This window comes from Barbus barbus (assembly GCF_936440315.1).
Source record: "Barbus barbus genome assembly, chromosome: 15".
NCBI classification, from domain to species: domain Eukaryota; kingdom Metazoa; phylum Chordata; class Actinopteri; order Cypriniformes; family Cyprinidae; genus Barbus; species Barbus barbus.
The window spans coordinates 14,284,387-14,428,565 of NC_136743.1; the positions used below are offsets into that span (position 1 = coordinate 14,284,387).

A 144,179-nucleotide genomic window follows, 5' to 3' on the forward strand; every position below is an offset into this window, starting at 1 on the left:
GGAAAAATGTCTGTCGCACAGTTGGTAAAATATCCAATATAAAAGTCTTACCTTATTATAAACTGCAAACCGCTCATTTAAATTGAAAATCCCAAGGTTTTAAAACAACAATGATGTCTGTGCGCAATGCGTTGATTTCTTTGGCCCGCTCCTATTCAACTGATGACTGACTGCCACCTCACGAGAGCAGCTGCCTCCGCCGCGCGAGCGTCCCGTATTACATCAGATCTCATGTGACGGTCTCCATCTGAAACACTCCTTTAAGCAGCTCTAGTGTCTCACTGCGACTCCTCGCCTATATCGGCAGCAATGAAGTTGTCTTCTAAATGTGATAAATGTCTTGAAAACATAAGCCACTTCTGTCGGTTAAATAGTTGTAATGCTTCATGAGATGGCGCGCGCAAAACTTCATGTCTGGAGACATTTCACGCGCACACTGTCGCGAGAGAACTCAACAGGCAAGACCGCAGGTTCAATAAAGATAGCAGCAGGTGAAGTTCTCCAGAGTGAGTGGACATTATCTTTTATTCAAAGAGAGATGGGGAAAACTTGATTAGTTTTGTCAGAGAAGGATGTGCGTAATTCTGTGGGCGAGAGACGTATTTTAGGGTAAAGGATTAAGGAATGATGGCGTGTGATGGTCTTCTGACATGAAGAGGCAACGTCCATCTGTCTTGTTTTGTAGTAGCCCACCGTATAAATTCATGTGCATGTTCCATTTGGTGTTCAAACGGTTTCTGGGTAGAATATGGAACAGCTATTAATAACATTTGTTTATATTAGGCTACTAGAATTATTTAAACTTATTTAGCTTATTGACATAACATGTTTGTAGCTAATAATTTGATAAGAGACAACTTTCTTCAAAGTTTTGTCAAGTCTATGGGGTTTCAAAACATTTACATTTTTAAAAAAAATAACAGGCCTCACTCTAATACAGTAACCCATATTTTCTAAGTATTTCATTTATTAGCAGTAACTGGTGTTCAGCTATTAGGCCTGTTATTAAACAGTAACTTCTTTCTGGATAGCCTAATTCAATTCCTCACCATCCCAATTAATGCGGCAGGTGTCGTAGTTCAATATTCAGACTAGCGTCAGCATCCAAATTGACATACTGAATAATAGGGCCTACTTTTGAATATTATGACTTACTCTTTCACGTTCACTCTTTCACTGTTGTTCGCCTACTACCGTAATAGTAGCGATGCATAATCAGATGCAGTCAAGTTGATGTTTGAGTGGGTGTATAGTTGATTTTGTAATTAATCTATTTTCACTAGTTTCAGGCACATGTGCGAACCTGTTATGAACATCATCTGCGCCAAACAGCATGATCAGCCAATCACAGTGACTTGGAGGCACCACCTCCTCTCATGTGACTTTTCACCTGCCTTCACTCCCCCTCACATTCACAGAGAAGAGGCAAGAGAGATGCTGCCTACCTTGTTACCACTGGACAGTGTCACTTTACAACAGTAGGTGGTTTAGACTATTTGATTTCATGTTTCGTAATATTAGTTTTAAAAAGGGAAAAAAAAAAAAATCCCTAATATGGTGGTCTGCTTATTATGTTAAGTAGAGTAATAGCCTATTTTTTGGATTTTCCAAAATAGGTCACCTTATTAATTCTATAAAATGCTTTTTATAAGGTCGAGAAGACTAATGCAAGCTTAATATGCAACATCACCTTATTATTCTGTTGCTATTAAATATTTGCCCATTCTAGATGGCAATTTTAGAAACATAAATGGAATGAAAAAGTAGGTTCAGCAAAACCCAAATGCGTTCCTTTATGAAAGCACATGTGCTAGTTTTTTTCCCTCCCAACAACTTTGAAAACAAAATACACGACTAAGGGTCGACCACAACAAGAGCTCTAATGGCCCCTTTTAATGTTACTATTTACTCTTCCATATTGATTTTACTCATCTGAACACAGTCTTTTCATGCAAGTAATGGACACAATAAACATCTAGTTCATCAGCATGAAATTCTGTGAACCAGATACTTGTTCGTTTCGTTCTTTCTAAGCAAAAGTAGGAGTACTTCACATGTTGCTAAGAGACATAGGTAGGTGTTGTTTGTGTGGTATGCTTTTCCCCCCAGTGCTTGTGCTACGTAACCTCAGAAAAAAGGGCTTATGGGGTAACGTTAGATAATTACAGCTCCATCAGACATCATAAAATCATACTCAAGGACACAGCTGTGTGGAGGGAAAAATGGATTTTAATCAGTTATTTTATTTAGTCTTTGTATTTCTCTCATGAAAGTTTTTTTTTCTTTCAGTCTACACAGACATATACAGTACATACAACGCAGCTGAGTATAAGTTGATTGGATGTATTCCACATATTCTGTCACATTCTGCATACTATTTTCACTCTGCCCTCATTAATTACTTAGATATTATTGTAAACCTATAAAACAGCATATATAAGACAACAAATTAAATGGATAGTTTATCTAAAATCATTAATTGATGACTATTTTGGCAATAAAACGAAAAAGAAAAAAAATAAACCCTAAAAAAAATACAAAACTGAAGATAAAATAGTTTTACCATATGTAAACACAGTAAAAAAAAAATCACAAAACAGTAAAAAAACAAACAAACAGATGATCAGCATTGTGGCATACTAACCATCAATGAATGATTAAAGACTTTTTAAAGAATCTTCAAAAACAAACAACAACAGTTGTGACCATAAGCTGTCAAGGCAAAAAAGCTACATGAAAGCAGTCAATAACTCCACATTCCACATCTTCTGAAGTCATAATGACATGTGTGAGGAATTGCAAACACAAGTCAGCCTGCTCTTAGGTGTTCACAATCCATCCCGGATGGAGTTACATATAACAGCCCATGGAAAAACCCGCTGGTGAGGTATCTATGTACAGTGCCCTCCAAAAGTATTGGAACAGTGAAGACAAAATTGCTCTGTTGGCTGTGGAGTCAAGATATTTACAAATATGATTAAAAGATGAATATGAGACAAAACTACAGAATGTCACATTTTATTACTGGGTGATTCAACACATAAATGTTTTACCAGCTAAGAAGTTCAGCACTTTTAGAGTTTCATCCCTCTATCTGATGTGAGCATAAGTATTGGAACAGTTGCCTCACAGGTCTTTCTAAGTGATCAGTTGTGTCCTGTTGCATTAATTCTTCAGATATTAAAAGCAGGGAATGTGTCATATCAGTTATATCCATTACTTCTGTATTCTGAATCTTGTATTCTATGATGACACACACAAACCACGATGAAGATGAGGGAGCTGACTTTGAGAGAAAAGCAAGCAATTTGGATGCTAAAAGAAAAGAGGAAGTCAGTTAGAGCGCTAGCAAAAACAAAGGGCATGGAGAAATCAAGAGTTTGGAAACCACCAGCGACACCAGCAACCAACAACGACCTGATCGGCTGAGAAAACAACAGTAGTTGATGACAGACAAATCATAAAAGCTGTGAAAATTAACCCTAAAAGACGTGACTGTAAAAACACCAACAACTTCCAGAAAGCTGGGGTGATGCTCTGACAATCTACTGTCCGCTGGAGACTTTGACACAGAATTACAGATGCTACACAGCAAGATGCAAACCTCTGACCAGCACCAAAAATAGAAAGGCAAGATTAGAGTTTGCAAAAAGGCACAAAGGTGAGCCAGAAGAGTTTTGGAGCTGTGTTTATGGACCGATGAGGCAAAGATGAACCTTTATCTAAGGGATGGGAAAGCAAAAATGTGGAGAAAAAAGGAAACTGCAATGATCCCAAGCATACAGCCTCATCTGTAAAGCATGGTGGAGGTGGTGTCGTGGCATGGACATGCATGGCTGCCTCTGGAACAGGTCCTCTCAACTTTACTGATGACTTAATGTATGATGACTCTAGCAGAATGAATTTGGAAAGGTACAAAACCATCTTGCCTACCAATATTCAAGAAAATGCCACCAGATTCATTGGGAAGTGCTTCATGTTGCATCGGAACAATGACCCAAAACACCCTGCCAGTTCAGTCAATGAATTTATAAGGGCAAAGAAATGGAAAGTCTTCGATTTGCCCAAGTCAATCTCCATATTTAAATCCGATTGAACATGAATTTCACCAGCTGAAGAGGAGAGTAAAGGCAGAAACTCTCCAAAACAAGCAACAATTGGAATTGGCTGCATTAAAGGCTGGGAAAAGTATTTCAAAGGATGAGACCAAGAGTCTGGTGATGTCTATGGGTCACAGACTCACTGCTGTGATTGTGCGCAAGGGATCTGCAACTAAATAATAGCTTTTAATCTTTTATATCTGCCTTATGTTCAACTGTCCCAATACTTATGCTCACATCAATGGGATGAACTCTAAAAGTGCTGTTCTTTTTATTTGGTAAAACATGTATGTGTTGAAACGGCTAATAATAAAATGTGACATTCTGTAGTTTTGTCTCATATTCATCTTTTAATCATATTTGCAAATGTCTTGACTCCACAGCCAACAGAGCAATTTTGTCTTTACTGTCCCAATACTTATGGAGGGCACTGTATATATCTATGAAAAGATCACCATGACATTTTTACAAGACTGAAGAACCAATGGCATACAGTGTGATCAACCTACCTCGTGCGAAGGTTTGTACATAATGACATAATTACTATCCTTTAACAGACACACAAACGCCATTTAGGCAAATTTTCCAACAATAAAAAAGCACAAATCTTTGGTCAGAAATGAAAAGGGTAGAAAATAAGTCCCATTATTTGTGTGTGTCTTTTTAAAATGCTAATGTACAAACAAAATAACACTTGGAATATGATGAATCCAATCATTGATGGAACAGAAAACTATTATATGTTAGAAAGAAACAAAAGGGAAAAATGTAACTGTGTGCAATACTTTCTCAAGGTAAATCAAGTCAAGGACAAGAAAAAACTTTTTCAGAGTCACATGAATCTCTTTTATGATATGGTCTTTTAAACCCAAGCTCAGCAGTTGAATACACTGTTGAAGAGGAAACTGTACAATCGGGTCAAGTCCAAATAAATATATTAATAAATGCCAATATATGCCCAAATTGTAAGTCGATTTGGATAAAAGCATCTGCCAAATGAATAAATGTAAATGTAAATATGCTGTGCTTTACACTTATGAATTATAATTTCTTAAATGTGTGGCATCTGTAGCTTAAGTGGAGTGAGAAATAACCTGCTGAAACTGACCAGAAAGTAAAAGCATGCAGAGGACAGTTTATAGATATGCGGTTTTTTTCCCTTTTGCATTTGAAGAAGAGAGAGAGTGAGAGAGGTAGAAAGAGAGAAATAGTTGGAATGTTCTTTCTATTTTTCAGTGCCCTTGAAGAATGAAAGGAGTGTACTGTGTGAAGGCATTGGTTTGTTTAGAAACAGTTTCCATGGAAACCAAAGTTTCTTTTTTTTATGTATATTCACCAAGGTGCAACAGTGTGCATGATTTCATGCCAAACTTCAGAACTCCCAGCCATGAAATAGATTTGTGCCCTCACAAATACAAATTAAGTGTTACAATGACGACTCAAGAATGCTGCCTGCAAGGAAATCAGAGACAGTCCTTAAGCATTCTGAATACCACTCTACCAGAGAAAAATAATAAGAAATAACATCAATAGCCAATAAGCTACTATAACAGACAGGTTATTAACACTTCCTCTCACAGCTAAAGGGATGCTTCTAAGAAAACCAATAGATTTAATGGAAGTCCTTATAGATCTGTCAGGTAGTTAGAAACCAAGCCAAGTGGTTATTACCAGACATGCAGTTTCTGCATTTATATACATTCACAAAGCCCAAAATTTACAACAAAATAGTCAATCTGTCCTTTATCAGATGTTAATAAATCAATATCATAATGACAAGTGTGTCAAACAGGAAGTGATCTGTGAGAGAGAATGACATTTTTCCAAGATTGATTGTTTCCACATAGTATATTCAGTAATGTTGAATATACTACAGATTGCACACAGGATGAAAACATCTCTCAAATTATTTCTGCTTCATTTCTGCTCTATGTGCACCTTTTAATTTATTGTTGTGAATCCCAAACACAGTGACCATGTTTTTTTGGTATAATGGGCAAGTGTTTATCATGCACACAAAGATAAAAAGGAACACACAATTCAGATTTTGTTCCATTCCAGCCCGCCTGAACATTGCAAAGAGTCTCTCCAAATAAAGGCTAGACATAGATGGCTCAGCTGATGGTGCCTATACTTGATCAAAGTCCGTGTCATGCTAGCACAGGCTTGTAGATTGAGCACTGTTAAACAGCCATTAGTGCTGATGGTGCAATATTGGAGGACAAATTTATGGTCGAGCTCTATTCTCTGTGGTTCTGAATTTTATGATATCAACCAGTAATAAATAGCAACCTGCCTAAAAGCGAATAAAAGTAAGTTCTAAGACTGTTGACTTTAGATATTAATTTAACTACATAATTTTATTGATGATTATCTGTAATTACTGTAAGCCAAAATAATAATAAAAAAGATGAAACAAAACAAATAAAATTAAATCCGAAAAAAGAACTAAATAAAAAAAAAAATACACAAACATAAAACACATGGAAACAAAACATGGAAAAAACAAAAACATGGAAAAAATGACAAAGCATACACAGAAACAAAACACAAAAGTAAAAAACCAACAAAAACAAAACAAATAAACTACAAAAAATACATTGAAAAAAAACAACAACAAATAACAGGATAAAACAAAAATAAAATTAAAATACAGAAAAACGACGAAATAAAATAAATAAAAAGAAAAAAGCAAATTAAACAAAAAACACATAAGTAAAATACACACACACAAACAAAATAAAAATAAACTACAAAAAACAAAACAAACAGCACAGGATAAAACCAAATAAAAAATAAAACAAAGAAAATAAAAATAATACAATAAAAACAATTGAAACCCAAACCAAACACAATAGGATAAAACAGACAAAGGAACAGTCAACATCACATATAAAATCAACCATGTGACCAACATCAAAGCATACCAAATACATACCAGTCCATTTATAGTATACTAAAAATCAATGAATGTCTAGAAAAAATCATCCGGTAGTCCTTGTGACATCTAAAGGGATATCAATATCTTTAAGCCATTTACTGATCCCATGATTATATTCTCAATTCAAAATATTTCTGAGACATCCAAAGATGACTAATTGCACAATGTCTGCATTTAATAACAAATATCAGAGAAATGTGTCCTGCGTGTCTGATTTCCATTACAGCATGATTCAGTGAATGAGCTTATTGACTGATGCTGCAGGGTTAAAGGCAGTTTCCCTACCGACATGCCATGAAATGGCCCTGATCTCAGCAATCAGGTGCTGAATAGGAACTCCTGTTGTTAGTGAAAGGTTCATTGGAGAAGGAGAGGTTACGGCTGCAAAATGTCAAATGGACTCAATCGCAGACTGATTGTAAAAACGTGGTCTAAATGCGATGCAATATCCAAAGACAGTGCAGCCCATCTGTGCGAATTTAGATAATCTACAAAATTATTCACAGAAAGTACTTCATTATGCTTAACAATACACGTGATAATAGCACTTTATGAATTCAAATAGTTCCATTACAGTGATTGGATGAGATGTGGCTTCTTGTCACACACAAAGGTAGATCTGCAAACTTTGAAAACAACAAAAAGCACACTAAATCTTTCTGTCGGAGTCCATCTGCTATCAGGATGAGAGGGGAAATCACTCTTAAATGCTGCAGTTGCTTCTGTTTTAATTGTAACCATGGGAACAGGCAATATGTGACCCATGTCAACAAGAGCAGACAAATCCGGTCAATATGACGAGTCAATAACATTCCACCTTTATTACAAAGCCACATCAGTGAGTGGCTCGGTAAGCAAATGCTGCCAGCATTCGGCTGTAACATGCAGCTGTAAGAAAGCACTGGGGATTGTTGTTGAAACAGGGCTGCCAGACGATTAACATTTTTAATCTAATTAATTACATGGTGCAGCAATTAATTAATCTAATTAATCGCATATTATATGTGGCTGTGAAAATACCCACAAAAGATTATTTAAAGCTATTATTGTGTTAAATGAGAAAGTATCCAATAGACATTACAAATAGTAGCTTTAGAAAGAAATATTTTATTTGATTCAACATAAAATTTATTACACATAAATGTTAAGGTTACAATGGCCTAACATAAACTATGGAACATAAAAGAAGATAATTTGAGAAACATATCAGTATTTTTTGTTCATGCAATGAAAGTCACTGGTAACCAAAACAGCTTTGTTACCAGCTGTCTTCAAAATACCTTCTTTTATGTAGTGCAAAAGAAAGAAAGTCATTCAGGTTTGAAATAAACATGAGGGTGAGTAAACGATAAGAGGTTTTTTTTTTTGTTTGTTTGTTTGTTTGGTGAACTATCCCTGTAATTTTTTGGAAGAAATAGTACAGCACCTTAAATCTTCAACCTGCTATCTTGACACACTTCCCACATCCTTTTTCAAAAATGTGCTTAACTGTTTAGAAGCTGATCTCTTAGAAGTGGTGAACGCCTCACTTCTTTCTGGGACTTTTCCAAACTCCCTTAAAACTGCAGTTGTTAAGCCCCTTCTGAAAAAGCGCAATCTTGATAACACCATGCTGAGCAACTATAGACCCATATCAAATCTTCCTTTCATAGGTAAGATTATTGAAAAGGTAGTTTCTAATCAGCTGAACAACTACTTAAAGTCAAATGGATACCTGGACAATTTTCAATCTGGTTTCCGAGCACATCACAGCACAGAGACAGCACTCATTAAGATAATAAATGATATTCGCGTCAATTCTGATTCTGGCAAAATATCAGTGCTGGTACTACTAGATCTTAGTGCTGCGTTTGACACTGTCGATCATAACATACTTTTAGAGAGACTGGAAAACTGGGTCGGGATTTCTGGGATGGCACTCAAATGGTTCAGGTCATACTTAGAAGGGAGAGGTTATTATGTGAGTATAGGAGAGCATAAGTCTAAGTGGACGGCCATGACATGTGGAGTCCCACAAGGCTCAATTCTTGCACCGCTCTTGTTTAACCTGTATATGCTCCCACTAAGTCAGATAATGAGGAAGAACCAAATTGCCTATCACAGCTATGCTGATGATACTCAGATTTACCTAGCCTTATCTCCAAATGACTACAGCCCCATTGACTCCCTCTGCCAATGCATTGATGAAATTAACAGTTGGATGTGCCAGAACTTTCTTCAGTTAAACAAGGAGAAAACTGAAATCATTGCATTTGGAAACAAAGATGAAGTTCTCAAGGTGAATGCACCTTGACTCTAGGGGTCAAACAACTAAAAATCAAGTCAGAAATCTTGGGGTGATTCTGGAGACAGACCTTAGTTTCAGTAGTCATGTCAAAGCAGTAACTAAATCAGCATACTATCATCTCAAAAACATTGCAAGAATTAGATGTTTTGTTTCCAGTCAAGACTTGGAGAAACTTGTTCATGCCTTTATCACCAGCAGGGTGGATTACTGTAATGGTCTCCTCACCAGCCTTCCCAAGAAGACCATTAGACAACTGCAGCTCATCCAGAATGCTGCTGCCAGGATTCTGACTAGAACCAGAAAATCTGAGCATATCACACCAGTCCTCAGGTCCTTACACTGGCTTCCAGTTACATTTAGGATTGATTTTAAAGTACTTTTACTCGTTTATAAGTCACTCAATGGCCTAGGACCTAAATATATTGCTGATATGCTCACTGAATATAAACCAAACAGACCAAGATCATTAGGATCGAGTCAGTTAGAAATACCAAGGGTTCACACAAAACAAGGGGAGTCTGCGTTTAGCTATTATGCGGCCCACAGTTGGAACCAGCTTCCAGAAGAGATCAGATGTGCTAAAACATTAGCCACATTTAAATCAAGACTCAAAACTCATCTGTTTAACTGTGCATTTGTTGAATGAGCACTGTGCTATATGTCCGAACTGACTGCAATGAATTTTAAGTATAATAATTTTCTTTAAATTTATTTTAAATCATTTTCTATATCATTTTAAAATTCCTTGTTTTTATTATTTTTATTTCCATGTTTTTATTGATTTTAATGTCTATTTCACTTTATTTTATGTAAAGCACTTTGAATTACCACTGTGTATGAAATGTGCTGTATAAATAAACTTGCCTTGCCTTGCCTTGTAATGTTTGTATTTATTTATAAATGAAATGGTACTCTAAAGAAGAAAATAAAACTGCCAGCAGGTGGCGGTAAATGTCTTTGAATCATTCATTCATTCATTCGATTTGATGGCTGATTCATTCAGGAATTAAGTAAACCGCTCTCTCTATGAATAGGCCTTGGAATCATTGGTTTACACGATTCGTGGATTCATTCAGAAACTAAACACCACTATGTTGCTCACAGATGCACAAAAGTTCTGCTGTGGCTTTATGGGTAATATTTTCGTTGGTAAAATTGAGTAAAAAACACAATATTTAAAATATCTTATTCACTGAAATGGTGCATAAAATCACATTTTCACTTGTAGTATTCGGACATAAACAGCACTCGTGTGATATCGTTTTAGCTGCTTGTGTGATATCACTTATCACCCTCTATAGGACTAAATGTGAATTTACAGCTTAAAAAAATTATTTACTTTATATTTTACATATATTTAGGAGTAAAATCATTTTCCAAAATTAGTTTTTTTTTTTTATCTGACCTTTGACCTTTTTTTTAGGGATCCGTCATTTATAACTGACGTTGTCCCATTAGGATAAATTATTTTTGGCAAATTGTCTGAAACTTCACAACTGCTTTTTCAAAGATCTAAAAAGAAGTGAAAAGGTCTTACTGTTTCTAAAAACATTAAAAATCTTTATGAACATAATTTTTTCTTCTTGATTTGGAACTCGTGCGTGAAAATGTCTAAAACTTGACACAAATTTGGATGCAATTTCACTGCCTGAAAACCATGTCTTAGTGTTTCAAAAGCATTAAAACAACTTTAACATTGTGCTTCATCTTGCAATTTCAAATTAATTATCGTAGCACAAGTGAAAGTCAACAAGACTCTTTTTCAGTGTACCCCACACATAAGTAGATGTGCAGTCATCATTGGAGCATTGCTGCCTGTCAGTATAATAATGCCAATAGACATTGGCATCTTTTCTGACCTCTGGTTGTTGTATGGATCATATCTTTCAAACTGGCATGCAATAATGTACCCAAATGCCAGACTTCCACAACAACCTATTCTTCATCACTGCCGTCACCCTTATTGCTGGTCTTCAACAACTTTTTTTATTATTACAACCTGATTTTCTGATGCACTCATATCGCTATCATCAATACATTCTGAAATAAGTACAGATTTGTCTCTCTATCTTCCAAAAATGAACCTTAAACACATGCATAAAGGCTATTATACTGCCTGCCAATGCTGGTCAATAGTGCCAGCTACACGAAATATGCATCACATAACAGGACTTTGTCAGTTATGCATGATGCTCAGATTTGTTGGTCTCTGATGAGTTATTTTTACAAAAGTGCATTAAAAATTAGAAAAAAAAAAAAAAAAAACTTTAGAAAACACATCTGGATGTACAATTATATTTTTTATAACTTGAATCTATATGTATTTTGTAGTCTAAAATTAGCTCAATATGGAGCCTTGAGAGCGGGTGACCTAACATGTGCTAATGTCTCCTTTACTACTTAGTTACCAAAAATGTAAAGCACATGGCTAATCAATTTTAATTTTACTGGTTGAAGGGGATGTCATTTGACATCACTAAAATAAAATGTTGTTGGTTGAACATTAATATTGCATTTTAAATGCAATTTTCTTAGCGTCATTTACAAATGACGATATCCCATAGAGGGATATCATGCGATATAAATGAGACAAAAAACTCATACGGGGCATTTTTTGCCCCATTATCTTGAATTTTAGAGCAAAACTGCATTTATGGAGTTGTTGGCCTGCATATTTGTCAACAGTCAACTGTATGAAATGTGAGATGACTTACAGGTATGGGGGCGGGGCCAGTGCGTTAAAATATTTTAATCACATTATTTTTTCGTAACTAATTAGTTAACGCGTTAAACTGACAGCCGGCAAGCGGCACGTGAACCGATCATCTCTTCCTTAGCAGATATAACATGAAATAAACATGAACCTCAGAAGGTATCTTGCATCAAACGCAGAAAGATGTCAATACACACCATTATTTTAAGTTTAAGTCCACCAAAGTTAATCTACTCTCCTGTCTGATACATGTCAGACAAAACTGGCAGAATCTGCGTTGTGATTGATAGGTCAAATCGCCTGTCAATCAAACTCCCTGCGAAGGGTCAATTAGAAGTTTTGTCCTAGCGCAGTGCATTTAATGTCACTAAAAGAGGCCGTTTATAAAAACAGCCCTCAAGAATGCTACATGCAGTATGAAAAAGACTTCACAAAAGCCATCAGCGAAGAGTTCTCAAAGCAACATGCCTCCGCGAGCCCTTACACAAATTCATCATTGATTATGGCAAAAGGATGTCTGCGTCGCACATTACTTAAAACAGCCACTCAGTGTGGGAAGTGTCACACAAGCACTGGCATGCCATACAGCGCTGCTGAGATGTGGGTTCGTAGATGTGAGTTAAATCATTCTTGACACAAAAGCAGCATCTGAATAGGACAGAGGTGTGAAAGAAAATAAGTTTCCCAACAAGGTTGAATTAGACATCTGATAACGCCACTAACAACCTTGTTTCATGAGGCCTAAGATGACCCTATTAGAATTCAAATGACCCTTTACACATCCCGAATGCGTTGATAACCACATACGCTGTGGATCTGTCAGATAGTGTGGTAGTAATAGGCTTTGAAGGTTATCTCTATCTGGACATCCATAAAGCACATCGAGTACTGGGCTATTTGCTAAACGATAGTGCTACAGCTACAGCTTGTTTTCCATTTAGACAGAGAGAGAGAAGAGAGGGCAACTGAACACAAATTACCCAAGTGGCTGCATCTGCTCTCGTCTGATGCTCTGCCCAGTCGTGTATGGAAAAGGTTCTGGGAGGTTATTTAAAAAATGGGATGCACAAGGAATGCAGCAAATTGGCAAATGGGTTTGTGTTTACGAATGACACAGGTGTGACACCTTATCATAAAAGGTGTAAAAAGGCCCACTGTGACATGAAATGAAATACATGAATCTGATTGGAAATATTTGAGAAGCTGAGGAATGAGGAGTTAAAATTTCTGTGATGTTCCCGACCGTTCATGAAAACACGTTTTTGCCTTTAAAATGCAAGAAGCAGGGCAGTGGAAGAGAGAAAAAACAAACAAACACTTACCCCCAGTTTCACAGACAAGGCTTAAGCTAGTCCCAGTTTGAGCTGTCTCAACTGAAAATATATTCCTCTGACATATCTTAAAATATGTCAGTGTCATTGTTCTGTGTCAAAATGCACACCTTAATGTTTTCTTCTAAAGCATTTTTGTAAAAGTTGCTTAAATGTCTTAATTTAACTAAGGCCTAGTCCTGGCTTAAGCTAAGCCCCGTTTGTGAAACCGGGCCTAAGAGATTTAACTTGAACGACACATTTTTAGAACTGTGTGTAATGTGGGATATTTTAAAATATTAAAAAATAAATCTGTACATCGAGTGTAATGGTTATCTATAAAGAAAACATGTAGGGTGGAGCCTTGGTTCTGTGCAATGGTTGTTGACTGGATCTTGATTGTGGGCATTGCACTCCAAAAATGGAGGCAGATCAATATAAGCAGTCATAAGAAGTCTGGCATACGTCAAATGGGAAATATGAAAAATGAAAAGCCCTCTAACATGAAATTATGAAATCATATTTCACGATCTGAGGTTCATAGTATTGTTACAAGACACTTAAGTTTCTTGTTTATAAAGACACATTCATCATTTCAAAAGAGCAAAGCTCTCCTAAAGGTTAATAATATATTCCCTTAGAGCAAAGTTTATGATCTAAAAAAAAGAGCTTGCAATAGCTGTTTAGTAACAGTTTTTGTGCACTTTCACAAGCAAAACATTGTGAAACAGAAAATAAAATTATGACCTGAAGGTGGTTGTATTGCTTATTACACTGAAAGAAATGATATGGTCCAGGGACTTCCGATATTGAAGGATTATCATATGAATCTGATATTGGAGTAAGAATACATCATCACAGAAAATCAATCTGTGTTTCTATAAGCTTCTGGGATGAAGTGCAAATAACTTCAGATGATTTTTTCCATCTATTCTGAGAAAAACAAATTTGAGATAATCAGACTTATGATTCTGTCTGCCAGTCAATTTATCTATCAGAAATAACCACACACATTGTTTTAATCCACGTATCTACAGACAGATAGATAAACTCAACCACAAAGACTGAGATTTCAATTTTGAATGAAAATTACATTTTTATAAAATATAAGAAAATCTATAGAAAACAAACTAAAAAAAAAACCCATAAAACAAAAAAATATTGACATTTGAATGGAAAACTAAATAAACCCTCTTCAACAGAAACAGTTGTGGTAGTCTTTATTGGAATGCATACTCACTGTTTTACATCGAAGACATAAATAACATTTAATATTACTCTGTGAACTGTTTTGATCACTTAATGTGATTTTATTATAAGGACGCACAACTTTACACAACAACATGGAGCACAACAAAGAAGTAGTAAATCATAAATTTAGGGTTCAGTACATCAACTCTGCTTTTGTTTAACATGTCCATTTTATATAGCACAGATTTACATTCACACCAAGAACACAGGATCAGACACACCGTTTCACACACAAGCACAGGAGCAGTTCAGCTTCGGGCAGCCACCGCTGGAGTCGACTGCTCGGTGGACTGCAACTGCTTCCCCAGGTACTCCCTGAAAAAATAAATAAATAAAGAGCACAGAATGATTATGCCTGTTTATCTTTTGAACACCTCTGATATGCACCTCTTTGTTTTTCCAGATATTCCTCGAGCCTTTATGGAAGTAAAATAGCAGGTTTTTGAGCCGCCACTTTAAGCTCGGCGAAAGAAAAAAGAAAAAGAAAATGTCATGCGTGCGGAAAGAGGTGACTACAAAAGACATGCAAGCTTGATCACAGCATTTTCCTACAGCTCCACCACAGCTGTTTGACTATATTCAATTCACCCTGCCTTCCTGAATAATCTTCACAAGATTTGATTCCTTCCTCTTTGATTACTGAAAATGCCATTTAACCAGAGAGAGTTAATTCTGAATGGCACCTGTGGTTTCTCAACTGTTGGGAAACGCTATCTGTCATTTAAATCCTTTCAAAGTGTCCACCATCTTGATGTCGAGCCAAAGCCGTCAGCGTTTCCTGTCTTTATGTCAAATATCGTAACAGTTTCTCCTTAACCATGACCTTTTTTAAGCATTGTGCTTTACTTCAGGCCTCAGGTGCTTCAGAGAGGATTGCACAGCTTATCAAGGAGAATGTAATTCAGAAACGAGACACAACAGATGCCTCATATCTCGCATCATTCATGTCAGAATAAACAGTATCCAAGAAAGCAATTACCACATCTGCTGAAAATCTAACATGTATGATGCAGAAGGTGTCGAGAAGTTCATCTAGCAGGCTCTGAAGTCATCCGAGTTCAGAGACAACTATGTGAGTTCAGGTCTTCTTTTTCTTTATGGGCAAATTGACTACATTAGCACACACCTGTCATTCATTAATTGTCATTTCTGGCGGCTTGTCAAACAGCTACTGGGTTTGACTTCAGCACATCAGCCGATATTTGCATGGAAACAAAGCAGATAAGCAGTGTGCTATTGTACATCAGCGGCGAGATGGAAGGAGAGAATCAGAGGGCTGATTCATTGGGGATCCAGCAAAAGAGATAAAACAGCATAAAATATGAGGAATAATAACAGCTTGACTGCCAATTTGTATATTAATTGAGCTAATATGTTCACAGCTAGCTCGCAAAACAAGGGTTTGTTATGGAGATATGGAGTATTAAGTAACTGCAGAGCAGGGTTTCCCAAGTGGAACTGCAGGGGGTTTGGGAGTTGATAAAAAGCTAAAAACTAATTAAGCCATAAAATGTAAAAATTTTAATAAATAGGGTTGCATAATTAATTCAAATAAAACTGACATCTCAAAATCGGATGCACTGCATGATTGAAGCACGGCACTTGTGTTCATTTACACATAAGCAGCTCATGTATTCAGCTTTTTGCTTCACAGTAAATGCTGCTTCATATGAACTCCATCTCTGCAGGTCGCTTATAATACATTTGGGAACTCACCATGGATCACTTTATTTTCACATTTCCCATATTTCCAAACATTCTTGTGGATATAAGTTTTCAGCATTATACCAGATGGGTAACAATAATTCTCACTATTATCTAGTTGCATGCTTATTATTAACATATTGGTTGTTTATTAGTACTTATAAAGCAAATATTCTTCATGAACATATTCAACATCCCTTATATCCTACCCAATACCTAAACTTAGCAACTACCTTACTAACTATTAATAAGCAGCAAATTAGAAGTTTGAGGCAGAATGTTTACCTGAATGTAATGTGACCATTAACTGGCATAAAAGCACCGTAAGCATGAATGCGTTGTTAAATTATCAAAATTTGAACTTAGAATCTTAGGGTTACTTCAAGCACATTTTGGCTGATAAAAAGTTTAGAAATCCCAGTTATAGAGAAAAGTGCCTGAAATCTGATGTACTTAATGATGAATTTAGGCACCATAAGTTCATAAAATGATAGAGCTATGGACAGAAGCTGAGCTAATAGTTTACACAGCACCATAAGGTCTGTCTGTGGAACATGGCTAATTGAATATTAATGCCAGATTAGTTGCACTGCTTTGTGCTAATTGAAGTAAAGCTTCAAGCTAATATAAAGATCAGCAGTAGATGACATTCATATATTAAAATGCCCTATAAAAACTTTCATAAAGGTCTTCACTTTAAAGGGTAAAATGGCCCCTCACCTTATGAATAAAAAATAAATAATGTAGAAATTTTAGTGCAGTCTAAAATGGGTATGCAGAAAAACACATTACCTCACAAATGAATCATTATAATGAAATCTACTTTCATTTCCTACCAAAGAGTCATGTCTGAGGCATTCATTTAGTAAGTTCTCCCAGGTTTAAAATAGACTTTGTATCTTACATTTTCAGTGTGGTCCCAGAATTTTAGACTGAATGGCATCGAAGAAGAAAAAAATAAAAATTCACAAAAATACAGTCCTCCAGAACAAACAGGACACAGACAACAATCAGACTGAAGCAAAGTCTCCACTGAGCTCAATCAGCTGCACTTTGCATTCAATTTTCTGCCAAACCTGCAATCGACCCAAACCACAAGATGAATGTGAGGGTCACGTGTCAGCATGATGACTTCAGGAGACTCTTAACTTTTTCTTCACTGACACCTTTAACTGATTCCTTCATTTTTTCAATGTCAAGGTCTTATAATGAACAGCAAGAAAAGTTCGCTAACCTGCCCAAGGCAAGTTTTCATCCTCATTCATCCCGAATATACAGTGAGAGCCGGTAGACTCATCCATACGCTTGACTATGTCTGTGACCTTATTCATTCAACCTGCGGTAAATATGACTATGACCCATGCCGACCTTGTGTTTGAAGAGCTGTGGCTGATTTTGAAAGCTGAAAAGATAGAGACGACTCTGTTGTGGCTACCAGGCATCAACAACACTATGCATTTTTACTAAATAAAATTCAAAGCTGAAGAGCTGATTAACAATCTACCTGCGTCCTTAGGTGTCTGAGACTTTAATGACTAAGAGGATTCAAATGAATGCTCTATTACTCTGTGGACTTGAGCTTCTAGAATTATCCATTTCAAGAGTTCCTGAGTTCAAGAAACGGTAATACTGAATTCTCAAGGCATGGCACCACTGTCTCATAAAAGTTAAGGAATATTATAAAGTCTTTAGAAATGGTACTAAAATAAATATCTAAGCATACTTTATTTCGTTTGGAATTAAAGGGCCAGTGCACATTATTAAGCATTTCTGTAAATGTGCCAGTTTAGTTATTACAGCTAATATGCTAATGTAATCTTTTAAATTTTCAGATTTTAATAGAATTTTTTAGATCATGATTTTAAAATTACACAATGTGTGACAGGTTTTACTTTTTTTTTTTTTTTCTCATGCACCTTTAAAGCATGTTGGTATACTGACTGTACAAATTTTGGACAAGATGCCTGAGCCCAGCTGGATAAACAATATTTATAGTATATTGAATTAAAATAATAAAGTGTTGATGCCTTTGTATTCAAGATGCTTTAAAATATAACATAAATCAGAAATCAAATAGGTATAATTAACTATTCTAAATTCATATATACTACCATTTTTTTTTTAAAGAAATAAAAAAAAAAAGTTTCAGCAAGTATGGATTACCTTGGTAAAAAGTGACAGTAAAGACATGTATAATGTAACAAAAGATTTACATTTCAAATAAATGTTTTCTGTTCATCATAGAATCTTGGAAAATGTATCATGGTCTCCACAAAAATGTGACCCTGGACCACAAAAGTAGTCATAAAGGTACATTTTCTGAAATTGAGATTTATACATCATCTGAATAAATAAACTTTCCATTGATGTATGGTTTGTTAGGACAAACTTTGGATGAGATACAACTATTTGAAAATCTGGAATCTGAGGGTGCAAAAAAATCTAAATATTGAGAAAATCGCTAAGTCCTTAGCAATGCATATTACTAATCAGAAATTAACTTTTGATATATTTGCAGTAGGAAATGTACAAAATATCTTCATGGAACATGATCTTTACAAAATATCCTCATTTTTGACATAAAAGAAAAATCGATAATTTTGACGCATACAATGTATTGTTGGGTATTGCTAACCGTGCTACGACTGGTTTTGTGGTCCAGGGTCACCCACAACTATTATATGAAATAATAATAAATATTCTTTTGTGCACCAAATCAGCACATTAGACTGATTTCTGAAGGATCATGTGACATTGAAGACTGGAGTATTGGCTGCTGGAGAAAGTAGCAGAGAAAGAAAGTAAATCAGAGAAAGTAAATAACATAATACAATATATTAAATATATTCAAATAGAAAATGGGCATGTTGTAATAAAATGCCTTGAATTTGAATGTCTATGCCATTTTCCTTTACATTTCTCCACATCTATCTATCTATCTAGATAGATAGTGTGTGTCTGTTATAAAATAATATAATGTCTTAAACCTGGATGTCTATGCAATTTCTCTTCAAATTTTTCCACATTCACTGTATAAATAATTTCTAAACGATAAAGATATGACGCACATGACATAGTAAAGGTGTAATCATCTTTGGTCTTGTTTTGCAGTGAACTCTTGCTTAATCATTTTTCTGTTATTCCGATCAGGACTTCATTTCCGAATAAAATTAAGTTTCATAATAGCGAAGCACATCTGAGAGATTTCACGCTAAGCTGCATCAGACAGACCGCAGATGAAGTCCTTAAGTGCGTAAAGGTTTGTGCAAAACAAACATGAAAAAAAAAAAAGATTAAACACTGTCATCCAACATCTCAAGACTACGGAGCCACTGGCTGAATTTCTACACACACAGCGGCACACCTCCAGGGGTTAACCCAGATGGTACAGATACAATAAGCTAACAGCATGCAAAGTCAGCCATCTAGAAATGTGCCAACTAAAACATCTTCTCCTCCGGCTGTTGCCATGACACCAAAACAGGCTCTATGGAGTGAGAATGGGAAAAAGCGACAGCCATAGTGTGGTGGCAGCACCATATCTATCAAGGGGAAAATAAACTGTACGCACACATGCTTTTTTTGTTGTTGTTATTTTCTGTATCCAACTCAGAGTAAAAAAGCACTACACCAAAAAAAACCCCAACAACAACAAAGAAAAATAACCTTTTAGTATCTTTACACAAAAAAACCACGAAGACAACTTCAAGTTATGCAAAAAAAAATAAATAAATGCCATGGAAACCAGATGCTCCTCTATGAAACATCATCTCAAAACCATGCTAGATAATAGAAGACATACCTCACCAATATAAAAATGTCTCAAGAAGAGTACAGCAAAAGGAAATGGCACTTGTGGATGCAACTGGATTGCAAAGATGGCATTTGAGAAGAAGCAGTGAAAGGCCATTCTTGTATGGCTCTTCTGAAGAGCACCTTGGAAACCACGTTCACCAAATCTTAACTCAATCATCCGGCAATTACATCCCCTGTAATTTCCTCCTCCAATTAAGAATACAAATAAGAGTTGGCCTTCACCTCCCTTCAGAATTTCATATAATACATGTGCTCTCTGCCTCTGCAGCCCAATTGCCATTTTTAATAGTTCCCTTTTAACTCTGGGTCCATATCTGAGAGACTAGAACCAAGATGCAACCATTACATTATTACAAAAAATAAAAATTACATGTGAGACATTTAGCTAATGACTAATAATTGCCACGATCCACTGAGTCTGAATTAGCAAACGCAACTGTTCCCAAGCAAGGAAATGAAAGAGCTATTGAAATGATTATATATATATATATAAAATCATTTCAATAGCTCTTTAATAACCCTCTGTCTGGGTTCACAGTATAAATACTAACACATAAATTCTTCCCTGAGCATCGGCCTCCATAAATTTATTTCTCCAGCAGTGTGGCCGATGATAAAGATGAATTATTCGGAGATACTTTATGGAGCGTGTTACCACATTCTCCCTATGCAGGAGAGATCTATACCACTCAGGCAGCATTTAAAGTGACTTGTATTCTGCTCAATTTGGTGCTAAACTTTCAATTTGAAGGCTGATTTAAAGCCACTGTAATGAAACGCTGAAAGCGAACAATTACTTTTCATGACACCACAGAATGTACACCAGTAGACGTCTATTGTGCTCTAAACACGCATGCTGTGTGCCGGGGCCTTTGAGGTTTATAATCCCCGTTTAAAGAGTAATCTGAAGCTCCTAAGGATGAATGCAGACACAATAATGAACTACTAGTGTTAGGGTGTGTTTGTTCTACCTGAACCTGAGCCAGTGCCTCGTCGGCCTTGATTCAACAGTTCGCCGCTCTGACAAACACATCGAACATGCATGGAGAAGTTAATCATGTTTTTTTTAACTTATTCTGTGCGCTGGGTTTTAATCAGAGATCAACTAATGCTGAAAAGACACAATGGTCCACTGAATAATTCATTATATTATGCAATGCTGAAGTGAGAAAATTACAACTGCGTAGCAGAGAGATTAGGAGAAAGCTCTATTCCAGGTCACTATTGAGGGCAATGTTGCGTCAGGCACAAACACTGGAGCTGTTTTGCTTGAGGAATAAATACAACAATCAGAACTGCTGTGAAGATGTTAGGTTAAAGAGATTCAGATTTTTTTGTGAATATCCTGTAAATAAATATATAATAGCAACATGTAATAAATAAGAGCTGAACATACATTTTGGATTCATTAATGCATATGAAGTTGAACGTACCAGTTATGCACCATGAGCTTCTGAACAGCCAGCAGGGCATTATAGCGGACAAGCTGGTCTTCATGATGCATGTGGTTCATCACTAGTTGTTTACCACCCAGCTGTTCGATTACCCTAAAGGACAGAGAAGCAGAGAGATGCAGTTCCAGATTATTATGTTCTGCAAGATGCGTAATAACACAGGGCCTCTATGGCTTTAAATTTAACTCTGGGAATAACAGAACAAACAGCTGCATTATTTCTGGAAATTCCAATCATTAAAATGAAAAGGCATTTCAGTGCTCAAAAAGATCAAAAAGCCTTCATCATCAGCTCAAATAGTCCTTATCTGTCAATAAAAAAGTCAGTTTCCAAAGAAAATGTGACAAAAATGTGAATAACATTTTATAAAAAATGTGAAGGAAAACATTAGTCCTTCTTGCAAAACTTGCAACGATGCTAGGATGATAATGTGCCCTTTTAAGAATGTTGTATGTAAAGTAAATAAATAAGAATTAATTCATAAATGAACTATTTTATAACATTTTATATTTTATAAAAATGTAATAATTTTTCATCATTTTTTCCTTCTTTAAAATCATATCAGTTACACCACAAAATGTTCAGTTTTACACAGTCAATTTTAATTTGATTCGTTGATGCAGCTGGAAATAATATTATATAATATAACATATAATATAATATGTCAACAAATGAATCCTTTCAAAATAAAACAAAATTATTAGAGCTGCTATTCAAGCATTTACAAACACTGAGCTGAATTTTTATCAGGTTCCATAATCACACTCTCGTTCATGCTTTGTGAAAGATTCCACAAGAGCTCAAGCTTATCTAACAGCGCTTTTGTAAGAACTGCTAAATGGCACTTACAATTTTCCATTTAAAGTCATTTTGAACTTGATCTGAAATGTTCACGGTAGAAAAATGTTGCCTTCTGTAAGAAATATTATAGACAAAGCCATTATGCTCCCACTTGAGGGCTGTCTGTACTATAGATACAGACAGACAGAAGGATACAATTACAAAAGGCTATAACGACAAAAGGATAGAATGACAGATCTTGTCGCAAAATGAGTGCAATTCTTTTGGGACAAATGCTCACCTGCAGAAGCTAATTTGTTCTGGAGTGAATTGTTCCAGGGCTGATGAAACCAACGAGACCAGCGCGGTTTCTTTGAACGATGGGGGTGTTTTGAAGAGGAAAGCGAGAGTGTGCGTTGTGAGAGGATGACCTCAGGGGGAGGATGGTCTGGATTGGAGAAGGTTAGCCACTCACAGCGGAGTTGGACACAAGTGGCGGATCACTCTACTTTTAGAGGAAAACTATATATAGCGTTCTTAAGTCTAAAATTGATTGGCCGATCATGAATGCTACGTGCCGACAATATAAATGGCAAGCTTGGCCAATATCTTGCAATAGGTCAGCCTGGACGAGTTAATATGCTGCTCTCTTTGAAGTGATGTAAGTGTAAATTGACACCGATATCATCGCATGCAAGCAGTTGCCACAGATGGTAATAACTTTAACCTGGGCGATTTTCATAAAATTGTAGAGCCGCAGAGTAGGAGAGATGGTCATTTATGTATGAAGGATGAAGGAAACTCGCTCACCTCTTGCCGCGAGGGTAATGTCTCACGTATTCCCCCACGTCGTGAGCTGCAACAGCAATAACCTGAGGGTCATCAGACACTTCCAACAACCTGGTCAGTATCCTGGCAGGAAGCACAAACACACAATCATTTCAGGGCCCCAAAAGCAATCAGTAACACCTCCAGGGCAACACTAAACCCACGTTGAGCAAATATATCCCAGGGTACTGTACAGCTGGAGATGTGGCGTCTACCACAGTCCAGGAAAACATGAAAGGTTCTGTTAGTTCAGTATTGGAAAACTGTAAAACAAGGTTTCAATAAACAGTATTTATGCCTTGTTTTTCAGTAAAAAGATTTAAACATCAACCAGATACATTTAATAGAAAAGAATAATGGCTTGTTTTCAGAAAATATACAGTGGGCCCAAAAAACTTTAGATTTTTTAAATTGTTTTTGAAAGAACTCTTATGTATATGCTTGCCAAGGCTGCATTTATTTGATCAGTAAACACAATATTATGAAATATTACAATTTAAAATAACTGTTTGTTATTTTAGCAGTAGCCAACAAGACATTGTGTAGGTCAAAATTATAGATTTTTCTTTTATGCCAAAAATCATTAGGATATTAAGTAAAGATCATGGAAATATTCCATGTTTCCTACCGTAAAGATATCAAAACTTAATTTTTGATTAGTAATATGCATTTCTAAGGACTTAATTTGGACAACTTTAAACTATACATCAATGGAAAGCTTATTTATTCAGCTTTCAGATGATGTGTACATTTCAATTTAAAAAAATGACCCTTTTGACTGGTTTTGTGGTCCGGGGTCACATTTGCTGATTTTAATACATCCTTGTTGAATAGAAATATATATTCTGTGAGATTAACGATTTGTAATTCATCATATATTATTGAAAACACATCTTCAAGTATTTTTATTTTATGGATGTTGAGATATTTTCAATAAAAATACTGCTTATGAAAATTATTTTGTAGTGAACAAGACGCTTTTTGCTCTGGGGAACATAATTTCAATCTTTTTCTCCTCAAAAACAATGTCAAGTATGAGACTGGTCTCTATTGCATGAAAGCGTGAAATTATAACAATCGTGCAGAATGGAGAGAGAGGGTTCAAGCGCTACAAATAACCTGCACACTGAGAGCAAGAGATGGAGGGAAAGAAAAGGGAGACGAACTGAAATAAAACAAATTGCTGAGGGCTGAAATGGAGCCTTGTGCTGATTGTGGAAAGGGTGGTGATGAGAGGAATGAGATGAGTAGATTAGGATTTAAACGGAGCTGTCAAAAGGGTCGAGTTGATGCATGATTAAACTACTGAGAGACAATGAAAATGAGAGTTTCAATCGCTGATACTCGGCTTTTGTTTCAACTTGTAGGACCTTCACCAGAGAGGAAGAAGAGGAACATGGACAATGTGATGCAGACAGTAAAAACAATTTGTGTAAAAACAGTACAGTAGGTTCAAAACAGTAATTTAACCATTTGCTCAATACTACAAAAATCATTTCAGTCCCTCTCTGAACACCTGACCCCTGCTAACATCTTTTTATTCTAAAAGCAGGGAGAACTAAAAGCAATAATTATGACTGTTCACACATGTGAATGATATCACGTATGTTTTAAAGCAGCCACATTCACATTAATATATTCTTAATCATTTTTTTGTCTTCTTTTGTATTTATGGCCTTTGTTACTATTTTATGCAGAGGAGAGTGGAGAGCGCCCTAGAAATAATATGGGGGAACAGTGAGGGAAATTTGAGAAATCAAAAGCACTCAAATGTTTTTTTGCAGCCACTGTATCTTGAATTAAGTTTTCTTGGGGTAAACTGGCAAACAGATTTTTCTGTCAACCATAAATTGACAACACAAGTCTTAATATGTTATACAAGTTTGTGCTTCAAGTAAACATGCTTCTTTATTTTAACAGGACAAGACCTGTGTATTTCTCGGTAAAAAAAAAAAAAAAAAAAAAAAAAACTCGATCAGTTAAGCAAATATTATAAAATGGATCACTACAACTGTAAATTATGATTGGCCACTTGTTAACAATTTTCACACAACCAGTAATTAAACCAGTAAATGATATGTAACTCTATCAGCTGAAGTGGAAGTTACAATTAAGCATTTGTGGAGAAACAAAAAAAATACTTTATTTCAGATTCAATCTCAAATTCTGTTGATTTTATTTCAAAATTCAGACAATAAATGTGATTTTCTATGACATTCTATGATTTGGTGTGACAATGCTGTAGATTCCAAAAGGCAGGTGATCTTTCCCTCTTTATTACTAGTTATAGCGCATTTGAGAATAATGATGCATTTTAAATGCCAGTGTCACTATCCACTAGGGCTGGGTAATATGTCAAAAATATCTTACTGATAATCGCCTTAAACGTGAACGTTTTCCAGGTTTTAAGTGCTATAATCAGGTCCCCAGTGCATCTACCAACCAAGGAAACGTGAAAAAGATTAACGCAGTAACTTTATTTTAGTAAGCCTTTTTCTGCAAGCTTCTGAAAAAACGAGCGCATCTGATTTCGCTCCCTTAGTGACGTGGCAAAGGGATCTCATTGTAATATTACCGCCCCTTAATCTGTAAGTTTCCACCCGCTGCACCGTCATTTTGATTAGAGGTGTACCAGTTCAAATGCCATGGTGAAAGTTTGCGAAAAACATGCTAACTGTTCTGCCTTTGGCTGCACAGACGAGCACAGAACACTATTTAGTCCCTGCCTCAGAGGAGACAAGAGAGCAGTGGATTTATTGATTTATTTACTGTATGCTGCTGCCACACAGATCTAATAATCATGCGATTTATTTCCCAGCTGTTTACCTTCACAGACATAACTGTCAGTTTTTGTAACTCGTGTGTGTTTTAACGTAAACTTGTGTGTGAATGAGAACTTAGTTTACTCACATGCTGTGACAGCCGCTTTCTGGCTGTGTGCTTCGGATGTATGCGCTCAGAAAACCGTATATCAGAAGTTTAAACTCGTATGGTTTAAAACGCATGATTTCAGCACAATAAACATGATAATCAGAACCAAAACAGATGTTTTTAGCAGGTACGGCTGAAATGGCGCAGCTCTATTCTGGAAAGGGGCGGGAGCAGCAGCTCATTTGGATTTAAAGAAACAGGCATGAACATTTGAGTGTTTCTGCTTCCACTCAAAATAGGCAATTTCAAGATAATATAATAAATGATATGTGGGGTATTTTGAGCTGAAACTTCACAGACACATTCTGGGGACACCAGAGACTTATATCTAGGGCTGGGTATCGAGTTCGATACTTTTTAGGTACCGACCGAATTGCCTCGATACCACCGAGTATCGAAAAACATCTTGTCGTTCGGTACCAAATTTCGATACCTAAGGGGTTAATCTCATCACCGTCATATAATCCTGCAGCACTAGGTGTGTTTGACTAGAAGCGGCGCGGTGCTGATTGATCAGTGTTTGACATCCGCGAGAGCATTTCTAAAGCGCACGGAGCAGTCTGCTCTCTATATCGCGCAGTTTGTTTACTAAACACAGACTGAAGCTCGCGTGACGCTCGCGGTGATTTCAGCGTCTGCCGCCTCATTACATGAGGACATAAACACAAGAACAACATCTCCAGACCTGCTGTGAGAGTCAATTAATGAGCATTTTACCGTTTGATTCGAGTAAAACTTGCGTCATATCATATACACACAGAACTGTAAAGGTATTCCCGGAAACCCGTCAAAAGTTCGGTTTCACTTGGAAGACACTGCGGCAGAAATAAATTAATATTGTTCAGCGGACAGTACATACTACTACTACTGGGCTACTATTAAAATTAAAACTTTATTATTATTTTTTTTTTTAGAAATTATCACACAACAGTTATTCCATTTTTTTATTTTAATAGTAAACCCCCTTTGTTTGCCAAAATAAATAAACTTTGATTTTCAATAATTTAAAGAAATTAAATTAATGTTTTATGTCTTCATTTGAAAACCAGATACAGAACACAGAAATTCTGAGGAAAAATAAAACCTTTCATTAGGCTATTTTAAGAATAAATTTAAATAAACTTAAGTTGTTTTTATGCATTCAAATAATTAGACATACTACACCAGAATTTAATAACAATAAAACATGTGGTGAAAGAAAATAAAACACCCACTTATGAAAGTGGATGAAGATTTAACATTTCTTGAAGTCTTTAACAACCTAGAAGTGATGATGTGTTTTAAAATGAACACACACTAATGTAAACGTAGCCTAACAGATGTGTAAACTGAAAACAATTTGAACTTTATTAAAATTATTTATTTATTTATTGTGTTGGATATATTTTGTTCCTTTGTGCAGTGGCTCAGGAGATGAGGCTTTGAGTCTGTATAAATATCAACATTAAAAATTTTTTTTTTGAGATAATGTAATCTTATTAAAACTGATTTCATAAAACTGGTATCGAAAAAAGTATCGTTCAGGAACCGGTATCGAACTCAAAGTATCGGTATCGGTACCGGTATCGAAAATTTTTGAACGATACCCAACCCTGCTTATATCATATATTGTAAAAAGGGGCATAATATGTCTCCTTTACAAAATATTGTGATATCGTCTACCCAAGCCCCACCTCCACCACGCCCCGCCCCCGCCGAGACAACATTGCCGACATGCACCATAAACACACACCATATTCACTTTGGTCTAAATTATTGCCAAATTAAAGTATGGTTTTACTTTTCTTAGTTTGTGCTTAAACTAACAGAAAATATTGTTGTTAATAATTTCCACTCTGTTCTTATCAAATTTGTTCTTGAAATGAATTTCGTTTTGTGAGGAGAAATGTTGAGGAAAAATAATAGAACCCAATTTTAAGTTCATCATGCAGTGACGTTGGACATTCTAGCAGCGATTGTAAGAATGATGAATGCATTTTGATGTCATATAGCCTATTAATGTCTTGAATAAAATATACCTATTTTTCCGATGTTTATCTTTCTTTTTGGCCTAGACACATTTCATGATGGTAAGTTTAATTTACATTTACATTTATTCATTTAGCTGACGCTTTTATCCAAAGCGACTTACAATTGCTATATATATGTCAGAGGTCGCACGCCTCTGGAGCAACTAGGGGTTAAGTGTCTTGCTCAGGGACACATTGGTGTCTCACAGTGGATTCGAACCCGGGTCTCTCACACCAAAGGCATGTGTCTTATCCACTGCGCCATACTCACCCCGATCGCCATCGCCATCAAATTTCTTTGATTATAACAATTATAGCGTTGTTTTTAAACTTGTCGTCAAGCTATAACATATTTGATATTCATCATGTATGACCAAAATCATGCAGGGATTAAAAACGAATTCTAAGCAAAAACGTTAAGGTGTTTTTTTCCCCCTTTCTGGTAGCCTAGTTCGGAGGTCTCATTTGGCCCGTTTTTAACGAAATAAAAATAATTGCTTTATTTATTTAGAAGCAGGAGTAATTTAAATTTCATTTTTATTTTATTAATCAAAATACAACGCAAACTGAGGTTACAAAAGTCAAGATCAGTGAGGGATTTTCTTTTCTTTTGTTCTTTGATTAACATTCATGACAGACGGCACTGAAGACATAACCGATTGTTTTTATGGGATATTTTGATATAGTAATTCTGTGTGTATTTGTCGATTCAAATGTGTAAGAATGGAAGAAAGAGAGCTCAGTCCAGTGTTTGCGCGCAGCAAAGAAAACAGCTAGCGAGTGCAGAAGTGAGTTCTATTTCATCTTCTTGCAGTTGAATCTTTTGAAATTACAATAAATGCACATACAGGAATTGAGAAGCAGAATCTAAATTAAATTTTACATCAAGTAATTTGATTCCTGATCTGATTTCCAAAATTGGAATAGCTTTTCGATTCCCATTGCATGCAAAAAGACCTGTATGGTGACTATGGGGCTATGTAAAATATTTTTTGCAACTTACTAGGTTTATCATTTGTCTTTTTTCCCGATGTCGATAATCAACTGTTACCTGACTGTTGACGTCAACATCGCGATACTTATGAGACATACTTATGAGCCCAGCCCTACTATCCACTGGCATCCACACTTCAGCAAGTTATACAACAACCTACTGGTCAGCCTTAATCCTAACACCAGATGCTTCTTACTTCAGCAGCTCGTAGTTCTTCTCGTTCAGGCGAACTGCATTTTCCCTCCAAAACTTCTCTGATTTGTGCACTGGACTCCATTCCAGACGGCCAGACTTCAGCTCAGAGCTGTACTCATCAAAAGAACTACAAGAGGAAGAAGGAAAGCAGTATAAATGTGAGGAAAAAGAAACCTGTTGAAAACATGTTGAGAGTATGTGGGCTTTACCTGAGATCCTGAACGCTCTCTCCCAGTCTTTCCAGGAGGAACTTGATGTCATCAGTGATGTCCTCATCATCATATTTCTGCTGGTCCAGGTTCTCCAGCTGTTTGAGCACTTTGCACTGGATCATGGCAAGAGCGTACTCCTGACGGGTCTCTCTCTCAGCAGACTTCTCCAGCAGGTTCTTCAGAAATAAACAAACATGAAACCAGTTAATTTTGTTATTGTAGAAAATATTCAAGTGGATAATAAGCACTAGGAGTTCTGAAAATAATCTAAGCACAATTTATTCGGATTTCTAGAATAAAATCCATCAAATATCATGTTATCAAATATCAAGTATCATGTTACTGTTCTATAGATCTGCTGAATCCATTATGTGTTACGCTTTTACAATATGGCTTGGTAATGTGTATGTTAAATCTAGGTCACAACTTCAAAATGAGGTAATGTGTTAATAATCGGTATGGTGCCCCTAACTTCTCTTCAGGAGATTTTTGAGAGGTCTGTAAAGAAGCAGAGCCTTAAAAGTATTGGTGATCCAAGCCACATTCTCCATAAGAAATATGAGCTGATCTGTGTGTGTGTGTGTTTTGTAACTTTGTAAGTTAATCTGCTCTCTTGACTCCTCAAGAGAAATTTCTCCTTATGGAGACAATAAAGAAAGAAATGAATGAAAATATACTGTGATGAATGCAATAATTCAGAAATAGATATCTCTCACAATATTTAAATTATAACAATCATGTTCTTTTATCAGATTTCATTTGAAGGTGGATACCATGTTACCATGGTGTTTAGTAATAAAGATGATATTCAAAACAAAAGATGACCTTGAAGTTGTTTAAAATTTTAGATCAACAGTGGTTGAATAACTAACTTGAACCTTTAAGACGTGTCCTTGTCTTTTGCAGTCAAAAGATTTGGTAAATTCAAGACTATTTTCCAGCAAGAGGGACACTGCAGAGCTTTGGAATAAATTACTATTTGAATTGTTGAGACTGTTGTAAAGAGAAAGTCAGTGCTTTAAATTTTAAATATGCATTTAACATTTTTTTCAGAGTTTCTACTTTTAAAAAAGGTCAAAAAAGCTTTGTTCAACCACATAGTGCGTGCAAAGATGTTTTACTTGCACCCATTTGACACAGCCCCTTTCGACAACCAAAAAAATGAACCCCTGCACTAAGCAATGTGACTTGAAGAGGAAAATAACATGCCATATTGGAACACGAGTGCTTTTATTTCTCCGAATTCATTACAGTCTTAATGGACATGGCTCATTTGGCAGGAAATGCTAACATAAGCTTTGACTTCCTTTTTAAAAGCCTTTGCTCTTAGCTGTACTAAAATTAGGTGTTGCTCTTTGAAAACTCTCATACAAGCCTTGAAAATATGCCCTTTCTGGCATTACTGGAAAATTCCTCTTAAGTTGTTCTTCCAGATGCTACCGGTAGTCATCAAGTTAAATTGCTTAGATCAAATTGGGTGAAATATCAAATCAACTCATGCGTCTACTCTAAAAAAAAGTTAATGGACATGAGATTGCTCAGATGTATAAAAAAAGAAAGGAAATTATTAAATGAATCATATTTTCCTTTCATGTCTGCTGGTTTAATAAAGTTTAGCTGTAGGTTTTATGATAGACTCAAGGTGGCACATACATTTCATTCCACAAGCAGCCTAAGAAGACGAGCTCTCAAACAGGTTAAGTATTGATAACTGATGAAACAGAACCAGATTTCATTTCAAATAGGCCTGAAACGCTGTTACTGAGACAATTCAATTTGAAGCTAGTGAAGTAGAAACCAAGTAATAATTAGGCATCTCATTGCTTCCTAGCAGCTTTTAATCACCAGAATTGTGACATTATTATACAATAAAGCCCCTGACGAAATTGAACAATTAGAGTCAGAGAACACTCAGCTGTCCAACAGGAAGGTTATCAAGCTGTTGAATGTATGAAGGACAGCAAAGATATAAAAGAGGAGTAAGTAAGCTTGCAAAGGAAGACTTCATATTAAGAGGCAGTGACAGACTCCTAATAGAGCGATAGCTGCAGTGTTGAATTACAATAGTAATGCATTTTGAAGAGGCGATGAACAGTGCAGGCATTTTAATTTGCCGCAGCCTAATGTTTTGTTTCATTGCGGACTGCTGTAAGGCAGTTTGACAGGTCTTGATATTGGCAGTCCTGCTGCAAACATAAATTTTTTTATGCAGTCCGGACACATTTCTCCATTTTAAACAAAAGCTTCATAGCTATTCTCATTCTCATTGCCATATACGGCGAGTCACATCCCTTATCAGATCTTTTTCCAGATGCACCCAATACAATGTGACTATTCTCTGACACAAGAGAGGAAGTTCTCTTCATACATTTGTAACACAATTTCTGGCCTTTTAATTCTTGTTTTGCAACACATAATAAATCATGGTGAACAGGTCAGAACTCTGATTAGCCCAATGTACAGCTGCAGTTAACAAGATGATGGATTGTTAGCACAGTGCTATCCTACACCTTCCTCTGTGACATTCTGCATCTATGCATACTTACACACTGCTTTCCCATTCCATGGAAATAAGGCATTGATGAATGAGCAGTAAGTGTGGTTCATTGGCATGAGAGTAAATTAACTTTTTTTTAAAAAAGACACTCGGATTGAGAATTGGAAAATGATAGAGCGACAGAGTGTTAGATGCTGTAGAATGATAGAACGATAGACAGCTAAATAGAATGCTAGATAGCTTGATAGAATGTCAGACGTAAATAGAATGCTAGATAGCTTGATAGACTGTCAGACGTATAGACAGATAGATAGATAGACAGACAGACAGACAGACTCAGAATTGAAAAACGAAAGAAAACAGTTTTACATACAGCAGAATGATAGAATGATGGATAGCAGGGGAAGTCGTGGCCTGATGGTTAGAGAGTCAGACTCGTAATCCAAAGGTTGCGGGTTCGAGTCTCGGGCCGGCAGGGATTGTAGGTGGGGGGAGTGAATGTCCAGCGCTCTCTCAACCCTCAATACCACGACTGAGGTGCCCTTGAGCAAGAACCGAACCCCCAACTGCTCCCCGGGCGCCGCAGCTTAAATGGCTGCCCACTGTTCCGGGTGTGTGTTCACGGTGTGTGTGTGTTCACTGCTGTGTGTGTGCACGTTGGATGGGTTAAATGCAGAGCAGGAATTCTGAGTATGGGTCACCATACTTGGCAGTATGTCACTTCACTAGTTCACTAGATCGAATAACAGACAGAATGAGAGAGTGATGGATGGATGGATGATAGCTGATGTCTGCCTGAGCAACAGACAGACAGTTATATACTATATATAGGCACTTTAAATAAACTAGAAAATGGCTATATTTTTAATGTTTATTTATAATGTATTCATCCGTCATATTTGTAGTCTAATTCATTTAATTTCATCTGTTCTTTGGAGAATTTACACAGACCAAGTGACATCATTCCTGTGTAATCACAACTCTATAATAATAAGAATAAAGAATATTTGCTTTACAAGTATAAAAATAGACCTATGATCAGCTACAATAATAAGCTGATTAACACGTATAAAGAATCGCAACTAGGCTAAACTACAGACCAATATCCTCAATCCTGAGTGTTTAAAGTATTGCTTTAGGCAATACTATAAATAAAAGTGAGGAAGAGCGTACAAATGTGGAACATAAATAATGGCAAATGTGCAGAGGCAGATTCATTGATAGCTGCAAAATGGAAGCCATGTAATCATGGATAGGCACAGAGAAAGAATACCTAGTCAGGACAACTTAATAAGCTCTTCAGCAGGTGAGATGAATGAAGCGCTGCACTCTAATTCAATACTGTCAGCGATATGGACAATGAATTCATTACACAACTCTAATACCAACAACAGAGCCCAGCTTTCAGGGCTAATTTGAACATTAAATGTAGCCTGCACTATGAACGCCATGTGCAGGAAAATGAAATGCAGAATAAGAGTAACAAGCAGCCTGTTTTTGTGCCTCGGCTATGTATTAAACAAATATGTGCCGGCAGTGGAAAAGTAATAAGCTCGACGGAAGATAAAATGCCTTAGGACTACATTTGGTCTAGCACTATATTCTAATTCAAATGATCAACACTAGCAGGAAGGGCAATGTGGGGGTGACCTTTTTTTTTTTTCCATTTCTAGTCTCTAAAAACTAAGCACTGAATGGGCGATGACGCTAGAGTGTGGAAGAGATTAAAATGAGCGCTGTTGTCAATCTGCAACCTTAATAAGGTAATAATGGGGTTCTTAGTATATTCATCATGAAAGCTCTGGTTAAATTAAATCCTTTCAGAATAAAAGAGTGAGTGATCCGCTAATGGACTTTGAAGAGGACACCTTCTGCTGAGCGATGCCCTGATCTAAAAAAAAGTGAGAAAACAGACACACCCATCCATCTGTAATGAATTCAGCACATGCACTGTTTCATTCATTATTTGTACACCAAAAAAACCAACAATCAGTTAAATAGTCTGGCATCAGACTTAATGATCATTCATTAAGTGCTTTTAGAGATATGTTTATATGGTGCCTTTACTTATCTTCATTTAACAGATGCTTTGCAATCCATTTCCTTAAAGCACTCTAATTGCAGCAATGGTGCCTTGTACATGATTGGGGTTAAGTGTCTTTCTCGCAAGTGTCTAATATGTTATGGCTCTGAAAAATGTTTCACGCTTTAAGTGCGAGAGGTCACAACAGTTCAAATTATGCTCTAATGACCTTTTTTTTTTTTAAATAAACCAATTAAAAGTGCACTGTTCGTCACTAGATGTTCAGTGGGGTTGACAAGTCTGAGAACACACTAAAAAAAATCTCTTTTCAACCTGTAATTAAATAAAGAATTTGAAAACATTTAGAATTCAATTATTTTTTGAAAGTTTAATTTTAAATAAGGACATTCTAGATTACTAATTAAATAAGCAAATGTGGGGAAAGTAAAATGAAATACTAAGAAATCAAAACAACAAAATGATAAGAAAACAAAACAAAATATTAGAGGAATAGTTCACCCAAAAATATACTCACCCTCAGGCCATCCAAAATGCAGATGTCTTTGTTTCTTCATCAGAATAGATTAGGAGAAATTTCGGGTGCCGTCAAAAACATCACAATAATCCACAAATAATCCACTCTAGTCTCTAATCCATCAATTAATGTCTTGTGAAATGAAAAGTTGTGTGTTTGTTAAAAAACAATCTGAAAGAAATCTTGATCTCTGCATATTTTTCTCTTGATTTAGGAGAGACAACTTTTTCAGAAGCAATATTATGGATAGGGGACTCATATTTTAGCTGGAAGAAATGGTTTAAAATGTCTTGATGTATTTATTTATTACAAATAGGCATCTTGTGGGTCACTAACATTACTTGTGGACTTTTGTGATGTTTTATTAGCTCTTTAAATTCTCATTCTGACGGCACCCATTCACTTGCGGAGGATCCACTGGGTGAACTATTCCTTTAAAAATGTATCAAAAAATAATAAAAGCGTATTCATTTAAAAAAAAAAAAAGCATAATGGATGCATTTTAGCTATTGTTCTCAGATTGTTGGAACTAGTAACAGTGACATAATTGATTGCAAATTATTCTGTGATTTCACTGTAATAGAAAGCAGGCGGCTGAGTGATGGAGTAGGAGTGTGTATCTGAGAGGATTCAGGGGTGGCGTCAGTGTGAAATAACCTATTGGTTTACTGCAGCTGAGTCAATCAGATTTTTAGGGGAGCTGAAATAAAAGCCCTATTAAACAGGGTCCTACAAATGCTTGATGCTTTTTTTTTTTTTTTTAAGGCATGAGGCTGATTTTAAAAAGAAAATTTGGGGAAAGGACACTGGGTTGCAAACGAGTGCGGTTTGAAGCAGACGCGCTTCATGACACATACCCTGAAAGCAGCCAGGATTATGCGAGTGACCTTCTCTTTGACAGACTCTTGGAGGATGTCGGAGAGCGCCGGTACCACGTTATAGCGCCGCAGCTGTTCGCAGAGTTGCGGGCTGAATGCCAGGAGCCACACGCAGAAGATCATCTGATACTGCAGCTGGAAGCCACACTTATTGCTCAACACTGCTGTGATGCTGAAAGATGGACAGACAGAACAGTCGAAGTTAGAAAACAGTAGGGCATCTCGTCCCTAATGGTGTGCTGAGAGGATGCTCTTCATAAAGCCCTGATGGTTTGATGGGTGAGATGAGGGGAAAATGAGAACCCACATTTTTGTGATGTATAATGAGACCATTACATGAAAGAAATTTTACTTGAGAGGCAAGAAAAATAAAATTATCTTCAGAGAAGCCTCATTATCCTGTCTTCTACGCTGTCTGTACACTAGCAAACAAAATAACTTTTATGATCACAGGGCTAAAACCTGCTAGGACAATAAGAGATGCTTTCTTGTTCTACACCATTTGTTCTTCAATACGTAAGGGGATGGGGAGCATAAAAGGGGCGTGAGTAGAGCACACTGTTAATTGTGTGCTGCAACTTTAAAAAAATAATGTGTAGGGTTTCTATTCCATTTGACCAATCAATTATCATGCCCTTTCCAGACTACTAGTTACAGATTTAAAAATAATTTCAAAGCGATTTCACTCAAACACAGCAAGTGTTTCCTAGCCAATGAAATAAGTTAAGTAACAATTAATTAAATAATACAATTTTAAATAAATCTAAATGATAAAACATAATAAACAAATAATTCAAACTTAACTATAAATAACTATAGTGTATACAACTATAAATAAATGATACATTATAAATAATATATACATATATACGTCAATAAGATTTTTTAAAGATATTGATCATTTTATTAGCAAGGATGCGTTCATCAAAAAAGACATTTAGAATTTTTAAAAGATTTCAAATAAATGGTGTTCTTTTTAATGTCTTTAACATTGATAATAAAAGTATTCTTGAGCAACAAATCAATTTCAATGATTTCTGAGGGATCATATGATGTCAAATTCAGCTTTGCCAGCACAGGAACAAATTACATTTTAAAACAACAGAATACAATAGAAAACAATTATTTTCAAATTGCAAAAGTATTTCACAATATTACAGTTTTTACTGTATTTTGATCAAATAAATGCAGCCTTGGTGAACATAAGAGACTGCTTTCAAAAACATTAAAAAAAACATTTAGTTTTACTCCAAACTAAAGTGTATTCTATCTAAATCTAAACCATTACATTTAATATTAAGTATTATTTAATACAATATTGTTACAAATATTATAAATTTTAGGTCTGGAAATAACAATTATAAAATCCTCAAATACTTCTTGATAACCATAACACAATGAGAGCTTAGGTATTGTTTACTATGTGCAATATTACCCAAAACATGACCTACATATTAGTATGAAAGTGAGTATTACCAGTTCACTCCGTCGGCCTCCACCCAGGCGAATCTGTATTCATTCACTCTCAGCATGAGCTGCAGGCAACCAGCGACGCACTGAACGTACTGGGAGCTCTGTGTGGGTCAGAAGGAAAAATACACATACACGACACACACACGCACAAATTAGCATGCACACAAACACAAAAGGACAACACGATCAGAACACGAAGAACAGAACAGTTCAGATAAGCAGGGAAATGGATGCATGAAATAACAAGCCCATCCTTTTCAGTAACTAGCAAAGGAACACAATGAAACTAGGCTGCTCAAGCAGCATTTACACTCTTGGTAATTCTGCATTCACTTATGCACGCACGTGCAGTACAGCTCTGACTTTTAAAAAACGCCTTTTGGGTAACATGCTGGATCAAAGAGACAATCCCACAATGCAGCAGAGAGAAAGCAGCAGCCTTGAAACCTGGACAGAGTGAGTGAATCATAGAGAGATGTTAGAGGAGATGTGGCTGAGAGGAGAGAACAGACTCAGTCATTAACTGGGGAAGATGATGCTGTAGATCAGCACCATATGCATAAAAGCAGAGTGGCCCAGAGAATAGAAGAGACAGGGAGACAGGTCATGAAGAATAGCAAAGTGCAGACGTCTCAAAAGCCATGAGAGGAAATTGAATTAAAATTTGTGGCTGCTTGCATTGCGCCAGCAGAGTCAGACTCGTGACATGATGAAAGGAAAAAATATATATTTTCAAATGAACTCTAAAAAGCGCACAAAGAAATGAAAGAGGAAGATTGCTACAGTGCAAGACAAAAGCCTTCTGGTGGTCTTTTCAATCTATCAAGTCTAGTATCTTAAAAAAAAAAACTATGACCACAGCCACTGAAAAGAGAGGAAAGAATCTTTATAAAAATGCTTATAGATGGACACAGACAAAAAAAAGTGTTGTATTAGAGAAGTACATCTGTAGGAAAAAGTGAAAAGATTCAGTGGATATAAATGAAAAAAAAGAAAGAAAAGCAGTGGACAAGAAACAGCGTGTGCCGCATCCCGAAAAAGAGAGGGGTGAAGATCTCGGCCTCTGAAAGGTGATGGAGGCTCGTTCACACAGTTGCACACCCGCCTCCTTCATCTGTGACATACTCACTTCACTGGGGGAGATGGTCCCTGTTCCAGGTTCAGCACCTGTACCATGTGGTTTCTAACAAAAAACAAAAAACAAAAAAAAGATAGAAAGAAAAAAATCTGTAATTTTGAGCCTCTTGTTGCTGCGAACTAGAGCGGTATTCTTGGACAATGATGGGAGGCATATGACTCCTGTGTGAGTGAGACAGCTTGTTCATGACAGGCAATCGTCTAAAATTCTGTGGGAGAGTGGCCCTGAATTTATTTCAGTCTCAGCTGCACTGCAAAATGAAATGCTTAAGCTTGGTACAAGAGCTAAATCACAATTTGGATGAAAAGACACAAAAGTCAACACTTTTGCAACGGCATTTAAAATGAAAACTCCAATATAATAAAACTGGTATTTATAGTCATTTCCAGCATAGAATAATAGACAGTATTTTTTCCAGATTAATTGAAAACATTTATTCACAGCCAGCGCAGCTTAGCTACAATGAAACAGATTTATGGAGTGCACTGTGAGTGGTCTAATAAACATGAACTGCTTTGAGAGGTCTTATATTTATGATTTTCAACATTCATTAATTCAGAGGTCCCTAGGGCTAAAATATGAAATTGCATGCAAAATGCAACATCCTATTACAGTAAGGTGATTTGTAGGGGAAGTGAAAATGAAAGCTGGATTTTATCATGTGATCTCTAAGTATATGCATTCACTGAAAGCTAGAAACCAGTGTATGAATAAACACATACACATGTAATGTTCTCATTCAGCAGAGAACCAAAGCACTGCTGATCTCTCATAGTCATAATAAAACAGCTATGAAATAGTAACTTTATAAATAATAAACTAAATAGTTTTTGTAATACATCAAGAGTTCTTTCATTCATTTTGAAGGTATTTTATTAGATGTCATTCATTCATTATTAATTTATTTCATAAGCTCATAAAAGCAGAATATCATTCTAGTATGTTTCATCTAATCGGAAATAAATGTAAACTATCTTATTCATTATATCTACTGAAGAATAACAGACTATTTATACAGTATATTTAACAATATCTATACAAGTTGCAACAGTCATGTTTTTATTCACTCCTTTCATGTCGGCATTAAATAAACCAATCCAATGCAATACTCTGTCTCAAGGTTATGGAGAATTTAAAGTGTATCACTGTGTCTTTCCATTAAGTTCAAGAATGCACTCTCAAGCCATTTTCTAATGAAAGCAATTGGAAACATATTGAATGTGTTAGTACGCAAAAAGGGATGTTTTCAGTAATTAAATTGATTTCTTACAACTATGAACCCCCAGAAATTAATTGCATACACACTTTGCTTTGTTAAACCAAAATGACATCTGTACTTAGGTGGATCTACACTACTGTTCAAAAGTTTGGGGTCAGTAAGACTTTTAAAAACTTTAACAGAAGCTGTGATCATGCGGTGTCGTAATAATCGCAATTCTGAGTTGACAATACGTGACTTCTTCTTGTAGCTGTTCCAAGTCCTCGAACTCGGAATTATGCATTTTTATGGCAACACTTTCAAAGCCAATGTGTTCACATGCACGTGTTGTCATATCAGAATTATACTAATAGGCAGCTTTTTTTTATTTTTTTATTTTCAAACAAATGCTGTTCAGTTAAAATTTCTTTTCATCAAAGTGGAAATTATAACATCTCTACAAAAATACTAAGTAGCACAACTGTTTTCAACATTGATAATGAATCATGTGACACTTGGGGTAGTCGTGGCCTAATGGTTAGAGAGTTGGAATCGTAACCCAAAGGTCGCGGGTTTGAGTCTCAGGTCTGGCAGGAATTGTAGGTGGGGGGAGTGAATGTACAGCGCTCTCTTCCACCCTCAATACCAAGACTGAGGTGCCCTTGAGCAAGGCACCAAACCCCCAACTGCTCCCCGGGTGCCGCAGCATAAATGGCCCACTGCTTCAGGTGTGTGTGTTCACTGCTGTGTGTGTGCACTTAGGATGGGTTAAATGCAGAGCCCGAATTCTGAGTATGGGTCACCATACTTGGCCACTCTCTGAATTATGTCATTCTCTCTGAAGACTGGAGTAATGGCTGCTTAAAATTCAGATTTGCCAACACAGGAATAAGTTGTATTTAAAAACATTTTCAAATAGTGAACAACTATTAATAATCATTGATAACATAAAAGCACATTGGTAAGCATAAGATGCTTTTTTTAATTAATTAAAAGAAATCTTATGATCCAAAACTTTTGAACGGAATGAGGACACAATTTGTTTGCATTGAAATGCAATCAACTGGAGCTATGATGGTGGAGTATAATCTAAAAAAAAAAAAAGTACTAAAAGTGTCTAAACTTAATCTAATAATAAAAAAAGTGGCAGGGACATGTCCCACCGTAAATGATGCCTATGAGTGAAAACAAGATTTTGTAATGTTGACAGCCTTCAAATATAATCAAAACACTTGTTCTGTTATTGGCACTGCATGTAAATGGAAGTTCATTACAACTATCCTCAAACATGTCCTTACAAAACACATTTCTGCACTCTGATGTAAATGGATTTCGGTTCAGGCTTGTGAAATGACACAACATCTGAATAAAGGTTATTTAACCCTTTGATGCACTACATGGGTCTGAAGTGACCCGACTGAGTTTATTTTTTCTATATCTTTGCAAGAAATTAATTGAATCATTCAGAATTCAAGGAATTCCTCAATTAAACTGTTTTTGATCATCACATTCTTATTTCTTTCTTACTTTTTGAATAAAAATCGTTTTTGTGTCACTACCCTTCTAATGCACAACATGGGTCTAAAATGACCCGTATTAATTTCCTATGTTATTTCAGTCATGGCTGGGTGTTTCTTTGCTGAAAAGAAAGTCAGCTGTCAGCTGAAAATATTCAACAGGAACAAATAAATTCCTTGAGAACTAGAACTTCCCGCTCATGTCCACTGCAGTCATAGCCTTCACATTCTTTCTGATTTGAGTGATCCTTTTCTATCTAGCTAGCTAAATATGTTTAACATGTGAATTATTGCTAAATATGCAGATACATTACGGGTCGTTGGCATGAATTGTATTCGTGATGGAGCGGTGATGGAGCGAAAACCACAACGCTCCGACTTTTTAAAAATCCGCTCCTCGCTCCATTCAAAATCACACCGCTTCACTCCGCTCACATACCTTGATTGTGAGTAACTGTTGCTGTCATGACAGATCTATTTCAGAACCAGCCGCTATCAAAATAATCTGGCTACGGGCACGGGACACTTTTGGCCCACGGGCCGCCTGTTGCCGACCACTAACCTAGACTATGTGTCACAGGGTCAATCTGGAGTTGTGGGTGTAAATCCAGCTCTCCTAGATGAAAAAGACTCTGCGATGGCACTGAAGACTTGTCTGATGAGTTCTCTGAAGAGGAAACTCAGACCCAGTCCAATAGATTGAGTAAAAATGGTTTGCACCATTTTTGGAGCAGAATTTTAGACAAGTTAGATTTCCCTGTAGGATGCAATATTGTAAATACAGGAACTTAGTAACTGACAAAACATCCTGCCTTTCACTGCCACTGATTAGGACAAAACTCAGATATACATGGAAAACAGCTTTTATTTTTTGCTACTTTATAATGTTCCGCCTGGTAAACTGACAGGCTTGGCTTGGCATAAATATATCATGCATATCTACACCAAAAAGGTATTGTGGTGCATGTATCAAAAGAAACAGAGACAAAAACACAATTCAAGATGTTGTTTCACCAGTTCTCCCAAGCAGGTAACACAAACAAAATAGAAAGTCTCTAGAAAGCCATGCTGAACCGGCACATCAGAGTGTTTTTTTTTTTTAAGCGAATAAGTTGGTACCACCACAGGTAAGGTCGACCCCTGGTTCCCATGTGCTGGTGGTAAATGACTCAACCCAGTGCACTTAGCACCACTGCGCCCTGAGTGAATCTCTTAATCTGTATCTGTGGCTGGCCTGCTGCAGCAGAGCTCACAGCTCACAGCTCATTCTGAGTCAGGAGGATCCAGGATCAAATCGTGCTCTAGGCACTTCTCAGTTTATTCTTCTTGTTGTGCCCTTTATATAAAGCACTCTGCTGCAGTAGTGGCCTGACACGGCTGCCTCTGTAGATCTTGACCCCCTACTGTGTACATGTAGGATACGAGAAGTGACACAGTACATACAAATTCACTCGTTCCTGTGCAGGTGCTGCAAAGTGTTTGACACTTTGTTTTGTTAGCAATTTTCCATGACATTTCAATGGCCTTTCCAATTATGTTTCATATATAATATAAAACAATCATTCAAATCAGTCTAGTTATGAATCATTCCGAGAAATTTGTGAACCAATTAAAATGATTACATTACTATAGCTCAAGGAAATTTACTTTAAGCAGATCTAATAATTGGGTGATTAGATATTGTATTGTACAACAAAGTGTATAAATTATAGAAATATTAATTACTTCATCAAGCCTTTGATATTTGAAGATTTCACATTCGACCCATTTTAAAAAATAAAATACAAAAAGTGTTCAATCAAATATTTCTTAATTTATTTGATGTTAGTTTATTTGCTTTACATTTGCCAAAAAAAACTTTCCGTTTCAGATAAAATTAGAATCTTAAATTTTCAATGTGGACTCAGACTTTTGGACTTCACCACTTTAACAAACATTACTTTAACTGTTATCGATAGTAACTAAAGTAAAAAACTAATACAAATAACCAACTTCAATATGAAGTCTCCCTATTTAAACCCCCAAAAACCTAAAGGCAAGAAAAAAAATTAAAATGGAACACAGCGCACGGCCAGTGCTTTGGCACATCACAAATAATTTTATGTCTGAGCTTGCCTTTCACACTCCAGTGAAAGGAGGACGATTGAAAACAAGAAGAAACTGATGGCATCTTTTGAAGTTTCATTGTATAGGAAAATTTACATCATAAGGCAACAGTGATCCAGATACAGTAGGTTATGTTCTGTGACTGACGCAAGAAGCAGATGTGTTTTAGATAAGGTGAAGAGCTTTTCAAGAAATAAAAGCCTGGTGAGAAACAGAGTTTCTGTGCAGCATGAGCTATTTTTCATAGTAATCTTCAAATCTCATGTAAAACATTAACATCATTTGCTCACTCCCATGTTGTTCCAAACCTACAGTGGTGGTCAAAATTATTAGAACACTAGTATTTTCACCAGCTAAAATATGATTTTAAGTCAGTTATTTCTATATTTTTATGTAATGTGTCAGTAGGAAATATCATTTCCAAATATTTATTTTGCCATTAATTGTAATGATCCAGTGAGATTTTTGTTTGCACAAAGAGTCTGACAACAGCCAGTGCTCCACACAGAGATCTGATCTCATCATCAACCAGTCTGTCTGGATTGGCGTGAAGAAACAGAACAAACTGAGACAGACTAAATCCAGAAGAACTGTGGCAACGTCTCCAAGATGCTTCAAGAGACCTACCTGCAAAGCTACAGTACAGTTAAACGCTTTAGGCACTTGTGTAAAAATGCTGTAAAATGAGGATGCTGTCAAAAATAATGTCATAAATAGATCTTCTTTAACAATTCAATTCTATTAACTAAATTAAATCAGCATTTGGTGTGACCATCCTTTGCGTTTAAAGCAGCTTTTCATTTTGCCATTAAAGAAGCTTTTGCCCTTGGTGCACTTGTGCATAATTTTTCAGGTAGCTTTGCAGGTAGGTCTCTCGAAGCATCTTGGAGATGTTGCTACAGTTCTTCTGGATTTAGTCTGTCTCAGTTTGTTCTGTTTCTTCACGTCATTCCAGACAGACTGGATGATGATGAGATCAGATCTCTGTGTGGAGCACTGGCTGTTGTCAGACTCTTTGTGCAAACAAAAGTCTCACTGGATCATTACAATTAATGGCAAAATGAATGTTTGGAAATGTAAACTGACACACTACAGCAAAAGATAGAAATAACTGGCTTAAAATCATTTTTAGCTGGTTAAAATACTAGTGTTCTAATAATTTTGGCCACCACTGCATATACATTTCTTCTTTCCATAGGACAAAAAATAGACATTAAGCAAAACAGCCTCTGCAGTCTCCATTCACTTTCATTGTATGAAACAGATGCAATGAAACAGACACTGAGACTCAGTCACTAACATTCTAAATAACATCTCCTTTTGTGTTTCAACAAAAACAATCGGTCATTCAGGTCTGGAATGAGATGACAGTGAGTAAATGACTGAATTGTGATTTTTGGATGAACTGTTCTTTTAATTAGTTAGAGAGAAGGTCTGCTGAATTTCGGACAGAATCTCTTTGTTTTCTACCTGAGAGCTGAGCTGGGTCTTAATCCAGTTGAAGTAGTAGTTCAGGTCACTGCCCTCCATCAGGTCACGTCCCCAGGCAGCCAGCTTGGCTATGATCCGTGCAGCCTGAGGGAAAGAAGAGAAATGTTGCATCAGTGCTTGAAAAATGCATTTCTGTTAGACGTGGCTTTCATACAGATACTTGAAAACAGGAATATCTATAAGCCTTGTCTGGGCTACAGCCTAGTGTGCCTTGTTTGGGCTCAATAAACTGGAATAGAGTTTGTATAGCGCTCATAGCATTTCCCAATCCTGTTCTCAGTCTCTCTCCTCATCATTTTCTGTCCTCTCTCTGTTTTCCTCTGAATAAAAGTGGCAAAAGGCCAAAGGACAATTAACAGCCTTAATTGCGATAAGTAATGGCAACTGTTGCTCCTCATCCATCTGAAACATTCAACCTGAAATGAAACATCCTAAATTAACATTTCAGGCAAATGAATATGCAACCACTGCAGAATATGCTTGAATTATTGGTCAGATGAAGTGATTTATTGATAGCTCTAGCACTCCCAACATCTGTGTGTGCGCTATGGTAATGAATGCATTGAGAGTAGGGCTGCAACAACGAATCGATTAAATCGATAAAAATCGATTACTAAAAGAGTTGGCAACGAATTTCATAATCGATTCGTTGTGTCGCGCGACGCGGAGACGTTAGATTATATAAAAAAAAAAAAATAAAAAAAAACTTTAGTTGAGCGCGGAGCGGAGTGAACACACTCGGTCTCTCTCGCGCACGGGTGCTAGCAGAGTTCGGCGGAGCTAAAATAAAAAACGAGCGGAGGTAGAGGAAAGATAAGATACATGGGAGGCAGAGAAATCCGTGCGACCCAAGTCATCCAAGGTGTGGGAGCATTTCACACTAAATAAACAGAAAAAGTGTGTTAACTGCAATGCAAAGTGTCTGAACAAAGTAAGTGAGAGTGTGTGTGTGTGTGTGTGAGTGTGTGCGTCTGCGAGTGTGTGCATCTTTGAGTGTGTGCGCCTGCAGTGTAGTGTAGAGAACAAGTTCTGACATTCAAACAAATCCTGTTAAATTTTCTGATTTGTATTGTTCTTTATTTTTTATAAATTATTTATTGTTCTGCAGGTGCGTGTCTACGTGGTTAGGTGCCCCCTCTACCAGATGTCTTGCGATAGGCTTGTTTTTAGTAAATTTCTAACTGCATCTGGCGTATCTTGGCATGTGTAGTCAGCTACCTAGGGCCGCTTACTTCTCTTCTTTATTAATTTTAGGCATTTTAGGGTGATCTAAATGACAAATGTCGAGAGCGCATAATGTTACGCGATCATGTAATGCGCGAGCACGAATCTCTCCACTCGCAAGCGGATTTCCTTCACTCGCACAAAACTGGACGTGTGCTTTTAAATCTACATTGTTCTTTTATGAATTGGCTCGGGTCTCACTCAGATATTGTGTGTATGCTCAAACGTTATCCTCGCATCACTGAAGACCAGAAAAGCTTTTTTTTTTCTAATTCAAGTGAAGAGTAGGCTTTTCTCACTAAATGGAAGCAAGCTGAATATAGTTAGCCTTCTCTAGTTATTAATTTTATTAATACTTATTTTAGTTAAGTGCTTAAATTGTAAATATGCATTTATTAAATTATTTTATGTAGTGCATTTGTATTTTGTTGTTTTTGCATATAGTTATAGAAGCATATCAACCAGGTTCCAGAAATAATCACCAAAGCTGCTTCTGAAATAAGTGGGGGTGCTCTCTTAATGCACATTTTCACATATTTTGTCCCTTCTATTGCTATCAATATGCTGATACTTCGAGAGCGAATCCTGCATAAATATGCAGATGTCATTCCCAAAACTTTGCAACGTGTGTGGGCAAAAAACAAAGTTCTACATTTTAAATGGATTGCCTAGAAAGCTTGCAAAGAGCGCTCATAACCAATAAAGCTGTCACTCTTTGTTCATCGCGATCTCACAAAGTTCTGTGCGTACCAATGAATCTCACACTGTGCAATTAATAGCCTATATAATATAGGCCTATTAACATCATGTATCCAACCCCTCCCCCCGGCCACCCTCTTTTGAGGCAGTGCCCCAGACTGGCCCCCCCATTTAAAATGCTCTAGACACGCCCCTGTTGTTCTGGCAGCTCAGGTGGCACTTTATTTAAAAAAAAAAGTCTATATATTTGGCAGATGTAAAGCATACATGTGTATGTTTTTTGTGTTAGTCCATTTTTATTTTATTATTATTATAACAGCTCTGGGATGTTCAAGGAGCAATGTGTTTGTGCACTTTCTAAATATTTTAGTTCTGTTTTTGAATAAAGGGTTGGAAATAAATGCCTTGTTTTTGGTTTTTTATCCGATTCATCGATTAATCGAAAATATAATCGACAGATTAATCGATTATTAAAATAATCGTTAGTTGCAGCCCTAATTGAGAGCTATTCTGATGTTCCCAGAAGACATGACATTTACTCTGCTCGCCATGCAAAAGGGGAACTTCAGTGTTTCATTAAGAGCTGAGGTGAGGATGGCAAGGGGAATCAATACCATCCTTATGCAGTTCAGCACCCTGCGACCGCCGTCTGCCTGAAGGGTAATTAAACTGTGTCGACTGCCTTCACGCTGTTTTGTGACGTATGTATCCCTAAAATGAGAGTATCCTGGGAAAACGTTTTGCTTTTGAGTGAATGTTCAAAACTAAGCATGGAAATCTTTTTGATGAATTATTGATAGACCCCATACTAATTACGGGCTCTCAAACAAAAGGTTTAGAAGTAATAGCCCTGTGTATAATCTGACGCTGTTGAATAAAAATAACCATAATTTATTGCTTTTAAGAACAAAACACAATGCTATTTTATAGTAAGCAGAATACTGTGTAGAAGAATGTGGACAACTCCGGAAACTTGCTATATTTCTGTTTAGAAATATACATCATTCCAAAGTAATTACAGAGAGAAGGGAGGATAAGCTAACTTTGTTCAGTAATTACTTGGAAACATTTTTCTTCCAGGAGAAAAGGGTTGTGAGATATTGGTCCATATTTCATGGTGACTTTGTTATGTAAATGCCGCTGAACCATCAGTAAACACCACCTGCACACTCCTGAAATTGAATTGCGAAATTTAAGCTCTTATGCGTGTAGTTCAATTTGCTTTTCTTTTAGAAGAAAACAGGAGGTCAGATGAGCTTCTTAAAATACATTAAATTAATTTCCCTGCTAAGACAAATAATTTAAGTAATATAGTGATTATTTTTAGCTCATAATTGCAATAAAGAACTTTCTGCCTAGTATGGCTGTATGAAAATAAGTAATATTATATTATTACAATTTAAAACAACTGTTTTCTATGTAAACATTTTAAAATGTGAAATGTCATTTATTCCTGTAATGGCAAAGCTGAATTTTCAACAGTCATTACTCTAGCCTTCAGTGTCACATGATTCTTCAGAAATCATTCGAATATGCTGATTTGGTGCTCAAGAAACCCTTCTTCTTTTTCTTCTTCTTCTTATTATAATTAAATGTTAAAAATGGGTGATTTGCTTTATCTTTGTGAAAACTCTGAAATAATTATTTGGTGAACAGAAAGTCAAAATTTATATATTTAAAAATATAAATATTCTGTAACATTGCACATTTGACTGATTAAATGCATTATTGCTGAATAATGCATTTAATGACCACAGCTTTTGTGTATATTATAGATATTTATTATCTATTTTTTGCCTGATAGCAACTTACCATGTGAACAGTAAAGAGATCTTGACGGTTCAGCATTGGGAGGAAATACGACCAGGCTGTATTCTTAGTCTTCTTGGCATAATCAAAGAAGATATTCACTCTCTGGTGATTTTCCTGCATAGTAGAGCAGAAGACCCATTATTGCAACATAAAATAAACTGATAAGAAAAGCTGGGTGATTATAGAAAAATAACAATCTCAGTCACATCGTCTGATGTATAGTTAAAAGCTTTCCACAAATGGACATTAAAAAAGTAATTGACTACATCTGCAAGGGTGAAGTACTTCCATTTCATCACCACTACAACATGAGCTATACTTAATATACCCTAGCCTACATCACACACATGATACTTGACAAGACACATTTATAAAATGAATTGATTTTTAAAATGGAAAGATGAGCCTGTTTATTATCTTTGTTGTAAAATTATAACCACTTTGCATATGAATAGATCTCATCATAGAGGCATAGGCTAAATGAGCTGTGAGGGGACACGTCACTGTATGAATACAGAAATACTCAGTATAGACTGTACACTAGGGGTGTGAATCGGCACTGGTTTCACGATTCAATTCGATTATGATTATCATGTCAACGATTCCATTCAATTCGATATCATGATGCATCCCAATGCATCACGATTATATCAAATTTATTATGAGCATTTTTATTCAATTATATAAGCAGGCTACTTTTTAAAATAATTGTTAATTAATTGATTGGTATATTAATTAATTATTATTATTGTTAAGAATTAAAAGTAAATATAGCTTCAAAACATACAAGCAAATATAAAGTAGCCTAATGAAGGGGGGGAAAGACAATTACATGATAAACAAAACGCTTTTTCAGTATCTGGGAGTGCTTTAAGTATCGAAAGTTTACAGATAATCATAGTTATGGGTTTTTCTTTTTTCCTCGGCCTTATTGCCATTTGATTATTAGCTACTGATGAGATCATAGACACTGGCAGCTTTAATAGACTGCATTCACACTAATGCACAGATTTATTTCCACATATCAGATGTTTTGTCCTGTTCTGAAAACACGCTGACTGTGTTTACATCAATTTCGTATCATAAAAGTAGATGCAAGTGCCGCGAGCTTCAGGACAAACAAACACAAAGTGCACGCGAAAGTCTGTCAGTACGTGAGTTTCGTGCATCTAATACGTACTGCATTCCAAACGGCAGAAATTAAAGCATATCTAAAGTAAAAGTCTAAAATAACAGCTAGTGGAAGCACTGTCAAGCAATGCTCATGTGTCTCACAGTGCATATTCTGTGCAATGAAGCATGCCGCGTTTGTCTCTCACATACACACGTCCCATATGCGGGAAAAAGCCAAGCTCAGATTTTAAAATAGAGAGTGCATTTTTAATACTCGCGTGACAAGCGCGTATGCGAATGACGTCATAGGCTATAATCAATTGTGGTCTATTACTGCATAGATGCAGAATCGTCCAAGTTCGCATCGCAATGTATCGATTAATTTAGACACCCCTACTGTACACAGAATCGCAGACTCCATAAAAGCTATTGAAAGTGGGTTTTATGAAGGCCATCTATCAGCACAAACTTAAAAGATAACATTGACAAAATATACAGCGAAATAGCCAAGCTAGAGCATCAATCTGCATCTAGGCCATTACATACTATTTATTCAAGGATTGGCAGAGTGACATTATTAATCAGAATCAGTTTGAAGACGTGACATTTTTCCTTTTTGAACAAGACCAAGGCTGTGAAGAGACAAAAAGCAAATGTCATAGTAATATTCATGTAACTGTCTGCATTTTTTATTTCAATACACTATACACCTTTCAACAAAGATAATGCAGTGTCAATTTATGCCTTATATATGAACACTCTGAAGCTTTTAAGTGAGACAGGCTATGAGAAAACAGACATTAGAGTTGGACTTTTTACGTCTCCGAAATGGTGTGTTTTTACCTGCAGCGTGTCATCAATCAGGGTCAGGATGTACTGAACTGTTTGCTCTTTAGATATGTGAGCCATAAGGTTGAGGAAGGTCTTTGCACACTACAACAAAATATGTTAGAAGAATTAGTAAAGTGTACAGTCTTCAGACGAAATACAACATGTAAGCCTAGTCATTTCAGAAAGCATTCATTTATATAAAAGGGTTTCTAAGATTTGTGGTTCTGAAAACCAACCAAAAATAAAAACACAGGTAATGATCTAGCTCTGTTATGTTAAATTAGCGTGGTACATTTCTTCTTGTAAACGAATTATTTAAAAGATTGGTAGGGGCAAAACTAATATTAGAAGAATGTCATATCCACCTGATGTCCTTCTTTTGTCAGAATTGCTTGCTTGTCCTCAGGCCCGGCAGTTTCAAACTTCTTAATGAACTCGCAGTCTTCAGCTGAGATCATCTGGCCCCTGAAAAGCATGAAACTCACCAATGACTAAAGGGAGTTAGGCAGTAGGCACAACAAAAGGCGATCCAGCAAAGTGCATCAATTGTTCACATTCTTTTGATTAAACATATTTACTCTCACTTGCTTTCTTACTGTTTTGATCTGTCAAAGATCCAATATATCCATTCTCAAAAGCCCACACTAATAAATCATATTTCTCTCATCTGTGGAGAGCTAGCAGGACTCAATAATAAGGATGGGATAAAGGGTCGGGCCCATTGATAAAACTGTTACTTGTCCCATTGGGTCCCATTGATCACAAATGAGTGTCTACACCTTAAAAAAGGTGCACTCAGTATTTTTTCAGTATAATTTCTGACTATTATTACAAATGAAAAATCCAATGTTCTATAGATCTAATACAATAATTGTATTTGCTGAAGGATCGAAGGATGATCAAATGCAAACTATGTGTTTTGCTTCAAGAGAGCAACAATACATTACTTTTTCTTTTATATACATTTATTCTCCATTTATTCATTCATTTCTTTATAATCATTGTATTACTCCATTTAATCATATAATCATTTATAATAATGATTTATTGATTATTAAGGTATATTATATTGTTGTTTTTTATATTATTTTCCCATTGTTGTTTAGCCTTATGATTGTGTGGTTTCAAGGGATGTTAGTCTTCATGAATAAGAGATAAGAGTGTATATTTATGGAAATTCAAGGTTTATGGGATGTTGTTGTGAAGCAGTTTGGTATAACACTACTTCTTGTATTTGTACTGGTCAGACGAAATCTGGGCGAGCATTGAAACATACACAACTAAGCTTATTTAAACAACTCTGCTCCTTTTTTATCATCATTACTTCGTCTCTTGCTTCTGCTCTTCATTGGCTTGATCAGTCAACTTCTTGGCTTAATACAGTTTTGGGTACCAGACAAGACTTGCTGTTAACAGGTTTTGGGAATTAGACGACTTTGCTGATTAGTTGTGGAGGCATGATCTAATATTGCTTTACTGTATGTTGCAAAAATACATTTTGTTGAGCTCTGCATTGTTCCTTCAAAACTTGTGAGAAATATGAGAGAACACTGAAACTTTCTGAACTGTAATTTTGCACTTTTACTCTGATTTTTAAGATGGTGTTAAGGACTAGCGTAAGATGAACAACCAAGTGCATTTGTGCTATTGCCTTCCTTGCATCAATCTGATTTCATCTGCCACATGCCCTCTGCATTAATATGCATCTGATTTAAACTACAAGTATAGACAGATTATCATACTTCATTAAGCAGTCTTTATTATACTTCATTTATTAGTTTTTTTCTAACTGAATTTTGATCATCTTCACATTTATGTAACTATCCCATTGCCTGGTTTATAGCAGAACAAAAATAACAACAACTATACTGCAACACAAATATAACAAAAATACTACCATTTAAGTCTGAATGGTCTGATGTCGGTAGGATTTTTTTGAAAGAAGTCCCTTATGCTCACCAAGGCTGCATTTGTTTGATCAAAAATCTAGCAAAAACAAACTATTACAACTTCAAAATAACTGTTGTCCATATTAAAATACAATTTATTGCTGTGATGGCTAAGCTGATTTTTTTTAAGCAGCTATTACTCCAGTCTTCAATGTTACACGATCCTTCAGAAATGTGGTGCTCAGGAAACATTACTTATCATTATCAATGTTAAAAACAGTTGTGGTGCTTAATAATTTTGTGGAAACCGTGATGCATTTTTTCAGGATTATGTGATGAATAGAAAGTTCAAAGAAACAGCATTTATCTGAAACAGATTTTTTTGTAACAATTTAAACATTTTAAAACCCATTTAATGCTCCAGCTGCTACATAAAAGTATTATTTTCCTAATTTCACTAAACCTGACCCCTTTTGAAAAGCAGAAGTCAGTGATTAAAAACAGAAGACAGGGATTTTGTAATACAAAAAGGAAATGACAAGCTCCGTGTCTTTTCATTGGACAACATTTTAAAAGTCAACTTGTCTCACATGCACTTTGGAAGCCAATCATATAAAGACCTTGACATCACTGAAAAGTTTTCTGGGTTTTATGACAGGGGAGAGTTACTACTATACTACTATGTAAACAGTAAATAATATAAAATATAACTATAATTACCTAGATTCTGCTTAAGCATAAATTACTACATTTAGAAGCATCTTCATTTAAAAAAAAATAAATAAATAAGTAATGTAGTTTGGTAAATAACATTAAGGGAGGACTATGCATACAAGAAATGACAAACCTTAAAACACTCACTCTCAGAACCAGAAAAAAACCAGAAAAACACAGACACAGCCAGCCACACACACACTACCTCCATCATAACTGTCACAAGACAATGACACAAACTCAGTTTCCTTAAAAGAACTAGAACTTCTTCCTGTTTTAGAGAAGCATTACACCAGGGAAATTAGCAAATATGCAAAGTTAATTTAAGTTATTTAATCTGTATCAAAGAAAGAAACCAAGATTCAAATTCTCAAGATATACAATTCTGAAGATACACAACTGGTTTTGATCTTGTTTCATAGTCAGTGACCTCTTCAAACTAGTGAGCTGCCAACATAAGACAGCATTTTAGGCATCATAGGCTCCAAAAATGTGGTCTCTTGTAACAGTATGCTACAAGATCCAAAAATGTTTCAGATTTCAGATGTAGTTGCTCCATTGGATCCAGGAGAGGAATATTGAAGCAGAAGTGGCATGGAGATGTACTCACTGGAGGTAGGACTGCCAGTTGACCTTGTTTGCTCGGACCTCTGCGGCCTTGGCTGCGATGATGTTGGTAGGGACGGCAGCGTCCACTGCCCCTCGGATATCCATCTTGAGTTCTTGTATATTAGGGCCTTAAAACTGAACACAATATCAAATCGTGATGTGCTTCAGCTGTCCCTAGAAAAGCCACTATGACAAATTCTGCAGCATCTGTGCTCATTCAGCTAGCTCCCCTCGAAAAGAGGTTAGAAACATGGAAAACACAATGAAAAAAAAGTGTATTACTCGCGATTACTGTGCAAAACCTACAGTGTGTTACTAATAAACAATCTATTTAGCGTAACGTTAGCAAGCGGGGTTAAGTTGGTTTTGTTTTCGATATTCGTGACACATTCAGAGATAAACGGCAATAACTCCAAATCGACTTGCCATAAAACAATCTAAACAGTGTGACCACCAAAAGAGCAAAGCTGATCATGTTTCACAGCCTTCTTTTTCATAATTTTCGGTCGATGTAATAAGCACTGCCCCGCACAAGCAGTCGCAATGTGCATTAAACCGGGAGAGCTCACTCTCCGCGGTGCTTTCAGTAAGGGACCGAGGGGAAAGTGCAAGTTTTCTTCGTTTTTTGCTATAGCTCAGTGGGCAGTGTTTTTGTAATAGCTTTTTAGTTAAAGGACCTAGAGACATGAGACCAGTGTCCATCAATAGAGGGGGACAGTGGACAATTTTCACAACCTTCCATTTTACCCCTACTGGTAGAAAAGGGAATTATATTTCCAAAATTATCCTTCTTTTGTAATAACTTTTATCAGCAGGAAGATAGAGACATGAGACCAGTATCCATCAATAGAGGGGGACAGTGGACATCTTTCACAACCTTCCATTTTACCCCTACTGGTAGAATAGGGAATTGCATGTCCAAAATTAACTTTCTTTTTGTAATAACTTTCGTCAGCAGGAAGATAGAGACATGAGACCAGTGTCCATCAATAGAGGGGGACAGTGGACAATTTTCACAACCTTCCATTTTACCCCTACTGGTAGAAAAGGGAATTGCATGTCTAAAATTATCCTTCTTTTGTAATAACTTTTATCAGCAGTAAAATAGAGACATGAGACCAGTGTCAATCAATAGAGGGGTACAGTGGACATCTTTCACAACCTTCCAATTTACCCCTACTGGTAGAAAAGGGAATTGCATGTCCAAAATTATCCTTCTTTTGTAATAACTTTTATCAGCAGGAAGATAGAGACATGAGACCAGTGTCCATCAATAGAGGGGGACAGTGGACAATTTTCACAACCTTCCATTTTACCCCTATTGGTAGAAAAGGGAATTGCATGTCCAAAATTATCCTTCTTTTGTAATAACTTTCGTCAGCAGGAAGATAGAGACATGAGACCAGTGTCCATCAATAGAGGGGGACAGTGGACAATTTTCACAGCCTTCCATTTTACCCCTACTGGTAGAAAAGGGAATTGCATGTCCAAAATTATCCTTCTTTTGTAATAACTTTCGTCAGCAGGAAGATAGAGACATGAGACCAGTGTCCATCAATAGAGGGGGGTAGTGGACATCTTTCACAGCCTTCCATTTTACCCCTATTGGTAGAAAAGGGAATTGTATGTCCAAAATTAACATTCTTTTTGTAATAACTTTTCTCAGCAAGAAGACAGAGACATGACACCAATGTCAGTCAATAGAGGGGGACAGTGGACAATTTTCACACCCTTCCATTTTACCCCTACTGGTAGAAAAGGGAATTGCATGTCCAAAATTAACTTTCTTTTTGTAATAACTTTCATCAGCAGGAAGACACAGACATGAGACCACTGTCAGTTAATAGAGGGGGACAGTGGACAATTTTCACAACCTTCCATTTTACCCCTACTGGTAGAAAAGGGAATTATATTTCCAAAATTAATATTCTTTTTGTAATAACTTTCGTCAGCAGGAAGATAGAGACATGAGACCAGTGTCCATCAATAGAGGGGGGTAGTGGACATCTTTCACAGCCTTCCATTTTACCCCTATTGGTAGAAAAGGGAATTGTATGTCCAAAATTAACTTTCTTTTTGTAATAACTTTTCTCAGCAAGAAGACAGAGACATGACACCAATGTCAGTCAATAGAGGGGGACAGTGGAAAATTTTCACACCCTTCCATTTTACCCCTACTGGTAGAAAAGGGAATTGTATGTCCAAAATTAACTTTCTTTTTGAAATAACTTTCGTCAGCGGGGAGACAGAGACACGAGATCAGTGTCGACTAATAGATGGGGACAGTGGGCATTTTTCACACCCTTCCATTTTACCCCTACTGGTAGAAAAGGGAATTATATTTCCAAAATTATCCTTCTTTTGTAATAACTTTTATCAGCAGGAAGATAGAGACATGAGACCAGTGTCCATCAATAGAGGGGGACAGTGGACATCTTTCACAACCTTCCATTTTACCCCTACTGGTAGAAAAGGGAATTGCATGTCCAAAATTAATAAACTTTTTGTAATAACTTTTGTCAGCAGGAAGACAGAGACATGAGACCAATGTCAGTCAATAGAGGGGGACAGTGGACAATTTTCACAACCTTCCATTTTACCCCTACTGGTAGAAAAGGGAATTGCATATCCAAAATTAATAAACTTTTTGAAATAACTTTTGTCAGCAGGAAGACAGAGACATGAGACCAATGTCAGTCAATAGAGGGGGACAGTGGACAATTTTCACAACCTTCCATTTTACCCCTACTGGTAGAAAAGGGAATTATATTTCCAAAATTATCCTTCTTTTGTAATAACTTTTATCAGCAGGAAGATAGAGACATGAGACCAGTGTCCATCAATAGAGGGGGACAGTGGACATCTTTCACAACCTTCCATTTTACCCCTACTGGTAGAAAAGGGAATTGCATGTCCAAAATTAATAAACTTTTTGTAATAACTTTCGTCAGCAGGAAGATAGAGACATGAGACCAATGTCAGTCAATAGAGGGGGACAGTGGACAATTTTCACAACCTTCCATTTTACCCCTACTGGTAGAAAAGGGAATTACATGTCCAAAATTAATATTCTTTTTATAATAACTTTCATCAGCAGAAAGATAGAGACATGAGACCAGTGTCCATCAATAGAGGGGGACAGTGGACATCTTTCACAGCCTTCCATTTTACCCCTACTGGTAGAATAGGGAATTGCATGTCCAAAATTAACTTTCTTTTTGTAATAACTTTCATCAGCAGGAAGACAGAGACATGAGACCAATGTCAGTCAATAGAGGGGGACAGTGGACAATTTTCACAACCTTCCATTTTACCCCTACTGGTAGAAAAGGGAATTACATATCCAAAATTAATAAACTTTTTGTAATAACTTTCGTCAGCAGGAAGACACAGACATGAGACCAATGTCAGTTAATAGAGGGGGACAGTGGACAATTTTCACAACCTTCCATTTTACCCCTACTGGTAGAAAAGGGAATTACATGTCCAAAATTAATATTCTTTTTGTAATAACTTTCGTCAGCAGGAAGATAGAGACATGAGACCAGTGTCCATCAATAGAGGGGGACAGTGGATATTTTTCACAACCTTCCATTTTACCCCTACTGGTAGAATAGGGAATTGCATGTCCAAAATTAACTTTCTTTTTGTAATAACTTTCATCAGCAGGAAGACAGAGACATGAGACCAATGTCAGTCAATAGAGGGGGACAGTGGACAATTTTCACAACCTTCCATTTTACCCCTACTGGTAGAAAAGGGAATTACATATCCAAAATTAATAAACTTTTTGTAATAACTTTCGTCATCAGGAAGATAGAGACATGAGACCAATGTCAATCAATAGAGGGGGACAGTGGACATCTTTCACAACCTTCCATTTTACCCCTACTGGTAGAATAGGGAATTGCATATCCAAAATTAATAAACTTTTTGAAATAACTTTTGTCAGCAGGAAGACAGAGACATGAGACCAATGTCAGTCAATAGAGGGGGACAGTGGACAATTTTCACAACCTTCCATTTTACCCCTACTGGTAGAAAAGGGAATTATATTTCCAAAATTATCCTTCTTTTGTAATAACTTTTATCAGCAGGAAGATAGAGACATGAGACCAGTGTCCATCAATAGAGGGGGACAGTGGACATCTTTCACAACCTTCCATTTTACCCCTACTGGTAGAAAAGGGAATTGCATGTCCAAAATTAATAAACTTTTTGTAATAACTTTCGTCAGCAGGAAGATAGAGACATGAGACCAATGTCAGTCAATAGAGGGGGACAGTGGACAATTTTCACAACCTTCCATTTTACCCCTACTGGTAGAAAAGGGAATTACATGTCCAAAATTAATATTCTTTTTATAATAACTTTCATCAGCAGAAAGATAGAGACATGAGACCAGTGTCCATCAATAGAGGGGGACAGTGGACATCTTTCACAGCCTTCCATTTTACCCCTACTGGTAGAATAGGGAATTGCATGTCCAAAATTAACTTTCTTTTTGTAATAACTTTCATCAGCAGGAAGACAGAGACATGAGACCAATGTCAGTCAATAGAGGGGGACAGTGGACAATTTTCACAACCTTCCATTTTACCCCTACTGGTAGAAAAGGGAATTACATATCCAAAATTAATAAACTTTTTGTAATAACTTTCGTCAGCAGGAAGACACAGACATGAGACCAATGTCAGTTAATAGAGGGGGACAGTGGACAATTTTCACAACCTTCCATTTTACCCCTACTGGTAGAAAAGGGAATTACATGTCCAAAATTAATATTCTTTTTGTAATAACTTTCGTCAGCAGGAAGATAGAGACATGAGACCAGTGTCCATCAATAGAGGGGGACAGTGGACATTTTTCACAACCTTCCATTTTACCCCTACTGGTAGAATAGGGAATTGCATGTCCAAAATTAACTTTCTTTTTGTAATAACTTTCATCAGCAGGAAGACAGAGACATGAGACCAATGTCAGTCAATAGAGGGGGACAGTGGACAATTTTCACAACCTTCCATTTTACCCCTACTGGTAGAAAAGGGAATTACATATCCAAAATTAATAAACTTTTTGTAATAACTTTCGTCATCAGGAAGATAGAGACATGAGACCAATGTCAATCAATAGAGGGGGACAGTGGACATCTTTCACAACCTTCCATTTTACCCCTACTGGTAGAAAAGGGAATTGCATGTCCAAAATTAACTTTCTTTTTGTAATAACTTTCATCAGCAGGAAGACACAGACATGAGACCACTGTCAGTTAATAGAGGGGGACAGTGGACAATTTTCACAACCTTCCATTTTACCCCTACTGGTAGAAAAGGGAATTATATTTCCAAAATTATCCTTCTTTTGTAATAACTTTTATCAGCAGGAAGATAGAGACATGAGACCAGTGTCCATCAATAGAGGGGGACAGTGGACAATTTTCACAACCTTCCATTTTACCCCTACTGGTAGAAAAGGGAATTACATATCCAAAATTAATATTCTTTTTGTAATAACTTTCGTCAGCAGGAAGATAGAGACATGAGACCAGTGTCCATCAATAGAGGGGGACAGTGGATATTTTTCACAACCTTCCATTTTACCCCTACTGGTAGAATAGGGAATTGCATGTCCAAAATTAACTTTCTTTTTGTAATAACTTTCATCAGCAGGAAGACAGAGACATGAGACCAATGTCAGTCAATAGAGGGGGACAGTGGACAATTTTCACAACCTTCCATTTTACCCCTACTGGTAGAAAAGGGAATTACATATCCAAAATTAATAAACTTTTTGTAATAACTTTCGTCATCAGGAAGATAGAGACATGAGACCAATGTCAATCAATAGAGGGGGACAGTGGACATCTTTCACAACCTTCCATTTTACCCCTACTGGTAGAATAGGGAATTACGTATCCAAAATTAATATTCTTTTTGTAATAACTTTCGTCAGCAGGAAGATAGAGACATGAAACCAATGTCAATCAATAGAGGGGGACAGTGGACATCTTTCACAACCTTCCATTTTACCCCTACTGGTAGAAAAGGGAATTGCATGTCCAAAATTAACTTTCTTTTTGTAATAACTTTCATCAGCAGGAAGACACAGACATGAGACCACTGTCAGTTAATAGAGGGGGACAGTGGACAATTTTCACAACCTTCCATTTTACCCCTACTGGTAGAAAAGGGAATTATATTTCCAAAATTATCCTTCTTTTGTAATAACTTTTATCAGCAGGAAGATAGAGACATGAGACCAGTGTCCATCAATAGAGGGGGACAGTGGACAATTTTCACAACCTTCAATTTTACCCCTACTGGTAGAAAAGGGAATTACATATCCAAAATTAATAAACTTTTTGTAATAACTTTCGTCAGCAGGAAGATAGAGACATGAAACCAATGTCAATCAATAGAGGGGGACAGTGGACATCTTTCACAACCTTCCATTTTACCCCTACTGGTAGAAAAGGGAATTGCATGTCCAAAATTAATATTCTTTTTGTAATAACTTTCGTCAGCAGGAAGATAGAGACATGAGACCAGTGTCCATCAATAGAGGGGGACAGTGGACATCTTTCACAACCTTCCATTTTACCCCTACTGGTAGAAAAAGGAATTGCATGTCCAAAATTAATAAACTTTTTGTAATAACTTTCGTCAGCAGGAAGACAGAGACATGAGACCAATGTCAGTCAATAGAGGGGGACAGTGGACAATTTTCACAACCTTCCATTTTACCCCTACTGGTAGAAAAGGGAATTACATATCCAAAATTAATAAACTTTTTGTAATAACTTTCGTCATCAGGAAGATAGAGACATGAGACCAATGTCAATCAATAGAGGGGGACAGTGGACATCTTTCACAACCTTCCATTTTACCCCTACTGGTAGAAAAGGGAATTGCATGTCCAAAATTAACTTTCTTTTTGTAATAACTTTCATCAGCAGGAAGACACAGACATGAGACCAATGTCAGTCAATAGAGGGGGACAGTGGACAATTTTCACAACCTTCCATTTTACCCCTACTGGTAGAAAAGGGAATTATATTTCCAAAATTATCCTTCTTTTGTAATAACTTTTATCAGCAGGAAGATAGAGACATGAGACCAGTGTCCATCAATAGAGGGGGACAGTGGACAATTTTCACAACCTTCCATTTTACCCCTACTGGTAGAAAAGGGAATTACATATCCAAAATTAATAAACTTTTTGTAATAACTTTCGTCAGCAGGAAGATAGAGACATGAGACCAGTGTCCATCAATAGAGGGGGACAGTGGACATCTTTCACAACCTTCCATTTTACCCCTACTGGTAGAAAAAGGAATTGCATGTCCAAAATTAATAAACTTTTTGTAATAACTTTCGTCAGCAGGAAGATAGAGACATGAGACCAGTGTCCATCAATAGAGGGGGACAGTGGACAATTTTCACAACCTTCCATTTTACCCCTATTGGTAGAAAAGGGAATTACATATCCAAAATTAATAAACTTTTTGTAATAACTTTCGTCAGCAGGAAGATAGAGACATGAGACCAGTGTCAGTCAATAGAGGGGGACAGTGGACATCTTTCACAGCCTTCCATTTTACTGGTCCTACTGGTAGAAAAGGGAATTACATTATATATATATATATGTATATGTATATATGCATGGTCAGAGCATGGTCCTGCTAAGTTCAAGAAGATACAATGACCAACAGCTACATCAAATAAGTTAATATGTACTATACTGGAAATATAATTTTATATGATTATTTCACAAGTAATTACTACCACTAGATGATCAAAATTATTTAAAAAAAATGCTTATAGATTATTAAAAGTTTTGGTAATACTTTACAATAGGTTTAATTTGTTAACACTACTTAATGCATTAAAAAACACTAACTAAAAATGAACAATATATATTTTTTCCAGCATTTATTAATCTTTTTTAATGTTATTTGATTAATGTTTTTTCATGTTAATTCACAGTACATTAACTGATGTTAACGGATACAACATTTTTTATTTATATTAATGTATTTGTAGTATGTCATTTTAGAATTATTATTATAAAATTTAATTATTGTTCATGTTAACAAGCACAGTTAAGTACTGTTAACAAATACAACCTTATTGTAAAGTGTTACCAAAGTTTTATATTTTGTTCTCTGTGTGTGTGTAGTTTAACCATTTTATTACTGTAACCCTTAAAACCAGACTGCCAGAGGGTTAATATTAATGCATGTGCCCTCTGTGCACCTTTTTCCCGATGCCACCAGGGTAGCTGTTGCACTGGTGACAGCTCGTCATTGGAGCTTGAAGCTATTTGTAACTTTTTCCTTCTAATGTCTTTTTCCACCAGGGAGACAGAGATATGAAACCTGTGTCAGTTAATAGAGGGGGGCAGTGGTCAATTTATACAACCTCACATTTAATCCTTTCTGGTGCACAAGGTAGTTGCATTTACAATTCGTACCTTATTTACATCCTTACAATGAGAAAATTTATATAATCCTGAATTTTCCTATTAATACTGCAAACTAATTTGAAGTAACAACAGGCAACAGTACAACAGCCATTTTGACAGAACTGGTATTTATACAAAGACATAGGAGGAAATTGATCAAACTGATCAAAACAATAAAACAAAAATATAATTAAAAAAACAAAAAAAAAACATACAAGAGTAAACCATATATTTTTACAGCTACAATTTTAAAGGACTTTTTACTTACAGAAAACACACAACCACATTCTTCTCTTACATTTGTGTATCTCTTTTTTCGTCATGTTGACACAGACAGAGTGGTACCATCTTTCACAGTTGGTGCACTGAATCTGGTGAAAGAAAATTGTCACAATTAAACTTTATTTAATTTTCAATTTTATTGAACACATTAAGTTACAAATAAAATGTACTACATACTTTTAATACTCCATTAATAAAAAACTAATATTAATGTCAACTTAAAAACTTTAACTAAAATGTACAAAACCTAACATACATTAAAATAATGAAACTATTTGATCGTTATTTACTTAATACAAAATACTACAGAACATTTGATGTAATGTCATTTCTAGATTACCTGCATACTAATTATCTGCATACTAATTATCTATATAGTTTAAATAATTTAACACTTGAGATCTACAGTATGTCTAATAGCTAATCTAATTAGAAATTTCTCATTGAAAAGGACACAAACCCATGTGTTCAGACCCACACCTCCAACAGGAGACTCTTTTCCACACAGGGAGCAATGAGCTTTGGGGTTGAATACTGAAAATACATTATCACAAATCAGTGTTTTATTTTAATTGTTAGGTCAGACAGACAGACAGACCAGTGTAAGGACGAATGGATGGACAGACAGACAGACAGACAGGCGTATAGGTAGATGGATGGATGAATGGATGCACAGACAGACATACATATAGATGAGCAAATGGATGGGCAGACAGACAGATGTATAGATAGATGGACGGATGGACAGACAGTCAAACAGCGGTGACCAATATTTTTTGAAAACTATTTTCAGCAGCTAAATTTTTTTTTTAATTCTTTTATTTACATTTACATTTAGTCATTTTGCAGATGTTTTATCCAAAGCGACTTACAATTGGGGAATACAAAGCGATTAATCTTGAAGAGGCAATCAGACAGAAGAAGTGCTCGTAACACCAAGTCTCAGTCATTATTCAAATAAGTACAAGCTCGCAAGGGAGGAGTAAATAAAAGAAAGATATAGTGTTTTTAATTTTTTTTTTTTAAGTTTAGGATGAAGTCAAGTAGTGTCGACAATGTTCTTTAAATGTTTCAGATTTTAAGACCTACCATCACCAAATTTGAAAGTGAAAACACTGTATGACTAATAAGTAGTTACAAAGCATAAAAAACATTATTGAACTCTCGAAATGCGCTAATTAAATAAAGGTAATTCAAATAATTTTTATAATTACAGTGACATGGAATGATGACTATTTGTATAAACGCTCTTCTTAATATATTAACAGTGTACATGACGAAAAATAAAAATCATGAATTACCTATAATGTGCGAATGATTTGTTTGTGCTGTATTACTGCATGCGTATGCCATTTTACCATGTTCTACGTTATATTATAACATCGAAAAGAAGCTAATAATTCGTGAACTACAAGCATGTTGGACTGTATTTGCATCACTTTGGATCACTATGATCCTACAAATGCATTTATGTGCATGACAAGTTAAGTTAATCTGACATTCACACTTATTGAATGTTACATAGATGTTAAATGATTTAGCATTGTTTGTCTCACTGTAGTGGACAACATGGATAAAAATAAATAAATAATCAAACTAAACTGTCATCTTTTGGAATTTTTTGTTACGCAACAAAAAAGAAATATACGTAATTTAAATGGTCTTCAGAAGAATTTGATACACTATTTGGACAAAAGTATTCTAATGAACATGTTTATGTTCAAATGTAGTACAAATGTTAATGTTAAAACATACAGTATAATTTTTTATCCTAGGGAATTGTGTTTTTCAAATTTTATAGCAATAGTTTGGACAGGACCCTTTTCTATTCTAACATGACAATGTCTGTGTATAAGACAAAGTTCAAAAAGAAACGATTGATTCAGTCAATGTGGAAGAACTTGACTAGCCTGCAGAAAAAGTCCTAATCCCAGCTGAACATGCCTGGTGTGACTTTTAATGCAAAATTTATTTAAATTTCATTTCCCTCTTTGTTGCCACAGTTTTTGAAATTTCTGTTCTAAAGAAGGGGGTGTCACAATACTTTTGTCCATACAGTGTATGTACAAGTCATTGGTGTTTGGTGATGAGTTCGGTTCAAGGTCTGCATTTAGAGTCAAACAAGAGGTGTTCAGCTGGATTTATGACTTGGTTTTCTGCAGGCCAGTTAAGTTCTTCCGCACTGACTGAATCAATCATTTAATTTTTTTTAACCTTGCCTGTCCAAACTGTTGCTATAAAATTAGTAAAAAAAAAAAAAAACACAATTCCCTAAAATATCATTATATGCTTTAACATAAACATTTGTAGTCATGGAAATTACTGAATCATTAGACCTGTTCATTAGAAGGGGGTGTCTTAATACTTTTGTCCATATTGTGTAGGTTTTTGTAACAGAATTCCCAGGGGTAAATAAAATAAAATGGTATTTGTGCTTGAATGAAGGATTCATTTGAAAATAATTTTGATTCAAGCCATTATGATTACAGAGTTATAAACTAAAAAGCAAATATATCTACTACAGTTCTGCCTAGTGTCTGATTGGGTGCCTGAGCAATGGAGTTCATTTGGATCCTTTTCATCAACATTGGGAAAGTATTTATGGCTTTGGTCTCTGATGTCTAGACTCTAGACAAAGGATCTCTGCAAATATGATATGGTCCCAGCCAGTTTGATGCTTTGACTCATAATAATAAGCATACATATATGAATAGTATGTTCTTAGTACCTTTGTAAAGCCTACATAATAATGAAAATTACACTCTACACACATTAAAATCACTATTCATCACTTTGAAGGAGGCTTGGCTTTTAACGCCCATATATGTACTAAAAGAACACTCCCACTAAAGGATCAGTGCAAGATTATCCTTGATTGTGTGCTTACAATACATACCTGATGATTCTAGGATTGTTACAGCCATCTCCTTACGCAGCTCTGACAGGAGGCGCTTATTGGAAGGTATCACGATTTCAGATGGTGTCACTGGAAAAGCCTCCACTGTCTCCTTAGCCATCTGTTGGGTAACATAAATATAATTAAATAAACTTGCCAAATAAATTATACATAGCAGAATAAGAAATTTAAATATTACACTATTGAGGTTATGCAAAAATTTGTGTTGTTCCAAGGCTACATAAAATTGTATTGTTACCTGCATGACATAAACGCCACAGCTGCAACCATCTTTCTGTATGCTGTGGTTCAAGACACCATGTGTCCATTTCACATCCACCCAGTCTGTCTTACTATGAATTATCTGCCGCATCTTGAAGTATTGTCTAAACGTATGTGAGAATTGTACAGTATATTATTGCATTTACAATTGGTTAATATGTCACTAAACTGTCCCCCAAGTTTTTAATAATCCTACTTCATATTGTACTGTATGATAATTAAGAAAAAATAAATAATACAATACCTGAATCTCGTGGCAGCAAGTTCAGAATCTTTTTCTTCATCTACATCTTGGGGATCCACCACAAACACTTTCAGCAATTTCCTATTGAGATACTATTAAAAACATGTAGTTTAGTTTAGTTTTCCATGTCCATAAATAAAAAACTGTAGTTTGACAATGGTTTTACACACCAGAAATGTCCAGTGGTTACTGTCGACCTGCAAAGAAGATGAAATATAACACATTAATTGTACTTGACCTTCTGACCTTTTTATTTTGCATTAAATAATAACTGTAAAGTCTAACCTTTTTGAAACTGTGATTTGACAATGTAGACCTCTCCCCAAATACAACAACACCGGCAGAGTAGTGGTTGGATACAATTATTTATTTGAATTCAACAGTGTTTGGAAGTATTCAATCATCTGAAAAAAACAAAGGAAATTAAATTAATGCCCTTAAAATTCATTACAATAAATATGTAAGTATTTCTAAAATGTATATTTACTTATTAGACTACCAGTAGTGACAGTGAACCTCCATGCACAGTAAGGACTGTTTAACATTTTGTAAACTTGTATGTATAAATAAATTGTATACAATGATCATTTGTCGTTGTTGTTATAAAAAGACAATGTACATTTTGTGTATATATTTACCTTTCAAGTCCAAAAATGCTTTCACATAAAACTCTAGCGCTACAAATACGACAATACATCCTGAAATGTAGGTTTGAAATCTCATGTAGCATTTACAGCAGTGGCTAATTTAAATCTTTACTTTTATAACTGTACATCAATGCTTGCTAAACAAATGTAGACATGATTACTGCCCCATTCAACCAGTTGTGTGGCTTGAGGCTTTTGAAATCTGTTAGGCGCAATGTATATGTCACATCCATGTGAAATGACTGAATCACTGCAACTACTACTTCCCTGTCCTTTGAATTCCAAAAAGCCTAAAAAAAACATTAGATTGGAGGAAAAAGAATCAATCATTTTAATACATATTACACAATCACTGCACAACAAGAAATGACTAAAGACCTAGCATATATTTGACCATAGCGTTGACACTTTGTGTACATTTTCATGAACATAATTTATAGGCAGTACTCTTCCATAAAGACTTTTAGTTTTTCTTTCTGATAAGTTCCACAAGGTCAAATAATTTATTTATTGTTGTCTACAAGTACAATGCTAATATAAAATATCTTCGTATATATTAAATGCATGAAAATGTATCCATATTTGGTATTTTTATGCAGATATGTAATCAAGTTGTTTTGTTTTCCCGAGCAGGATGTTTGAATGTTTTAAGCAACACATTACAGGTGTTGGACGGAGGTAACGGTACAACATAGTTACAGGGACCCTAGGGCAGGATTGTCTGTGACAACCCAACTTAAAATCAACTACATTTTAAAGTTAGTGGAATTAACCCTTAACAGAGGCACATTATCACAGATACACACACAATATAACAGGTACATTTTGTATTATAATTTTTTTTACCTGTACAATGTCATCATTACGGACATGAGTTGAGGCCTCAGTGACACTGTCCGTTTCTTTCTTTTTGCCTTTGTGCTTTGCGACAGAAGCTTTTGATGCCTATGAAAACAAACATAAGAGAATTAACATTTGCATGTTGTTGTGAAATACACTGATAATATTATAGACTATGTGTAATATAACATGTCGTCATGCCCTTGAAAATGCCAAAAGTTGACTTAGCTCTGTTTCTTTGTTTTTGGATTTGGACTGCTTTTGATGCCTATGAGAACAAACAGAAGAGAATCACCATTTATTTGTAGTTGTGAAACCAAAAAAAAAAAAAATAGTTAAAGGATGTATGTGCATTGAAACATGTCATCATGCCCTTGAATTAGTCTTACCTGTAAAGTTTTAGATGCTACTTTGACATGGTCTGTTTTTGTCTTTCCGGACTGCGAAATGAAGGACATGATGCAGTGTGTAACAATTATCTTTTGTGTTAATCTTAGAAATACTTATTATATAATGTCACCTTTCTATGGTCATCTATGTAATTATAAAAAATATATTGGGTTTTAAGATTTTATTAATGGCCATAATACTCACTTTTGCTTTTGGAGAAGGTATAACGTCTGGGGTATGAAAGTATTTTGTTTTCTTTCCTTTTCAGTCACACATGCTCTTCTTGGCCTATTTTTCTTCAGAGTCCTCCAATCTTCCTTTTTTCACATTTAAACACTTCTGTAACATTCTGTCTGGAAGGTCGTGTTGCAAAATGTGCTCCCTGTGCCTTGCAATCATGCATACATTTTTTGTATGAATTTTGCTGGCCGATGGTGCAGTTTCCTCTGTAAGATTTTGTCTTTGATAATACAGAACCAGTTTTCAGAATGACATGTCATTCGTCTCATGGGTTTTCTGTAGGTCATCGCTGATATCTCTATCTCTGATAGACTCCCTATCGTTGTATCTTTTTAAATCACCAAGCATTATCCCTGACCAGAGTGGAAAAATTGGCATATATTCTTTCATGAGAATATCCAGTATCCCTGGACAATAGTATTTGTTGTTGCCCATTTCTGTTTTGTCTTCTGGATCTTCAAAAGACGTGACAGCGTCAAGTACACCAGCAAATTCTTTGGTAAATGGTGACCTGGCCAGTATTGTTTTAGCCTCTGGAGGGATGTAGTCACCCACTGCCTGCTTCTCATCCAGTGTGTCTTCTGGAATTTTTATTCCACGAATGTGGTCATGAAGTTGTTGAAGACACTGATTTACACACTGTGTGTTTGCTTTGGTGTAAAAGACATGGCACATGCACTTGAAAATGTCTACTGCCCTCTTAAGACTTGTGGTGTTTATTAGTTGTGCCACACGGTGAGTAGCAAATTCTTTCAAGCCCTTGTCAGTTGTTCTTCTGCCAATAGCTCCTTGGACTGCCTTAATTATATGGGCAGAACATAGGTGAAGAATAGTTTGTCTACTGAAGTCTGTCATGGTGTCATTTCCTTTGACTAATTTGTAGCTTTTCATCAGATACACATGTATGTCTTGCTTGTTGAACGACAACAGGACACTCTGGATGAGTGCCCAACTGGTCGGTTTTAACCTGGTGTATGTTGTAGAGAGTGAGTTTCTGTATCTTGGTTACAGTCTGATGCAACCAGAAAGACACATTCGGGATGGTGTGGTCATTTGTTATCATTTCAGAGACAGGAAGAGGAGGCTTGTCTTGTCCATGCCCTGGTAGATTGATGCTGTAGTACAACACCCTCTTTGTCTGACTTGGAATTCGAATCACAACCCCTCCAGTTGCATCTAAATGCAAGGTAATAGGATGTCCTTTTCTGAGGTGTTGTACAAGAATGACCAATCCTGTCTCAGTGTATAGATGAACTCCAAATGGATCCACCTGCAGATGCTGGACATATCCTGGGCAAAATCTGTATGACTGATCTTTCATGATTTTCTGTGTCAACATCAGCTCCAGGATCACGTCATCATGCAGTCTTAAGCTTTTCTGAACTTCACTGGAAATTACTTTGAGTATGTTTTTACTTAAACTCCTAGTGATGTTTCCAGCCATCAACTCAGGAATGGGTGTTTTTCTGATATTTTTGTAGTAGACATTACTTACTCCTTTTAACACTTCTTTGGCAATCTTGCCTCTCTTCTGATAACTTGCAGGGCGGGACCCTACCTCCCCTTTCAAGTGAGTTACCTTACCAATTCTTGTCACCTGAATTGGAATTTGTTTGTCACTGCTCAATGGTTTTTGTCTAATCCGGAAAATATAATGCGCATTGCAAGATTTAAAGGAACATGATTCCTTAACTGTCATAAATGGACACCGATACTTTCTACTGCGAGCAACCTTTAAATGCTGGTATGTGAAAACAAGTGTGTAGCAAGGATTTTGTTTCCTGAATTTTTCATAAATGAAATGTGTCCATGATGTCTTCAGTTTTCTGCTACCTGGTAAAGGCCTTATCTTTTTCCATTTCCATGTGGAAATGTAAAGTGTAAAACACTTGGGTCCTGGCCTTGTGCTTTCTGTATGGCTTCTTTTGATGTTGCTGTTGGTCCTTAGACTTTGATGCCATGCCGCACTCTCCATCACCGTCTGTCAGCCCCACAGGTGAGGAATGGTCCGCAGGCTCTGGTGCCACGCCGCACTCTCCATCACTGTCTGTCTGGTCCACAGGTGAGGGATGGTCCGAAGGCTCTGGTGCCACGCCGCGCTCTCCATCACTGTCTGTCAGCACCACAGGTGAGGGATGGTCTGCAGGCTCTGGTGCCTCGCCTCATGTCCATGATTTTTTTGTGTGTTCATATTGCTAATGTGACCAAAGTCACCAAGTGTCATCCCATTCTGATGATGCTAAGATTTTTAAAATGTCAAAATATAAAATTTTTCGGTCAAAAATGACCGAAGAGGGCCAGAGGGAGATGAAAACATAATTTTACTGTAAAATAGTACAGTAAAATTTGTAGAACTGGGATTTGTAGAAGTCATTGTTAACTAGTTGCTGATTAGCTTTGCATATTACAAGATTATTGGCTGTTTACTGGTACTAATAAATAACATATTAATGCTGCCTTCAGCGTGATCCAATTCTGCATCCCTTAATGCTATCAAATACCTAAACTTAAACACCACAACAACTGTCTTACTATTAATAAGCATAAAAAGTCAATGGTAATCGTGAATATGTGTTCCATACTGAAGTGTTTCTGTTTTTAATGAAAAAGTAAAAAACTATTTATTTTTTTCTCAAAATTTTACAAGACAGAATTGTTTTAGAGTGAGAAGAGGAATGTTGATTTAAAATGTTGGCATGTTGAAATCAATCAATTAATTAATCCATGTATAAATATGTACAACAAAAATAAATCCTGCAAAAAAGGACCTTAATAATGTTATAACCTTATAACCTTTTTAATCATTGTTAATTTTCATTACTATTAGTATATTAGTATATTTATATAATTCATAATAGTACTATTAATAATATTTCTATGTATTATTGATATATCTGCCTGGACTTATAGTGTCTGGCATTATATTAGGGTTTTACATAATAAAAACAACAGCATGTTGTGCAGGTCCATCAACATGTGTTTTTGTGTGTGTGAGTGAGTGGCAGTTTCTCTCTGCAAATGATGACGTTGTAGGATGTGACAGCATATGAAATGCACAACAAGTTTATAGTTACAATATGTCTCCTTCCATTTAAATGTAATATATATATTTTTTTCAGATGGAAAAATGCAGTTTTACAAATGCTAGAAACATGTTTTTCGAAGGAAAGATTGCTATCAAAAAGTACGCCTAGGTTCCTAGCTGATGACGAAGAATTTACAGAGCAGCCATCAAGTATTAGACAGTGATCTAGGTTATTACATGCAAAAGTTTTTTGTCTAAATATTAACACCTCTGTTTTTTTTCTGAATTTAGCAGTAAGAAATTGCTAGTCATTCAGTTTTTGATATCAACTATACATTCCGTTAGTTTTGCAAATGGGTAAGTTTCATCGGGTCGCGAAGAAATATAGAGCTGAGTATCATCAGCATAACAGTGAAAGCTAACACCGTCTTTTCTAATGATATCTCCCAAGGGTAACATGTAAAGCGTGAAAAGTAAGGGGCCTAGTACTGAGCCTTGAGGTACTCCATAATGCACTTGTGATTGGTATGATACCTCTTCATTTACTGCCGCGAATTGATGGCAGTCAGATAAGTAGGATTTGAACCATGTCAGTGCACTTCCTGTAATGCCAACATAATTTTCTAGTCTATTTAAAAGAATAACAGTATGGTGTCACAATATAAATGAGACGGACAAGTCGAGTGCAAGGCAATTGGAGTTTCTTTTATTGTGATAGGCAGAATTAGCCAGAACATTAACAGTCACTGGAAGCTCACTTAACTGAAGTCAACAACTCTTAATTCAGTATCTCCTCCAGAATAGTCTAAACGAAACTTAAAAGTCCAAGCAGGTAAATCCAGCAGGCAAACCAGCAGGTCAGTATAACAGGTAAGTGCAGGACATAAAGATCAGGATTCAGTGGGTAAGTAAGGAGCCACAGAGGAGCTTGCAACCTCGAAACCTGCTGAGTGAATGAGCTGAATATCCTTCTAAGCAGTGCAGTTAAGTGATTGCAGGTGGTGCTAATTAAAAGTATACGTGGCTGGCATGGCTGGTGATTCTGTGACATATAAATTCAGTATATTTATTACTTACTTAATGGAGAAGAGGAGAGAAGTATCCTCAGCTTGTCAGAGCTACTCACACTTACAGTTGGGCAAAAAAGTATTTAGTCAGCCACCAATTGTGCAAGTTCTCCCACTTAAAAAGATGAGAGGCCTGTAATTTGCATCAAAGGTACACTTCAACTATGAGAGACAGAATGGGGGGAAAGAATCCAGGAAATCACATTGTCTGATTTTTAAAGAATTTATTTGCAAATTATGGTGGAAAAATAAGTATTTGGTCAATAACAAAAGTTAATCTCAATACTTTGTTATATACCCTTTGTTGGCATTGACAGAGGTCAAACGTTTTCTGCAAGTCTTCACAAGGTTTTCACACACTGTTGCTGGTATTTTGGCCCATTCCTCCATGCAGATCTCCTCTAGAGCAGTGATGTTTTGGGGCTGTCGCTGGGCAACACGGACTTTCAACTCCCTCCAAAGATTTTCTATGGGGTTGAGATCTGGAGACTGGCTAGGCCACTGCAGGACCTTGAAATGCTTCTTACGAAGCCGTTCCTTCGTTGCCCGGGCGGTGTGTTTGGGATCATTGTCATGCTGAAAGACCCAGCCACGTTTCATCTTCAATGCCCTAGCTGATGGAAGGAGGTTTTCACTCAAAATCTCACGATACATGGCCCCATTCATTCTTTCCTTTACACGGATCAGTCGTCCTGGTCCCTTTGCAGAAAAACAGCCCCAAAGCATGATGTTTCCACCCCCACGCTTCACAGTAGGTATGGTGTTCTTTGGATGCAACTCAGCATTATTTCTCCTCCAAACACGACGAGTTGAGTTTTTACCAAAAAGTTATATTTTGGTTTCATCTGACCATATGACATTCTCCCAATCCTCTTCTGGATCATCCAAATGCTCTCTAGCAAACTTCAGATGGGCCCGGACATGTACTGGCTTAAGCAGTTCTTGCTCACCATTCTTGTGATCATTTTGACCCCACGGGGTGAGATCTTGCGTGGAGCCCCAGATCGAGGGAGATTATCAGTGTTCTTGTATGTCTTCCATTTTCTAATAATTGCTCCCATAGTTGATTTCTTCACACCAAGCTGCTTGCCTATTGCAGATTCAGTCTTCCCAGCCTGGTGCAGGTCTACAATTTTGTTTCTGGTGTCCTTCGACAGCTCTTTGGTCTTGGCCATAGTGGAGTTTGGAGTGTGACTGTTTGAGGTTGTGGACAGGTGTCTTTTATACTGATAACGAGTTCAAACAGGCGCCATTAATACAGGTAACGAGTGGAGGACAGAGGAGCCTCTTAAAGAAGAAGTTACAGGTCTGTGAGAGCCAGAAATCTTGCTTGTTTGTAGGTGACCAAATACTTATTTTACCGAGGAATTTACAAATGAATTAATTAAAAATCATACAATGTGATTTCATGGATTATTTTCCCCCATTCTGTCTCTCATAGTTGAAGTGTACCTATGATGAAAATTACAGGCCTCTCTCATCTTTTTAAGTGGGAGAACTTGCACAATTGGTGGCTGACTAAATACTTTTTTGCCCAGCTGTAAATGTGATCAAAAAACAAAAAATATAATTTTTAAATTATTTAATTCTTCAATTTAAAATCATTTACCTGTTGGGAGTGTGTTGACACTCTGTGTAGTTGGATTGCTGAGCGCCAGAAAATCAGTAATGAGGTGTTTTGACAGTTACACAAAGAACGATTTCAACATAAAAGTGTTCCTTGGGATGCTTAGGTTCTAAATAGAAACGTTACCACTCCCGGCTCTGTGTGGATTAATTCACATCTATTTTCATAGCTCTTTTGACAATACATATTATTTCAAAGCAGCTTAACAGGAAATGTATTAAAATATTTTAAAGAAGTGTGGAGTACTGGGCTGTGCTGCCATATTCTGTGGTAAATTTGCTTACTAGCATGAAGGGTCTTAAATCTTTACCAGAAAAAAAAAAACAATCCTGTAATTCAACAAGGTTAACGTGTGGCAGGGTTAAAAATGACATGATTTGGAGGGAGGCAGTTTTTGACAATAGGGCCTACCTTAAGTTTTCTTTTTAAATAATTTTTATTCAAGTGCCCTCGGGTCAAGTCAACTCATGTTTTTATTTATTGTATTAGTATTATTATTATTACAATCATTTTGTGTGTGTGTGTGTGTGTGTGTTATGTATTATACTGGTATTCCCTAAGTCATGGGGTCCAAATGTCAACACCGGTATTACAACTTTGACTTGGTTGGGATTTTTTTTGTCCCTATGAGTAAACAAGCATATGATTGACGAAAGTTATTACAAAAAGAAAGTTAATTTTGGACATGCAATTCCCTTTTCTACCAGTAGGGGTAAAATGGAAGGTTGTGAAAAATGTCCACTGCCCCCCTCTATTGATGGACACTGGTCTCATGTCTCTATCTTCCTGATGACGAAAGTTATTACAAAAAGAAGGATAATTTTGGAAATGTAATTCCCTTTTCTACCAGTAGGGGTAAAATGGAAGGTTTTGAAAGATGTCCACTGTCCCCCTCTATTGATGGACACTGGTCTCATGTCTCTATCTTTCTGCTGATGAAAGTTATTACAAAAAGAATATTAATTTTGGACATGCAATTCCCTTTTCTACCAGTAGGGGTAAAATGGAAGGTTGTGAAAGATGTCCACTGTCCCCCTCTATTGATTGACATTAGTCTCATGTTTCTATCTTCCTGATGACGAAAGTTATTAAAAAAAGAAAGTTAATTTTGGACATGCAATTCCCTTTTCTACCAGTAGGGGTAAAATGGAAGGTTGTGAAAGATGTCCACTACCCCCCTCTATTGATGGACACTGGTCTCATGTCTCTATCTTCCTGATGACGAAAGTTATTACAAAAAGAATGTTAATTTTGGACATGCAATTCCCTGTTCTACCAGTAGGGGTAAGAAGAAAGGTTGTGAAAAATGTCCACTGTCCCCCTCTATTGATGGACACTGGTCTCATGTCTCTATCTTCCTGATGACGAAAGTTATTACAAAAAGAAAGTTAATTTTGGACATGCAATTCCCTTTTCTACCAGTAGGGGTAAAATCGAAGGTTGTGAAAAATGTCCACTGCCCCCCTCTATTGATTGACATTAGTCTCATGTTTCTATCTTCCTGATGACGAAAGTTATTACAAAAAGACCGTTAATTTTAGACATGCAATTCCCTTTTCTACCAGTAGGGGTAAAATGGAAGGTTGTGAAAGATGTCCACTGCCCCCCTCTATTGATTGACATTAGTCTCATGTTTCTATCTTCCTGATGACGAAAGTTATTACAAAAAGAAAGTTAATTTTGGACATGCAATTCCCTTTTCTACCAGTAGGGGTAAATTGGAAGGTTGTGAAAGATGTCCACTGTCCCCCTCTATTGATGGACACTGGTCTCATGTCTCTATCTTTCTGCTGATGAAAGTTATTACAAAAAGAATATTAATTTTGGACATGCAATTCCCTTTTCTACCAGTAGGGGTAAAATGGAAGGTTGTGAAAGATGTCCACTGCCCCCCTCTATTGATGGACACTGGTCTCATGTCTATATCTTCCTGATGACGAAAGTTATTACAAAAAGAACGTTAATTTTAGACATGCAATTCCCTTTTCTACCAGTAGGGGTAAAATGGAAGGTTGTGAAAGATGTCCACTGCCCCCCTCTATTGATTGACATTAGTCTCATGTCTCTATCTTCCTGATGACGAAAGTTATTACAAAAAGTTTATTAATTTTGGACATGCAATTCCCTTTTCTACCAGTAGGGGTAAAATGGAAGGTTGTGAAAAATGTCCACTACCCCCCTCTATTGATGGACACAGGTCTCATGTCTCTATCTTCCTGATGACGAAAGTTATTACAAAAAGAAAGTTAATTTTGGACATGCAATTCCCTTTTCTACCAGTAGGGGTAAAATGGAAGGTTGTGAAAGATGTCCACTGCCCCCCTCTATTGATTGACATTAGTCTCATGTCTCTATCTTCCTGATGACGAAAGTTATTACAAAAAGTTTATTAATTTTGGACATGCAATTCCCTTTTCTACCAGTAGGGGTAAAATGGAAGGTTGTGAAAAATGTCCACTACCCCCCTCTATTGATGGACACAGGTCTCATGTCTCTATCTTCCTGATGACGAAAGTTATTACAAAAAGAAAGTTAATTTTGGACATGCAATTCCCTTTTCTACCAGTAGGGGTAAAATGGAAGGTTGTGAAAGATGTCCACTACCCCCCTCTATTGATGGACACTGGTCTCATGTCTCTATCTTCCTGCTGACGAAAGTTATTATAAAAAGTTTATTAATTTTGGACATGCAATTCCCTTTTCTACCAGTAGGGGTAAAATGGAAGGTTGTGAAAGATGTCCACTGCCCCCCTCTATTGATTGACATTAGTCTCATGTCTCTATCTTCCTGATGACGAAAGTTATTACAAAAAGAAAGTTAATTTTGGACATGCAATTCCCTTTTCTACCAGTAGGGGTAAGAAGAAAGGTTGTGAAAAATGTCCACTGTCCCCCTCTATTGATGGACACTGGTCTCATGTCTCTATCTTCCTGATGACGAAAGTTATTACAAAAAGAAAGTTAATTTTGGACATGCAATTCCCTTTTCTACCAGTAGGGGTAAAATCGAAGGTTGTGAAAAATGTCCACTGCCCCCCTCTATTGATTGACATTAGTCTCATGTTTCTATCTTCCTGATGACGAAAGTTATTACAAAAAGACCGTTAATTTTAGACATGCAATTCCCTTTTCTACCAGTAGGGGTAAAATGGAAGGTTGTGAAAGATGTCCACTGCCCCCCTCTATTGATTGACATTAGTCTCATGTTTCTATCTTCCTGATGACGAAAGTTATTACAAAAAGTTTATTAATTTTGGACATGCAATTCCCTTTTCTACCAGTAGGGGTAAAATGGAAGGTTGTGAAAGATGTCCACTGTCCCCCTCTATTGATGGACACTGGTCTCATGTCTCTATCTTTCTGCTGATGAAAGTTATTACAAAAAGAATATTAATTTTGGACATGCAATTCCCTTTTCTACCAGTAGGGGTAAAATGGAAGGTTGTGAAAGATGTCCACTGTCCCCCTCTATTGATGGACACTGGTCTCATGTCTCTATCTTTCTGCTGATGAAAGTTATTACAAAAAGAATATTAATTTTGGACATGCAATTCCCTTTTCTACCAGTAGGGGTAAAATGGAAGGTTGTGAAAGATGTCCACTGCCCCCCTCTATTGATGGACACTGGTCTCATGTCTATATCTTCCTGATGACGAAAGTTATTACAAAAAGAACGTTAATTTTAGACATGCAATTCCCTTTTCTACCAGTAGGGGTAAAATGGAAGGTTGTGAAAGATGTCCACTGCCCCCCTCTATTGATTGACATTAGTCTCATGTCTCTATCTTCCTGATGACGAAAGTTATTACAAAAAGTTTATTAATTTTGGACATGCAATTCCCTTTTCTACCAGTAGGGGTAAAATGGAAGGTTGTGAAAGATGTCCACTACCCCCCTCTATTGATGGACACTGGTCTCATGTCTCTATCTTCCTGCTGACGAAAGTTATTATAAAAAGTTTATTAATTTTGGACATGCAATTCCCTTTTCTACCAGTAGGGGTAAAATGGAAGGTTGTGAAAAATGTCCACTGCCCCCCTCTATTGATTGACACTGGTCTCATGTCTCTATCTTTCTGCTGATGAAAGTTATTACAAAAAGAATATTAATTTTGGACATGCAATTCCCTTTTCTACCAATAGGGGTAAAATGGAAGCTTGTGAAAAATGCCCACTGCCCCCCTCTATTGAATGGCACTGGTCTCATGTCTATAGGCCCTTTAACTGAGAAGCTATTACAAAAACACCACCCACTGAGCTATAGCAAAAAAAACGAAGAAAACTAGTACTTTCCCCACGGTCCCTTACTGAAAACTGCGCTCAGAACGATCTCTCCCGGCTTAATGCACATTGCGACGGCTTGTGCGGTGCAGTGCTCACTATATAGAGCGAAAATACTGAAAACGAAGGCTGTGAAACATGATCAGTTTTGTCCTTTTGGCGGTCATACCGTTTAGATTTTTTTAGAGCAAGTCGTTTTGAAGTTATTGGAGTTTATCGCCGAATGTGTCACGAATATCGAAAACAAAACCAACTTAACCCCGCTACGTTAGCAGGGGTCGTGTATCAGCTAACGTTAGCTGAGAAAATGCGAATTACAACTTCACTTAAAATATAGATGAGATTAACTAAACGTTTCGGTGGGTCTGGACACATCTTTTCAAAATAATTGGATAATATTTGTTATACGTCTTCAAAACAAACAAACAAACAAAATACTGAATGGATAGAGCCACTGACAAACTGCTAATGCAGAAAACAGCGGGTTGGAAAGGTAGCGCCTAGACTTTATGTTTAGTCAGACGTTGCTATACAGTTATCTGGTAATTATTTGTGAACCCGATAAGCAATAATTCTAGTAAAAATATTATAAATATATTTGACTTCTCGCTTACCTGCTGCCTCTGCTGTCAAATTGCTTCAAGACGTCACGGGATCAATGTCACGTGACGCTGTCATGTGAGAGGACCAGTGAATTAACCCTTTAAAGAGCACAATCTTTTCAGTCGCGAGGATTTTCATTGTTCATTTGAATCCGTTACTATGCGTTCACTGATTCGTTAGTGGTGCTTTTAAAGAAATGATGCTGTCACTGCCTTCTATGAAATGAACACTCATAGGGAACACCATGCAACGTCAAACACAGAAGAAATTTGAGTCGTGCTTTATAGAGAAATTTGAGGTATGATGACATAATATAGGCCTACATCTGTAAATATATGTCCATACTTTCATTTAATATACATCTGTATATAATACAGCCATATTTATTTATATCAGTGGTTCTTCAACTTTTTGACTCCAAGCACCCCTGAACGAGAAATGAACTACAATAATAATAATTGAAATAATTCTAATTAAATAACATACATTTAAAAGTAAATAACTAAATTATATATATATATATATATATGGTAATTAAATAATTTTAATAGATTAATTATTGAATTAAAATTATTAAGTTTCAGAATGCCAGAAGTTTTAAGAGCTGGATGTTTTTCAAGGATCCCACTTTTTTTAACCAGTGAATTTACATTACTTTTCCAGTCATTCATGGTTTACTGGATAAGAAAAAAAAATATTTATTTAAATATTTTTTACTCAATTTCTACCCGATAAAATAGCTTGGCATTAGTATAAAAGGTATGTTTTTTTATTTACAACAACAATAGAAAATACATTATTTACATGACTTTGTATAGAAATCACACTTTTAGCACGTGGAAGTTAATGAAAGAGTAAAGAGTCGTCAAGTTAACCACATTTGACTGGTGAAGTTCTTATATATTGTACTCTATAAATGCATCCACTTTATTCAAAATGTTGCTCACACCACCACACGCTCATGGCTGTGAATGACAGGCGCACACATCCTGTGTTTAATCTGTCCTAAGCCTTTGAAGTGCACTAAACCACTGGGGGATCAGACTCTATGGGACATGCACAAGTGTAATCCCTTTTCTGCCCTGTTCACCAAGTGCTGCTCTCATTTGTTGTATTCTGTTTATGTTCCTTTTCTTAAGGTACCTGCTGCCCAGAGATGTGAAACTGCCGTGGATCATGAGAAACCTCATGCCTTTGGGACTTTGGAAATATGTTAGTTCTTTAACAACACGGAAAGGCTTTAGATGAGCTATGCCATGTAACAGAATCGTCTTAAAGTGGGAGGTCTGGCCCTCTTCTGTGGTACAGAACGTTCAGCTTTCTCCCTATTTGATGTGGGGGCAGATACGGCATCTCCTCTTGGCCTGTCGGCACGACGAGGGTTACTTTGCGACAGGAAGTTATGAAAATGAGGATGAGAATGATAATACGGAGGACAGATCAAAGGAGCCCATATCCTTTCAGGTAAGTCAGAGTGTGCACCAACCTGAATCATGCCAGCACTATTAATTATTTAAAGATAGCCATGCATGAGAGCCACAAGAGCTTTACAAAAGAGCATTTTGTCATTCTTACATGACAGCTAGATTGACTATGATGAGAAAGTACAGATTTTAACAGTAACAAATGCTTTCCATGTCCATAGACTTATATCAGTGGTTTCTGGGTGTTAATTATTGTCCATGGAGGCAGCTCTCTTTGATGTGATCAGGTTATTTCTAGAAGTCTTCCTGTCTGAAAACGGATAAGAGTATTTGACTAAATGATTGCATAATCAAGTAGGTGCAACACAATTTATGCAACACGGTTTGTTTAATAGGAATAGCTTCACACCAACAAGGTCTACACTGTAGGTTTTTGGTAAAATCTTATTTTTAAACACTTACATATCACAACAAACATCAAAAATACTTTGGCAGTTTATCTTCAGAATTAGAAGAGTGATTATCTAATATTTTGCAACACAGAAGTAAGCTAAAGCTATTTCTGTGGACATGCAAGACTTCCAATTCGTTAGTGCAGTAAACAGTAAAACTATTTGAGCTATGATCAAGTGTGTTTATTATTCAGAAAATAAGTTAAAATATTACGATAAGACATGCCAGTATGCAGTATCAAGCAGCATAACAAGCTGTTTTGTACAGCTAAAAATAACTGGATGCGGATGATACCGGAAGTCTCACACATTCAAGTTAAATGGGGGCACCAGCTCTTATGATAAAAATACACAATTTTATTTAACAGCTTTACAGAAATGAATGTCAATGTTTATAAAACCTTTATTTGTTAAAGTCCACATCTAAGGCTGGGTGATAGGATTGGCTGCACATTAATGTAATTATAACATTTAAGTTGGATGTATAATAGTTGTTAACTGAAGTTAACAATCTGTTTTGAGGTGATATTGAGGATTAATAATTGTATGGTTTGGGTTAAAATACAAGTTTGGTGTAGTCACAAATCTTGTTAATATTATGTAATGTGTGTCGTTGCCATATTTAAAATGCCACATATCATGGTTTAAGTTTTTGAGCATGTCACCCACTACTAAGCAGTTCAAGAAGGTAATTGAAAGTCATCTTTAGTCCCCTAGTGTGCAAGCCATTGTGGCAGGGAACAGAAAACTTTATTTAATGCTGGATAATGAAAAAAAAATAAAAACTTGAGAGACACCAGGGTGCCAGTCCTCCTCGGGCTATACAGTTCAAATGTAATTTCAGTAGATTTGTTGATAGGAACATGGCTCTGAAATCTAACTATGTCTTTAATATGCTGAAATATTGCACTGAAGTCATGCTTTTTCTCTTAAAATGATTGTTCACCAAAACATTTATATGATTTACTCACCCTCGTTTCGTTCTAAAACTATGTAACTTACATTCTTCCGTGGATCACAAACAGAGAATTTTTTATAAGGTTCCAATTTGTCCATAAAGTTAGTGATGTCCAACACAACACTGAACCCCAAGGAGTTTAATGTATAGACAAAAAAAGTTTGAAATGACACAAGAGTGTCATTTCCGTTTGAGGTGAACTATCACTTAATTAGATCTTATAAGTGGTTGCAATAAATATCATTCAGACACAACAGGTACACTGCCGATATGCAAAATGTAGTTTTTAAAACATGTTTTTGTTTTTAGGCTTTTGGTGGCAGATTACACAGAATATCTGAAAAAAAGGTCAGGAGATACTTATTTTTCTGAATTGGCTGTGCTGATTATATAGTATGACCTATCACACTCATAATTGTGAAACATCTGAGTAAATGTGACAGGTTTTTCTAGACTGAGCCCTACATACAGTAGTTGCCCTCTGACATCTTCAGCATGTTGGATGGAAATTAGACAGTCTCTTTTAGTTATTAAATGATGTCAGAGGAAAAATGACAGTTTCGGATTCAGAGCTTGTTCTCATTGAATGGAACACTTTCTATTCACTTTTAATTTCAAGATTAAAAAGCTCTTTGCTAGATGATGTCATAGAGAGTTTAATATAGAACACCTGACTGGCCTTGAAACTTACAGCCGTGGACATGTGGTGTATTTTTTAATGAATGTCTTAAATTCACATAAGAGAAACTCTAATGGCCTTCATGGAGATCAATTTGAAAATGGCATGAACCTTAAGACCAGCTTTTGCTCTCCTAGAGAGTTCTCGGTTTGTGTTTTTCCTGACCTTTCTTTTTCAAAGGTCAGAAAGAACAGTTCAGCACCGCTATTGGCATTAAGGTATTGGTTTTGATGCAAAATCATTTCATAACAGACCTTTCACTTTTTATAAGAATATGTATTAGAGTTACAGAAATCCTGCACTTGGCCACAGAATGCCAATAAACAGTCACATAACAAAATACATACACACTCCTGAAGAAATCTAAAGAATTGCATGATAGTCATATCTAATCCATAACTCTGAAGAAACCCAGTGACTATATGTCAATTGTAAAGAGTATAAACGTATTGCTTTACTGATGCAATTATATGTCCTCTTGACTATGTATTTTGATTTCCATCTGGAAGGCTACTGTTTGCACAAAAAATAAGCACACCAAGAAGAATGTTTTCGGATATCTAATGTTTGTTTAAACATAAAACGTTTCATCTGTCATGGATGCAGCAGTTTAAGCCAGCGTTTGCGTTTTTAGAAGGTGCTGGAACACACAGTAAGCAAATGTTCTTGGTGCTTGTTTGAGCTGTCGTTCCCTGTTTCTGAATGTGCTGGTGGTAATCCAGGTGATAATTTATATTTAGTCTAAGACTGTTTTGAACATTGACTATCACTACTTGTTTTACAACATTATTTCAAAACAGGCCACAACCTAAAATCAATAGACTTTAAAGCAAACTAAAAGAATGATCAGAACTGATATCTAGTGATGCAAATGAATTTAAAATATGCAGCCCTAGCCATTAAACTAGTTATTTGGGAAAAGGTAGACCTATACAAGCGGTCAAATAGTACCACCTAGTGTTTGCAATGAGCTGTGCCTCTCCCACTCTCTTCTCCCACACAGCGGTCTGATGTCATGACTCTATCTCTATATATATACTCAGTTTGCGGCTGAATGCAAATGATCATAATTGATGGACAACTATGCCCGTTAAAAGGCATCAGTAATCCGCCGCCAACAAAAGAAAAGAAAAAAAAAAAATGGAAAACGAAGCCCGTGCATCAATTCATAATAATCTTGTGAAACTTTTTTGCCTGTTGACGTGTTTTAATGTCGGTAAATAATTTCACCTCCACCAATGCATCTAATATTCTGTTTCCATGTTACGAAAATTAGCCATGGTTTTAACACGAACAAAACCAAAAATCATTATTCTTGTAGCCACGGTAACAAGAAATTAACCATGGTTTTATTACTTCAAATAATAATTTACCAATAAGTATTAAGATAATATTTTTTTTGTGGTTATAAAAACAGACTTAAGCCAACAATAGCCTTTAAAATTACTTAAAATACATTATATAAAAACAATGAGGCAATAATGATAGTGATGGTTAATTAATAATTATATGGTTTCATAGAATAACACTGTTAAAATACATAATGTAGGCTAATACAAAATAAACAATTTATGTACATTACATGTTATTACAAATGCCTGCAAAGGGAGCCAAAGGCCTGGTAATTACCGCTGCTATACACTTACAGGACAATCAAATCCTCGTTTAGGGTATTGACCAAAACTTTAATTCAAATATCCATTTAATTTTTTATTTTTGGCCACCTTTTTGCCTCCTTAATTTCTTCAACAAAAAACATGTGGACATCACAACCCTTACAAAAATTAACCATGATTTAATCGTAGTAAAACTGCTTAATTTTCTTTTGCATGATTTCTGAATGCTTGAGACTATATCAAATCATTCAGACAACTGTATTAATAAAGTCATAACCATAGGTAACTGTCTAGAGCTACAATTAGAATTTGTAAATAATGCAAATTATTTATTTATTTTAATATTTTATTAAAGTTCTATTTTGACCCCTTTAGTAGGTGTTTTTTTCTTTTCTTCCATAATATTTGAGGGAGGGGGGCACAACAATACAATCCTGCTTAGGGCACCCATTTGGCCAGCAGCGGCCCTGCATATACTACATTTAGATGTTTAGTTTCACGTTTCTAATTCATTCCCGATGGATATTAATTATTTGCATCACCTTTAAATACGGCGTTTCTGATATGCACAGCAGACTCGTCTTTGATGCCTTACTCACATTTGGTTTTTCCAGTAATTCCGCTCACAGCTCCAGCAGATGTCAGTAATGGCCTAGAAATCCCAATGAAAGGCCGTAGACCAGCAAAGATGGTAATCACGACTGTATGCGACTGCTAATTATGTCTGCAAATGAACACGTCATGTGGTTGGGTTAAAGTCATAAGCGTTTTCACATCATCCTATAACCGTTCTCATGCCTACAATATAACGTGTTATACCATTATATTTGGTATTTCATTGCACGATGTTTATTTGTATGCTTTTGCTTGCTATAAACTATTGATGCGAATTCAGGACCATGGACAGAGTCAGTTCTGCTGCGTCCGCCTCTATTCTGCTGTCACCGAGATTTGATCCAAACAGCTTCTCAATCTATAAACCATATTAAAGAATTAATAAATGAGCATGCTTTAGGTAAAAAGTGGGAAGAGGCTGGTAATTTGAGAACTTTGAATATTCCATGTAAAAATAAAAAAAATATTCCAACGATATCAGCTGCATGCTGTTACAATAATAACATTACTAATTTCAGAGATTAAAGAATTGGGTAGTTTCAGATCAAATGCCTTAGTTATTCACACTGAAATAATAAATTGATTGTTTTCCAGTCTTCACTTGCACAAAATCAACATACTGATATTCCAAATGTTTTTATGAGGAAAGAGCCATGTCTTGCTCCTGTCTATTCTGTTTTCAATATTATTATTATTATTTATTTATTCATTTATTTATTTGAATAATTTAGTGAATGTTTATTACATTCTTGTGAAACGCACAAGTTTCATCCAAGAGTGCAACATAATCTACTATGTCACCAGTGACTCCTTGAAATAACTCCATTTCATAAGGGAACCTCCTTATGATATTACTGGGCGCGGGTCTTCCTCATATTTTAAGTCCATGGTCCACCATAAACCCGTCAGTCACATGCTATGACACATTATTGACACCTCATGTGAGGCGCACAGGGACACAATCGGTCTGCATGACCACTCATTTGATTGGTGGCAGTGTGAAACCTAGCCATCCTCCTCCATTAAACACCAAAACAATATAAGCGTCTTATTTATTAGGCTATAAGCTGGCGTTTGTGACTTGTTTTCTTGACAAACCTCATGCGGATGCGTGGCGTTGGGCATGTAAAGAATTTGAAAGTAAGAACCGCAGGAGTGCAGGAAAACATTTAAATATGTCGTATTTCACCGTTAGATGTAAGTGCATCATGAATCAGTGACATCCAGAGGATTTACGCTACCACCGCCACAGCTAGCGAGAGACACGCATGCGCATTGTCAAAAAACAGCCGGTCTTTAAAAAAAATCCTTATGCCAGCGGATGTAATCAAGGAAAAGAATATATCTTATCTCTGGGCATACATGGTGAAATTGTAAGTATGGGGATCCTAAGTTGTTTTTAAATATACAGGGTATCCGTGGAGAAAACAACCTTTGATTTTGATTGTTGAAGATGGCATGTCATGTTTGACAGAAATGTCTTTTCGATGGTTGTCCTGGGCGATAAAGAGATATTGTAGCTGGGCTTCATGGTGGCACTTTGCAATGCGAGGATATGCGATTGAAATGGCTTTTGATTTTTCCCAGTGCGCCCCATCTTTAAGGATGCGGTACACATTTAAAGCTCTAATATTCATTTTTTTTGTCTGTTCTGCTTCGGTAAAATCTAGCAGACCATATCAGGCTTTTCTGTGAGCCAGTGTAATCATAATCGTTTGCTAGTCGTGAAATCATGCAGACAAAAATTCAGCAAATTACCAAATAATTTTTTTTTAAATCGTGTATATTACCATCAATCACGGCGCGAGCATTTCTTATGCACCGCGGCTGTGATCACTGATGAAGGGATCCGACTGCAGCTAGATGCGTGCTGCGCCCCCTCCTACCTCCTACCCCCAAATATTCCAACATCTTCCAGCGCAAGGGAGGAATTTGATTCCACGATTCTTTGGAATGAACACAGCAAGATCAAAACTATTGATCAGGAGTCATTTAATAATTATAACTCGTACCTGATTGCATTGATAAAGACAGCTCAGTACAGGAACAGGTACACATTTGCTTCAAATAACCTTCGGTTTTTATCCAATGTATGGTTTGTTTGAACCCCAAAGCCAGGTTATTTAAATCAGTGCAGACATCAAATAGAGAAAACCCACCCACATGGCAACAAGTCTAAATTTATTGTGCTGTAGGCCTAAGCATGTTTGCAGAATGAGAAGCACTGTAACACTGAATTTGATGATTGTGTTATGATAATAAGCTATTTCATCAACATGCTTATGATTCAGATATGGTAGAAACTGTAATCCATCAGTTATTAGTTGTACAGGTTGACTTTAATAGTGAAAAAATGACTTTTTCCACAAAAAATATAGAAAGACAAAAAAAGTGTTTATGTATGGGTTGAATGCATTTATTCAAATCAGCTGTGGAGAGAAATAAGTATGACCTGACATGTTAGGTCATGTTAGTGTTCGTGACATGCTAGGACATTTTGGTTTCTGGTAAAGTTAAAACATGTCTTCTTCACCCAATTTCTATGTGAATTGAGCATCTTGGGGGTTGCCATCCATCCTTTTATTTTCTAGCATGGTCAGTTAATGGAAGTCACTTTCGTGCATAATTGCTGTTTCGTTAAAAGCATTATTTTCTCCTTTGGAAACCACAAAATGTTTAAGTGGACTTGAAGAAAATAACTTCCTCTGATATCTAAACCACATTTATTTGTTGAGCCATTAATTCATCCCGTTGATCTCTGTGGCTGCAGTTGCATTGGCTCCGTCTCAGTTGCATCCTGTTTCCTGCAGCCCATGGGATCAGAGCGGATGGAGATGCGAAAGAGGCAGATGTCGGTGCAGCAGGAGTCGGTGGCGGGCACCACAGCACCGGCGCAAAACGAGCAGCCCAGCCAGGGGAACCGTGGCTCCAACGCCTGCTGCTTCTGTTGGTGCTGTTGCTGCAGCTGCTCCTGGTAGGAGTTTTTCTTTCGTTACTCTGCTAATGTGAGATCTTATCTAACAAGGTTCATTTCTGGCCAAACTAATGGCCAGGAAATCACTGTATTATAAGAAAATAATTGCATTAGACAAGATTATTACTTATCTTCACTACAGTAAATATACCTGGAATATTGCTTAGATGTGATTTAAGTACTGTTTTTGCTGATTCCGCAAGTATGATGTCATTTTTACTGAAGTGTCTGAGATCCCAAGACATCTGCTTTGAAAAACGCCAGAGCTCTTGATATTCTGGTTGTGAGCTTATAATGAGCACCAGTTCCAGTTATAAACTGAAAACATTGAGCAGGTGAAAGATACTCCAAGCCAAGGCTTCCTTAATGCCTACTGTCTTGGGATCATGATGTGTTTACTACCTTGCAGTCTCACTGTTAGGAATGAAGACAGAGATGAGAGGAACCGGAGAGCTTCGTATGATTTTAAAGCAGAGGGGGATGCAGACTTCGAGGAAAGGTCAGTCATTCCAGCCTTTTATTGAAAGAGTTCTAGAAAAAGTACAAAAAAAGTAAGTTACAGGTAATTAAAAAATAAATAAATAAATAAAAAACTGACATATTGGCTAGCTACAATGTTATGTTAATTAGGTGTAATTTGATATTCATATGTAAAAATAAATAAATAAAAACCAAGCATTTGCTGTAATCCAAAAAAAGGCTTTTATAGCTTCATAATCTAAATTGTTTGCGAAGTTATTTTAATTTTGTTTTATTAAAAAAAATAATAATAATTACTATAGTTTTGCAAGATGCAACTTTCTGAGAAATTACACATGCGATATTCTTTATTTTATTTAAATTAATTGCTGTAGTTTTGTGAGATGCAACGTTCTGAGAAATTACACATGAAATAATCTTTATTTTTATTTAAATTAATTACTTTTGTTCTGTAGGATGCAACTTTCTGACAAATTACCCCAAAATATTCTTTATTTTTATTCAAACAAATTATTGTTTTACTGTAGGATACAACTTTTTGACAAATTACCCCAAAATATTCTGTTTTTATTTAAATGAATTAATATTTTTCTCTAGGATGCAACTTTCTGTTAAATTACCCCAAAATACTCTCTTCAAAATAGTTTTTATTTAAATGAATTATTATAGTTCTGTAACATTCATACAACATATATATATATATTCTGACAAAATACACCTAAAATATTTTTGCTGTAACAGTATTTCCTGAAAGAAAAATGAAGGATAGGGAAAAAACTGTTACTGATGCGTTTGTTGCTAAAATTGACCAAGATGACTCTGTTTTTTGGCAGTCCAAAACCGACTGCGGAGGAGGTCTGCTTGTGGGGGCAATCTTTCGACAAACTGATGGACTGCCCCACTGGAAGAAGTGCCTTCCGGCAGTTTCTGCGCACCGAATTCAGTGAGGAAAACATGCTCTTCTGGTTGGCCTGCGAGGAATTCAGTAAGGAATCCAATAAGAGCATCATCGAGGAGAAGGCACGGATAATATATGAAGACTATATCTCTATCCTCTCACCCAAAGAGGTGAGACAACACATCAGCACGTCTAGGAACAACCTAATCACATTTCCTGTATAATCAGGGTGATTAATATTCTTGTTTTTTGGGCTTTTTTTCAGGTGAGCCTCGACTCTAGAGTACGAGAGGTTATAAACAGGAACATGCTGGAGCCGACATCCCACACGTTTGATGATGCCCAGCTCCAGATATACACACTAATGCAAAGAGACTCGTATCCGCGGTTCATGAACTCACCGGTATACAAAAACCTGATTAAGACAGTCTCTGAGCAGTTGGTGGAATCTTAGATCTCTGTGATCCTGGTCGAATGCCCCCTCCCTATCTTTTGTTTGTTACCTTTTCTTGTGTAGAATATGTTTAAAAGGACCTCAGTATGGGTCCTCCCAGGGATTTTAACGCTATAGCGATCTGTACCTGAAAAAAGACGCTCAGGTCTCCAGGTCACTGGATTTAAAAAAAAAAAAATGTCTCAAATTTCCTGAGGGCTCAATACCACAAGTACTGCTAAAGATCAGCTTATCAAAAGATGCTCCAAAGGATTATCAGTGCGTTTCGATGTTTTTAAGAAAATAATCTCTTTTATTTGTGTTGAAGTTTTTTTTATTGTTTTTAATTATTATTTTTTTTATTAATGTTCGAAGGAAGATGTGATACCAATCGTGGGCTATATACAGTATATACAGTAGATATATTTATGAATTTGTATTATATTTCTTCAAGCTTTTTTTTCTTGTGTTACAATATTTAAAGAAAAGGGAATTATGGGTAACAAGTATTGCCCGTTTATGAAAAATGCGTATGAGAATCAAAGCTCAAGTCAAGGCAACACTTCAGCTCTACTCACGGGACCCCTGTTGTAAACAGTATTGTTTCAGCTACTTTATTAAATAACCCCTATTATAATGACTTGGCATCTCCAATGAGAAATCATCATTATCAGAAATTAGCACTGTCAAACAATTAATTGTGATTAATCGCATCCAAAATAAAACTGTGTACTGTGTATATTTATTATGTATATATAAAGAGACACACATAAAGGCATATATTTAAGAAAAATATTTTACGTTTATATATTTATAATTTATATGAATATAAATATATACACGTACATATTTTCTAAATATATGCCTTTATGTGTGTCTCTTTATATATACATAATAATAAATATACACAGTACACACATATATAATTATGTAAACAAAAACTTTTATTTTGGATGCGATTAATTGCGAATGATCGTTTGACAGCACTATCAGAAATAAAGAGAAAAACTAAAAACTAATAATTAAAGAGAAAAAAAAATTTAAAGGGGGAAACATGTATTTAAATCTGTATTTAAAATCAAACAGCATATCTCAGACAACTTAGTACAGTTATTTTCTCTGCCTTTTGTACTGCTAGAAAATATCAAAAACTTATTTACATAAGTATCATCTGTCCATAAGTGTTTTTCTGTATCATAGCATTCATTTATTCAGCTAAGATTTGGTTGGACATGGCAACTATTCCTTGCATGTACTCAACCCAAAGATGCTATGAAGACTGAAAGCCTCATTAGAATAAAATATGTAGAGGTAGTAATATTTATATGAATGACCTCAGATAGAAGAGATTTAACATGCAGGTATTATATTACAGCATCAGATGTGTTTTAGACCTAAACATGAGCCCTGAATAGAAAGGTGCAGGTTTTATTGCTAGGACCCTCATAAGTAGATGACACCAAAGTAGCCAAGTCCAGTATAACTGTGCGATTAGCTTTCTCTCCAATACAACTGACTAGAATTGGAGCTGCCAAGTTCTTACTATATTTTTAGTTTTGTGAATTACTTTGTTGCCTGACTTTCATGTCGCTCAAAGACAAGATCCTCACTCGGGGAAGTGCCTTGACATTCAATTTTGTGGCATCTCTTTTTTGGCAATAGTTGATTTAAACTCTTGCCACATACAGTACTTAGACTCTGGGCTTTTGATCATTCATGAGATGACTTGTCCTGCATGGTGGTGACTTCTGAATTGAGCTATTGCACTTCGTTTGCCTCTAGTTTTGGAACGAAAAACACCATTGTTTTTTTTTAAGTGCTGAAGTGGGTCTGTTTAGTCAGGTACAATTCATTAAGATCGTTGATCCGAGTCCAGACGTACATCTACCAACATGTATTTCATGGTGGTGCTTCTACTTGTCTTAGACTTAATATAAAATGTGCAATTGATATGTGCAATTTGAGCTGATGGATTCACCACATAGATCAACCTCAAACACAATCTAAGCCAATGGTTTGGAGTTATACTGCCTATAAATCTTTTTTTCTTTCTCTCTTTTTTGTTGTTGTTCTGTAAAGTATTAAAAAAAAGTGTTATTTTCCAATCAGTTTACATTAAAAAATATATAATAATTTTTTTTTTTTATTAATAAAATGTGAATGTTTACAGTAATCAGATTAGTTTTTTCTGTTTTAATGAATTGAGAAAAATTATGATTTGTGGGCATTTGGAATCTTTAAGATACAATAAAGCACAATAATTTTAAAATGTGTGATTGTTGTCAAAGCTGCGGAATGTGGATTGACATATATGAGTTTGTGGGATCATGGGATCGAATCGGGTTCGAATCCATGGCCTGAGGTGTATTCCCCCCCCCCCCCCCCCCTACTTTGCTGTATACTTTACTCATACAGTTCTATAAGTCAGGAAATGACAAAATAATATATAAAAATGCAGTGCCCTCTTTTATAAAATAAATTAATAATAATAAATGGAATTAATAAATGTACAAATACATATACATGATACATAAAATTTCCATTTAATCAAAAATATTTATAAAAATACATTGATATGATTTGCAGGGCATGCATATAAATATGCATAATCTATTTATTTATTTATTTTAAATTACCTGTCCCAAAACTGGCATTATTTGATCTATATTCGCCATTTAACATGTAAATAATGAATCCAAATGTTCAGAATAACCACAGGGTTTTCTGTTTGGTCTTCATTAACAGTGCTGCCCACCCACTCTCCTGGAGAGGATGCACCTGGGAACCTCACAAAAGAACCTTGAAGCAAGTGTCCTCCCCATTTAACAGTTCCTAAGGACTAAAGTTAGTGCATATATAAAGAGCATTCATAGTGTAAACATCTTTTCCTATTAAAAATGGATCAGCTGCTCTCTTTATCTCAAACTACTGTAAATGATGGGAAAAGATGCAGTGGTTTTTGGATGATATAAACCTCCTGTTTTCCATATGCACAAAAGGACATCAAGAATAACCACCAAAGGGTTGTTTGTTATTCAGATGAGATATTGCTAATGCAAGGGGTTTGTTAGGACATCAAGGCGGTTGTGGGTAATACAGCAAAATCATTTGAGAAGAGAGTGATAGAAATTCACTAAGCTGAGCATTTTAATGGCAAGTATTTCACTTTGTATTGATTGCAGATGTCAAAAGTAACATTGCCATTGATATATGTTTTCTTTACAACACATGATCTCATCATCATAAATCTGTTATGTTATGGGGAATACTGTTTGTTGCTTGTTAAATGATTTGACTTTTTTTGTCAGAGAAAAGGACTTCACATAAAAAAGCAAACACCTGACCTCTACCAAAATTTTTTTAGATTATGTTAGGGATGGAAATCAAAAATTAATTCAGGTTCCTATCATGCACAAAAAAAAGTTATTACGAAAAGCTGTTCTAGATCATACTTGGACCCAAAAGAGGCCTACATTTCTGATATAAGCATTAGAGGGTTTTAAATGTTTTTTCAAATTGAAAAAAACATATCACTAATTAAAAATAAAATACCCGATAAGAACCTACAGATACCTTGATCTATAAGACTATTAATACTTGTAATAAGAATTGATAAGAAAAATCAACCATTTCAGATGCATAAAGTAGCATCTTGTTAAGCTGATGTATAAAATCACAATTACCATCAATCTTTAAAACATTTTACTCCTGAAAGTAAAAGCCATGTACACAGTAAAAATTTGTAGATCATGCATATAAATATGTATAATTCAGAGTGACAAATAGATTCAAAGTAGCTTCCAAATGAAGTAAAAAAAAAAAAAATCTTGATCCGTTACCAAAAACAAACAAAGTATTTTATTTTAAAATGGGCAAGTTTGTCTAGGAAAATTAAATACTTTTGACTAGCTTTCTTCAGAGCAAAGCAATCTAAATATGACTGTTGTCAAAATTTTAAACTACGTATAAAAAGTGATGGTAAAAGAAAACAGAAATTGAACAACATTGATCATAGTCCAAAGGCCTATGGCCTAGCTAAACGTCAAGTTAAAACACAGGACATGAGTTTGTGGACCATTATAATAAAACAAACGGTTGATGGGATCTATTGTAGCCTTTGTACATCAGGTGCGCCATTAAATTGTTGTCCATGATACAGAAACGTGGTCCTGGAATTTAGCTACATCTCCAAACAGAGAACAACCGCCAACTTCAGCAGAACTGTGGAAACAGATTGAATAGAGACAGCGTTAATTAAATATTCATCAATGAAATTCATCAATGGATACAACTAAATAAAATAGCAAAAGAAATAACATACCTTCCACCTATTTCCACATTCAGTGCAGAAAACAAATGTTGTCATCGGTTCATCGGCACTTCGAGTTTGAACCTAAAGAAAGTTGTGTGTTTATAAAATGTACATTTATAAAAAAAACCTACACCAATATTCATAAAACATTGTGTATGATTACCTGGGTGTAGGTACACTTCTTCTTTTTGCACTTCCCACAAGTGAACAGGTCAGTCTGGGTGCCCCCAGAGGTGGCCACCTGGTGGTCCCTGATAGCTTCTTTGGTCAGATTCTTCCGCATCTCCTTTAGCTCATCGCTTGCCATTTCCTGTTGGATTTAGATTTCCATACTGTCAGTATGAGAGAGAGAACATGTTCCTATAATTACTACAATCAGTTTGTCACTCACCTCTGCTGTCATTTTGGCTATGCGGTCTGGACTCACATTCCCACACAGCACATTCCTTCTTAGGTTGGGGTTCTTTGCATCCTTAAGATTGGAGATTCGGCTTCGTACACGATTCTTGTATTTCATATCAGTATTTTTGAACTCCAAAAAGATACGTGCAAGCTGGTCAAGAAAATGCGCATGAAATTTAGTTTGCTGACAACTAGTATTTTTAGACTTCGCTCACATTTCAATAACAATTGCCATTTTTTTAGATGAATACGAAAAGGATATATTCTTCAATCTGAGCTCCAAGTTCATCGCAGTCAGCACCAATGGCAATGTAATCATCTAAAATAAAAAAGACAACACACACCATTTAAAAACAAGAAAATGCAAAACACAATTTTTATGTGTATATATATATATATATATATACACACACACACATACACACAGTCATGGCCAAACATATCAGCACCCTTGGTAAATATGATCATAGAAGGCATTAAGCAGCATCGTTAATCCTTTTGATATTTTATTAAAAAATAAAAAAAAATAAAAATGAAAATCACAAAAATCTAACCTTTCATTGGATAATAAGAATTTAAAATGGGGGAAATATCATTATGAAATAAATGTTTTTCTCAAACACACGTTGGACACAATTACTGGCACCCCTAGAAATTCTTATGAGTAAAATATCTCTGAAGTATATTCCAATTCATATTCACAATTTTGAGCACTCCAGGGTGATTATGAACATTAAATTAACAGAAATATAAATAGGAGGGAAAACAAAGCCCAAATTCCCTTAATCATCCATCACAATGAGAAAAACCAAAGAATATATTTCTGATGTGCAGCAAAAGATAATTGAGCTTCACAAATTAGTGAAGTGGCTTTAAGAAAAGAGCTAGAGCAGTGGAAATTCCCATTTCCACCATCAGGGCAATAATTAAGAATTTCCAATCAACAGAAAATGCTACAAATAAAACTCCAGCATATTGAGTTATCAGACATGACTGGAACTTCAAATGGGACTGGCTTCTATGGTCAGATGAAACTTAAAAAACAAGCTTTTTAGCAGCAAACACTGCTAAAAATGGGTTTGGTGAACACAGAGATAAAAAGTACCCCATGTGTACAATGAAATATACTGCTGTATTTGTGATGTTGTGGGCCTATATTTCTGCTGGAGGTCCTGGACATCGTGTTTAGACGCATGGCATCATGGATTCTATCAAATACCAACAGATAAAAAATCAATAAGTGACTGACTCTGTTAGAAATCTTATAATGGGCCATGTTTGAATCTTCCAACCAGACAATAATCCAAACACAAACCTCAAAAACAACACCAAAATGGGTCACTGAGCACAAAACCAAGCTTCTGCTGGCCATTCCAGTCCTCTGACCTGAACCCTGTAGAAAATGAGTGAGATGAACTGAAGAGAAGAAGCACCATCATGGAGCTGTGAATCTGAAGGATATGGAGAGATTCTGGATGAAGGAATGGTCTCTGATCTCTTGCCAGGTGTTCTCTAACCTCATCAGGCATTATAGGAGAAAATTTAGAGCGGTTAAACTGGCAAATGGAGGTTTCAAAAAGTATTGAATAAAAGGGTGCAGTTAATTGTGGCCAATGTGTATTTAAGAAAAACTTTTATTTCATAATGATATTTCCCCCCATTTTAAATTCTTATTCTCCAATGAAAGATTTTTGTGAATTTTAAAAATAAAAGATCAAAAAGATTAACAATGCAGAATAATTTTCAGAGACTTTGATCATATTTACCAAGGGTGCTGATATTTTTGTCCATGACTGTGTATATATATATATATATATATATATATATATATATATATATATATATATATATATATATATATATATATATATATATATATATATATATATTTCATTGAAAAAAAAAAATGTTCTTCTATTAAATTTGACAGTTGTATTCTAAATATGACACTCACAGAAATAAATGATAAAATTGATCTATTATAGACCAATTAATCAATAATTTCTTAATTATTAATACCCGTTAAATTAGCATGAATTAAAGTATTTCATGTATTTTGCACCATCACTAAAGTTTGAATGTATTGAATGATTTATAACACAATTAGTCACAAGTCTAAATACACTTGGCAAGACACTGTATGGTAACTTAGCAAGGAGAAAAATGCATGCGGAAGCATTGCCTGCCATGACTTGCCTCCTGTTTGCAAAGCACTTGACAGCATCTCCCTGCACTTGATACGGACTGAATCAGATGTGCCTGGTGCTCGTGGGAAAGTGGCTATCAATGTGTTGGGTGTAACATCGACAGACTCACTCTTACTGCTAGAATTACTGCTCGAGCTGAGAGAGAAGAAATAACAAGATAGAGGAAAAAGGAACAGAGGGAGAGAAAACTCGATAAAGCCGTATTTAGAGCCTAAGATCAAGAACGATGTGATTATTTAATTTTATAAGAATTTTATGACCATTAACATGGTCTTGGTACCTCTCCTCTCTGGGCTCCGGGCTGGCTTGAGATGGTGAAACCACTGGTGTTGTGCGTTCCTTCTTTTTCTCTTCGGAGTTCTTTTCCGCAGCAGGTTCATCTGGATGTCAAAACCACTCGTTAAACATTTCATCAGTCAGTGTAATACTAAAAATGATCAGAAATTGGCCTATATAGCCTATATCTGTATGGTGACTCAAAATCTTGTACAAAAGGAAACCTGTAGTTGCTACCACATACAGGCAATTAATGGTATTACAACAACACAAACTCATAGTGACTTACATTAATGTTAGGTAAGAAACTAAAATAAATGTTTGAAATGAATTATATGCCTACAGTTTTATACATTACATTACGCACAAAGCCCCGAGAAGTATTTGACAAATAAGACCCACTTTAAAAAATGTGTGTGCCGTGTAATGACCGGTTTAATATTTGATTTCTAAAATAACAGAATTGATACTTTAATTGCAGATAAAGTGTATAAGTTTGATATAAACATGTAGATTCAAGCATTTCACGACCTCGTAATAACCAAAAAACTACATATGGGTAATTCAACCAAACTGTAAAAATGGAGGGAAAATCTCAGAGAAACACTTAAAATACACTTTTTGCTTACACATAGATTTAAATGAAAATGCCAATGTTATTTCTTGCTTACACTTACCCAGCAATTTCTTCCAGGACTTGATCAAGGACTTGGCCAGTGAGGTCACTTCATCGTCTGTGCTCTGTTTGCGGATGGCATTGACCGACATCCCGATCCTAGTAGACTGTTCATAAGAAAACGAGAAGAAATTTCTCGTTAAATTGTATTTGAGTACTGAAGCATTAATTATAAGCAGTAAACAGAGTAAACATACCTGCAGAAGCTCCAGGGTCATGGGTATATTCTTTAGTTCCTTTAGTAAGTCCAGTGCACCAGCCTAATAACACACACACACAATTTACTAAAATACATTACATTATGGTACACTGACAGACACAAACTTTATGGAAACTTAAATTATACATAAGCATGTTTACAGAAACGTCAACAGAAGTAACTATGTAACGTTAGCATAACATCTAATTAGCATAACAACACTTTTACACACACGATTTATGTAAAACCTTGCAATATTATGTATTTATAAACGTACTGAACGCAATAGAGTCAGTTTGTTTTCCAGAAGAAATCAGTAGCATTATTGCCTCCCGCTGACTGACCCTATGCATTTATCCCCGCTAACAACAGCTAATGTTGCTAATTTCCCCGCGAAGCATTGAGTTTCTTAAACAATAAACTAGACCACTGTATATTTCTCTCACTTAATAATTAACCACTAAATCTATAAAAAAAACAGATCCCCAGTTTCGCTATAGATTATTAAATCAGTTCTTCTTCATATATGTAGCTGTTAGCTTGCTAAGTAGCCTCGTCTAGTCCGAGACTGAGAATTCATTCATGACAAAACACCTCACCCCGTTCTTCTTCTGTGCCATTTTATCCATCTTTTTTGCGATCCGGATGATGTCTTCCTCTTCTTTCTTACCCATTATTGATGTTTAGTGGTAAATGTTAAACTTAAACGGAGTTTAAATGTAAAAAACGTAGAAGCACACGCAAACACACCACTCTACCGGCGGCGAAAGCAACAGCTTTGGCAGGAAGGCGTTTCTACGAAAAGCTCAGACATTACTAATCAAAACATTGACTAAGAGCGCCATGAATCAATCGACGTAAAGCGCAGGCAAGACTAATCGAAGAAACTAACGGAAGCGTTCTGAATTAATGTATTTAATCTAGTTTATCCTTAGAACCACTTGAAATTGCAAACATAAGGGATTCATATATTATGCACAAGATGTAAAATATCTTGAGCCGTATGGTATGGAGCAATTTAGCAGTGATTTGTGGCGAAACTACTGTGTGGTGAGACTCTGTTTGCAACACTAGAGTGCGCTCGTGCTCGTTTTACTACTACAACAACGGCTGACACAACATAATAACAACAACAGGTTTTGCTGTCGGATAAGGTGGTAATGATTTATAATCAGTTAGTGGGGATATGACTAAAAAGTTCCTTTGGTACGCATTTCTAATTATATTGGTGTAGTGGTAAGCTATATGTTTTGTTATGAATGAACAGAGGCGAACACGAAGATATTAGTGGATGCTGAAAACTGGAAACTACAGAATATTATTATGTTGTCTGTGTTAGTCTAATACCTATCACAGTAGTTTGCTTGAATGTATAAGGAGTAGACTTGTAAATATTGTGGAAAGTTATACTGTGTATAAGACACTGTTTAATTTCTTTCTTCTTTTTTTTTTAAAGACACAAGTGTTATGATGCTGTGGACTGTGTGAGACTGTGGCCTTTTCCTGGGGTAGCTGAACATGCAGACAATTCGTTTTACAAATCATCCTTTCATATTGGCCTAAATTGTCTTCCTGACAAATCAGCAGGATTTCAAAGCTCAAGCTCAACACTTGGCTTGAACGTGTCAGACTTTCATGCTGGAAGGTTTATCATAGTAACATCATTAATTATAATAGACAGAGAAATAGAATGGAGAAAGAAGTTAATCAATTTAATAGATGGAACTTAGTTGTTCTAAAATTTAATTTGAGATTTTAATAAATAATGGGTGTGGCCTTATATCAACATTCTAGGTATATGACAAGGTGGAAGAAATAAATCTTTATCTAAATATGTGTTTTGCTATCAATAATGTATTGGTCCTGGTGTTTGTAACACTGGCTTATATATAATTAATAATGTTCTGATATATTTCATATACACATCTAAAAACATGTATACTGTATAGCCATACTCAGGCCTACAGTGGCATGCGAAAGTTTGGGAACCCCTTGCAGAATCTGTGAAAATGTGGATAATTTTACCAAAATAAGAGAGATCATACAAAATGCATGTTATTTTTTATTTAGTACTGTCCTGAGTAAGATATTTTCCATAAAATATGTTTACATATAGTCCACAAGACAAAAAAATAGCTGAAATTATTAAAATAACCACATTCAAAAGTTTGGGAACCCTTGGTTCTTAATACTGTGTGTGGTTACCTTCAGAAAAATCCTCCAGGTCCTGCAGAATCTTCAGTTTTCCAGCATCTTTTGCATATTTGAACCCTTTCCAGCAGTAACTGTATGATTTTGAGATCCACCTTTTCACGCTGAGGATGATTGAGGGACTCAAACACAACAATTAAAAAAGGTTCAAACATTCACTGATGCTCCTGAAGGAAACACGATGCATTAAGAGCCGGGGGGTGAAAACTTTTGAACAGGATGAAGATGCCCAAATTTTTCTTATTTTGTTGAAATATCATATTTTTCCATTTAGTACTGCCCTTCTGACGCGACAGAAGATACTTGCATGTTTCCTGGAAGACAAATGAAGTACAATTTACCTTGATCTTCAAATTCAAAAAGTTTTCACCCCCGGCTCTTAATGCATCGTGTTTCCTTCTGGAACATCAGTGAATGTTTGAACCTGTTTTAATTGTTGTGTTTGAGTCCCTCAATCATCCTCAGTGTGAAAAGGTGGATCTCAAAATAATACAGTTACTGCTGGAAAGGGTTAAAATATGCAAAAGATGCTGGAAAACTGAAGATTCTGCAGGACCTGGAGGATTTTTCTGAAGAACAGTGCTCAGTTGAACTGTTCAGAACAAACAAGGGACTCATGAACAACCATCACAAAACAAAAAAAACAGTCGTAGATCATCCAGGTAACCACACACAGTATTAAGAACCAAGGGTTCCCAAACTTTTGAATGTGGTTATTTTAATAATTTCAGCTATTTTTTTGTCTTGTGGACTATATGTAAACATCTTTTATGGAAAATATCTTACTCAGGACAGTACTAAATGAAAAATAACGTGCATTTTGTATGATCTCTCTTATTTTGGTAAAATTATCCACATTTTCACAGATTCTGCAAGGGGTTCCCAAACTTTCGATCCCCACTGTATATATACTCATATATATATTTGAAAGGGGGCATAACGCACACAGTTTCACCCAATCTCAGGTTAATCTTGAGTATCTAGAGTAGTACTGCATCCTTCATATCTCCAAAAAGTCTTTAGTTTTATCATATTTATAAAAGAAAGATACTGCTTTACGATTCTTTCCGAAAACAGCCGAGCACCTGGAGGCGTGCCGTGGGCGGAGCTAAAGAGTGACGAGCACTTGAGAGCTAATCGCCAACAAAACAGATACATTTTATGCTGTTTCACTTACTGTCTGCAGTTCTGAATCATCATGACCGGGATCTTTTATAGCTGGGACCATCATTCAGTATTAAACGATGTGCAAATCCAGAATCAAACTGGGCCTTGTTTATAAAATGTTCTTCAACAAACACACTTGCAAAACTCCATTGCTGCCCTGGAAAAACAAAATGCATCCACTGTTTACGTGACGCTGGGTTCTTCGGGAAGCTGAACAAGGTTATCTTTCCCTTACAACCCAAAACACACTAGAGACATTATTCCTGAGCGAGTCCCGTGAAGCGCTGCCGGATGAAGCGCATTGATGGGCTGCTCTACCTTGCTCTAATGCTGATCGATGTGTGCGCGAGCGCGCTCTTACGGGATAAATGCCTGTATAAGGAGTTCCACCCTTCATTACGTCATGAAGAGCCATGATGGAAAAAAACTTTCTGAAACTTGTAAGAAACCTGGAAGTGTGTATTTGGCACAGAAACACTGTTATACGTCCAAATCCTTTTTTGAAACTTTGGCCGTGTTTTGCATCAGAATCCAACTCTTTAACAGTGTAACTAACTCAACATGCACGAAACAGCATTGTACCCCCCCTTGAAATACAATGGATATATGAAAATCTTCTGGTTTACATTTTTTACAGAAAAAACAAACAAACATTTTTATAAAAATATATATTTAGTCAGTTACTAAATGCTCTTTGCTTTTGATGTTATTGATGTAATTTAAATGTGCTTTGTCACTCGCTCTTTCCCAGTGCTTGCTTGTTATTAAATAAAATCTCATGTCTGTCTTACTCAGAGCCTTGCATGTGTGCAAGCTTCTAATCCTTAGAGATCAAGACAACGTGATTCCACATCCAGTCAATTTGTTTTTCCCTAACACCTACATGACCAACAAAATCAATAATTATTATGACACATTTTGATAATGACAGCAAAAATGTACCTTATACTGCTCTGAAACTCAACTAGTTAGAATAGAGTAAGAGCTTGATCAGTGAGCAAAACTTCGCTGAAACCAAACTGCTTGAAATTTCCCTAGAAACACTGCAAGGCTAATCTCCACCCCATGCTGATAAGGAAATCCTATAAAACTATCTGAGACATGACGGGGAGCCTTGAGATTACTAGAAACTGGTGAATATCAATGAACAAACATTGCACAATGTCTCATTATGAAGAAAAAAATATAAAAGTTAAAAAATTAACAGATTCCACTCAGTAAAATCCACTCTTTTATGCTATACATCTCCATATATCGTGCTGATTGATTAATTTGATACAAGATTACCATCTCCCCAGATGTAATGCATTAAGAACTGGTGTTGCTCTGCTGTAAACCAATCACAATCACAATATTCCTGCTGTGCTTCCGTAGTCACAGTTACACTCCTACTGAGAGACACATGCTTTACCAGCTGAGACTTCCCTTTCCCTTATAGTCAGCTACAGCATAAAACCTCTCCACTTCACCCCACTCTAATCCCTATTAACAGAGGCCTTAAATCTGCTTATATATCTGCAATAAATTAGAAACACCTTTAGCCATCTGCTGGATATCACACACAGCAGAACAAATACTTCATGTGTCATTATGTTTAAGTGAAAACCACTAAAACAGCATGTACAAATGTAATTTGTATAGCTGATTATGCAGTCAGATGAGACAAAGATGCAAGTATTATGCTATATAAACAGTTGAGATCAGATGAAAGGTTTGCATGGAGGTTGTTGCTTAGCTGAATTATGATGTTTTATGGTATAGTATATCATTCAGTATCACACTTACTGTTATTATGGTTATTATCAGTACTGTACTGTTAGAAACCTCATAGGCTAAATACACAGTTTAATTATATGTTAGTGCAAATGCTTACAAACAACCAGTTTAAAAATGTTCTCTTTTTACATTTGTTTTAATATATGAAAGCTTACAATGACAGCATTCTTGAAGCTCTTTCTCTAAAATGCTGTTTAATCATGACCAAAGATTACACAAATCGACCCTGATGCCTGCCATCCCAAAATAGCCTTGAGCGTTGTTCATAATCTCTTCAGTTGATGGACAACAACTCACCAATTCAACCCTCCTGAAAATGTGAAATAAGGTAGGATGAGTGGCTTCAAATGTTGGAGTTTATATCTAAATAATAGCATAAAAAACTAGTAGCATGTTCTTTATATTTGTAATGTTTATATTGATACATTAACCTCCTGTAGAAAGTGTGTGCTAATCATAAGATATTATTCATGATGGTGTTTGTTTTAAAAGACATTGTATGGATTGAATTTGCAGCCGATTAGAAAGCGATTACATTGTTTGAGTTTTATATACATGTGCTTTTGAATCATGGTTTCCAGAACATGTCTTGTGGCTGTTATGCAGAAGTTTACTGCACAGGAAAATTCTTGTGGAACATGATTTGTCAACTGAATGAGGCTGTCTGTGCCACATGGCAAAGCAATCGATGATGTTTTCAGATAGCATTCAGTACATTAGGACTAGTGACCCGTTTACATATTTCTTTAGTTTTCTAGAGTTATTTTTAAGATCAACATCAAAATATACATTATTTGTATATACTTAGTTTAAGTTTAGTTCAGTAAATATTAGCATTAGCATTTGTTCATTGACTTCCATTCTTATACCTGACAATGTTAAGCGAACGTTCCTGAGCAAACTCTTCTAGTGCTTAAGAGAGGCCATTTCACTGTTGACTGCAAGAAGCCATTTCATTAATGATTATGATGAAAAACTGAAAACGATACCTGAAAGACGAATGTAACTGTTGCTGCTAATGAACTACAGATTGATTTTTCTAATGCATTTGTAGTTGTAAGAATTGCAAACTATAAAGACTTCATTACAAAGAGCATATCACATAATTTAAAGGTTTTGTTTTGTTGTCATCAGCTGAAAGTCCCCCAGAGTACATTTATTTACAAAAACACTTGCTTTACGGGTGACACAAAGTGAATTTGGAAGCAATTTCAGTACGGTAGAATTAAACCTAATGGGACTCTGATAGTAAGAACAGAACAATGTTATGGCATGCAATGCATAATTTATATTGTTATTATGCACAATGAAAAAGAAAAACCCTGTGATGTTGAGAAAAGTCATATTAAACTGGAAAAAAATGTCTTTGTTATTTAACTCTTGGTTCTTTTTTTCCCAGTATCTCTTAATATGAGCACAACACACCTTAATGATGCACCCCATCCCGACGTATCCGTGGGGAGCATTCAAACATTTGTCTCCAGAACACTACACCCCCAACCAGACCCCATTAGCACTAAGAGAGTATGTTTCTACAAGAGCGGGGACCCTCAGTTCACAGGGCACCGGATGGTCATCAACAGCCACACTTTTAAAACCTTTGATGCCCTTCTAGATGCCCTCTCCAAGAAAGTGCCTCTGCCATTTGGGGTAAGGACCATCACGACACCCAGGGGAACACATGTTGTCCGCACCCTTGATGATGTGCAGGATGGGGGCTCTTATCTGTGCTCAGATCAGAAGAAAGTCAAGCCTTTTAACTTGGATGAGGTCCATAAGAGACAGGTCCCTTGGAACACTACCAGACCTGTCAGTGCAGGACGTAAAGCACGCAGAGAACTGGTCCGGCAGCTAGTAAAGAGAAATGAAGTGACCACAAAGGCAGGAAAAATGGCAGAAAACACAGTGGTGGTACGAACACCAAAAAGACTGACGGTGTACAAAAACAGGGATCTGAACATGAAGCGAGTAGTTGTTCTTCATAGGAGAAAAGCCCCAAATTTTGAAGCTCTTTTGGATTATCTTTCTCAAGTGATGCAGTTCCCAGTTGTGAAGCTTTACACAGAAGATGGCAGAAGAGTAAGTATATCATAAATATAAGTAAGTTCTTAAAAAAAATCTATATTTTCTAAAAATAAGTACATTACATTTGATGTATTTTATGTAAACACTCAATTATACTACTATGTCTTTGACTAACAGAAAATAAAGTAAAATGCTGCGATATTACACTGTAATGTTTTGTACAAAAATTTGAGCACTGTTTAACTGCTCTTTTGCAATACCTGTCTTGAAATATCTTTGAGACAGTTTTGTTTTGCCTTGTCATTGAAGGTTTAGTTTAGGTATGTTTTTGTGCAAGATTTTAAGCTTCAAAGTATACTATGTCTTTGTTCGTTACAGTCATTCCGTAAATCCTTGATGTACTAAGCCATGATGTTTTAATTCTTACGCCCAGCTGTGAGAGTTCACTATAATCACTCTTGTCCCTATGGTGTCTTGAGGAATGTCACACACATGACTGACTAAAGCTCATGTTAGCTGTCAAACTTATGTCATAAAGTTTCTGAAAAAAAAAAAAATGTTATTTACTGGATGCACATAAGTTTCTGTTCTATTTATAGGTTGAAGGACTTCCTGCCCTCATCTTGTGCTCTGGGATTGTTGTGGCAGCTGGTAACGAACCCTTCAGAACAGGACTCTACAATCTCCAAGCTCCCACTAAAGTCCAGTCAAGTATATCTGAATCTTTGCTTCCAGCACAAACTGAGACACTACTACGTAAGCCAAAATTATATATTTTTTATTATAAATTTTTAGCACTTTGCTTTACTTTTCAAGTTTAATTGATGTTTTTTCTCTTTTTTTCCTTGCCATCTTCCATCTTCTATCTTCTAATAATATCGGATCATTCGTCCATAAGAAGAAAAAAAGATTTCAGCTGGGACTATTTCAAGATCAAGGAATTTCTCTTTATCTTCTGAGAGGTTCCTTGTAGAGCAGATCAATATGTCACTAAATGGAAGTCTGACTGAGCACAATAGGATAAATAATGAATCAATGGAAAGCGAAGGCAGTCAGCCAGTGGGATCAGATGAGATGGAGACCTGTGAATGTACGGATGGTGTGGAGCAGAGGAATTACCCCATTATGCCTAACGAAGATGACATTGAAAAATCATTTCGGGTCAATGAAGATGGCAGCATGACAGTGGAGATGAAGGTGCATCTTACTATAAAACATGAGGAAATGGTCCACTGGACAACTACACTGAGCCGCATTTCCGTTAATAACCAGCAGAGGGCAGTCTGCAATTCCAAGCCACAATCAGGTGCAAACTCATTAGATGTAACCAATGACTCAGGCAAAGAGTCGAATGGACCTCACAGCCTAGATTCTAAAGAAATCAATACACTCACTAACAAATCTGTAGGATTCATCAAAGAAGAAAAGGAACATTATGGCAGTGATACATCATCTGAAAAGCCCAAGTCCATCTATAGAAGGCTACCCACTCCAGGTCCTAGACAACAAAGAAAAGAGGCCTCAGTCGAAAACATAAACACCGTTTCAGCGACTGAAGTTCAAGAGAGTACAGTAGGTGCGTACTCATACATGGAGAGAACTGCACAGGGAGCGCTGACGGAGGATTACTGTGTGGTCAGTCGCAGTAGTAGCAGCAGCGCAAGAACTGTGTCAAAACCTGGGAAAAGTGAATTAGGAGAGGTTAAGCAGAAAAAGTCTGACACTTCCTTTAGATCAGGTGTTGCACAGATTCTTCAGCTACAAAATAATGGGACGATGGGAATAACAGAGACTGTGATGCACATATATGAATCACAGGGTACGTGTGACAATTACAATGCAAATACACAGGTGTATGTGGACAACAAGCCTGGATATCTCACAAAAGCTTTGCCTCAAAGTAAGCCAGGCTCAACAGACTCAGGACCCCGTTCGTCAAGTAATGATTGCGATGTAGATCTCACTAGGCAGTCCACAAGTTCCAACTCCCAGGATGGTGGAAAAACCAATATGCTATCATTATCATCTGCCTGTTCAACACCTACAAAAAAGATAAACAACAATCCATCCATCCTCACTGATGATGAAAAACAAACATTGGTTGAGGGTACGTCTGAAATGACTGAAAAGGAAATTATGCATCCAGCAGCAGTGATGGAACAAGTCTCTGATGATAAAAGCATTGTTAGTAATAAAAATAATACACCAAAGTCCAAAAAATCTAAGAAAAATACTTCTTCTGAATCATCTGAATTTGGGAAAAAAATAAGCGGCAGTGCTCCAGGTTCTTCAAAAGACCTCCAAATGATGTCAGACACACTAAGTCGCACAGGATCAGAGAAAAAGACTAGCTCAGCAGAAAGTGACAGACGTGAACACAAAGCTGTAAGAGACAAAAATAAGAAGACAAAAACATTTGAAAGTTCTCCGAAGATTAGACACTTGAATCTCAATACAGGGAATCAAAGTCAGTCAGATGAAGATCTCAAGTTAAAAGATAAAACCATCAAAGACATTTCTCACAAAGTGAACACAAATGACCGTGACTCTCAGGGGCTTAAACTAAAGAAGAATAGTTTAGACATTCAATCACCAGCCCAAATAAAGAGGCTACCGAAACAAAGGTCAATGAATGGTGTCAGATCAAAAAAATCTTCCAAACAAAAACAGGAGTTGAGTGAAAGTGTATCATTGCCTGTGCTACAATTATCCTCCTCCAGTGTAAATCAATATGTTGAAAGCTGGCTAAATAAAATTGAACCAGAATCTGTGCCCTACAATGATGAGACAAACCATCCAGAGATTGTACCAAGAGCAGTATTCCAGATAGGGAGTGACTCCACTGATGGCTCTGAGATTAAAAGTGACCCTGAAAAAGATAGTGTAGATGTTGAAGGCCCTTCTCTAGAAGATAATGCTGATGAGAGGCCAACTTCTCACCCACCTGTACAAATAATGTGTGAGGGAGAGCCGACTGAGCCACAAAGGCCAAGAGGATTTTGTAAATCAATGCCAATTTTGAGGGTACATTCTGAACAGGAGGGTCTTGTAAGAATGCACAAGTCATATGAGAACTTGGTTCCTCCTGACACTTCTGGGACATCACAAAGTATAGAGGTCAGAGTTAGGTCAGGCATGAAACCGGTTTTGCAACAGTTGTGTTTGTCTGTTCAGTCCATCAAACAGGCGTTGAGTCCGACCCGCTTAACACCTTTGGAAAAGGAAAAGTCCAATAGCCTCCCAGATTTTTCCTCTAAGGTGGCCTCTGCCTTTGGGTCTCCCTCGAGAGCTCTTCTGTCTTTCTTGTCACTGATGACTTTGAGAGATGGACTTTCAGTCCTCTACAAAGATGAATCACAAGCCAGCAACTCTAATGTCTGTCCAGAGGCCCTGCAGGTAATGCAATCCTTGGAAAAAATATCCAATATTAAAGATGAAGATGAGCTAAAGGCCAGCTTGACCAGTCTTCAAAGTTCAACTTCATCCAAACTAAAACAAAGCTGGAGAGATTTCCAAGAGCAAAATGTCTTTGAAGAGAGTCCGCCGCTGTCACCAAGATTCTCAGAGCAGGAGTTTGCCGTAGAAGTGGACTTCTATGGAGAAGAAACAGAAGATCAGGACAAACAGTGCAGTTTTAGTATGGAACAGTTACTGGATGAACTGAACATGCCTGAAGATCTTCACAGAGAGATTTCCTCTCTTGTTGAAGGAGAACCACAGTATTTTAATCAAGAAGACATAATCAAACACGATGATACCATCAGTGAAATTTCAGGTAAAGACAAGGAAAATGAAGATGGCTCCTTAAGTGGTAGTTTAGAGAAAGCTGCTGACATGGAAGAGGAAAAAGCGAATATCGACCAAGACAATGAAAAAACCAATGATGACATATCTTATGATCAAATAGAACCAGAATCTCAGGAATTCCGTTTAATTCAAGCTTATTCCCCGGACTCAGAAACTATAGAAGAGGACATGGGTAATGAAGATTCTGGTATAGCAGTGCCCATTCAATCACCTGAGGGTAATGGTAGTGATTCAAGTAAAGCAGAAGTTTTAGAAACATCTGATAACAACCAGATGAATGCAGAGAACATGCAAGAAAGGGTAATGCATGAAGACTCTGAATTTGAAGACAAAAATGGTGAAGGAAATCGTTCTCCAACATCAGAACAAAAAATAGCAGATGTAGCTGTAGAAGAAGTTTCTGAGCTCTCTGATCACCAAGACAATATTTGTGAAAGAGAGGACAGTGTAACGCCAGAGATTCTAGAAGAACGAGACACTGATGTAGAGGAAGAGGACACCATTCAGAACATCAGGGTAACTAGCGAACAATCAGATGCTTCTGAACCTGAAGACACAAATGCCAAACGCTCATGTTCAGCATCAGAAACGGAGTGTGTGCCATTTTCAGACAGAGAGGCAACTAAACTAAATGAGGACAATCAGTACATTACAGTTGAGGACTGCGTCAGAGAGGAAGCTGAACTTTCTGATTTTGAGGAAACAATTAGTGATGGAGGACATGAACAAGAAAACAAGTCCATCTCATCAGAATGTGATTCCATTCACTCAGAGACATCATCACCTAATCCTGATACAGAGGGTGAATGTAGAGAGCAAACATTAGAATCATCCAGCCAAGAAGATGATCAGGTGATGTCTCCTGATGTCAAAGATGCAGATAATCAAGAAGATGTGCCAGAGATCTCAGAAGGTGAGGATCCTGATACACACTGCAACAGCAGCCCTCAATATACTAGTAATGATGAAAATAGTATGACTCCTGAAGCTGAATACATAACACAACAAATTGAAAATGGGCTTGTGGAAGAACATGACATTAATGAAATGGACCATGAGAACTCTGAAGTTTGTGAACGAGTAGATCCAGATGCTGAACCAGACTCTTGTAAAATCTCTGGTCCTGAGGTTGCGGATGAGGATGTGACAGAAACAAAGCCAAACACAAGTGATTCCGAACCCTGCAAAGTCCAGACATTAGAGGAAGATAGTCTCTCTAAAAAGGACAGCTCTGCTGGAGAGTGTGATGTAGAAGAGGAAGACTACGTAGGTTTGCTTGATTCTCATAATAGCTTGAATGGTGTTAGACACTCTTGTACTGATACTAAAGATTCTGTGGAAGGGGAGTCATGCAGCAGTATGAGTACAAGTGAGCACCAGTTTGAGAAAGCTGAGAGTTTAGGTATGGAGCATGGCTATCATTATCTACTACATCCAGCTGAGATCTCACAAGATCTGCTAGACCTAATCAATTCGGCTTTGTTGTCCTCTACCCTGACTGTCACATGTGATTCAATTGGCAACCTCAGAATAGAGCCAGACACACACAAAATGAGGGAGATGTTTATGGCTTGCCAAAAGGTAGGTAATCAGTATGGTGAAAAATGTCTCCAGAGCCCAAATACATCAGATTTGTCTGATTATAGGCCTGAGACATCCGACAATGGTGGGTACCAATCGCAGGAGCTTTTTACAGAGAGTGGAGAAGAGGAGGCGGAGAGGTTACATATCTTTCGAGAAATCATAAAACGTTCTGGGAAGCCAAAAAGAATAAACCATGTAAAAGAGCATGGCTTGATGAAATCGTCTACATGGATGACAACAAAACTCACTCCCAGTCCAAGTTTGAAAAGCAGCAGTCTTGCTTCTTTTCAGGATACCAAAAGCGCAATCCAGGAGACAGTATCCCACAGTAGACCGCCAAGCGATAAAAGTTCACTTGATGGAGATTCTGAGTCGGTACAGTGCATGGCTTTAAAAGACAACGTGGACTCTGGAGAGGGAGTGCTGATTGATAAAGGCAGGTGGCTTCTCAAGGAAAACCACCTCATCCGTAACTCCCCTCCTGTAACTATGGGAATGTACGGAAATGGAGACACCAGATCAGCTGACACGGCTCAGGACAACAGAAGTGAGGATTCAGCCTACCCATGTTGTGAGAACCAAGCCTCACCACTGGCTGTAATATCCTCATCTGAGCTGGAGGACATGGCTAAACCCCCTACACCAAAGTGTACGTACTTCAATATGGCACATAACAGTGACTCTGATCCTCTCTTGAATGCCCAAAGTGTCAATAATGGCAGCGGTGGAGGGAACGCTGGGAGAAACAAGGAACTTAAGGTATCTCCGATGGGTGAGTCCTCTAAAATGTGGGCAAAGAAAAATGGAAGTATGTCTTCATTCGCATCTGTTGAGTTCAAACTGCCTGATGGGAAAGTTCATCCTCAGGAGGGGTCGGGATCTGGTACTAACAGATCTCAGAGTCAAGACTGTCAGAGAGTACAAGAGGAGGAGTCGAGGGAGGGTCTAAATCTCAGATGTGGGCAACACTGCCCAATTCTATAGTTCAAAAGCGAAAATAAACCAGCTGTAAGCACTTCTATTTAAGGTATTGTAAGATTTAATTTATTTGTAGTAGCTTATTTGCTTAAACTGTTTGAACAGCAAAATGTAAAGGCATACAGTGTTTAACTGAAAAGACTTAAGTAAAAATACTTTAATTTCCTCACTTCGGTGCCTGCCGGTATTTAAGCTTTCAGTTGTAAACAGTTTTGGGTTATTTCAGACATGTATTTTCATTTCACAGGGGATATATTGCACAAATCATCTGATTTACTTGAATTTTTGAACTTCCTAAGTGGTATTTCTCATAGAGCAAAAATAAATTATCTTGTTGCATTTGTTTCCTAATGTGGACCTCTCTTTTTTAATTACCTTCAGCCCTAAAATATGCCCCCCCCCCCCCCCCCCCCCATGAGAAATGTAGAGACTCTGGAACACTAAGATAAAGAAGAGTTATAATACATAACATTGCATGTGCAAGTTTAAAACAGCATCCCAAAGTACCTTTTTTGAAGAGTAGTCTGCTGAATGATCTCTCAAGACATGTTGCCTCACTCTTTGAGTGGTCCGTTGTTAACAAGTAACTATACAGGAAGTAATAGGTAGTACTACATTAACACTGAGCTTAATACTACTAACTAATATGGAAGCAAGATTAACTAGGCAGTAAGTAATAGTACATTTAGGACAAAGGTAGTTCCTTATTAGATATTCAATAATTACAAAAAAAAATATCCTCATAAAGAACTACTTGCTAACTATGACCAATTAATAAATTATAACCAATTAATTACTAATCACAACAGTAACATTTCTAAAAACGTATTAAGTTACTTGTAAAATTGATGTCAACCCCTCACTAATTACTCAAGTGTTACCTTGTCAGCCCGCAGGAACTACTAGTGATCTGGACCATTATTTTAAAGTGAAAAACACGTTAAAAACTTAACCGTCATTAATACTCAAGTGGGCTGACAAGGTAACAATTGAGTAATTAGTGAGAGGTTAACGTGTTTTTCACTTTAAAATAATGGTCCAGACCACTATTGGTTCCATGTGGGCTGACAAGGTAATTAGTGAGGGGTTGACATTGATTGATTTCACAAGTAATTTATTAAGGTATTTCATATATTTTATATCTGACACATACTGTACAAACATTCATTTCTTTGAGGCCCTAGTGATATTCTAACAGACATTGTAATCTGGAAGATGTTGTTTTGTGCTTAACACAGTGCATTCAGTTTTTAATTAAGGATGCAAATGGTTTTTGACAAGAGACCATCATTGTTTAAATTCATATCCTAAAGAGAAGTTTTTCCCAGGATACTGTCACTAAAGGTAGGTGTTTATAGGAGAAGTATTGAACTGACAGTGAATACAGCTCATAATAGTCAACTAATCCAATCATGGGCTTGTAAGCATCCCTTCATAATTATTTAAAATTTTAAATGAATTATTATCGTTATTATTATTCTGTCTTTACATTTGATATAAACTACTCCTTGGTAAGAGTATAGTAGTCACAATCTCAACCTGTAGCCAACTTATTTGGGGGGATATAATATTCATAAATAAGATTCGGCAAATAATGTCTAAATAATAATGGTCTAAAACAAGAAAGTAGTTTACTTTTAGACACGTTACTGTTGTGGTTAGTAATTAATTGATTTCTTTATTAATTGATCGTAGTTAGCAAGTAGTACTCAATGCGGATATTTTTATGTAATAACTACTGAATACCTAATAAGGAACTACTTTTGTTCTGAAAGTGAAAGTGAAAATGACATGTGGCCAAGTATGGTGACCCATACTCGGAATTTGTGCTCTGCATTTAATCCATCCTAAGTGCACACACAAAGCAGTGAACACACACACACCGACACACCCGGAGCAGTGGGCAGACATTTTATGCTGCAGCACTCGGGGAGCAGTTGGGGGTTTGGTGCCTTGCTCAAGGGCACCTCAGTCGTGGTATTGAAGGTGGAAGAGAGCGCTGTACATTCACTCCCCCCACCTACAATTCCTGCCGGACCTGAGACTCGATAAACCATTAGGCCACGACTGCCCACGAATTATAAATTTGCTATTACTTACTGCAGTTAATATTGCTTCCATATTAGTTAATAGTATTAAGTTCAGTGTTAATGTGGTACCTACATACTGCATAGTTATTTGTTAACAACTGACCATTATTTTAAAGTGTTACCCCACATCTCAAAATGTCTTTGTATGGAAGTTCTCAAATACATGTAGAGAAGTAATTTATACTGTTACTTCAACCAATGTAATTTGGTTAGAATAGGAGAAGAGTCATACTCTGTTGTCTGATATTTTTGTGCCATTATTGTTCCTGTAGATTCATGTTTTTTTCAAAGCCCAAAGTGTCAATAATGGCAGCGGTGGAGGGAACGCTAGGAGAAACAAGGAACTTAAGGTATCTCCGATGGGTGAGTCCTCTAAAATGTGGGCAAAGAAAAATGGAAGTATGTCTTCATTCGCATCTGTTGAGTTCAAACTGCCTGATGGGAAAGTTCATCCTCAGGAGGGGTCGGGATCTGGTACTAACAGATCTCAGAGTCAAGACTGTCAGAGAGTACAAGAGGAGGAGTCGAGGGAGGGTCTAAATCTCAGATGTGGGCAACACTGACCAATTCTATAGTTCAAAAGCGAAAATAAACCAGCTGTAAGCACTTCTATTTAAGGTATTGTAAGATTTAATTTATTTGTAGTAGCTTATTTGCTTAAACTGTTTGAACAGCAAAATGTAAAGGCATACAGTGTTTAACTGAAAAGACTTAAGTGAAAAGACTTTAATTTCCTCACTTCGGTGCCTGCTGGTATTTAAGCTTTCAGTTGTAAACAGTTTTGGGTTATTTCAGACATGTATTTTCATTTCACAGGGGATATATTGCACAAATCATCTGATTTACTTGAATTTTTGAACTTCCTAAGTGGTATTTCTCATAGAGCAAAAACAAATTATCTTGTTGCATTTGTTTCCTAATGTGGACCTCTCTTTTTTAATTACCTTCAGCCCTAAAATATGCCCCCCCCCCCCCCCCCCCCCATGAGAAATGTAGAGACTCTGGAATACTAAGATAAAGAAGAGTTATAATACATAACATTGCATGTGCAAGTTTAAAACAGCATCCCAAAGTACCTTTTTTGAAGAGTAGTCTGCTGAATGATCTCTCAAGACATGTTGCCTCACTCTTTGAGTGGTCCGTTGTTTGCTGGTCACGTGAAACACTGGCAAACAATAGATCCATGGGTAAACCCATTTAGCAGTGTGTTATCTGTTAAACTGAAAATATTTATTATTTGAATTGGTTGATTTTTTTTGAGTTGTCTTTTGTCTTTAGTTTTTTTTTTTGGTGTCTTTTACATTAAAAATGCAGTTTTTAATGCAGTATTAATATCATAGCACAAGATCCTCGGGGAAGTGCGCAATGTAAAAATATGATGTACAACAATGAATAAGTGTATCGAAGGCAGCTGTCATCATTATCACATTAAATGTGATTCTTTTTATTGTGCTCATATAAAATTGCATCACCTCTACAAAGGATCAATTTTATTAAACTGTATTAATTGTATAAATTTATGAAGATGTTATATACTTATTTCCTTCAGCACAAAATATGTTGTAATATACATGCAGACATTGTCCTCAACTGATTTACATCATTAAAACTTAACACAGTTTACATTTTACAAAAAAAAGGTCTGAGAAATCACCAAAACACTTTGATTGAACAAACACTAAAGTATTGATTCTGTCAAACATATTGACAGAATCAATAAATAAATGGATATAGACAGGGCTTGTTCTAAGAGGCTCCTGGATCTGGACAAATTAGCTTAGTTCTCAAAAACTCTGCTGTTAAACAGTGTGGGGTTTAGGGGAAATAGTACCTGTGGAACGTCAAACAGCTAAAATTGAATTTAATTCCAGTGTATAATTGTTACATGCTCTCCGTATAATGTAATTATATCAGAGTCTAGACCATTTGATAATGCAAATGGAGGTCTATGAATGGGGAAAAAACTAATTGGAAATATTGTTTGAACTCTAAACTTTGGAATAAAAATAACCTACTGAGAAAGAAATATTTGTTGATATAAGAGTTTGTGTCATGGCATTTTTGCTTGGGTGTTCATGTTGGAATTAATTGTAAAAAACAATAATAGTAGTAAATAACAATGGATATACTGAATTGTTTATGGACAACACTGCATTCAGTCCCAGACTATTCCCAGCATTTTGCAGCTGAGCTCCCAAAGTTTCTCAGCCATTTCATCATCTCTAGCAGCTCTAGTGCAACTTGAAGGTCTGCAGTTGCTTTAGAAAATGGGAAAGACAGAAAAAAACAAACAAAACAAATTAATTATTGGATCCAGTCAGTTTATATGTGTTGCCCCTGCAACTGTATTTAATGCAGTACGACACAATTCAATACCTGTAGTAACCACCACTCTCTTTATCTAATTCTGGTTGCACTGCGCAGTAGATGGTAGTTTGTGCTCCCTGCACTGGGGTCTTTGTGAAAGGTCTGACAACCTTCCACATGATTAGAAGTCCGAGATTCATATGTCTTTTAAGTTCTGTCCGCACAATTCCTGGATGAACTGCATATGCTGTAACACCTGTGTCTGAGGATACAATTCATGATAGATAAAAAAGTACTCCCCTGGCACAAGTACCCATTTATTTTCTTATTGATTTAATCTTCCAGAGTTTTTACAAAATACTTACCCTTGAGTTTTTTGGCCAAGGAGCGAGTGAAAAGGATATTGGCCAATTTACTCTGACCATATGCCCTCCTACTGTGGTAATTCCTCTCACTATTGATATCATCAAGTGCAATTGTGCCCCAACTATGAGCCATGGAGGAAAGGTTGATGATTCTTGAGGGGGCAGATCTCTTCAGCAGATCAATCAGCAGGAAGGTTAACAGGAAGTGACCTAATTGACATACAAGTTTAAGTAATTGGGTTACACTTTATTTCGATAGTCCACTTTAGACATTCTACTAACTATAAGTAACTTTGTAAGTACATGTCAACTAATTCTCATTAATTTGCAACTACATGTCTAATAATGACATGTTAGACTGTTAGGGTAGGCTAGGTTTAGGGTTAGTAGAATAAGTTGACATATACTTGCAAAGTTTCTCATAGTCAGTATGTTGTATGTTGTAGACCCATCAAAATAAAATGTTAGAAGATATTAAACAGACAGTCTGCTAATACTCTAATGAGTGCTAGTTGACATGTAGTTGCAAACTTACTTATTTTAAGTAGAATGTCTAAAGTGGACTATCAAAATAAAGTGTTTCCAGTAATTGTTCAACAGCACACATCATATTCAGAAAGTCTGCACCATTAAACATGCAGCAAGTCAAAGGTAAAAATATGCAAAGGAATATTATTGGTAAAATATGCATTTTTGCATTAAAGAAGAGGTCTCTGACACACTGCATTTGAATGAACAAGAAAAACACTTTACCTAAGTGGTTGACACCAAACTGCATCTCAAAACCATCTGCTGTCTTAGAGTAGGGACACATCATGATCCCAGCATTGTTAATGAGTATGTGAAGAGCTCTTTCCTCTGAAAACAAGAGGGTTTTAATAATTATTTTGGTCTACTGTAGGAGACACATTGGTATTTTTGAGTGAATAACTTTATCAAGTTCAAGAAAACAGTTTTGTTAGATCAAATACACAGTCAGATTGTGGTGTAAAACTCTTATATTAATCACTTACCGTTGTTGATTACCTCAGCAAATTCTCTGATTGACTTGGAGTCAGATAAGTCTAGTTTCCTGATCACTATGTTTTGGTTCCCTGAGTCCTCCATGATCTCTTTCTGTGGTCCTTCTGCTTTCTCAAGGTCTCTGCAAGCCATTATTATCCTGGCCCCTGTGGAACAACTCCAAAAACTATGACTTTTATAATTGGTATCCTAAATAAAGTTGTGTAACATGCATTTCATGTTTTTTAGTTTTAGTTAGTCTCTAGAATCTGATTGACATTACAAAGGCTGGTAACTGCACACAAGAATAAGATAAATGTGATACCGCGTTTTGCCAGTTCTCTTGCGGTTTCTTTTCCAATGCCAGTATTTGCTCCAGTTATAATGACTGTTTTGCCATCGAGTCGTGCACTAGATGACCACTGGCCACCGAACATTTCTCTGTGCAAGTGCATCATAAATGTAAGTTAAAGGAACAGCGCACAAATTACAGAATTTACATTTTAAGGTGAACTTCCTAGCATTTCTTAAAGCTGCAGTCTGTAACTTTTCTTGGTTAAAAATGACCTGAAATCAATATTTGAGCAAGTATATAACCAGCCAGTGTTCAAAACTATCGCCTTACTTTAGCCCAATTCACAATGCTTAGCTTATAATAATGTTTTCTAATTTGAGTGGTACGGGTAGGTTTTCGCGGGAAATTCGAGCATGGCACTGCATCATTACGTCACGTCTGTAAACATAAAGAAGCTGTCCCGGCTAGTAGGCTATTTCATGTGAGGATCCTGCAGGTGATGGAACGTTTAGCCTTTTCTTACAGCAGCTAGAATAATTACATGTATCATTTTGATGGTGTCAGTCCTCTGTCGTGTGTGTCATGTGTTCCTGCCTCTTGTGTCCATATTTGGTTTGTTTCCGGTCCTTGTCTGATGTGATTATTTGTTCATTCTTGTCTAGCCTTGTTTGTCTGATTATCCCTTGTATACCAGTCCTGTCTGTTCTGTTAGATTTCGTCTGGTCTACTCGTTACCCCCGGTGTTTCCTGTTTGTAAGCCTTGCCTTGTCCTGCCATGTCTTGTCTTTTAGTCCTCAGTAAAGACTATATTTTGAGGTTACGTCCTCGTCTGCATGTTCCTTGTTCCTCCCTCGTGTGTGCACCATGACAGATGGCAGATTGTAAACCAGAAAGGATTATGTGTTTATGAAACATATCTGAATGACATTACATTATATTCCAGTTTTAAATGTACTTCTGATTACAGATAGCCTTATTACACAAGATTTATATTTTAAAGAAAAACAGTTTTGAAGGGAGCATAATTTGCTTTTTGGGTTAAAAGAATTTATTAATATGAAATTCGAATGGCATGACAATTAGATTAGACTGTACAGAAATTGAAATCTACACGCTAATACACACTATACTCATAGTCACGCAATGCTGATGTTGTTAACATGCTATACTTGCAAATAATAATTTGAGAAAAAAGTATAACAATAATAATAATTTGCACGGTTTGATGTGATATGAGCAAACCAATCTTTAGATTAAATCACCATTGGTAGCGCAATTTATTGTATTGTTTTTTTCCCTCAGTTGGTCAGAACAAATGTGGCAGACTTGCTTTACTTGTTCAGATGGCAATATATGATGAAAATTCTTATTTGGGTCATATATTCCAAGATGTAAGCTAGAATCTGTGATTGCAAAGTACAGCAAACATCCACACTGGTGCGGTGAATGACAGCAACACATTCACCTCAAAACATTAGATTAATCCGTGCTGCAGCCGTGCCGGTGCACGCAAGCAAGATAATTCCGCAAGCAGCTGCAATTCCACGTTTTTAAACAGAGATGGCGCCAAAGAGGCAAAACTTACAGACTGAATGCAGCTTTAACAAAAGAGATACAACAAATGGACCAGGTCTTTTACAAGGTACACATTGAAACATAACAACTGGATTATTCCATAAATGATTATTCCATGGTGAACAAGTATAAAATAAAGAGAATGAGTAATGGAATCAATGGGAAAAAATAGTTTATAAACAGTGGCAAATTTAAACTTGAATCTGCTAGCAGGGCCTATATGTACAATACTCATGATATAAAATATGTCTGAACTAAACTAAAACTAAATTATGAATTACTCTAGCAGCAATAAATAAACATTGTGAGAAATTTTACTTATGTCAATTGTAAGTTTACATCAAAAGACAGAAATTATAAACCTACCTCAGAGTGTATATGTTGGACATCTTGCTCAATGCAAAGATGCTCTAAAGACAACACATGACTTCCCTCTGGAGTTGTTTGCAGATACTGCACTGAAAAGCAGTGTATTGTTTAGCGTGAGCCACAGTGCATCGGTGTGGATTAGAAATCGAACAGACTAATCCAGAGCTAATCAGATTAAAGCACTGATCTACTGTTAACTCAGCGTGAATGCATTCCTCATGGATTCTGGAAACTTGCTACAGGTTTTTTAACCTAAATAACCTATATGAATAATGTAGTGTTTCTATACCGGTACAGGGAATTAAAACCCACTAATCATATCCATATTTCTCATAATAGGCTTATAATAGACCGTTCTATACTCACCTCTCCGTTGAATGGATATTAGATGTAGCTTCAACCCTCTGTTCCCGGTGTCCGTGCTAATTCAATCAAGTTCTGACCACTTGAAGCTCGAAGTAAGGATTTATTTAGGTTCTCATAACTAGTTATTTAAGAATTAATTACTCAGAGACTGATTTAAAAGTTTAACGAATCACCAATAACAATGGTTTCGTTTTATAAAAAAAAAACAGTAACTCATAAGCAAATAACAAAAATAGCAAACGAGAAGTTTTCACCACGCAATTAGCCGGCCAAGTCCATCTCTGTCTTCAGCCGTTTATAGTCTTCCATCCACCTGTCCGGTCTGTCTCCCCCGCTGTCTGGGTTGGTTTCAGTTCCTCGAGCTGGCAGAGACCATGACCCTTCACCCAGATATTACTCATAGCAGGGTTAACAGTTCAAATACAAAATAACAACTTCTCCATTCCTTAGATAGCAATCATGCCTACACTCTTAGAAAAAAAAGGTTGTTTGGGGTTCTATATAGAACCCTAGGGTTCTATACTCATATACATATCTGTGACAAATGGAGCAAAAGTGATTTGTGCATCTGTAGAGGTAACGGCGAGCACTCTTCAGAGATCAGAGGATTTCAGCCAATCAGAAGACCTGTATCCGATACGTAGCAGATACAGTCCCCAGGGGACTATGGTGATGTCCTTTTTCAGCTAGCACATGCTAGAGTTGAAGATTTGTAATTTGTGTTGAAAAGAACATGTACAACAATTAAAAGGAATATTATAAAGACAAATGCTAATGAGTTATTGTGATCTTTATGGGGTTGTAAAATAATACGGTATATAGTGTTGTACTGCAATTAAATTGTTTTATACAGGTAAAAAAATGAAAATAAACTGAACAGTACTAATATTGACAATACAGGAATAATATTTGAAATGAGAATACAGTAATAATATATCCAGCTACTGTAAAATTTACAGCAATCTCTACAGTGTAGTTTAGGTGCCTATCCGTTGGCACCCGAATGAGCAGGGGGTAATAATAAAATAATAATAAAAGCTGCGAGCATCTTCCGGAGCGGACAGCAGCAAATACCAATAAAGGTACATTTTCTTTCTTTTTCTGAAATCATTCACTGTTATACTGTACATTTGTTTATCATTTTAAAAATATATTAACAAATATATTTAATCATCTTGTAAATTACACTCATAATTATCTATGTAATTAACGGGTTTATCTTTTATGAAGCCTCTTTATGAGTTGAAGCAGGGAAGGGCAAACTTGGTACTGGAGGGCACTGTCCTGCAGTTTAGCTTTAACCCTAATCAAACACACCTCTACCAGTTAACTTAATTAGGACCAGTGTTGGGCTAGTTACTCAAAGAATGTAATATATTACTCATTACTAGTTACTCCTTTCAAAAGTAATATTGTTACTTTATGTGTTACTTTATGGCAACAGTAATTAGTTACTACATTAATGTTTCTTCAAGCCCCACAGAAGTTGTAACTGTGTATCTTCCACATAAAATTCTTCTAGAATGTTACTAATAACATATTTCTGCTTCATCATTTGACCAAAATCCACATTGGATCGCAGTCAGAAGTTATTACAAATACTCAATAGTGATTAATACAACACTTCTACTTGAATGTCACTATCAATCTCATTAATTGTCATGTGCAGCTTTAAGCTAATTGTAAGTTCTCCATTACATATACATTTCATTATGTATTTTATCAAATCACATAAGTTTGTAAGAAACTGTTTGATATTTCAAAAAGATTTTTAATTGTAGTAATATAATGTAGCACATGTTGATCAGAGGGATGTGGGTGGGATGTAATGTAGTAATGGGATACTTTACATGTAATGGGAGTAAAGTACAGCCACAACTTACACAACAGTGTTCAGATCATCTTTTTTTCCTGACCAAAACAATATAATGCAATATTTCCATCTGCTGAATGTAAGCTTTTCCATATTCCAAGCTTGCCTACTGCACTGGGGACATCACATGCATGTGCGAGTCATGAAAATTATGAAAATAAATCTAGGAATTATTTGATTGTTAGATTTTAAATCAGCGGGGTTGAGGCATCAAAAGCTGTTTTATGGATAGTAACTAATATTATCACTGAAATCTTATTAGTAATTAGTTACACTACTAGTTACTGCAAAAACTATTGTATACTATAATATTATTACAGTAACTAAGTTGCTAGTAACTAGTTACTCATTACTAAATATTTTGCACTGTCACTGCAGGTCTGGACTCTTGAGTACAGCATTACTTGTTTGTTCATCAACATACAGATGAAAACAGCACACTCCTAACTAATTCAAGTAAGTTTTAAGATTTGATTTAATTGTGAGAGATTCCTTTCTTTTTGCTGTTGTACTGTACTCTCCATAGTTCTAATAAATGTTGCATCCCCATCTTAGTGTCATGAATCTGTCCTACGAACTTCCATTAACTCACCACCAGAGGTCACTCACCACAGAACTCACTCACCACAGAGACTCTTGCACTACATTAACTGTTGCACGCCACCTCAGACTACAATTCCCATCATCCATTGCACTGACGACACACAGCTGATTGCACTGATCACACACCCTACATAAACCATGGACTTCCTCTCCACGGAGTATTGTTTAGCATATATCCTAGCGATAGCTACTCTACAGATCCCTCTCAGTTGTTATAGTTTTGCCTTGTTAGTTCTCTCGTGTTTTATACCTGCCCGTGTTTCCTGGATTAACCCTTTGCCTTGCCGTTCGGACTTTGTTTGCACCTCTTTTGGATTATTGCTGTGTACCTGGATTATCTCTCTTGCCTTGCCCCTGTTGGATATTGTTCGCCGATCGAAGACCCACGCTTGCCCTAGGACTACTCTTTGTCTTGCCATTTATATGCCCGTTTGACACATGCCTGTTTCATGACCTTGCCTTTGAATAAAGCTTGCAAATGGATCCGCATGACTCACGTCTTGTTCGCCCCGTAACAGAATACTCTGCCACACAAGGATCCAGCGGCTTTTCCAACGAACATTGATCAGGTATGGTCGCAGTGATCTTGTTACTAGCCCTCAAGCAGGGTACACAATCACTTGAGCGTTACATTTCGGAATATTTGGCTCTGGCTAATGTCTCAGAATTACCAGACTGTGTGTTAATATACTTTTTCTGTGATGGCCTTAACCAGCCTTTAAAATCAAAAGTGATTCATAAGGGCCCTCGTTTGTCACTGAGTCATTTTCTGGATTATGTTCTGTGGACTGTTGGTTCAGCATTCACTGTGGGTGTCGTGGAGGAATGCGATACCGCACTCACTAGTGTGATAACAGCCGTGCTGGAGCACACTCACAAAATGGCGGACACAACAACACCCCGTCATGTCATTGCTGCCAGTCATGAGTCCGTTCAAGTCACGGCTGATGTTAAAGAGCCAAGTCAAGTCACGGCTGATGTTAAAGAGCCAAGTCAAGTCACGGCTGATGTTAAAGAGCCAAGTCAAGTCACGGCTGATGTTAAAGAGCCAAGTCAAGTCACGGCTGATGTTAAAGAGCCAAGTCAAGTCACGGCTGATGTTAAAGAGCCAAGTCAAGTCACGGCTGATGTTAAAGAGCCAAGTCAAGTCACAGCTGATGTTAAAGAGCCAAGTCAAGTCACAGCTGATGTTAAAGAGCCGAGTCAAGTCTCAGCCGGCCATCCAGAGTCACGCCGCGTCTCAGCCGGCCATCCAGAGTCACGCCGCGTCTCAGCCGGCCATCCAGAGTCTTGTCACGTCCTGTCTGTCTGGATATTTAAGGTCAGTCCTTCGAGTTCCCTGTCTGGTATCCAGTGTGAGGGATGCACCGCTGGTGTCTGCATGCGCAGCTGGTATCCCCAAATCCCTTCTACCCCTTCTGTTCCCAAACTGATGCCCCTGTCTAAAGTGCTTCCCATGATGGGGATCGCTTTTTGGTGTGTTTGGGCTGCATACACCACCACAGAACTCCCAGAGGCGGCAGCGTCTACTACTGTATGTCTCTAGAGGTGGTAGCTGAGGCTGCAGAGCCTTCGGAGGTAGTGGGGTTTGCTGCTGTGTTCCCCGAAGCGATGGTGCCCGCTGCAGTTTCTCCAGAGGTGGCGGCGCATGCTGCAGAACCTCCCAAAATGGCGGTGCTCGCTTCAGTTACTTGCATGGTGGTGGCGCCCAGCAATGCACCTTCAGCCTGTTAAGTCATGGTCAAAGGAACCGTTGCTGAACTCTCCTTGTATCCTGATAGTACTACTGTAGAACCTCCAAAGGTGGCGGCATCTGCTGCAGAACCTTCAGAGGTGTCAGTGGTACTTAATTATGAGCTCTCACACCATCCTGTCACGGCTATGGAAGCCGCTTACAAACCCCTGCCTTGCTCTGAACTGGCCATGGAGGCCAATTATGAGTTTTTTTTGTTCCGAACCTGCTGAAGAAGTTGCATTGAGTCTTTCAGCCTATGTCATGAATCTGTCACACGAACTTCCGTTAACTCACCACCAGAGGTCACTCGCTCACCACAGAGACTCTTGCACTACATTAACTGTTGCACGCCACCTCAGACTACAATTCTCATCATCCATTGCACTGACATCACACAGCTGATTGCACTGATCACACAGCTGATTGCACTGATCACACACCCTACATAAACCATGGACTTCCTCTCCACGGAGTATTGTTTAGCATATATCCTAGCGATAGCTACTCTACAGAGCCCTCTCAGTTGTTATAGTTTTGCCTTGTTAGTTCTCTCGTGTTTTATGCCTGCCCGTGTTTCCTGGATTAATCCTTTGCCTTGCCGTTCGGACTTTGTTTGCACCTCGTTTGGATTATTGCTGTGTACCTGGATTATCTCTCTTGATTTGCCCCTGTTGGATATTGTTCGCCGATCGAAGGCCCACGCTTGCCCTAGGACTACTCTTTGTCTTGCCATTTATATACCTGTTTGCCAATGTTTGACATGTCTGTTTGATGACCTTGCCTTTGAATAAAGCTTGCAAATGGATCCGCACGACTCCCATCTTGTTCGCCCCGTAACACTTAGGATGTCAAGCCTAATCATCGCAAGGAGAGTTAGCATCAAAATGGATGCGGTACTGACCAATAACACAGATCTGTGTTATCTGTTTGCGGTCTACTTTTTGTTCAGTATGGAGCATCCAAAAGTCATCACTCCGTTAATTTCAATCAGCATTATTTAGCCCTTCCCAGTGCTGAAATTGTCGTGGGTGCTTTGGTTTTGTGTAAATGCTTATCTGAATGTAAAATGAATATTTAGTGCTTATAAATTTAAAAACAATGCTATAGTTAGTCTTTTAATTCCATTTTCAGAAACGTGGTTCACCATCTTTCATGGGTTACAGAATTGGGGAAAGTTGCAGCATACAAAAAAAAAAAAAAGTCAGACTACTTGGTTTATAGGAGATTGTGGAGTAAATACTTGACATTTAAGGTAAAGGGTAATGACCTGGTGGTGAGATGCAAAATAAGAGTGTCATTAATATTTTTTTGAAAGTTAACTTTAAGTTTATTTATGTGTGCAAGTTAACATTCCATTCAGTTTTTTTTTTTTTTTTTTTTTTTTTTTTTATGGTTTCTTAGCAATCAACATAAATTTGTGACTGACATGTTGGATGGGTGAGTAAGGTGGAGGGGGTTGAAAAAATATTTCTAAAATGGAGAGTGCTATTTTAGACAGGTAAAAATTATTTTAAAACGTATAAATAAACATGGATTTATGTTAATCTCTGTAACTGTTGCACTATGAATTGCTGTTATATATTGCTTGTCACAGTAAATGCTAATAAAAATATCTTAAATGATCACACAAAACCTTGATGTGTTATGTTTATGGATATTTCAGTTTTAGTGATAAATTAGTCATAAGAGCTGATTAAGCCCTAATTTAATTAAAACAAAACAAATCCAAAGAATGATCCCATGATGGGAACCCCTAAAGGGTTCTATATAGAACCTTTTCTTCTAAGAGTGTATTATTTTAAATTGGAACACCTCATTTCACACACATTCGTAAATATAGGTGTCAAAACCATACGCCTCATATATAGCAAACATGAATAACACCTCATGACGTTGTTTTGATGATCTTGACATCAACCACTTCTTTGCAAAGCAAGCTTCATAAACATATTATTAATAAGTCCATATACAGCACATACTGGAAACATAACATCTTGACATTTATATTTCTGTAACAAGAGTTAGAAGTTCCATTACCTCTAAACCATTTGTTAACATTTGCAATTCAGTAGAAAACCCACTCAAATTGATCATCGCTCTCATATTCTTCATTATTCTTTTGTTTAAAGATTCTTGTTTTCTCATTACTCTGGTAACGTCGCAGCCCCTGGTCTAAAAGATTGTGAAAATCAATTTCTATTTTTTCTGATTATCTTGTTTGATTAGTTGGGGATTGATTAGGAAATGTCATACTATTATAACCAATTGCATTGACTAACCTAAAAATATAAATAACCATTTAAAACAATTGATAGTTGACAAATCAGCTGTGTGTAAATGAGCAGTAAAACAGAGTACACACGCAAAAACAAATATGAAATCTGAGTGAGATTTCCTCCTCTAAAAAACATGAAATATAAAGGTGACCACAAGTATTGTAATACTATAGATAGATAGATTTTAATGGGATTTTCCAATTGTTATGCCTCAATAGACACTGTAAAAAACCTGACCCAGAAAAAAAAGGTTATTTCCTCTTACTTTGTTTTTAACAGTACAATAAATTGATTTGTTTCCTTGAAAAATGAAATATTTAATAGCCAATACATGCAATCTCATTGCAAAACATTCACTGGAGTGTACTGCCATTGGGCGTACCACCATATTATACTGCTTAGCTTTACTAGGATATTGTGAAAATAACTTAGTCTAATGAGAATATACTGTGACCTTTCATGATCAGCAAGCAAAAGACAAGAATAAAACTATTTAAAACACAAAGGATTATGCAATATAAAGATAGTGAGAGAAAGAGAACAGGAAGGCCAGACTGAGAAAAAAAACATTGACATGTTGTAAAACTTCCTTGTGCATGATATTTGTAAATCTTTAATCTCTACTGTGACAAATAACAGTCAGGAGGTGTTTCCTCAAGCCTTTGGAGGCTGGTCGTTTGACACTGATGGAAGATTTACACATGAACTGACAAGCTGACATCACATTCATCTTCAACTCTCTTGACACCAACAGCAAATGGATGAACTGTCTCTGTTACATCAAACTGTCTGCATGCTATTGCTGAAGGAATATTGGATACATTCACTGTATGATTGATACTACTCATAAATTGGTAAGTATATGCAATCATTTTCTCATGCCAAACTCTGTATAAGGTGAAAATAACTTAAAATAGTTGTTTCAGTTTTTCAGAATAAACCTAATGTTATCATCTTATGTTAAAAAACAAAACAAACAAAAAAATCAACAACTTTACAAAAACAGTTGCAGGTTGTCCTGACTAAAACAGGCAGTTACATAGGTTTGGTATTAATTATATGTATGTATTTGTTCCTTATTTTCTCTTTGGAATCTCCCTTTAATACTGAAATGTGCATAGGAGCATTAGGGAAGTGTTTTGAAACTTCTGCTAATATTACATCATTTGAAAGAAACATCAAGTTTAGCATAAAACACCCTAGAAGATATCTTCAAGCTCTTTCTTTATCATGAACATTTACTTTTTTAAGTTGTAGCATCATTTTTTTTTTTTTATTTGCTTACTTATTTACTTACTGTATTAAGTAAGATAAACATTCAAAGGAAGAAATGTGATCTAAATCTATCTTGGATTTTTCAGGGCCAAAACATTTGACCAGGAAAAGAGTTTGGGGAAAATGTGAGTTTATGTTTCATATTTATGTTTCATCTTAAATCGAAAAGTCATTGTTTTGTAATAGCATTGAATGTACTCTCTCTCTCTCTCTCTCTCTCTCTCTCTATATATATATATATATATATATTCATTTTTGAGAGCAAGTAAAAATAAAAATGTCTTTCTCCAAAGCACAGTGTCAAGCATGACTGAAAACAACACTGCACACCTGCCGAAGGACTTCAGAATTGCTCTTGTGGTCTTATACATATTCATTTTTCTCGCTGGGACTCTGAATGTTATACTGATGTCCAGTATGCTACAGTCCCAAAGACGTCTCTCTTTCACCAAAGTGTCTGTGATCAACCTGATAGCAGTGCACTCCCTTTTCCTTCTCACGCTGCCTTTTCGCATTTACTATTATGCTTCTGAAGCAGAATGGACACTGGGCATGCATTTCTGCAAAATTGCCAGTCTTATGATCCATGCCCACATGTATCTTGCATTCATCTTCTATGTCTTCCTTTTAATTGTGCGTTATGTGGAGCACTCTAATCAGCGTCACAAGCTAGAGTTTCATCGCATCCTTCATGCCACGATTGCAAGCGCAATGGTCTGGTTGATCATATTCAGCTCTGTGTTCCCAATAACTATTACTAACTACGGAATGGCGGAAAATGATTCAACTCAGTGCTTCCATTTCGGTCCGGCTCTCAAGGAGTGTAGTGTGAAGATATTAAACTATGTTTTTTGTATACTAGTAATACTGGTTTGGAGTGTGCTAGCATTTTTCCAAGTTTATTTTCTACTCTACGTGAGTAAGACATTTGGAAAGGCCACATGTCAACGTCAAGAGTTCTGGGCTCAACTGAAAAACGTTGTTTTTCTGTCGGTCATGTTTTTTTGTTTTGTGCCCTATCAAGGATTCAGACTATATTATGTGAGTGAATATGGCAAGCCTGAAGAAATGCGTCACATAAATGAAGTATTTCTTGCTGTCACTGCTTTCAGCTGCTTTGATATGATTGTTTTTGCTGGTAGAGATGTATGCAAACTTATAAATTCAAGGGGATGGTTTCACTGTTTATAGCATCTATGTTGTACATTGTTTTTGATATAGTGAATTGTTTTCCATGCTTTTGTGCCTTATAAGCTTAAAACAATTGTTCTGCATGATGTTTGGAAATAAGCTGGTGTTTTATTGTCTATAATGAAATTTGCATTAAATAATTTACAGTATTTACATTGGATGGATTTACATTGTATATATATGGTCTTTATTCTTTTTTATGTGTTCAGAGAAAATGTTTCCACATTTCTATTGAAGTGTAAAGACAACGTGCACGTGCAGATAGTACAAATATGTGTTTTAATATATATATTTTGCAAGAAACATTATTTCAAAATGCATGTGTTTATTCTATAATGATATTATCTGTTGTGTACTTATGAACAAATGTTTTTATTTTTATCTGGAACAAAACTGCCAAACCACCACTGATACAGCCAATTCAATGACTGAGAAGGTGTGGCCCGGGTGTGAGTTTCTCATGAAAATGTATCAGTAGTGCTAATTATAAAACCCAGAAGCCACTACCAGTAAACCATGACTAATTATAATACCATAAAAATATCGTCATGTGGGACCAATCAGCACCCGCCATGAACTGTGAAACCAGTAACCCCAGCTGATTGGGTTCTTGTTTAGGCCTACACCCAAGTGGTCAACAAAAATAAATTTTTGTGTGCTCATAAAAACCTGTGCAACATAACGTTGGATTAATGTAAAAGAAACTGCATCACTGCAACATGCCTTTTGCTTTAGAGATTTTTTAATAGTATGCAGAAAATGTTAGTGCTCCCTTAAGTATAACTTGCCACTGAAATAACTGTCTTGTGATATTGCTGCAACAGCCTGGAAAGATATAAACTAGCTATAATAAACGTCGACTTGATAACAGATGTCAAATTTTCATTGCTTTTCTGCTTGATAGGTAATATCATAGATGTCTATATCTATATAATAATATAATATAATTGCCTAGTCACCATGGATACAACTAAGCAATGGGTTGTAGAAAGAGAAGGCTTGACGATTTAAGCAAAGTCTTGAGGAAGTGGTTTTAACAGCACCCTGTCTTTTTATTTGATTAGATTATATAAAATTGCTACTATTTTCACAAAAACCTGATATTCTGTATTGTTCAGCATACAGCGTAAATCATGTATGCAGCTGTTTAATAAGCAGTGAACATGAAAAGTTTTTGCTAAAACTTTTTATACATGGCTTGAGCTGCAATGCACCTGACAATATAGTGTTTACTGAGCTATTGTGCTTCATTGCAGATATTAAACAGTCTAACCTCATTTAAAAAACAAACAAACATTCATCTCTCCTGTCAAAATATGATATAGTGGAAGATGCAGTATGCATGTGTACAATAATGCTTGGAGGACTAATCATGTCACATTTTATTGTGTACTCAGCTTAACGCCCAACTGAGTTGAAATGTCTTAAAATGTGTTGCAAAACATCTTCTTGTGACTAGCAGTGGGAAACCCATTCTATGACATATTAGGTAAATGCTGCTGTTTGTCACAATGTTTTCAACTCAGTTCTAGCTTTTTAGTTGTTAAGTATGTTTATTGTGTAGGCCTGTGTATTAACTCCAATTGAGATCTGTACTGTTTCAGTACTTCTCTATAAAAATAAATGATATCTTCAGTGTAACTGCTTTTGTTAGTAGCTGGATGTGTAGCTAAATACTTTTGAAGTTTAGATTTACTGTAGTTTATCTTCTTCAAATTAGAAACGGTTTAAAACATTGGACTAACACTTCAGACTATCATTGCTAAAAGTATTTAACTGTAATTACTTATAACAGAAGTGGTGCCAGTGCCCGTCTGGTGGTTCTTTTTTATTTACCATGACAATATAAAGTCTGATTCTGATTCTGTATTGTATCTGATCCCAAGTAATATTTATCTTTAGATGATGAATTGTAATGAAATGGGAGTTAATTGTGAGTATAGAGAAATAAGTCTGTGCCTTTTCATCCTCTAATCTTCCACTCAATGCCACCGGAGTGGATGAACGCATGTGTTCGCTGCTCCACGGCGGAAGTCCCCCTTCCAGACACGCTGTCTCTCTGTGTGTTGCTTTGGCTGATGGCTGGCAGAAATGGGATTAACAGTGTTTTCATACAATGGTGCCCCTCACATGACATCATGCTGACATTTTAGTCAGCACTGAATACCTTTACAGACAAAGGCAGCAGCAATCTAAACTGATCAAACAGAAAATGTCCTTTATCTGATGATCCATTTCCTACTTTAACTCATCACGCCTGAAAAGAGAAACCATCATCCCATCACAATTCATGTTTTTACAAATATAATGCTAATCCACAAATGTTGCGACAAATCTTCCTTAAAAAATGTCTCTTAAAAAATTGGTGGATATTAGCCTCAAACAGGACGTTCACTCACCACCCATATTCTGTTAAATGACTGGCTGAAAAGCACTTTCTTGGTCTGGCAAGCTGTAATCTGATTGGCTGGCTTTATGCAGCTGTCAGGAATAATGGAACAGGTTTTTTTTTTAGGCTGTCTGGAAATCAGGCAATGTTTGCAAGATGCAATAAGCAATATTTTTTTGAGAAAGAACTAATAACTGGATTTGCCAGTTTTCCAGACTAATAGCACATTATATATATATATATATATATATATATATACACTCACCTAAAGGATTATTAGGAACACCTGTTCAATTTCTCATTAATGCAATTATCTAATCAACCAATCACATGGCAGTTGCTTCAAAGCATTCAGGGGTGTGGTCCTGGTCAAGACAATCTCCTGAACTCCAAACTGAATGTCAGAATGGGAAAGAAAGGTGATTTAAGCAATTTTGAGTGTGGCATGGTTGTTGGTGCCAGACGGGCCGGTCTGAGTATTTTCACAATCTGCTCAGTTACTGGGTTCACGCACAACCATTTCTACGGTTTACAAAGAATGGTGTGAAAAGAGAAAAACATCCAGTATGCGGCAGTCCTGTGGGCGAAAATGCCTTGTTGATGCTAGAGGTCAGAGGAGAATGGGCCGACTGATTCAAGCTGATAGAAGAGCAACTTTGACTGAAATAACCACTCGTTACAACCGAGGTATGCAGCAAAGCATTTGTGAAGCCACAACACACACAACCTTGAGGCGGATGGCCTACAACAGCAGAAGACCCCACCGGGTACCACTCATCTCCACTACAAATAGGAAAAAGAGGCTACAATTTGCACGAGCTCACCAAAATTGGACGGTTGAAGACTGGAAAAATGTTGCCTGGTCTGATGAGTCTCGATTTCTGTTGAGACATTCAGATGGTAGAGTCAGAATTTGGCGTAAACAGAATGAGAACATGGATCCATCATGCCTTGTTACCACTGTGCAGGCTGGTGGTGGTGGTGTAATGGTGTGGGGGATGTTTTCTTGGCACACTTTAGGCCCCTTAGTGCCAATTGGGCATCGTTTAAATGCCACGGCCTACCTGAGCATTGTTTCTGACCATGTCCATCTCTTTATGACCACCATGTACCCATCCTCTGATGGCTACTTCCAGCAGGATAATGCACCATGTCACAAAGTTCGAATCATTTCAAATTGGTTTCTTGAACATGACAATGAGTTCACTGTACTAAAATGGCCCCCACAGTCAACAGATCTCAACCCAATAGAGCATCTTTGGGATGTGGTGGAACGGGAGCTTCGTGCCCTGGATGTGCATCCCACAAATCTCCATCAACTGCAAGATGCTATCCTATCAATATGGGCCAACATTTCTAAAGAATGCTTTCAGCACCTTGTTGAATCAATGCCACGTAGAATTAAGGCAGTTCTGAAGGCGAAAGGGGGTCAAACACAGTATTAGTATGGTGTTCCTAATAATCCTTTAGGTGAGTGTATATATATATATTTAATGTTAAATAATTATTATTATTTTTTTTTTTATCGGATATTTTCGGATAGTTTTTATGCTAACTAGTTATATGCTAATGTGTGTGTGTGTGTGTGTATATTTGTTTAGTTTGAATGCTGTAACTGCAATGTGTAATAATGTACGTGTACAGTTTGCAAAAAAATTGCAAAGTATTGCTGCTTTCACACGTTGAATTACCAAAATATGGATAGCCAACTTGGAAATTGCCTAACCTCCTAAATTTGTTGACTTATCTTCTTCAAAAATTTGGCAGAGAAGAGGGCAGTTTCAATCGTGAATTGTTGGTGTAATAAAAATACATTGCAGTTTTGGTCATATTCCAAATTCTGGCATAAAACTCTAGATGGCACAGTCTACGGGGTGATCATATATGCTATGGGGGTTATTCATAAATGTTATTTGTGCAGCAGCAGTATTTCCTACATGCTCATAGCAGCATGTTGTGGATGTCTCGGTACTTGCTGTCACATCAACAGCGTAGCAGATCTATTCCGCATAGACCAAATACATTAACACTGTCATGTACATTACCATGCCAATCCCTCTGAGAGTTGTCATGACAGAAATACATTTATGTGCAGAATAATTTAAACTTTTTTTTTTTTTTTTGTATAGCTATTCTGTTTGACCACAAAGCTCTTGAATGTGGCACACCCATATTTCAGAAATAGCAAGTCGAATCTTCATAAAACCGTGCAAAGGAAAATTAAACTGCAACTTGTGGACCAAAAATGACTTCGATTGTCACGAGTCTGACACTGTCGCTCCAATGGGAGTGTAGAGGTGCGATTTGAAATGTGAGCGCGAGATGTCGCTGTGGGACGCGTCGTCATCACTGCAGCAAGGTGCTCGGATGGGGATGGTCCAGCAGGGAAGAGGAGGAGAGAGAGGGAGAAAGCAGGCGCTGCTGCTGCTGCTGCTGTGTCCGTGGCTACCCACCGCAGTTTTCCGGTCTCCTTCTATCCTCACGGTTTTCCTTGGATACCTAGCGGATGCTATCCTTTCCTCAACACACCAGCATCTCTTCTGCTTTCAATGCCAGTCGTTGGGAATGATTTCCGTGTGTCGCTCGCTGTGAATTGTCGGCATTAATCAGGGAGGGGAAGCGAGAAGAGCGTTGTTCCTCTGGGCATTATTCGGTAAGCGCAATGTCATGTCAGTTGCATTTCCAGCTGTCACATTCCCCACCTACAACCGCGATATCTGCCAAGAAAACGCTCGAAACAGTTGCGAAATCCCCGGCACGCGTATTAACAGCGCATGTTATGTGTTTGTTAGCATGTGGATGTCGCTGGTTTTGTGTTTAGGGTTGTTGTTGTGTTTTTATCGCGTGTAATGCTCGTATTCAGAGGGCTGTGAGCGCAGGCTGGGAACTGAAAATGGAATCCATTAGAGCATCATTCTCCATCCAAGACGGATGGGAGGGGGAGCGCGAGCGCGAGCGCAGAAAACCTATTACTTCCCTATTGACCTAAATTTCAATGATGTATTTATAAAATTACTCTAGTCCACGGACATGACCGCTGCTTCTTTGTCTAGTTTGACAGCATGTTCCTCGCATTTCGTTGTGAAATCCCAACGGTCAAGGGTTTTGCTTAAGCACCGTTTTCATTTGTGTCCATTCATTCTGAATGAATTATTGTTTTACAGGTACGTGTAGCCTCATTTTCTCTAGCATTACGACTGAAACATAAACTAACATAAAAATCCTTTATAAGACATTGTTTAAATAGATGTTGAGTATGAAAGATGAATAAAGCCTATTAGTTTTAGGTGTGTTGATGTGGAAATGGGAGGACTGTATGTGGCTAGACTGACCGCCTCTCTCTGCACATGCTTCGGTAAGGCCGTTTTGAAAAAGAATAAACAATAATTCAGCTGATAGTAACTATAAGGCCTTCATGTCATATGTGTTTATTAATTTATAGGCTATTTGAATAATATGCTGTCTTTTCCCACACGTGGCACATTCATGTATATATTATCCATAGTATGCTGGCGCTCACTTCTGCATAGCAGCTCATTAACAAGAGACTTATGACATTTATCTCTTTTATTTTCTTACATTTTTTAATAAGTTTATGGTTAAAAACTGGCCACTGTGGTTGCAAGAATTTTACTGTAAAAATATGGTAGCCCAAGGGTTGCAAACTTTACAGGATGGCATTTTGGTGACTGTAGCCTATATTTGGCAGTTCCTAATTGTGTCTAAAAATGTGGTATTTTATGCAGTGAATTCTGCAGAATTCCGGGAATCCCTCTTTACCCATAAATTATAAAGCTGGTAATTTACTTTATATATAAAAAGCAGAATTTTAACAATAATTTACACTAAACGTATACTTATTGCTTTGTTAAATAGGCTACAATATAATTTTTTTTCTCTTAATAATAATTCAGTTTTTTTTTTTTATACAAATATATGTATACACACACACACACACATATATATATATATATATATAGAGAGAGAAATAAATATATAATAATATACTATAGCTGTTTGATTTACTGATACATTAATGCACAAAAGTACTTTTCTACAGAAAAAAATCAAAAGAGATAATGCAACAGAGAGAGAGAGAGAGAGAGATGGAGAGAGAGAATATTGATCGGACATTCTCAGGTTGATCATAAATTATACATTACATGTGGAATTTATTATTTTTATTTTTTTGTGCAGAAAGGTTTCAGCAGACCTGGCCCTGGTATTCAACATTTGAATGTGCTGATGCACCCACACTAAGAGCATGCTCTCAGAGAGCAACAGTGCATGACTGTGAAATATTATATGTATATGGCTGCATATGATTTAGAATGGAGGAGCCATGTATGCATTTTGTAACAGGTTGTGTATACTTAATAGAGGTATCTCACAGAATAACAGGATGAGCGGCTCTCCTATTTGTAGTAATTGCAATATACAATCAAAATGAGTGAAAAATGCTTTTAAAACATCCATAAACATTCATAACATTTTTAGTTAAATGTTCAAATATTCAATACAGATAATACTAGAAAACAGTTATGACCTGACTTTCTCAATGGGACTGCAAATTCAGAATAATGGACAGGTAATCAATAGCTTAAACTTGGCGTGAAGACATTAAAATGTGCAAAAGCTGTTATTATTATTAATTATTAAAATGGTGCAGCACATGGAGCACATTAGTACTTATGATATGCATTTTACTAACAATTTGTTTGCTTGTCATTATCCCAAAGCCATTCCTGTTAGGTTTTTAGCCTTCTGTTTTGGTCATTGCTAGCCCGTAGAGCTAGTAACTTTTATATGTTATATAGTGTATATAGTGCATATAGTGTATATGCTTAATTTCGTATTCATATATGTGACCCTGGACCACAAAACCAGTCATAAGTGTAATTTTTTCAAATTTGAAAGTCATCTGAAAGCTGAATAAATAAGCTTTCCATTGATGTGTGGTTTGTTAGGATATGACAATATTTGACCGAGATACAACTATCTGAATATCTGGAATCTGAGGGTGCAAAAACAATATTGAGAAAATCGCCTTTAAAGTTGTCCAAATAAAGTTCTTAGCAATGCATATTACTAATCAAAAATTAAGTTTTTATATATTTACAGTAGGAAATTTACTAAATATCTTCATGGAACATGACCTTTACTTTATATTCTAATGATTTTTGGCATAAAAAAAAAATCAATAATTTTGACCCATACAATATATTTTTGGCTATTGCTACAAATATACCCCAGCGACTTAAGACTGGTTTTGTGGTCCAGGGTCACATATGGTCTAACAAGTAAACCACAGTTTCTTTTAGATTTATCTTGTTTTATAAAAGTGAGGTTTTGTTTTATTTACATTTAGTCATTTAGCAGACGTTTTTATCCAAAGCGACTTACAAATGAGGACAATGGAAGCAATCAAAATCAACAAAAGAGCAATATGCAAGTGCTAGTCTCAGTTAGCCTAACGCAATACACATTGCAAGTTTTTTTTATTATATAATAAATAAAAAGAAAAATAAATATTTGCCATGAATATTTAGTTATACATTTTTGATATTTTTTTTTCCCCTGTTATTTTTTTAACTGTTTTGTTATAAGGTAAATGAATTTTATCATGCTCATATAATGTTCAGCATTCTGCTCAGGAGAAAGTAATAGACCTATTGATAAATATCATACTTGACTCCAGCCACTTGGTATGGAATGACTCAGTCTCATTGCTTTTCTGATAATGACCCCAGAGATAAAGCTAGTGATGACACAGACGGTTGCCATCATTGCCATCTGAGCACTCACAGCTGATATGTCGTTATAGCTGTCATACAGGAGGATATGAAAGGACAGAATCTTTTATATTTTTAAGAAGATCTGCCAAATAGTGACCTGGAATTTGATGAATCTTTCATGGCTCGATTTGAGGCTTGATGTGTATATTTAATTTGTAGCTTGGTGTGCCAACACTATAGTAGTTAACCTCAAAGGATGTGAAAGATTACTTAGTACATATGATGTGTACATGATTATTATTAACTTGTCCTCTCATATTTGAAGATCAATATTTATTATCGGCTTCAGAGAGGCACTGTAAAATATGGCAGTCAATATCACAGGATATTGACTGCCATATTTATATGGCAGTCAATAAAATACTATATTATACAATAAAAATACTATATAATAAAATACTATATTCAAAATTTTGCTGTGAAATCAATGCAGACTAGCACATCTTCCAACATAACACTGGAAATTACATATTAGTAACATTTTATGATCAGATTTTATTTGTTAATATTAGTTAGCTTCATTAGTAAATATTAATTAACTGTGAAAAATACTTATAAACCATTTATTATTCTTAGTTAATGTTAATTTCAACATTTAGTAATACATTATTAAAATCAAAAGTTTTATGTTAATATAATGTATTTGAGCTAACAAGAGGAAATTATAAATAGTTATATTTTTATTAACTAAGATTAATGAAGATTAATAAATACTGCAACAAATAGATCTGTCGTTGTTAGATAATGTACAGTATTAACTGACGGGAACCAATGGGACCTTATTTTAAAGAGTTACAGGTGCATCTAAAAAAAATTAGAATATCGTGAAGAAGTTATTTTTTTGTAACATTTCAAAAAGTGAAACTTTCAGAAATTCTAGATTCACTACATGTAAAGTAAAACATTTCAAAGGTTTTTTATTTTAATTTTGATGATTAGAGCTTACAGCTCATGAAAGTCAAAAATCTAGTATCAATCAAAAGATCAATCAAAAAAAGGATTTGCAAAACAGAAAGGTTCAAGCTCTTTAAAGTATGTTCATTTATGCACTCAATACTTTGTCAGGGCTCCTTTAGCACAAACTCCAGCATCAGTGAGGTGTGGCATGGAAGCGATCAGCCTGTGGCTCTGCTGAGGCACTATTGAGCCTTCAGCTCGTCTGGATTGTTGGACCGACTGTTCCTCGTCTTTCTCTTGAAAATATACCATAGATTCCATGTGGGGTTCAGGTCAGGCATGTTGGCTGGCCAATCAAGCACAGTAATATCATGGTCAGCAAACCACTTGGAAGTGGTTTTGGCACTGTGGGCAGGTGCTAACGTCCTGCTGGAAAAGGAAATCAGCATCTCCATAAAGCTTGTCAGCAGATGGAAGCATAAAGTGCTCCAAAATCTCCTGGTCGACAGCTGCTTTGACTTTGGACTTGATAAAACACAATGGACCAACACCAGCAGACGTCACGGCACCCCAAATCATCACTGACTTCGGAAACTTCACACTGGACTTCAAACAGCTTGGATTCTGTGCCTCTCCAGTCTTCCTCCAGACTCCAGACTCCAGACCTGGATTTCCAAATGAAATGCAAAATTTACCTTTATCTGAAAAGAAGACTTTGGACCACTGAGCAACAGTCCAGTTCTTTTTCTCCTTAGCCAGGGTAAGATGCTTCTGACATTGTTTCTGTTTCAGAAGTGGCTTTGCTCTTTTCCTGAAGACGTCTGAGCGTGGAGACTCTTGATGCACTGACTCCAGCTTCAGTCCACTCCTTGTGAAGCTCTCACAAGTGTTTGAATCAGATTTGCTTGACAGTATTCTCAAGCTTGCAGTCATCCCTGCTGCTTGTGCACCTTTTCCTACCCAATTTCTTCCTTCCAGTCAACTTTGCATTTAATATGCTTTGATACAGCACTCTGTAAACAGCCACCCCTTTCAGTAATGACCTTCTGTGACTTACCCTCTTTGTGGAGAGCGTCAATGATCGTCTTCTGGACCATTGCCAAGTCAGCAGTCTTCCCCATTATTGTGGTTTCAAAGAACATACCTGGAATTTATACTGTATGAATGGTCAATTGGTCATTTAATAAAACTCAAATGTAAATATTCTAATATTTTGAGATACTGGATTTTTGACTTTCATGAGCTGTAAGCTCTAATCATCATCAAAGAAACAACAACAAAAAAAACCTTTTGAAATGTTTTATTTTACATGTAATGAATCTAGAATAAATCTAATAATATATATGGAATATAGAATATAGAATATACAGTTTCACCTTTTGAAATAAGTTACAAAAAATTTACATTTTTCACAATATTCAAATTTTTGGAGATGCACCTGTATTTTAAATACTGTATTGCATGCTGGGAATCAAACTGTTTTGTTTACAGTAGTTGATTTAAAAAAATTAGGTATTACATGTCTCTCTGAAATTCTTGATTCTTTAACCAGTACTACATTCACGTCTTATATCACACCACGCCTTCTTGCTTCACAGTTATTGTTTGTCATGAAAAAAGGACCTCAGAGGATTTTAGTATTGAGTTAATAATAATGTAATATTGTTGCATTGTCCATCTTGTGGTTAGGCCAGTTGTATTTTACGTTATAGTGAACACTTTTGTTTCTCTAGTGGAAGCTTTAAAATAATATACAGGTACAATTATAATGTCAACAAATTAATTTATTCATTTTGTAGTTGTGTCTTTGTTTATTTTGCAATTATAAGCAAACAGAATTCTTCAGATATGATCTTGAAATCAAATAGCCTCCTCCTGCTTATTTCCCATATGCGTTAAGTTGTCTTGTTGTTGCAGCATCTTTTCCCAGCATTGCCTTGTACACAGATCAAGTGCTTGAGTGCGCGATCTTTCCTCAACTTCATTTAGCCAGTGTACCATGGAAGCATCTTCTTATATGTGCACGGCCAATACACTGGGGAGCTGCCTTTCTTATGCACACACTGTCAGTGCTCCAGAAAAGACTTGATAGGAGGGCAGAAATACATTCCTACCTGACTGCCTGGATTATACAGACCTGGAGTGAGGAGAGACAAGATGTGCTCACTGAGCATTTGCACTTGTGATTAAGGAATCCACTGACACATGAAATATGAAATATGACAGACAGCAGGGCCCTGGTTATCTATTTTTAGATTTGCCAACCAAAATAAATTCAAAAGGAAGGTTACTGTTGTTTTTGCAAATGCCATTGTATTTTTTGTGTGTGAAGAATGGTTTAAAGTTCCCAACCTAAAAAGCAATAGTTTTTCCTTTTAAATTGAATCATTGGAATCATATCTTAAATACACTGGATGAGAATGGTGAGGTTATTTATGCAATATCAGTTTATCTGAATGATGTTTTTAGTGTATTTTCAGAGGTTTATCTTGACGTCAAATAGCTGTTGTGTAAATATGGTGCTATTATGACAAACAGTGTCATACTCTATGCCACTATGCTACTGTATCTTATTATTATTAGATGGAATATTTTATTCTGATTGATCAATTGTGGCAGTCAGTCCACAATTGCTTTGTATAGTGGCCGTTCAACTGGACATTTGTCTGGACTGTTGTCACGGGCAACTGATTTTCCACATACTGTAACTGTTCTAGTTTCATGTCCTTTGCAGCACAATGTTGTCTCTTTCTGCTTATATAATAAAATTATTTAATTTAAATCACTACTCCATATAATATAAATGCATAAATCTATAAGCAGCCATGAGGCGAAGTGTAGTTATACCTCAGATGTGCATTATTTTTCAATAATTCAGCAGACCAGAGTCAATTATTTTGCATATACCATGTTTACCTCACCTTAAGATGTTTTAGAGAGAGAAAGGCAGAAAGAAGGTGTACTTTCCGTTCATAATGCTAATCTAAAATTAAAATAATAATTATTAAAAATAATGGTAATGTTGTTTATCATTGTTACTTGAAGGGGTCATCAGATGCCCATTTTGCACAAGTTGATATGTTTCTTTAGGGTCTTAATTAAAAGTCTATAACTTAGTTAAAATTTCTCAATGGTAGTGTAAAAAACACCTTTTTAAACCTGTCAAAAACAGCTCTGTTTTTAGCAAGCCATTATAGTCTATGTTGCTTTAAATGCTAATGAGCTCTGCTCGCCCCGTCCCTCTCTTCGGTGGAGTGACGAGCAGTACTGTTTACTTCAGCCGCAAAACTGGCTAACAAGCACATTATTAGGAAAGGCGATTTGCAAAGATTCATAAAAAAACCCTTATACTCACTTCTTCTGTAGTTGAGGCTGGATCATGAATGATTTGCGCAAACATAGACACATTTAGACAGATTGGGGATCATCGCATTCACTTCAAAGCAAAATTAACGTTAGTCCTCTCCTTCAGGGGCTCAGATGTCAGTAGTAAATGTCGACTGCTATATTCATTATTACATCCAACAACAAAACTCCTCAATCACTTAATCGGAGACATCTTGTCTTCCTCTGGCCGGAGTCGACACAATGGCAGACAGCTCTCAGCTCACTCAGGGCGGGTCTAAGGTAAGACGGCCTTGTCAATCAACTATCGTGGGAGCAGTCTGTACAGAACTAAATCATTTTGACAGGGCTCTCAGAACAGCCTGATTTGAAAAAGGGGATTTTAAAATAGGGATTTAAAAAAATTTTTTTTATCATTATAGGATGGATGTGTACACACATGTCCAACACACATTTATGTTCAAACAACTTGTAAAGTGAATTTTGCCTCCGATGACCCCTTTAAGATATTTTGATATTTTATTCTATACATAAAATATGAATATATCTTGCGTTTGTGTTAACCACTGAACTTAATTTAGACATTAACTTGTTTTCGGGTTATGTCATACCTGTCCTGCAGCACACTATAACTGAAATAATTTGGTGATGTAATATGAAACTTTAATATGTTGAACATTACTTCTGATCCCCAAAATAACATTTATTTTTCTTATGGAAACTAATTAATTTAATTAGAATTAATATGACTTCTTATCCCCAGATTAATACTTATTTGACTTTATGGAAACCCCAAATTGATGTTGCAGTTGTCATAGACCTGTTATGAGAGGTTAAATTAGCATTGGTAAGAATCAAAATATTTTGTTCCTGTTTTTTTCGCTCTTATTTTTCACATCTCTCAAATAAGTTAATTGAACTATTTTGTATTATTGAGAGGTCGTAAGAGCTCTTGCCATTGTTTGACCAGTAGGGGTCCTCTTTGGCACCGCTCAGTGGCCAATTATAGAGGGTCCCAGCATGTCGGTGAACTTTTTATCTGAAACAAACAAGTGAGTGTTGCAATTAGCTTTACATAAACAAACACACCAAATGGACTGACATGACACATTTACGTTGGCAAGGATATAGATATCCGTTAGATTCGCTTTCTTCATCCTTATGGAGTAACACACAGCTTTTGTCTTGGAGAACTCAGTGGGTGTATTAAATTTCCACTGCTGTTCTTGTACATAGATAACACTAGTAAACACAGCTTTCAGCAATGTCAACTCTATCCAGCAGCAAAGTCATTAATCCCATACTAGGTCAGGGCTCTTACTGAGCCAGCCGTTTCTACCCAGAGCTACATAGGCATGGCAGCAATGTCCTCACGCCATGCTTGAAAAATCCAAGCCTTATACTGATAACCCATGATGTATTTTCCAGGCGTACTGCAGAACTGTAAATATATGTTTTCTGTCATTTCCCTGACACACCACAAATCATCAGTAGTTTCTTTCAAGACAGTTGAAGGTTGCCGACAGATTTGAAAAGTAATCAGTGACGTGTAAACAAATATTTTTTCAGCAAGTTAGAAAATAACTTTTTTTCTGTGCTTTTCCAACCAGAGACTGAAATGGACGCAAAAGGGATAACTGTTTCAATTATAGTTCTAAATGCGAATAGGCTTTACCTTTTATATGCCGTTGTGTACTTCTATTTAATGAAAATAAAGAGGGGGAGAGGTGGCCATTGAAAAAATAAAATGCACTCAAACATTACCACCAGAGACTATAGAGAAGAAAAAGCCCTAATAAGCAGTGGGGCCTGTTTGATCACAGCAAGCCTCACATAATTACTCTTTATCATCGATGTCACGCTCAGCTGTCCTTTGAGAACATGATCCGAGGAGCATTTTAATTGCCTCACATTTGCGCTCCTTCTCAATGTATCTTTGACATTTTGGGCAAGGAGACATGTCTAGAAAAACTATACAATCTTCCCCAAGACTTTTGCTGATAGTTAATTTGCTCTTCAATGTCATATGAGTGAGGGCATAACCAAATTTAGTAGTTTTTTTTACTGGTCACTCTTGTTTATGTATTTCGAAATGACTTAATACGTGCATCATGCATTTCTAGTCCACTAAAAATGTTTACAGGTACAGCAAAGACACGGTTAAATTAATATAGCTACCGATTGCAATATAAAAGACACATTATCTCCAGTCCCATTTCGGTGCTTTGTGCAGGAGTGCATAACGTCATCTCCCAGTGTGCCAGCCTTACAGAAAAAGAGATTAGTTTCCTTTAAGACCTTATTGAACATTTTAATCTTGCAGTGTGCTCCACATTTTCTTGCTGTTTCATTCCCAACGTTGTCAGTCGTGTGTCGAGACAATAAATAAACAAATCTGTCCACAGTCAGAATACAAAGGACTGATTAATGCGTGATTAATGAAGCTGTAAAAATATTTGTTTTCCTTCATCTTCCCATCGCCCCGGCATGTAAATTATGTAACTAATATACTTTGTAATAATTAGAAATTTGTTTTAATGATTTCACATGATAAATATTTATATTCCAAATGCTAGTTTTTAATGCATCACTCTCATTTCTCTGTCTCATTAATTCTAGTAGCTAATCAAGTCTGATTGTGTGGGTGTGTAAAAGTGTGTGAATGTGGGTGTGACTGTAAACACAATATGTGTCTTTTGTTTGTGCATTTCGATACTTTAGTATCCTGTGGGATCACATGACTAATCTGTGATTCCTGCCAATGGCAGCATCAGTCGAACACCTTCATGTCCTCTGGGTGTAGGTAGATCTGTTTTTCTGGAACATCTGGTGTTTCACTGGGTGATCAGATCTTGGGAGTAAGTCTTTTGAATCCTGAGGAAAAAACAAACCGGGGAATGTCCGAGGGGAGTAAACCGTTGTCAAAAGCATATGGCCATTGTCTTAATGGGATATAATGGGGATGAAAATGCAAAAACAGGGCAGATGTCTTGAATGGGATGTTTAATGCAGAAAACAAGATTAACAGGTTGTGAGATTGCATAGTATAAAGCATAAAACTAATTTGATTACTTAAAATTTGATCAGATGTTGGGACTGAGGTTCTCTAGTCCTGATTTCTGGGGTCTGTTTTTGTAGAGATTGTTGCTGAGTTGTAAGCTATATAATCGAGGATAATAAAGGATATACTATGGCGATGCAGTAATTCCATTGGGTGCAATCGCAAGACTCTTACATCATCGTATAACCTACACATTCACCAAACACACACTCAAAATGAAAGAAAAATCTGCATAACCAATGCTTGAGTTTTTTTAATGATTTTATCAGAAGTGTTTTAAATTAGAAATATCAGCCTAGTGATTTGCCACCCAAAACCACCTTGAATCATCAGCGCAAAGCATCTTGAGAAGAATTAGTTGCCGTGTGCCGTATCACCGATATGATCAACTGTAAGACTCACGGTTTCCTTCTTGGTGAGAGACTGTCATAATGGATTGATATCTCTATGGAAACGGGAGCCTGTTAGCGGGCTCAAGCATGATGTCATAGACAAATTAGGCATTCAGACATGTGTGGCTGAGCCCAGATAGAGAGCTTCTGCTTTGTTGAAGCGCTTTCAGTGACATCAATTATGAGCATTTCACAAATTTGATCAATTTATGTCAATTTCTCCTTTTCAGCTATTTGATATCTGCAGCTACGCCAGTGGAAAGGCTTAAAATGTCTACATTCACCTCAGTGGTTTCAGACAAAAGTCAGTGGGGAAGCACAATCAAGTACGTTATTCCAAAAATGTAGCTTTTGTCACTTTAAATGAAAAAGCGTCACTGAGGAAATTGAATGGGGTATAATCGCTTGTTGGCAACAATGGCTCTGGCTCTTCCACTGTTCAATTTGTTTAGTATTTGACAATGAAATTGAGGTTGTGTTACGGGACTCTCCTGTATACTGTCTTGAGCCAATCTGACAGGTAGAGTCAGGGGCCATTGTGCGAGGCGTTTTAGTAAAATTACAGTAAATATTCACTGAGAAGCACAGGTCTGTTTCTAAGGTAACTGCGGCCTTGGAGTGATTGTAGCGATCATGTGACTCCATACAATTAGGCTTTTTTTTTTTTACTT

General features: G+C 36.5%; 6 protein-coding genes across 13 annotated transcripts; 3 read left to right on the top strand and 3 right to left on the bottom strand.

The window, feature by feature from the left end:
• Positions 1-14,547: 14,547 nt before the first annotated feature.
• On the bottom strand, positions 14,548-78,252 carry LOC306880846 (V-type proton ATPase subunit H-like). Of its 3 annotated transcripts, none has more exons than XM_079434631.1 (14): positions 78,170-78,252; positions 53,274-53,407; positions 50,426-50,525; positions 50,073-50,162; positions 48,117-48,230; positions 44,361-44,465; positions 38,061-38,114; positions 36,935-37,032; positions 35,438-35,630; positions 29,523-29,701; positions 29,315-29,440; positions 23,167-23,268; positions 21,556-21,669; positions 14,548-14,917 (listed from the first exon to the last, which is right to left on the bottom strand). In XM_079434631.1, the coding sequence occupies exons 2-14, from the start codon at positions 53,375-53,377 to the stop codon at positions 14,851-14,853; spliced, it is 1,446 nt and encodes a 481-aa protein (XP_079290757.1). In that variant the 5' UTR covers positions 53,378-53,407; positions 78,170-78,252; the 3' UTR covers positions 14,548-14,850. The 3 variants fall into 3 exon arrangements, with proteins under 3 accessions (XP_079290757.1, XP_079290758.1, XP_079290759.1); XM_079434632.1 differs by having other exon boundaries at positions 53,274-53,493; positions 78,170-78,231; XM_079434633.1 differs by lacking the exon at positions 38,061-38,114 and having other exon boundaries at positions 14,549-14,917; positions 78,170-78,231.
• A 931-nt stretch (positions 78,253-79,183) lies between these two features.
• On the top strand, positions 79,184-88,873 carry LOC306881772 (regulator of G-protein signaling 20-like). Of its 2 annotated transcripts, none has more exons than XM_079436047.1 (5): positions 79,184-79,622; positions 86,713-86,876; positions 87,229-87,375; positions 88,190-88,424; positions 88,520-88,873. In XM_079436047.1, exons 1-5 carry the CDS (start codon positions 79,410-79,412, stop codon positions 88,706-88,708), a joined length of 948 nt encoding a protein of 315 aa, XP_079292173.1. In that variant the 5' UTR covers positions 79,184-79,409; the 3' UTR covers positions 88,709-88,873. The 2 variants fall into 2 exon arrangements, with proteins under 2 accessions (XP_079292173.1, XP_079292172.1); XM_079436046.1 differs by having other exon boundaries at positions 87,298-87,375.
• A 3,501-nt stretch (positions 88,874-92,374) lies between these two features.
• Positions 92,375-97,818, bottom strand: LOC306880847 (transcription elongation factor A protein 1-like). The gene is made up of 10 exons (XM_079434634.1): positions 97,359-97,818; positions 96,758-96,820; positions 96,562-96,667; positions 95,889-95,988; positions 95,598-95,743; positions 93,664-93,720; positions 93,391-93,545; positions 93,163-93,309; positions 93,009-93,080; positions 92,375-92,908 (listed from the first exon to the last, which is right to left on the bottom strand). Exons 1-10 carry the CDS (start codon positions 97,431-97,433, stop codon positions 92,900-92,902), a joined length of 930 nt encoding a protein of 309 aa, XP_079290760.1. The 5' UTR covers positions 97,434-97,818; the 3' UTR covers positions 92,375-92,899.
• A 4,356-nt stretch (positions 97,819-102,174) lies between these two features.
• Positions 102,175-110,646, top strand: LOC306881092 (uncharacterized protein). Its single transcript, XM_079434997.1, has 4 exons — positions 102,175-102,241; positions 103,313-103,992; positions 104,538-104,694; positions 104,837-110,646. Exons 2-4 carry the CDS (start codon positions 103,324-103,326, stop codon positions 110,311-110,313), a joined length of 6,303 nt encoding a protein of 2,100 aa, XP_079291123.1. The 5' UTR covers positions 102,175-102,241; positions 103,313-103,323; the 3' UTR covers positions 110,314-110,646.
• A 3,162-nt stretch (positions 110,647-113,808) lies between these two features.
• Positions 113,809-119,240, bottom strand: LOC306881093 (retinol dehydrogenase 12-like). Of its 4 annotated transcripts, none has more exons than XM_079434998.1 (8): positions 118,677-119,222; positions 118,308-118,399; positions 116,397-116,512; positions 116,083-116,238; positions 115,823-115,927; positions 115,070-115,279; positions 114,774-114,966; positions 113,809-114,655 (listed from the first exon to the last, which is right to left on the bottom strand). In XM_079434998.1, exons 2-8 carry the CDS (start codon positions 118,328-118,330, stop codon positions 114,553-114,555), a joined length of 906 nt encoding a protein of 301 aa, XP_079291124.1. In that variant the 5' UTR covers positions 118,331-118,399; positions 118,677-119,222; the 3' UTR covers positions 113,809-114,552. The 4 variants fall into 4 exon arrangements, with proteins under 4 accessions (XP_079291124.1, XP_079291125.1, XP_079291126.1 ...); XM_079434999.1 differs by having other exon boundaries at positions 118,308-118,394; positions 118,677-119,012; XM_079435000.1 differs by lacking the exon at positions 116,397-116,512 and having other exon boundaries at positions 118,677-119,240.
• A 6,658-nt stretch (positions 119,241-125,898) lies between these two features.
• Positions 125,899-128,495, top strand: LOC306881051 (putative G-protein coupled receptor 141). 2 transcript variants are annotated; one of them, XM_079434939.1, is made up of 3 exons: positions 125,899-126,017; positions 126,525-126,563; positions 126,732-128,489. In XM_079434939.1, the coding sequence occupies exon 3, from the start codon at positions 126,745-126,747 to the stop codon at positions 127,627-127,629; it is 885 nt and encodes a 294-aa protein (XP_079291065.1). In that variant the 5' UTR covers positions 125,899-126,017; positions 126,525-126,563; positions 126,732-126,744; the 3' UTR covers positions 127,630-128,489. The 2 variants fall into 2 exon arrangements, with proteins under 2 accessions (XP_079291065.1, XP_079291066.1); XM_079434940.1 differs by lacking the exon at positions 125,899-126,017 and having other exon boundaries at positions 126,549-126,563; positions 126,737-128,495.
• The last annotated feature ends 15,684 nt before the right edge of the window (positions 128,496-144,179 follow it).

What these genes read in the sequence shown, in the direction of transcription:
- LOC306880846 (XM_079434631.1), bottom strand. Translation starts at nt 53,377, where the DNA reads ATGGATATCCGAGGGGCAGTGGACGCTGCCGTCCCTACCAACATCATC. An exon ending in ATCTCTTTACTGTTCACATG is followed by an intron (nt 44,466 to 48,116) that starts GTAAGTTGCTAT and finishes TCTTTCCCTCAG; the next exon opens with GCTGCACGGATCATAGCCAA. An exon ending in GGACCATCTCCCCCAGTGAA is followed by an intron (nt 37,033 to 38,060) that starts GTGAGTATGTCA and finishes TGACCCACACAG; the next exon opens with AGCTCCCAGTACGTTCAGTG.
- LOC306881772 (XM_079436047.1), top strand. Translation starts at nt 79,410, where the DNA reads ATGCCATGTAACAGAATCGTCTTAAAGTGGGAGGTCTGGCCCTCTTCT. An exon ending in AGGAGCCCATATCCTTTCAG is followed by an intron (nt 79,623 to 86,712) that starts GTAAGTCAGAGT and finishes TGTTTCCTGCAG; the next exon opens with CCCATGGGATCAGAGCGGAT. An exon ending in GATGCAGACTTCGAGGAAAG is followed by an intron (nt 87,376 to 88,189) that starts GTCAGTCATTCC and finishes GTTTTTTGGCAG; the next exon opens with TCCAAAACCGACTGCGGAGG.
- LOC306880847 (XM_079434634.1), bottom strand. Translation starts at nt 97,433, where the DNA reads ATGGGTAAGAAAGAAGAGGAAGACATCATCCGGATCGCAAAAAAGATG. An exon ending in AAGTGCTTTGCAAACAGGAG is followed by an intron (nt 93,721 to 95,597) that starts GCAAGTCATGGC and finishes TTTTTATTTTAG; the next exon opens with ATGATTACATTGCCATTGGT. An exon ending in TGGAGCTCAGATTGAAGAAT is followed by an intron (nt 93,546 to 93,663) that starts ATATCCTTTTCG and finishes ACCAGCTTGCAC; the next exon opens with GTATCTTTTTGGAGTTCAAA.
- LOC306881092 (XM_079434997.1), top strand. Translation starts at nt 103,324, where the DNA reads ATGAGCACAACACACCTTAATGATGCACCCCATCCCGACGTATCCGTG. An exon ending in ACACAGAAGATGGCAGAAGA is followed by an intron (nt 103,993 to 104,537) that starts GTAAGTATATCA and finishes TTCTATTTATAG; the next exon opens with GTTGAAGGACTTCCTGCCCT. An exon ending in ACAAACTGAGACACTACTAC is followed by an intron (nt 104,695 to 104,836) that starts GTAAGCCAAAAT and finishes TTCGTCCATAAG; the next exon opens with AAGAAAAAAAGATTTCAGCT.
- LOC306881093 (XM_079434998.1), bottom strand. Translation starts at nt 118,330, where the DNA reads ATGTCCAACATATACACTCTGAG. An exon ending in CTTGGCCAAAAAACTCAAGG is followed by an intron (nt 114,967 to 115,069) that starts GTAAGTATTTTG and finishes TTGTATCCTCAG; the next exon opens with ACACAGGTGTTACAGCATAT. An exon ending in GAGAGTGGTGGTTACTACAG is followed by an intron (nt 114,656 to 114,773) that starts GTATTGAATTGT and finishes CATTTTCTAAAG; the next exon opens with CAACTGCAGACCTTCAAGTT.
- LOC306881051 (XM_079434939.1), top strand. Translation starts at nt 126,745, where the DNA reads ATGACTGAAAACAACACTGCACACCTGCCGAAGGACTTCAGAATTGCT.